The sequence below is a fragment of the Dipodomys spectabilis genome, unplaced genomic scaffold (genome assembly GCF_019054845.1).
Source record: "Dipodomys spectabilis isolate Male_0828 unplaced genomic scaffold, ASM1905484v1 ptg000227l, whole genome shotgun sequence".
Taxonomy (NCBI): domain Eukaryota; kingdom Metazoa; phylum Chordata; class Mammalia; order Rodentia; family Heteromyidae; genus Dipodomys; species Dipodomys spectabilis.
In genome coordinates, this window is record NW_024870904.1 from 4,041,286 (window position 1) to 4,185,464 (window position 144,179).

The following is a 144,179-nucleotide window of genomic DNA, read 5'->3' on the forward strand; positions in this document are numbered from 1 at the left end:
TTCTTTCTTTCTTTCTTTCTTTCTTTCTTTCTTTCTTTCTTTCTTTCTTTCTTTCTTTCTTTCTTTCTTTCTTTCTTTTTTAAGTCATAGGTCTGGAACTCTGAGCCTAGTCACTATACTTAAACTCTGCAGCTCAAGGCTAGTACACTACCACTGGTGCCACATCGCCACTTCCAGTTTTCTGGTGGTTAATTGGAGATAAGAGTCTCACAGATGGTCCTGCCTGGGCTGGCTTTGAACTACTATGCTCAGATCTCAGCCTCCTGAGTAGCTAGGATTGTAGGCATGAGCCACCACCATGTGGCTTCACTAGCTTTATTTCTCGCTTTCTCTCTCTCATTGTCTATTTTTCTCTCTGTCTCTTTTTCTCTTTCAGTCTCTCAGCTTCTCTTTCCTCCATTTGGCTCTTAATTTTTCTTTTCTTCTAATAGTTTCTTTGGGAAGTAGAATTTCTTACTGATCAGTTTTCTTTTGGTGATGTGGCTCTTAAAATTGACATTTTTCTTACTCATTATACAGGAAAATTGTTGCTAAACATAAAATAATTTGAGTTTCCCAGATTCTATTCTCTTTCTCTGCTTTATCCTCATTTGATGTGGTTCCTGCAGTTTTCCTTTTTCTTCTTGCTCTGCTTGAATATTTGCATTCACTGACATTATAACATAGAAGTTGGTTGTGAAAATAAATAATACAGTGACTGTGGTTTTTATATTTCAAATATCAGTAATGGCAAAATCTCACATACATTTGCTAAGTAGTAAACTTTAATCTCAGGAACTTCAATACTAAATAGCATGTGTGGCAATGTATCCTTGGGAATCTAGTGGAAGAAATGGTTCAGGAATATGTGACACATTTGAGCAATAGTCAGTGAAATCATCTGCAAAACCTACACAGATTATAATAATTTGTACTTTTTGTCCATGTGTGTTTGTTATTAATGCTATTTGTAGTGTGTATTTCCAACTAAACACTGTTTTAGCATGTGCTCAAACACTTTCAGTTTGTTTGTTATTTTAGGAGGTAAAATAGATATGTTTGTCACCCATATGTCTTCACAGAATCCAAAACTTGATTTTTCCATGTTCCTTGTGATGACAGGTCTTGCTATGTAGTGCAGCAAGCTCTTTTTTGTTAAATAAGTTTATTTATTGTGAAAATACCATACAGAGGGGTTACACTTACATGAACAAGGTAATGAGTACATTTCTTATTAAGCATTGTTGCCTTCTGTTTGCTTTTCCCCTACCATCCCAGCCCTCCCATCTCCTCGACTACACTCCCCACCCACCTCCAGCCAGCCCTTCATCTTCTTATGTAGCCTATGCTGGCAACTAACCTTTCTTGAGTTTCCCAAGTCCAGGGAAAATAGTTGTGTTTCAGACTGTGTGTGGCTACATTAGCCATTCTTATGTGTACAGTTCATTGATAAAACACCGGGCCACACTGTTGTGAGGCCATTCCATCCATCCATCTACAACACTTTTCATCTTCCATCTGTGAAGCTGTTTACTCATTGAATAGGCAGCTCCTGTTCCTCTCTATCCCAGTCTCTGGAATCATCCTATATTTGGGCTCTACAAGTTTGTCGGTCCTTGAAAGCTCAGTAAGGGAAATTATACCATGGCTGTTCCTTTATGACAAATGTGTTTTATTTAGCTTATTTTACTTAAAGTTCATCCCTGCATTTGAACACATTTATTGTTTTACATGCTTCGATGTTTTGCTTATTGTGAGTAGAGTTTGAGAAGTGATTCTCTGGTGTTGCATACAAGTGTAGAAATGCTGGACCATATTCCTATATAATTCTATATTTAGTTCTTTTTAGGACTCTTCGTACCATCTTTGATAGTTTTTTTGTTTGTTTGTTTGGTCGATCAAGGGGCTTGAACTCCAGGCCTGAGCGCAGTAGCTCAGCTCTTTAGTTCAAGGCTAGCGCTCTACCACTAGAGCTACCGCACCACGTCTGGTTTTCTGGTGGTTTTATTGGAGATAAGAGTTTCACGGATTTTCCTGCCCATGCTGGCTTTGAACCGTGATCCCCAAATCTCAGCCATCTGGGCACCTGGCTTCATCTTTGATAGTTTTACATACCTGAGAGAAATGAACCAAGGTTCACATTCTTTTCACATCTTTCCTAGGTTTTCTTAGACTTTGGGAGTATTTTTGTTGTTTTTATTTAAAACTATGTCCATACTAGCATGTGTAAAATAGTTATTTTAATGGAATTTTGATTTGAATTTTTCTCATGACTACTGATATTAAACTACTTTTATATTTTAATGTACTACATGTGTATGTCCTTTTTAGAAAAGTCTCTACAATCTTTTTCCCATTTTAAAATTAGATTTTGTTGTGTGTGGATTACTTGAAGGATTTTCTTTATATTTTATAATTCATATTGGTTACCAATCTATTTAGAGGTATGCAAATAGTTCTCTCATTCCATGCTATTTTTTCCTTGTTGGTAGTGTTTTTCAATATACAAGGTTTTCATTTGTTTTATTTATATATTTATTTATTTACTTATTTATCTATTTATTTATTCATTGTAGGTCTTGGGGCTTGAACTCTGGGACTGAACACTGTCCCTCAGCTCTTAAGTTCAAGACTAGCACTCTACCACTTTGGCCACAGCACCACTTCCGGTTTTCTGGTGATTTACTGGAAGTAAGAGTTTCACAGCTATACCTGCCCAGGGTGACTTTGAGACCCAATCTTCAGATCTCACCCTCTTCAGTACCTAAGATTACAGGTTTGATCCACCAGAGATTCACATTGTTTGTTTGTTTCTTTGTTTTTTCCAGGAGGTACTTTTGGAGTTGAATTTCTGGGGTTACACTCAAATCTTTCTTTCGTTTTTTTTCTTTATTTTTTTTTGCTCACCCGTGGGTCCTGAAATGTGGGCCTAGGCACTGTTGCTCAGCTCTTCAGTTCAAGGTGAATACATTACAAATTGAACCAAAGGAACACTTCCAACTTTTTGCTCATGTGGTGCTGAGGAATCAAACCCAGGGTCTCATGCATGCAAAGAAGTACTCTACCACTGAGCAATCTTCCCAGACCAGTTACTGTCAAATCTGATGCCATGAAGCTTTCCTCCCCTCCTCCCTCCTTCTCCTCATTTCCTTTTCCCTCTATTCCCTTCCTCTCCACTACTCTCTTGTCTTCTCTTCTTCCTTCTTATTCCTGACCTTTTGCTTACATTCTTTCCCTCCTCCACTCATCTTTTTTCCCTTTATATCTGAGATGAAGACTTGCTAGTATCACTACAGTTAGGTTTCTAACTTAGAAACACATGTAATACACATACCTCATGGTTTTCTTGAGCTACTATTGGAGCTTGAACTGCAGGTCTCACAGTCAGTCAACTTCCTCACTCACTGTTGGCACTATCACTTGAGCCATACCTCTAACCTGTTCATTAGCTGCTTAGTTTGAGTTGTCTATCCAGGCTGGCTTCCAGACCTCAGTTTCCTCCTTACTAGCTAGGCTAAAATGACAGTCTTGAGCCAGAAGTACTTGCCTTGGTTTTTCTTACCTCAACATTTAACATTAACACTTAATTGGATACTAAAATGAAACAGTTCATTGTTGCTGGTTTATGTAGAATTAATATGCAACCTAAACCGAAATAGTTTATCTTTCAAATTAAGTGTTGTATTGTGTTTCTAACAATTGTAACTGTTCTAACTGTGGTAGATTTTCTTCACTAAGCAAATCGTTTATGCTGGAGGTATTGTTTTATAATTAATGTAATTTGATGTTACTGTGGAAGTTATATATACAGAGATTATAATGACATGAGTCAGGTAATAAATACCTTTCCTTTCATAAAGTGTCTTCCATGTTTTCACTCTCTCCCAATCCCTCCCTCCTATCTCTACTCTTGAGTTGTATACTTCACTTTCATCGCCCTCTTTCCCTCACATTCTATGGCTCTGCCACACCCGCCAGAAGATACACATGTGAAAACACCATACATAATTGAAAGCAATTGTTTTTATTTCCCAAGTGAAGAAAATGGCTCCCTTTAATATTGAATAAATCACAATGAGAGCATACATATATTTTTTACATATCCATTCTAGTTTCCTTCTGTTTGTTTTACTGTTAGATTATTAGAAACATATTGTTGGATTTTATCCTGTATTTATATCATATTTATTTGTCATACTGATTTCTAGACAATTTCTCTTCAGATCTATTCTCAGTGTGTCTGTCTTGGTTAATATGACAGCATAGTGCTTTATAAACAGCATTTAGTAAAGATAATGCTATCCATGTGTGTGTTTCTACTGACCGTTTGTCTAGTTATTCAGTCATTAAGAGGAGTATTAGTTCTCCAATCATAATGACAGATTAAACAAATTATCATTCTTTGGCCTTTTAATCATGTCTTTGTAGACTTTACTTTTCAGCATAGAACTTTTGTTATACAGATTTATAATTTGCCTGTTATTATCAATACTCTGTATCTGTGGTAACACAATTTGTGCTGATGTTCTTTTCCTTTCATATTATAACTATTTGTATTTTTCAGTATTCACTGTTGCTTATGGTATTTTTATATTGATTTATTTTTATTTCTTGATAATTAATGTATGTCTTTTTGGCTTATTGATTTTCTGGAGTATGTTTTCTTCTGTTCAAATCAGACAGTACCTGATATATTTACTATTTTTATATTACAATATTAATATGGTTTCATTTTAGTGATTACTTTACTATTTATTATATTTGTTTCATCTGATGTATATTTCTTAGTTTGCTTTCATGTAACCTGCACACATCCTTCTATACAGTGCAAATCACCTGTTTTATAATCTCCAGGCAATCTTCTATACACTGTAAATCACCTCTGATACCTATTACAATTTAAATCCTACTAAATAGTTGTAACAATGCATTGTTCATAGGATAATGCCAGTTTTTTCAAAGACTGCATGTTTACTATGAGTGCCATACTTTTTCAAGTATTTTGGTTCTATCGTTTGTTGAACTTATGCAACAAACTAATATATAAGGCCTAATATATTCCTTTGAAAATGCTACTGAAGGGGCTGGAAAGGTGGCTCAGTGGTAGAGTGCTAGCCTTGCATGCATGAGACCCTGGGTTAGGTTGCTCAGCACCAGATACACAGAAAAAGCTGGGAGTGGTGCTGTGGCTCCAGTAGTAGAGCAGTAGCCTTGAGCTGAAGACAGAGCCCAGGCCCAGAAATCAAGCTGTGTGAATGATGAAAAGAAAAACACATACCACAAATAAAATAGTGCATATAATAATATTTAAAGGTGCTGGACACAAGTGTCTCATGGTGGTAAACCTGAGATCTGAGGATTGAGCTTTCATCCAGCCCTTTCAGAAAAGTCAATGAAACTCTTATCTACAATTAATCACCTAAAAATCCAGAAGTAGAAATTGATAGATGGCTCAAGTGATAGAGGCTTAAGATAAAATGGTCAGGGACAGCACCCAGACAATGAGATCAATACCTAATATTGGTATACTTTACTGTTATATATGGGGGGGAAAGGCTACTTTTAATAAGTAGGTGGAATTGTGCAAAAATGCATACTGTTCAAAAAGTAATGAAATCCATACCTGGCTTATGTAACTTTGACATATATATCTATACATACATATATATGTGTCACCTTCACAATAACTTTTTTAAGAATGCAAAAACAACAGAAACATAGAATATGTGGTATGTTGGTTCGTGCCTTTTAATTACAGCTATACGACAGGCTTAGGTAGAAGCACTCCAGTCCATTAACCATCCTTTATCAGAAGGCATCCAGTTTGCAAAAACAGAATGAGCTATATCCAAATGGCCGGGTGTGTGTGTGTGTGTGTGTGTGTGTGTGTGTGTGTGTGTGTGTGTGTGTGTGTGTGTGTGTGTTACAAGTAGGAAGGCCAGGGGCTTCCCAATCCCCCTATTTATTATTTATTAGGTCTCAGTAGATAAGCAGAAGGGTAAACAGTGTGAGGGAAGGGGTTAAGCTAGGAACCTAGCTACATCTGGCAATGTGAAGTCCACTGTCTTTATCTTGTAAATGGAATCATAGGCAGGATTTAAGGATTCTCTTTGAACAATGAAAATAAATACTGAAATTGTTGAAGGGACTGGAACCTGGAGGCGAAGCACTGAATGAAACCTCTTGTTCCCAGACAGAGATTTCTTCAGAACAGCCCACAGGGCTCATGCTTTGATTCCTAGCTTTTATGGAGGCCAAGATGAGAGAATCTCCTTTGAAGCCAGTTCTGACTGGCTTCAAATCAATTCCTGAGTTCAACACCTCATATTGGCAAGTGTAAAAGTAGAGCTCTTCATGTAACCAAACAGCTCTGGACATATCTAGAATGATTGGATTACATAGGATCTGTAGTCTTGGTCTTGGTTTACTAATTAAGCACTTTCTGATGCAACAGACATTTTTTCACAATGCTGCCCGGATATCGTTAATTACATAACTATACAGGGGCATCTATCTTGGTTCTAGAAATTCTAAATTTACGTCAATCTTTGTGTTTCTGTAAAAGAAGACACTATATATGTTGAGAGCCACATTTTGGAAGATGGAATACTGCAGTGTTTATTACACAGCTAGCAGTCTGCAAGCATCCTGTTGTAACAAAGACTTGCAGTCCACAAATACACTTAAACAGCTTGGAAACATGACAGAAAGGAAAAAAAGAATAAAAACAACACCAAGAAACCAATCAGCACCAAGAGAGTGCTGAATTGGGACACTATGATGACCAGAGACAAGCCAGGAGACAGGACACAGGACATGATCACAGAGACATATGGCATGGTATCTGGTGCTACTGCTGGTCCAGCCTAAATAGGGCCTAAGGAGGAGGCAGGTCCACAGGAAATTCCCAGTCCCAGGTACTGGACTAACAGATTGAGTAACATATCAGCCAAATTCCCATGCCTGTTTGCAGGGATCCAGCCACAACCATCAGTTGGGAGGCAAGTGATGGATGGGGCATTTCCTTCCCCCTGCATGAAAACAAGATACCAGACCCCCCATCCACCACGTGGCCAGTAGTGCACCAGCCACACCTGACCACCTTACTTAATATTACTGAATTAGTAAATCAATTCATAAAATGTTACAGCATCTGTATCATTTTCTAAACAGTTCAAGAATTTGCTTTATGTAAAGCCATTTTTCTTGAGCCCCACCTCTGAAAGAATAATTCTCACATTCACCAAATATTAAACATTCTTTTCAATAGTTTGTTTCTTCCTTCTTCTTCCTTCCTTCCCTTCCCCTTTCCTTCTCTCACTTCCCTCCTTCCTTCCTTTCTTCCTCTCAGGGTCTAGAAGTGATGCTATAGCTCAAGTGGCAGATAATTTTATTTTTTGTTAACTTAAATTTTTGTGAGTGATTGCAAAATGTCTTATTTCTCCAAATGTCTTATCTATCTTGGTCCTTTATGAGATAGCAAATGAAAGCCTTCTTCTCATATCAAAGAAATATATGTATTTGGGGCTGAGAAGATGGCTCAGAGGTAGAGCGCTTGCCTTGCATGCATGATACCCTGAGTTCGATTCCTCAGCACCACATAAGCAAAAAGAAAAAAGTCGGAAGTGGCGCTGTTGCTCAAGTGGTAGAGCACTAGCCTTGAGCTGAAGAGCTGAGGGACAGTGCCAAAGCCAAGAGTTCAGGCCCCACAACTGGACCCAAAAAAAAAAAAAAAAGATACCCACTTCAGAAATATATGTGTTCTGGGTTTTGGATATATACTCATGGCTTGGTTATATACTCACTACACAAACAAAATATGGAACATCATATTGTATTTCAAAGTAAGGGCAATAAAATTTGTAATCAGCCTCTAGAACATTGAGAAAATGTAGGCTCACAACATCGTCCACACTGGTGTTTTATCACAGCTCACTCAGCAGAACAACTACATGGGCTAAGAGTGAATCAATCACAAGTTGTTCATCACCAGTAATTAATTGAAGAAAAAAGCAAGGGCTGAAGACATTTTGGGGTTCTCCCCCAAGACAAAATGCAGAGACTCTTGTTTTTATTTATCCACCACATTTTTGAATTTTTATTGTAATGATACTGTATAGATTGATTATACAATTATATGAATAAGTCATGAATACATTTCCTATCAAGCATTGTTACCGCTCTGAGAAAGATTTTACTACTATGGATGTACTGCAATAAGGACTAATATCTTCCATCAGATCTTCCATTCAAAAATGAACTGAAATAAGTAAGTCATTTGTACTATAAGGCATGGATCACACATACAGAGGGAGACATAAGGGAGCAGTAGAAAACTGGTTGCTCTCATGTTCTTGCCTCCTATCATAACAGTCTTTACCCATCTATTGTTCCCCTAACCATGTTGGAGATGATCTGAATCTAGTACCAAAGGGCCAGAGCTCATTTTTCTAAGAAGAGTTTATCAAATTACCCTAACAAACTATTTCTTAGTATAAAAACCACAACTTAATAACTTCAATCTCTGAATTACTGTCGAGACTGGTTGTTTCTACATGCTTTGGATAATACTGAATGACACCATCCCCACTCAACACAATGAAAGGATGAGAAATGTTGGCTTAGAGAGCTGAAGAGTGGAGAATGGTTTCCCATCACACCCAGCTTACCTCTGCCATGAAGGATTTCTCTGTATAATTTACAGAGGTTTTCTTTTTTTTTATTTTTCTTTTTTTTTTAATTGTGAACATACTGTACAGAGGGGTTACAATTACATGGGTGAGATAACGAGTACATTTCTTATCAAGCATTGCAGCCTCCTCCTTTGTTTACCCTTCACATCACTTCTCAGCCTCCCCCGGCCCCCCACGCAATCTGCCACCCCCCACCAAAGTTTAAAGTTCATTTTCGACATGACAACTTGTACTTCTCATCGTTGCAACAGGTCCACCTGTAAACTTAAACGACTTGTTTTTCCCCTTCTCCTCCACAAATTATATTGACATCAAATACAGTGAAAGCAGGGGTTATACTGTGGGGGAGGGACATACAAAGCAACAAAGAAATAATCTTATAAATGCATTAGAAACAAATGTATGAAAGAAAAAAAACCATTTAAATACATATCGAAGGGTTCATTTTCCTAACATCACATTATCTGACCTTTTCTGCTTGACTCATACCTATACTAGATATTGCAAATAAGGGAAACCATGGGACCTATGTTTCTTTGGGTTTGGCTTACTTCACTTAATATAATTTTTTCCAGGCTTTTCCATTTCCTAACAAATGGGAAAATGTCATTCTTTCTGATGGAGGCATAGAATTCCATTGTGTATATATACCACATTTTCTTGATCCATTCTCCTACTGAGGGGCATCTGGGTTGGTTCCATATCTTAGCTATGGTAAATAATGCTGCAATAAACAGAGTTGTGCTGGTAGCTTTAGTGTGATCTTGTTTGTAAGCATTTGGGTAAATGCCCAAAAGAGGGATTGCTGGGTCATAGGGGAGCTCTATGTGAAGTCTTTTGAGGAACCTCCATACTGCTTTCCAAAGTGGTTGAACAAGTTTACACTCCCACCAACAATGAAGTAAGGTTCCCTTCTGTCCACATCCCCTCCAGCATCTTACAGAGGTTTTCTGACAAAGATTTTCCTACATTGGGCTTCTTTCCTGGGTGAATGTTTTAATAATTGCTGAAGGTTGGCTTCTGGTTGAAAGACTTCCTCTCATGTTTATATTTACAGAGATTCTGTAATGTGTCCATGTCTCTGATACCTGTACAGATGTGACTTCTGGCAAAATGTTTTCTATACTCATAATTTCTCTCCTGTGTATGCTCTCACATATGCTGAGGATTCAATTCTGATTGAAAATCATTTCAAAAATGTTCTGTGCACTACTTTCTTTTCTCCTATGTGAGTCAGTTCTCTGATGAACACTGAGCTATTCCTTTCAGATCAAAGGCTTTCCACATTTGTAATATTTTTAAGATTACTCCGCTGTGTGTCCTATGACCCTGGATCCATGACTACTTGGTAAACACTATCCACATGTTTTTTTGGGGGGGGTCCGGTTGTGGGGCCTGAACTCTGGGCCTGGGCGCTGTCCCTCAGCAATTCAGCTCAAGGCTAATGCTCTACCACTGGAATCTTATCCCTAAATAACCTAAACAGTCTAATGTCTAATAAAATAAAAACACGATCTTCCAAGTAAAAATGACCTTTGCTCACCCAAGGACATGAGGTTGCTATAGGTCTCCAGCATCACATCTCTATGAAGGGTCCTCTGACCAGTATCCAGATCCTGCCACTCCTTCCAGGTGAAGTCCACAGCCACATCCTCAAATGATATCAAATTCTGTAATGGCACATGTCCATCAAGAAATCAGACCTGGGTTATGAGAACTCCAATCTGGAATTTCATTATGCTGCAGGTATGCTTTTGTCTTACATAAAATGTTCGCAGCTTGCTGTGTTATCTATTCACTGGGAGAATTAAATAGCAAATTAGAAATATTTGACAATATATGAACCTGGTCATTAAAATACACAGATTTGTAGGGCGCTGATGGCTTATGCGTGTAATACATGCTACTCAGGAGCCTGAGTTCTGAGGATCATGGTTCAAGGCCAGTCCAGGCAGGAAAGTCCATGAGACACTTATCTCCAATAAAACACCAGAAAACTGAAAGTAGCACTGTGACTCAAGGGGTAGAGCACTCACCTTGACCCGAAGAGCTGATTGACAACAGCCAGGCCCAGAATTGAAGCCCCAAGACCAATAAAAAATTACAGTTTCCCTAATGCATGCAAACACATTTCTGCTGCTAGCAATAGAGACAAGGTAAAAATTCTACGGACGGCTGGGAAGGTGGCTCAGTGGTAGAGCACTTCCCTTGCATGCATGAGGCCCTGGGTTCTACTCCTCAGCACCACATAAGCAAAAAGAAAAGAGCCAGAAGTGGCGCTATGGCACAGGTGGTAGAGCAATAGCCTTGAGCTGAAGAGTTGAGGGAGAGCGCCCAGGCCCAGAGTTCAGCCCCAGGACCAGACCCCCCCACCAAAAAAAAAAAATTCTAAGCAGACAATAATCTGTCATGACAACAATAAGTCTAAGGGGGTATCTTAAAAATTATATTATCAATTTTGATAAAATTTTAGTACATATCAGGGTAACAATGAATTACACAAATATTTTTCCTGCATTTACATGTACTACATCACCATACATCCTATTTAGATCTTCTATTAACAAGTACTATAATAAGCAAACAGAACACATTCAGAATATCACATGGAATACATAACATAGAACATGACCAGATCTATGAAAGCAGTGTCCACATGAATGTTAAAGACAGTAGCAGTACTGCAGAAAGAAGCTAATGATTTTTTGGGCCCTTATAAGATTTGATTTAGTTCCCATATAAAAATATCCTAGGTTGGGCTGGAAAGGTGGCTCAGTGGTAGAGCGCTTGCCTTGCATGTATGAGGTCCTGGATTTGATTCCTCAGCACCACATAAGCAAAAAGTAAAAGCCCGAAGTGGCGCTGTGACTCAAGTGGTAGAGTGCTAGCCTTGAGCTGAAGAGCTGAGGGACAGGGCCCAGGCCCAGAGTTCAGACCCCACGACTGGACCCCCCCCCCAAAAAAAAGAAAAAAAATATCCTAGGTTAACCATGTTTGGTTTAAATACTAAATATTGAAATGTGGTCACAGATACCCTGATATTTCCTTCCTACATAAAAAAGAACTGGTACCATGAAGTTTTATAAAGTTTGCCGACATTCTACAATACAAAATATAGGTAGGAGGGGAATAAAATGTTCCTTGACACGATTTTCATTTTAATAGGCCTTCATGGAAGGTGGAGCCAAATTTATGCAGGGTCAAGGAACACTCAAGATGACAAAAATTATAAATATGACCAAATGCTCAAATGTGGCACATATTCCTGAGTCATTTCAACAGTAGATCGCTAAGGATATATTTCCACTTTTGTTAGTTAATAGTGAAATTCCTCAGAGATCAAAATATATTCCTGAGCAAACATCTGTGAGATTTTGCAACAAGTGGTATTTCTAATAGAGAAGACCTCAGCACTGTATTGATTTTTTATCAAAAGTAGTTCAAATCTTAAACTGGCAGTGAATGAAAATATTCAAAAGTAGTGGGAAGGAAAAACAAAACTGAATACCACATCAAATGAAGTTAGACCAAAGATAACAGAAGCAGGAGAAATCCGATTTTCTTGTAGAGTATCAATTGGGGGAAGGAACTACTTTTCTGTATGGAACTCTGAAGTTGAGCTGAGGGGGAAAAGGATGGAGAGGTTGGAATTCCAGCCTGACAGCATTGAGAGCACTGAGAGCTGACTGCAGAAGGCTTAAAAGAGAATTCTGGAGAGGATCAGAAACTGGAGTGCAGGCCTTTTCTTCAGTTTTGGAAAGATAGCAGCTGAAACTGAGGTGCTGTTGACCTTGAAGGCTGGGTAAGGTGAACTCCATGTCTGCATTTTCTCTGGGTACCAGTCTTCTGTCTCAGGAGAATAAGGAAATATGTTTCCCCCACAACCTGTTGTGGCTCTCATTGTAATATTAATATAGATACTTCATTTTTACATGTTATCAATAGTAATCTTCCCTATGTGCACTCAAGGAAATATTCTTGCTTGCTGGCACCCAGGGACCAAGTGCCAGAGAGCCTTCAAAACCCTAATTTCCCCTAAGTCTATCTGTTTATGTTTTTGTGTTTCTCTAATTGTCTTTGGTTATGTAATCCTGTAGAACTCTCTAGGAAACAATTTTCCTATACAATGGGTAAGAAAAATGCTAATCATAAGAGCCATGTCAACAAAGGAAAACTGATCGCTAAGAAAAACTAGCTCCCAGATAAATCATTTGAAGAAAAGAAACAACTGAGACACATATGGAGGAAAGATGGAATGCAAAAAGTAAAAAAAAATGATTCAAAGATAGATACAAAGAGTGAGGAAGAGAAAAATAACCAACACTAGTGAGTAGAAAATCAAGAATGGAGGGAGAATATAGAGGAAAGGAATCTTGTGAGGATACTTTAGAAAACAAACAGGGTTTTGTAGAAAGACCATAAAGTTTAGCAACAAATATAGTTTCAAGTAAGACCAAGACCATGAAGTAGCTCAAAAAGTAGATATGGAGATTAATTTAAGGACATATAGGTTAATCATTCCTTAAGAACACATGAATTTGTGTGTGACCAGACTATTTCAGCAATTCCAGGAAAGTTTCATTGAGATAGTTTAATGTTACTCATGAGGATGTGATCTGCTTGCAATCTATCCTTCACCTTTCATGAGATATAACCTCCTTGGTGTCATTACATCACATAACAAGTGTGAATCAACTTTATGACAACACAAAACATAGACATTCTGAAGCAAATCTGCATTCAACTTAGAAAGAATATAACCATTTAATCTGCTAAATCTACAAGCCATCTTTATCTGATTTAAGAATATGTTCCTGAGGCTGAATCTGTGTGGCTGGTATTGTTTTCAATTCTTTTTTTTTTTTGGGTCCAGTCAAAGGGCCTCAACTCTGGGCCTGGGCGCTGTCCCCCAGCTCTTCAGCTCAAGGCTAGCATTCTACCACTTGAGCCACAACTTCCGGCTTTTTTCTTTTTCCTTATGTGGTGTTGAGGAATGGAACCCAGGTTCTCATGCATGCAAGGCAAGCACTCTACCACTGAGCTACCTTCCCACCCCCTTGTTTTTTAATTCTTGAACATCTTTAGGTATATATAATGGAATGGAAAACAAATGAGAAATAAAAATTGAAAAAAAAAAACTCAATAGAGATCCTTTCATTCTTTCTCGCTGCTGACAATGAACAGAAGATTCTGGAAGGATGGCTGAGATATAAGGCAAATGACATATTCACAAAAGAATCTGTATTTTGCCCCAAAATTTCCTCTTGCAAACATGATACATGGCCTGGAAAAGCATAAAGCTTTCTAATAAGTGAAGAATCTTTAATGTCTCAAGAACATTAATGTCTCCTATAAACACAAATCCAGCCCATTTCCTGGTACATAGATATCATTAAAGCAACTAATTTCCATGTTTATGTACTCACTAAATTTGTAAAAATGACAGTTTCCCCCCCAAAAAATGAATAATTGAAAGCAAAAACATATCAGATTTCCACTAAAAGTAGTTATTACTGAATGTACTTCAGGATGTATGAACTGCTTTCTTTTAATGCAAAGGTATCCTAGGAATCCATTGGAATTTATGTTCTACCTCATTGATGTACATATTTAAAGTCCATGGAATGCATGTCTGATGTAACTCAGTAGTTTTTTATCAAATGTTATAAAGGAAAATATATACAGAACATATTTCTGGTGTGATATTATTTCAATAATGATTGTCAAATGGCAAATTTCACTGTACCCATTGCACCCCTATGCAATGACTTGTAATTTGACATTTAGCATGCTTTGGCCACAGGAACATGAGTAAAGATGATGTAAACCCTGGTTTGAGAAGTTCCTACTGGTCACTTTCCTAAAGAGTCATGGGAAGAACCTTGGCCATCCTACTGGAGATACAGGCGTAAAAAAATGTACAACATAAAATACACAATATAGGAGTGACACAACTGATGATAGCAACATCTACAAAGCATACAACCTTGAGAAGACATATTACCTCAAGGTTTCTTCTGTGATTTTTCTTATAAGACCAAAGGTCCCTGACCAACACTTTTTGAACTACCAGGCACAACCAACTGATTAGAGCTAGCATTAGCAAATCCACAGATGGCACATTTAAGATAAGTTTCAATGATTACATACTAGAAGTCTTAGTGGAAACAGGCTGCATAAATTAGCGAGAAGATTAGGGATTAGTACATAAATAAACACTTTCAGTCAAAATAATTGCCCAACCATCCCAAACCACTGCCTCAGGTACGGTGTGATAACTACGCTCTGGTTTATTCCTCAATCCATCACATCACAACGCCAAGAAATTAGTTTAAATGTTTCAACAGCAAAAAGTGATTGAGAGTGGTGTAGGAAAGGGTACCACATGAATCTGGTGCTCAGGGAAGTGGCAACAATTTTTGCATAAGGCAAGGGAAGCTAGCAACATCTTCCTCTTCCTGTGCTTTTCTGCTTCTGCTCTATATGTCTTCCCAGAATTGACAAGGTCTGTTCATTTAGGATGGAGATTCCTATTCATAGGGTGTTCTGCTTCAAACATTGCTAGGCTTCATTCCTAAATATACAGGCCCAGTACTTACAACTCCAATATCCCATGTACAACTGTCTCTAGAAACAGGATCGTGTACAAACGCTTGGGAACTCAAGCCAGGAAAATAAAAAATCAAGCCAAACAGATTAAAACATCTCTAAGAGAAACAACACAGAAGCCCCAAATACAACTGCAGTGTAAGAGGACTCAGGCACGCACACACCTCACAATTTCACTAGAATTCTTCCTGTACTCCTCTTACACCTGGGCAAAGCAAATAAAGTCACATGAGTTAATAGAAGAATCCCCTGGTCTTGGAGTACAAATGCACAGCTCTTGGGCTCTCCTAGTCTGGACAATCACCCAGCTTCCTCTCCGACATTTGGGAATCAGGTTCTTGCATGTGAAGGTCCAGAGGCTAATGGCAGCACAAACTCCTGAACCTCAAGCAAATTATCAACCTCAGACTGGAGAAAAGCATGGATAGGGAAGTAGGAGCTTTGGCTCAAGTATAAAGCTCTCCCTCTGAGCTGATGAGCTCAGGAATGCTGCATGCAGGCCCAGAGTTCACGCCCCACCAAACAAACAGAAACAGAAAAAGAAACAGAAACCCATGGAGGGGAGACTCCCCCAGCAATCGCACAGTTCCTACCTGACATCAGTTCCAAAGCCTGAGATTCCTTCAAGTCACAGCTCCCAAGCTCCACTGCACAGAGCTGGGCCCAGGCCTCCTGGCTACCTAAGGCCAAACTGTACTTTAGGGCACTTCCAGCAGCAAGGCAAAGAAAAGAATCCGGAAGAGGCAGACTTAAAACGCCCATAGTGGGCGGGGAGACGCTTGAGCAAAAGCATCTTCTGCCCCACCTCCACCCTCCAAAAGACAAAAACAAACCAGGACTTTCAAAGAAAATATCCTCCATGTAGACTACAATTCCCACAATGCTCGGTGCCACCCTGCTACATACCTGGGAACAAGTGGCTTGTGTGCATTGGGACTTTTCTCTCCCTGCTGTGGGAGTTAAGCTCAGTTACTTCTTGAAAACCACTGTTTCCTCTTGGAATACATAAGACCACCCAGAAAATGGATATATATGTGGAGAATTGGATGCATTGGCTTTTTGATTCTTAGTTGTAATAATGAACTTGAGGTTATGAGACTGCGTTGCTTATACCTTTCTGTTTATTCAATGCCTCACAGCTCGGCACTGTCTGTGAGCATTTGCTGTGCTGTATTTGCATTTCCTTTAATAATTTCTTCAGGTAACTAGTGAATAGTTCCCACACAGGGATTCTTATGAACATGGCACATCACCTCCATTTCCCTTCAAAGAGATAGTGGTTAGGGGGGTCAGGGATGAATGCAGGAGAGATAGAAGAGTGAAGTTTAGGCTAGGCTATGTTGATGTGAAGATTAATCACTTGCAAACCAGTCTGCTTTTGTCTTTTCAATTTGCATGTGAAAATGTCTTTAGAATTCTTACCTCTTCTCTGATCCTAACAGTTCCTCTCAGTAGCTTTAGGCTACATATCTAAGGGACCTCAGACTTGTCTTCTCAGACCTTATCCATTAAAATGTGCAATAAATCTTTTGTCTCCTGCCACAATCCCATCAGAGCACAAGCAAGGCTCTGAGAGCCAAAGGGATGATAATTAAGGAGACAGAGAGATTGCTGATGGCACAATTCTGATATATTTCTCAAATGCTTGTGTAATATTGGTCTAGACACACTGTGCCCAAAAGTGCAAACAGCACACATCTTTCCTCATTTTATTTCAATACATCTTTTCCACCCAAGCCTCCTGTCAGTTAAACCTCCGGGCCAAAAGCTAGAACACACACTTCCTCAAACCAAGAAAGGGCAAGGACTTGCAGTCCTGAGGGTGGGAGTCAATGGCCCTCAAGACTTTGCTCACATTTTGTCTGCTCCTGGCAGGCACCGCAGGGTCTCCCTCTCTCATATCAGACAACCTACCCTTGTCTCTTAGGTGTTTTTGTGATATTTTGTAATCCCTTCCATAAAAAAAATTGGGAAAGACTGGATTGGAAACTTTCACGTTTGATTTTAGTGTATGGGTCCTCCATGTCTCTATTGTGGAGCTGAACTATTCCTCATGAAAATGGGAATCAAAGAGCATATTTGAATGTATATACTTCAATTTAAAAGCACCTCTAACAATGTAAAGAAAAATTAATTTCATCTTTAATACTAAATTCCTGGGAAGTGGCACTGTGGCTCAAGTGGTAGAGCGCTTGCCTTGAGCTGAAGAGCTGAGGGACAAGTGCTCAGGCCCAGAGTTCAAGCCCCACAACCAAAAAAAAAATCCTCCCTAAAACTAAATTCCTGAGAGACAAAGAGATAAAACTGGGGTGCTTCCAACAGTACCTGTGAAATGTAGTTTTCTTTTCTTTTCTTTTTTGTGTTGGTTATGGGGTCCGAACTCTGGGCCTAGGTACTGTTCCTCGGCTCTTCAGCTCAAGGCTAGTGCTCTACCACTTAAGCCACAGTGCCACTTCTGGCTTATTCTGCTTATGTGGTGCTGAAGAATCGAACCCAGGGCCTCATGCATGCAAGGCAAGCACTCTACCACTGAACCATCTTCCCATCCCTGAAATATAGTTTTCATTGTTCAAGCCTACATTTGTGATGAATTTTTTTATTCCTTTTTCCTTTTGTTTTGTTTGGTTTTGTTTTTGGTAATGCCACTTGAACTGTGAGCCTAGGAACCATCCCTTAGTCCTTCAGCTCAAGCCAAGTGCTCTACAATGTGAGCTAAAGCACCAATTCTGGTTTTCTGGTTTTTATTGGAGATAAGTGTCTCAGAGACATTGCTGGAATGGCTGACTTTGGACTGCGGTCCTCAGGTTTCAGCCTTTTGAATAGCTAGGATTAAAGACATGAGGTACCAGCACCCAGCTTGCATTTCTTCTCTTTTATGTCCCAGTCTTGGGGCTTGAACTCAGTGCGTGGACACTGTCCCTAAATTTTTGCTCCAAACTAGCACCCTAGTACTGGAGCCACAATTCCACATTCGGCTTTTTCTATGTATGTGGTACTGAGGACTTGAACCAGAGCTTCATGCATGTTAGGTAAGTACTCTACCACTGTTGCGGGACAGCCACAACAGAAACGGTGCTCTGGAAGGGCAATGGGATGATAATGGAACAGACTGAGAGAAGGCCAATGATGAATCTCTCTTTATTTCAGCAATAACCTTAGCTATAGACACTTTCTAGATCTGTCCAGTGCTTGCATCACATTGTTCTAGGACTCACTGAGTCAACAAGTGCATACCATATGCATCTTTCCTCATTCTAGTTCAACCTTTGTCCACTAAACACCTAGAGGTAAGCCCCTAGGCCCAGAAGCTAAAAGGAACACTCCCTCCTACAAAAAGGGCAAGTACTTATAGCCCTGAAGGTTGGAGTCCATGGTTGTGGAGCTTTTGGTCACACCTTGCCAGCTCCTGGCACCTCAGGGTCTGCACCACTTCCCCCTTTTTCATTTTGTAAATTGAGCAAGTGTCTATCAGCCTGAACCTGGAAAATCAGCAGATCATCCATCTCAGGAAGAATGGAAGAAAAAAGAAATACCAAAATAATAAACAGGAAAATGCCTAAGAAATAGCAAAAAGAGTGCTGTTTCCCCAGGTGAATCCCTTCAGGTAATGGAGAACTGATACAACTAAGACTGCGTGGTGGAGTGACCAATACCAGATATCTGACCCTGAAGATGCATAATATGTAAGCTTATATTATCAGAGGGCAAGGTTCTTCAAATATGTCACCGGATATGGGTCCAAATCATATTTCCATCATATTCAAGAGGGATAACACAGATGTACTGACAATTAGCATGACATATTATTTTTAACTGTGTCTTTAGCGGGTCTATGTGATTATCAACATACATCATTGCTGTTTCCAAATCATAAAACATATCACAATCATTTTATCTACAACCACCTGCATATCAAGGGTACCAGAAACATTTCAACCTAAAGTATTAACATGTTGTTCTGTATATATGGTTTCTACAAGGATCACAGGAGAAGCAGAAGCGCTAGCAAGAAGTCTGGGTAGCAACAATGATGGTAACCAATATTCCCCAAAATCTGCACCAATGGCTAAGAGTCCTCTGAACCTCAATAGCAAATGGAAACCCAAACTTATTATACCATGGGTCTACCAACTGAACATGCAATGTAAATTAAGGGGATTGCATAGTAAGCTAGGATTACTCATGCAGTTAGTGAGAACACAATTGTTCCTGCAAGAGGCATGAAACACCACCCCACCCTTGAAAACCATACCCAGCCCAAGTACTAGCATATATGGATACATAACACAAGCTTGCACAGTAAATGATACAAAACCATGTAACAGGACAGGTCTCTGAAACAGAGGTATGGGAAGGTGAGAGGCATTAGTTCAAATAGGCCTCATGGCAGCAGCCAGGCTCAAGATGTCAGGGTGAGCTTGTCCACACAAACTGACAAACATGGGAACCAGCAAGGTACCACTGATCATGTCACTCCTCTGAGACCAGTCCTGCCTTACATACTGGGAGACTCCTACCACCAGAACTGTGGACAAGGTGTGAAATCCACAGGCCCTCCAGGACGATTGATCATCACAACCATGGGAATCGCTGGGCATAGGGGAAGCCAAGAGGGATGCACCACATCTCCTGCAAAAGGAATTCTACAAGTGTTATGCATAAGCTTCATTTTTTTCCATTGGTTCAGCTTTTCCTCCAGAGAAAGTCAGAACCATAGTCTATCCCTGAATACCTTACCATACTTGTGTACCTTCTACCTCCGGATCTGCAATAGTCAATAACTGTGATCAATGAAATAAGAGGATATAATATTTGTATAATAATGAGACTTAAGTTTGTGAGCAATGAACAATTCAAAAGTAATGTAGGAAGTAAAATCTATTTATACAAGTACAATAAACATAATACTTAGAAATGAATGTTTGAAAAATGTAACCAAGAACAATGACAACTATGGGACACAGCTAGTCTAGGAAGCAGCCATTTTTACCTGATCCTTATGTCCTTGCCTCTCAGGAACTTACTTTTAACTTTTACAGAAAGGAAGAATTATTTTTCCTTCATATTTTATAGGTGCTCCCATGTTGCCGTCTATCCATCCAAATGTGCCTCAGGATCTCCATTTTCATGAGGAATAGCTAAAGCCCACTAAAAGAGGGATGGAAAACCCTTACACTGGAGGACTGAGTATCAGGCATGAAAATTTCCTACACAATCCTTCCCAGTCATGATGTGGGGAAAGGATCATCAATAATCACAACAAACCCTTAAGAGACAAGCTTATCATGTCTTCTCTGAGGTAGGGAGGCAAAAGATTTATTGCACAGTGTAATGGATACAGTCTGGGAAAACAAGTCTGAGGTCCCCTAGATATGTGGCCTAGTCTTGCTGACAGAGAAGAGGTAGAAAATCAAAACAAAATAGGATATGCAAAACAAAAAGTAAAAACAGACTGGTTTGGAGCAAGTAATCAAGCTTCACATGAACATAGACCAGCCCTGAACTCTACCTCCTCCCACATTCATACTGATCTACCTAGATAACCATTTTTTTTATGAAGAGTCTTGGAGGAGGAGTACCATTTTCTAAGAAACTCCTGGGAGGAAACTTTTCACTAGTCTCCTGAAGCAATTAGTAAAAGAATGGCAAGTACATCACAGCAAATGCTCACAGACAGTGCTCAAGCTCTGAGTTCAAGCCACAGGACCAACAACAAAATGAGGGAAAAACATTATAAGGAAAGGCAAATTTCAGACACAAATAACCAAAAACTTCTTAAAATTTCGTACATGATATTTGGGAGTTTCTGGGAAAGTAATGAGTAAAATTTGACAAATCAATTTAATTCATAGATTATAAAGCATAAAGTATAGATTATAAAGTATATCTTTTTCCTTTCCCTCTGTTCCCCTCCTCTCCACTACTCTCTTGTTCTTTCTTCTTCCTTCTTTTCCCTGACCTTTTGCTTCCCTTACACACCTTCTCCCCTCATCTTCTTTTCCCTTTATATCTGAGATGAAGACTTGCTAGTATCACTACAATTAGGTTTCCAACTTAGAAACACATGTAATACACATACTTCATGGTTTTCTTGAGCTACTAATGGAGCTTGAACTGCAGGTCTCACAGTCAGTCAACTTCCTCAGTCACTGTTGGCACTATCACTTGAGCCATACCTCTAACCTGTTCATTAGCTGCTTAGTTTGAGTTGTCTATCCAGGCTGGCTTCCAGACTTCAGTTTCCTCCTTAGTAGCTAGGCTAAAATGACAGTCTTGAGCAAGAAGTACTTGTCTTGATTTTTCTTACCTCAACATTTAACATTAACACTTAATTGGATACTACAATGAAACACTTTATTGTTACTGGTTTATGTAGAATTAATATTCAACATAAACTGAAATAGTTTATCTTTCAAATTAAGTGTTGTAATGTGTTTCTAACAATTGTAACTGTTCTAACTGCAGTATATTTCTTCACTAAGCAAATCATTTATGCTGGAGGCATTGTTTTATAATTAATGTAATTTAATGTTATTGTGGAGGTGATGTATAGAGAGATATAATGACATGAGTGAGGTAAAAAATACCCTTCCTTTCATACAGTGTCTTCCATGCCTTCATTCTCTACCAATCTCTCCCTCCTACCTCTACTCTTGAATTGTATATTTTACTTTCATCACCCTATTTCCCTCACATTCTATGGCTCTGCCGTACACACCAGAAGATATACACGTGAAAACACCATACATAATTGAAAGCAATTGTTTTTATTTCACAAGTGAAATAAGAAAGTAGCTCCCTTTAATATTGAATAAATCACAATGAGAGCATACATATATTTTTACATATTCATTCTAGTTTCCTTCTGTTTGTTTTACTGTTTGATTATTAGCAACATATTGTTGGATTTCTTTGTACTTATATCATAGATTTATTTCTCATACTGATTTCAAGACAATTTGTCTTCAGATCTATTCTCAGTGTGTCTGTCTTGGTAAATATAACTGCATAGTGCTTTATAAACAGCATTTTGTAAAGATAATGCCATCCATGTGTGTGTTTCTATTGACCGTTTGTCTAGTTATTCAGTCATTAAGAGGAGTATTAGTTCTCCAATTATAATGATAGATTAAAGAAATTAACATTCTTTGTCCTTTTAATCATGTCTTTGTAGACATTGCTTTTCAGAATAGAACTTTTGTTATATAGATTTATAATTTGCCTGTTTTTATCAATGCTCTGTATCTGTGGTAACACAATTTGTGCTGAGGTTCTTTTCCTTTCCTATTATGACTACTTGTATTTTTCAGTATTGATTGTTGCTTATGGTATGTTTATAATGATTTACTTTTATTTCTCAATAATTAATGTATGCCTCTTTGGCTTATTGAGTTTTTTGAGTATGTTTTCTTCTGTTCAAATCAGACAGTACCTGATATATTTACTATTTTTATATTACAATATTAACATGGTTTCATTTTAGTGATTACTTTGCTATTTATTATGTTTGTCTCATCTGATGTGTATTTCTTAGTTTGCTTTCATGTAACCTGCACACATCGTTCTACACAGTGCAAATCACCTCTAATATAATTTCTAGGGAATATATTATATACACCGTAAATCACCTCTGATACCTATTAAAATTTAAATCCTACTAAATAGTTGTTACAATGCATTGTTCATCGGATAATGACAGTTTTTTCAAAGGCTGCACGTTTACTATAGGTACCATACTTTGTCAATTCTTTGGGTTCTATGGTTTGTTGAATCTGTGCAACAAACAAATATGTAAGGCCTAATATATTCCTTTGAAAATGCTACTGTAGGGGCTGGAAAGGTGGGTCAGTGGAGAGTGCTTACCTTGCATGCATGAGGCCTTGGGTTAGGTTGCTCAGCACCACATAAACAGAAGAATCTGAAAGTGGTACTGTGGGTCCAGTAGTAGAGCATGAGCCTTGAGCTGAAGAGCTGAGGGACAGAGCCCAGGCCCAGAGATCAAACCTCGTGAATGATGAAAAGAAAAAACATACCACAAATAACATTGTGTATATAATAATATTTAAAGGTGCTGGACACAATTGTCTCATGGTAGCAAACCTGAGACCCAAGGATTGAGATTTCATCCAGCCCTTTCAGAAAAGTCAATGAAACTCTTATCTACAATTAATCACCTAAAAATCGAGGGGTAGAAATTGATAGATGGATCCAGTGATAGATCCTCAAGATAAAATGGTCAGGGACAGCACCCAGACAATGAGATCAATACCTAATATTGGTACATTTTACTGTGTTATATGGAAATAAACACTGATTTCCAAAGGAGATGGAATTGTGCAAAATGCATTTTGTTCAACAAGTAATGAAAACAATGAAATCAAGTGAGTAATCAATCAAGTAATGAAATCAATACCTGGCTTATGGAACTTTGACATACATATATACCTCTATGTATATATATAAATATATATATATATATATATATATACACACACACACACACACACACACACACACACACACACACACACACACACACCTATGTATATATACATAGTTGTATATATGTATATATACATAGCGGTATATATGTATACACACATATGTATATATACATAGATGTAAATATGTATGATATACATACATATGTATATGTATGTACATACATATGTATATGTACATATATATGTATATATAGACATACAGATATATGTATGTACAGATGTATATGTATATATATATATATCACCTTTACAATAATTTTTTTGGGGGGGGCTGGTCGTGGGGCTTGAACTCGGGTCCTGGACCATGTCCCTCAGGTCTTCAGCTCAAGGCTAGCACTCTACCACTTGAGCCACAGCGCCATTTTCAGCTTTTTATTTTCTTTTTGCTTATGTGGTACTGAGGAATTGAACCCAGGGCCTCAGGCATTCAAGGCAAGCACTCTACCACTGAGCCACCTTCCCAGCCCCCACAATAATTTTTATAAGAATGCAAAAACAACAGAAACATACAATAAGTTCTCCTATGGATGTAGGTAGCATTTGGAGCCCGGAGGGTGAGCACACACAGTAAAGGAGGTGAATATGGTTTTAAAAAAAAAGTGTGTGTGTGTGTGTGTGTGTGTGTGTGTGTGTGTGTGTGTGTGTGTGTCTGTGTGTGGTGTTTATCAATGAAACTTGCTGACACTGGGTTTTTTGTTTTCATTTGCTCATTTGTTGCTGTTGTTTGACATTCCTGGGGCTTGAACTCAAGGTGTGGGAACTGTTCCTGAATTTCAATATTCTGAAGGCTACCACTCTCCCACTTGAGCTACAACACCAGTGCTTCTAGGGGTGTTTGGTAGCTTTTGTTGTTTGTTAGGTATTGAGATATCAAACTTAGTGCTCCATGCATGGTAGGCAAGCATTTTATCACTAAGCCACATTGCCAGCCCCAACCACACTATTTTCAGAAAGGATGCAGGGCTGGGAGTGTGGCTCAGTGGTAGAGTGCTTGCCTTCCATACATGAGGCACTGGGTTCCACTCCTCAGCACCCCATCAGCAGAAAATTCATTGTGACTTATCATCAATTAAATGCCAGAAAACTAGAAGTGACATTCTGGCTGGAAGTGGTAGCATGCCAGCCTTTAGGGAAAAGCCTAGCGAATATGCCAGGCCCTCCCTGAGTTTAAACCCCACAGCCAACAATTAAAAGAAAAAAGAAACAATTATGAACAAACAAAAACCTAAAAACTTGCTCATTGCCTTTGTTCTTCTATTTTTCTTTGTTCTTGTATCTGTATACTTCATATCATTCCATTTTCTACTTTCTTCCTTTCACTTTGGGGGATTGAACCTTGGGACTTGCACATGGAAGGTGGATACTCCATACCAACCTATTCTTTCTTCTTTTAACATAAAAAGTCTACTTATAGTACAAGCAAGGTAGCAAAGTGGTATAGTGCTTGCATCGCATGAATGAGGAGCTGGGTTCTATTCCTCAAGTCCACATGCACAGAAAAACCTGGAAATGGTGCTGTGGCTCAAGTGGTAGAATGCTACACTTTAGCAAAAGCAGCTCAGGGACAGCACCTGGCCTCTGAGGTCAAGCCTAAGGACCAGCAAAACAAAAAGTCTGCTCATTTAAATTTGTCAATGCTTCCCTGCAATTTAAAAGACAAACTTACAAGTGACTTTATTTCACTTTCAATACTACTGTCCTCCTTTCCAGTGAGTGCAGGGCCGCACACAGAAGAGACTTATGCCTCTGCTGTCACTTGTAAACTAGCTGTTGTACAACAGTAAGCATCAACACATACATTTCTGTTCTTATTATCTTGAACACAATGGTCTTTGTGAAGGTAGGTAAAAATAAGTGAAGGAAACCTTTCCTTTTCACTTATTGGTTGTGATTGTAAAGGATCCATCTTGCTGAGGAATTAAGTCTGACACTCTTGTCATTTGAGTTCTCTCTGAACTACTTTTCAATTTCTTTTTAGGACACACACACACACACACACACACACAAATATCCTGAAGAATTTTAACTAGCTCATCAGACAACAGTTTTACTACCAATTCTTCTTGTCCACAGCAATTGTATCATCTACATAAGACAAGACAATTACATTAGGCCACTGGCTTAACTTGACTAACAGGTCCCTGTGTCAACAGTCAGCCCTCCTGAAACCTGGGCACACCATGTCCCATGCTGGAGGTGCCATGTGGTGCTGGTAGTGTACTGATGGGTAGCACAGGCCCTCTTCTGGGCTCCTCACTCCTGTCCCAAGGGGCTTGCCAGGCTTGCATATTGCATGAAGACTTTGGCACTGTGCTCCTTTCCTTGGCTGTCTCCTCACCAATCTTTTCTTTCCTGTACCTTGCATTCTGAGCTCAGCCAACTTCCAACACACCTGATGAAATCTCCACATCAAACTTTTGGTAACAAACATTTAAGTTAGAATGCACATATAAAGATTTGGCTTGGTTTTGCTCAGACCCCATGGACAAGTGAAGAAAAGATGGTTAGCTGTGGATGCTCCAAGTAGTGATTTTCTCAAAGTGCTGACAACTTTATAACAGGGACTTCATACACGGATGTTTCTGATCCAGAAACATGAACAAAAAAAATTTAAAAGAACCTCAGAATTCATTGAGGAAACAGAAAAGAGAGGTTAGGCTAAGATGTTTCTCAAAGGAGCAGGAAAAATGTACACTTAATACTCTGCTAATTATGGGAGGAAAAATGACCTTGAGGTGGACAACACTAAAGATATAAGTGCTCAAGGTAATGGAAGGAGGCCTTGGGTGGTCCCTGAGGTTCTAGTGAAAATCCTATGATAGCCTTGTTCAGTATCCACTGTGCTCAGTATCCCAGCTTCTGTCCCTTCCAGTCACGGTGAGATGCATCATTCCAGGTTAACCTCAGGAAGAAACAAGGGTTCACCTAAAATCCTGCTCTCTCATTGGGATCAAGATTGCTTGGGAACTGGAGGTTTTGGGTTAAATACTTAGATCTCTGGAGAGCAGACTCTTCAGGGTCATGACTTTGGGTCATATGAACTTCCCCTGCTGATGATATCACAATGTTCTGTTACATAGATGTGACTATGCTTGTATACTTTATCCAGTAACATTCAATGAATGGCTATTGAAAATAATCTAATTTAGAGTTGAAATCTTTGAACAAAGGCAGACCTCTTCTAAAGCCTAACTTTGGATATTGCTACAGGATGAACCTTGTGGTAGGACCATTGACATTCTGAAAAATTATATAACTTAACCCACTCTTAGTGGTTAGGTCTAGGGTGAATATGTACCCAAATCATGGTTCACCACTTTTCTTCTCAGGACATAGGAGTTTTTAGAATGAGCTGAAACTAAACATCCTGTCATTCACCCCTGGGAGTGGCCGTGAAATAAAGTGCAATCCATAAGGGAAGAACAACAAAATTGCTTCTACACATCTGGACAGAATAGACTGAAAAGATTCTTTCTCCTACATCTGTGTGCACACATTAGAAGACCATTGTTTTCTCATTCAAATATATTGGTATTCTGGGATGTTAAATGATCACTATTGACTCCTTTTCTTATGATACTGTTTCAAGTATATTGAAATATTTGGCCACATTTTATATGTTGAGATCTCTCTTGGAATGTCTAATTCCTACAGATGTGGACCACATTGTCCTACATAGTAACTTGAACCTCTGCAAGGATGTATGAACTAGTCAGAAATATAAAGGTATAGGCATGTCTATTCACATGACAAAAGATACCAAACTATGTGTGACAATTTATCATTACCCAGGCTTTAAGACATTTCAATATCAACTTCAATTGACGGACAATCACTATACCCTATGGAGTATTTCAGATTCCTATAGGAGTGGAAACTTTCCTGCATGAAAGCCAAAGAACCCATTTTAAAAAATATCTTCCCCGGCCTTGAAGTTCTTTCTACTCTGGGCCTGGGTACTGTCCCTGTGATTTTGTAATAAAGGAACAAAAGTGATGACAGTCTATCAACATGATTCACAGCATTACTTGTGGGAAATTAGGTGAAAACAGTTTCAGAGCATTTCCTACATAGTTGGCCTTTCAATTGTGATTTTAAAACTCATACTCTTGAGCAATTAAGAATTCCAATGTGAACCACCAGTGCCCTGTTAGATCAGGATATCTTAACTACTTGATCCAAGCAGGACTCATGGTTTCCACAGAATAGGATAAAAAATTCATATAGACATATGCAAAGGTCCTTTTGCAATCTCAGTAAAGGTCTGTTTACCTATCATTCTGTAAACCACATCCAAATTCTTCCACTAAATAATTGGAAGAATGCATTGTTTGCACAGATCATATTAGCGGTCCTCAGGTTGAATTCAGGGACAAAATTTGTGAGGCTTCCTTCACCTTCTATACCAGATGCCTTTTTGTATCACTGATTTTTCACCTTAGAGTCTTGCTTCTTTGTCTGGGCCTTTCAACACACTAATTTTATACTTACATATCACAAGTAGCAAACAAGATAGGCACATATGACCAGAGCCATCCTTTTATTGGCTAAGAAACCATATTCGTGAAGCTTTTGCATTGGATGGCCTACAAATACTACCTTTCTAATTTCAGCCTCCTGAGTAGCTAAGATTCCACACATGAGGGAGTGTCATTGCTCATTTTTAATTGCAGGTTTTAAATTAAAAGAAAGAAAGGTTACTTTACCAACTCAGTGAGCAGTATGTCCCTGAAATTTTGAGCTCAAGCAAAAGTATTTGCCAAATGATAATATTGAATGACACCATCCCCACTTAACACGATGAGAGGATGAGAAATGTTGGCTCAAAGAAAGCTGAAGAGTGAAGAATGGTTTCCCTTCACACCTAGCTTACCTCTGCCATGAAGGATTTCTTTGTATAATTTACAGAGGTTTTCTGACAAAGATTTTCCTACATTGGGCCTCTTTCCTGGGTGAATGTTCTAATACTTGCTGAAGGTTGGTTTCTGGTTGAAAGACTTCCTCTCATGTTTATATTTACAGAGATTCTGTCATGTGTCCAGGTCTCTGATACCTGTACAGATGGGACTTCGGGCAAAATGTTTTCTATACTCATAATTTCTTTCCTGTCTCTGCTCTCACATATGCTGAATACTCAGTTCTGATTGAAAGTCATTTCACATATGTTCTATGCACTACTTTCTTTTCTCCTATGTGAGTCAGTTCTCTGATAAACATGAGGTATTTCTTTCTGATCAAAGGATTTCCACATTTGTAATATTTTTCATTTTATTTTATTTTTTTGTGAACATACTTACAGAGGGGTTACAATTACATGGGCAAGATAATGAGTACATTTCTTATCAAGCATTGCAGCCTCCTCCTTTGTTTACCCTTCACATCCCTTCCCAGCCTCCCCCCGCCCCACCACCCTATTCTCCCCCCCCCACCAAAGTTGTAAAGTTCATGTTTGACATGACAACTTGTACTTCTCATTGTTGCAACAGGTCCACCTGTATGCTTAAATGACTTGTTTTTCCCCTTCTCCTCCAGAAATTATACTGACATCAAATATAGTGAAACCAGGGATTATACTGTGGGGGAGGGACATACAAAGCCACAAAGAAATAATCTTATAAATGCATTAGAAACAAATGCATGAAAGAAAAAAACAACATTTAAATACATAGCTAAGGGTTCATTTTCCTAACACCACATTATCTGACCTTTTCTGCTTGACTCATACATATACTTGATATTGCAAAAATAGGTCCCATGGTTTCCCTTATTCACATTTGTCATATTTTTAAGATTACTCCGCTGTGTGTGTCCTATGAACTTGGATCCATGAATACTTGGTAAAGGACTTTCCACAATTGTTACATTTGTATATTCTCGCCTGTGTCTGTTCTCTGATGCAAACTGAGTTAGGACTTTTTCTTGAAAACCTTTCCATTTATTTTTGCTACATAGGATTTATCTCCTCTTTGTGTGTGAGGGTGTGTGTGTGTCTGTGTGTCTCTGTGTTTTGTGTGTTTTATGATGAACCCTGAGCTGTGTCTTACAAGTCAAAGACTTTCCCATTTGGTACAATCCTAAGTTATTTCATTTGTGTGAATCAACTTATGTGTGTTAAGCTGTGACCTCCAGGTCTTTCCACACTGGTTGCATTCATGGATGTTAAGTTGTGCCTTCCAGGTGAAAGAATTTCCGTGCCTGCTACATACATAACATTTCTCTCTGCTGGGTTTTTTTCTGATGGAGAGAAAGGTGTATGTTCTGGGTGAAAGACTTTCCACATAGCTTACATTCATAAAATTTCTCTCCTGTGTGTGCTCTCTGGTTGACAGTAACATATATATCTTGGCTGATATACTTTCAACACATATGACATTCATAAGGTTTCTTTCCTGTGTGTTTTCTGATGGGCAGTAAGGTATGACTTCTTGGTGAAAGACTTTCCACACACGTTACATTCATAAGGTTTCTCTCCTGTGTGTGTTCTCTCGTGGACAGTAAAGTGTATCTTCTGGGTGAAAGACTTTCCACACACGTTACATTCATAAGGTTTCTTTCCTGCGTGTGTTCTCTGGTGGACAGTAAGGTTTGACTTATTGGTGAAAGACTTTCCACACATGTTACATTCATAAGGTTTATCTCCTGTGTGTGTTCCCTGGTGGACAGTAAAGTGCAGCTTCTGGGTGAAAGACTTTTCACATACATTACATTCATAAGATTTGTTTCCTATGTGTTTTCTCTGGTGAACATTAAGGGGTGACTTATGTGTGAAAGACTTTCCACACATATTACATTCATAAGGTTTCTCTCCTGTGTGTGTTCTCTGGTGGTCAGTAAGGTTTGACTTCTTGGTGAAAGACTTTTCACACATGTTACATTCATAAGGTTTCTTGCCTGTGTGTCTTCTCTGGTGGACAGTGAGAGTTGTCTTCTGGGTGAAAGACTTTCCACACACATTACATTCATAAGGTTTCTTTCCTATGTGTATTCTCTGGTGGACAGTGAGGTGTGACTTCTGGGTAAAAGACTTTCCACACATGTTACATTCATAAGGTTTCTTTCCTGTGTGTATTCTCTGATGGACAGTGAGAGGTGACTTCTTGGTGAAAGACTTTCCACACATATTACATTCATAAGGTTTCTCTCCTGTGTGTGTTCTCTGGTGTACAGTAAGGTTTGACTTCTTGGTGAAAGACTTTCCACACATGTTACATTCATAAAGTTTCTCTCCTGTGTATGGTCTCTGGTGGTCGGTAAGATATGTCTTGCAGGTGAAAGACTTTCCACAAATGTTACATTCAAAAGGTTTCTCTTCTGTGTGTGTTCTCTGGTGGACAGTAAGGTATGCCTTACTGGTGAAAATCTTTCCACACATTTTACTTTCATATGGTTTCTCTCCTGTATGTGTTCTCTGAGGGACAATAGGGTGTGTCTTCTCAGTGAAAGACCTTTTACATTGTTTATATTCTTCAACTACAAAGACACCTGGGGACTATGTACAGCACACATCTTACCATGTTCACTGAAAACACCCATGTTCTGACACCCAGTGACCTTTTCTGTCCTCATCCCTAAGGAGTTCCCATTATTCTTAATCAGTTCTGACTTCTGTTTTGAGCTCAAATTAAAACTTCTTAAAAGTCTCACTTTTTCCTCTTCTGGGTTATTATTCCTGACTGCTACTTCAGAGAGATACTTATTGTGACTTTCCTGACAGGTGCTAATCACATCCTCCATTTCTTGGACATCTAAAATGCATAACAGAAAAATAGGCAAAAACATAAATGAGATCCACACATTCCTTACTGTAAAGGTATTTTCTCACATTTTAACTGTGACAAGATTTTCAAATATCAAAGCATTGTTTTGTGCAGAATATAAACTTTTCTCTGCAACGTACTAACTATGAATGTAGTATTGACATTTTAAAATGGAAAATAATGTTTTTCTGTATTTCAGATTTTTCTATTTTTTTCTAGGAAATATTTACTGAAATTATTCATCAACATACTCTTAATGCTTCCATTCTGAATCTCACTCTATGCCCAGCACAACTCATAAGCTATTGTCCTGATCAGAGAATAGCAGCACTACCATTCTCCTATTTTCCTCCTACCTGCATAATACTAGTTTAAAAGAAAATGGGATCTCCTTTTGTACATTTCTTATTGTCTTTTTCTCTTAAAGAATGACTTCTGCCGGGCGCTGGTGGCTCACGTCTGTAATCCTAGATGCTAAGGAGGCTGAGTTCTGAGGATCGTGGTTCAAAGCCAGCCCCGGCAGGAGAGACCGTAAGACTCCTATCTCCAATAAACCACCAGAAAACTGGAAGTGGCGCTGTAGCTCAAGTGGTAGAGCGCTTGCCTTGAGCTGAAGAGCTGAGGGACAGCACCCAGGCCCAGAGTTCAAGTCCCACGAGCAACAAAAAAAAAAAAAAAAAGAATGACTTCTCTACAGACAAAGAATTCCTAACATTAAATACACTGGCACACCAAATTCAGCTTGCCTCCATGTGAATTCTGGATTGACAATTCCTTGAGACAAAGGATCACTTAGTTCTCTGCCACACATGACTCAAGGGCACTAGGAATACTATTGCTCTGTACACCTCAAGATAAACAGACCAACTGGGCTCTGGACCCATCATCACCATTCAAGATGCTTTAACTCACCTGTGAAATTCTTGTCTGAGGCTTCTCTTATCCATGGATCTGCACCTTGTTCCAGCATCACAATCAATTTAGGTTTAGGAACACCGTGTCCTATGATTAAGAAATAGTGGAGAATTATTGCTCTTGCTAGGTCATCATTAACGAAAGGTCGCAGACATCCTGTTCACAAGGTTGCTCCTAATTCTGGTTCCTCAATTGTTTTTTGGGGGTTGGGGGTCCAGTTCTGGGGCCTAAACTCTGGTTCTGGGCACTGTCTGGCAGATCTTCAGCTCAAGGCTAGCACTGTATCACATGAGCCACATAACCAAATCTGGCTATTTTTTTTTCTGCTTATGTGGTGCTGGGGAATCCAACACAGGGCCTCATGTATGGAAGGCAATTCCTCTGCCACTGAGCCACCTTTCCAGCCCATGGTTTCTCAATTCTTTTTTTTTTTTTTTGGTCCAGTCGTGGGGCCTGAACTCTGGGCCTGGGCGCTTGCTGTCCCTCAGCTCTTCAGTTCAAGGCTAGAGCTCTACCACTTGAGCCACAGCGCCACTTCTGGCTTTTTTCTTTTTGCTTATGTGGTACTGAGGAATCGATCCCAGGGTCTTGAGCATGCAAGGCAAGCACTCTACCACTGAGCCACGTTCCCAGCCCAGTTTCTCAATTCTTAACAGCTCCATGGTGGAGTAGCATACAGCTTTGGGTTTATTTTGCCAACTGTGTGGCTTGAACTCAGCTCTTTTGCTAAAAGATAGCATTCTACTAGTTTGAGTCTCCTCTACATTTCTAGTTTTTGAATGGTTAATTGGAGATAAAGTCATGGTCATTTTTCTACACTGCTGGTTTCAAACTGAAATCTTCAGATGTCAGCCTCCAGAGTATCTAGGATTGGTAGCTTGAAGCACTAAACCCTGTAGCAGGTTTGGCTTAAAAATACACACTTTTACTTATTGATTTCCAGAGCATACTGTCAGTAGTAATGTATGTTCTATTCTAGACTGTAGATCCACCTATAACAATTACCCAAGTCTGGGAAGTAAGTCTCCTATTAGTGGATCATAGCTTAGAACTTTTGTCCAACTATTGATTTGCTTTCCTAAATAACGAGAATAAAATTAACTCTTGTGTTACATATAATGAAGTTTAAGTTTCCCTTAGAAAAAAATAACAATTCCCATGGCCTGGAATCTTTTTTTTTTTTTTTAGAAATTGTAATGGTCCAAATGCTTACACCTGTAATCCTACAGTTAGGAGGTGAGATCAGAAGAGGCAGGCTTGAAACCAACCTGGGCATGGAAACTCAGAATATGCCCCAAAACAAAAGTGAAAATAGAATGGTGGCTCAAGCACTAGTGTGAAAGACAAACAACACCAAGCTCTCAGACTCAAATTTGACTGGCTTATATACTAGCAGTTTTTTACCTGGGAATGGACTGGAATCATCTCCCTAAATAACATAGTCTAATGTCTACTAAAATAAAAGCACTTGATCTTCCAAGTAAAAATAACCTTTGCTCACCCAAGGACATGAGGTTGCTATAGGTCTCCAGCATTACATCTCTATGAATGTTCCTCTGACCAGAATCCAGATCCTGCCACTCCTTCCAGGTGAAGTTCACAGCCACATCATCAAATGACATCAGCTTCTGTAATGGCACATTTCCATCAAGAAATTAGACTGGGTTTTGAGAATTCCAACCTGGAATTTCATTATGTTGCAGGTATGCTTTTGTCTTACATAAAATGTTTGCAGCTAGCTTTGTTAACTATTCACTGGGAAAATTAAATAGCAAATTAGAAACATTTGACAATACATAAACCTGGTCATTAAAATACACAGATTTGCAGGTCGCTGGTGGCTTATGCCTGTAATCCTAGCTATTCAGGAGGCTGAGGTCTGAGGATCAAGGTTCAAGGCCAGCCCAGGCAGGAAAGTCCATGAGACACTTATCTCCAATAAACCACCAGAAAATGAAAGTAGCACTGTCACTCAAGTGGTAGCACTCACCTTAACCTGAAGAGCTGAGGGAAAACAACCAGACCCAGAATTCAAGCCCCAAGACCAATAAAAAATTACAGTTTCCATAATGCACACAAACATATTTCTGCTGCTAGCAGTAGAGAGAAGATAAAAACTCTAAGGAGACAATAATCTGGCATGATAACATTAAGTCTAAGGAGGTGTCTGAAAAATTATATTATCATTTTTGATAAAATTTCAGTACACACCAGGGTAAAAATGAATTAAACCAATATTTTTCCTGTTTGACACATACTGCTTCACCATAAATCCTATTTAGACCTTCTCTCAAAAGCAAGCAGCACACATTCAGGATATCACATGGAATACAGAACATAGAACATTGCTAGATCTATGAAAAGCAGTATCCACATGAATATTAAAAAAAAAAAAAAACAGTAACTGTACTCCAGAAAGTAACCAATGATTGATTAGGCCCTTATAAGATTTAATTGAGTTCCCACATAAAAATATCCGTGGTTTACCATGTTTGGTTTAAATGCTAAATATTGAAATATGGTCATAGATACCCTGATATTTCCTTCCCATGTAAAAAAGAACTGCTACCATGAAATTTTGTAAACTTTGCCTACATTCTACAATACAAAATAAAGGTGGAGGGGAAAAAAATGTTCCTTACAAGGTTTTTATTTTAATAGCCCTTCATGGAAGGTGAAGGCAAATATAGAGAGGCTCAAGGAACCCTCAAGATGACAAAAATGATAAATATGACCAAATGCTCAAATGCGTTACATATTCCTGAGTCCTTTCTCCAGTAGATCTCTAAGCTTATATTTTCACTTGTGTTAGTTAATAGTGAAATACCTCAGAGATCAAAATCAATTAGTGAGCAAACATCTGTGAGATGTTGTGACAGTGATATTTCTAATAGAGAAAATGTCGTCACTGTATTATTTTTTTTTCAACACTAGTTCCAATCTTATACTGGCAGTGAATTAAAATATTCAAAAGTAGTGGGAAGGAAAAACAAAACTGAATAGCACATCAAATGAAGTTAGACCAACACAAAATCAGGAGAAAACAGATTTTCTTGTAGTGTATCAATTGGTAGAAGGAAGTACTTTTCTGTAGGGAACTCTGAAGTTGAGCTGAAGGGGAAAAGGTTTGAGAGGTTGGAATTCCAGCCTGACAGCACTGAGAGAACTGAGAGGTGGCCGCAAAAGGCTTAAAAGAGAATTCTGGAGAGTGTTAAGAGACTGGAGTACAGGCCTTCTCCATACTGTTGGAAAGATAGCATCTGAAACGGAGGTGCTGTTGACCTTGAAGGCTATGTAAAGTGAACTCCATGTCTGCATTTTCTCTGGGCGACAGTCTTCTGTCTCATGAGAATAAGGACATATGCTTTCATCACAACCTGTTTTGGCTCTGATTGTACTGTTACTATAGATACTTCATTTTTGCATATAATCAATGGTAATCTTCCCTGTGTGAACTCAAGGAACTATGCTAGCTTGCTGGCACCCAGGGACAAATTGCCAGAGAGCCTTCGGAACCCTGGTTTCCCCTAAGTCTATCTGTTTATGTTTTTGTGTTTCTCTAATTTTCTTTGTTTCTGGAATCCTTTAGAACTGTCTAGGCAACAATGTTCCTATATTATGGGTAAGAAAAATGTCAATCCTAAGAGCCATGTAAGCAACATAAAGCTGATCACTAAGAAAATCTTGTTCCAGATAGATCATTTGAAGAAAAGAAACAACTGAGACACATATGGAGGAAAGAGGGATTGAAAAAAGAAAAACATGATAAAAGATAGATACAAAGAGAGAGTAAGAAAAATAACCAACACTAGTGAGTAGAAAATCAAAAATGGAGAGAGAAAATAGAGGAAAGAAATCTTGTGAGAATACTTTAGAAAACAAACAGGAATGTGTAGAAAGACCATAAAGCTTAGCAACAAATACAGGCTAAGTTTCAAGTAAGACCAACACCATGAAGCAGTGCAAGAACTATATATGGAGAGTAATTTAAGTACATATAGGTTAATCAAGCCTTAAGAACACATGAAGGTGTGCATGACCATACTATTTCAGCAATTCCAGGAAAATTTCATTGAGATAGTTGAATGTTACTCATGAGGAAGTGATCTGGTGGCAATCTATCCTTCACCTTCCATGAGAAGTAACCTGCTTGGTGTCATTACATCACATAACAGGTATGACTACATTTTATGACAAGATGAAACCTAGACATTCTGAAGCCAATCTGAATTCAACTTAGAATATAACCATTCAATCTGCTAAACCTACAAGCAATCTTTATCTGCTAATTTACAAGCCTTCTTTATCTGCTTTATGAATATATTCCTGAGGCTGAATCTGTGTGGTTGGTATTGTTTTTAATTCTTGGATATCTTTAGGTTGATACAGTGGAATGGAAAACAAATGAAAAATTAAAAAAATCAACTCACCAGACATCCATTCATTCTGTCTTGCTGCTGACAATGAGCAGAAGATTCTGGAAGCATGGCTGGGATTTAAGGGAAATGATGCATTCAGAAATGAATCTGTGAGATTTTGGGCCCAGAATTTCCTCTTGCAAACATGATACATGGACTGGAAAACTGTAAAGCCTTCTTTTTTTAATTTTTATTTATTTTTTATTGTGAAAACGTAAAGCCTTCCTATAAGCGAAGAATTTTTAATGTCTTAGGCAGAGCATTAAAGTGTCCAATAAACACAAATCCAGCCCATTTCCTGATAGATAGATATTATTAAACCTACTAATTTATATATTTATGTAGACACTAAATGGGAAAAAATTATTGAATAATTGAAAGCAAAAACATATATTTCCACTAAAAGTCATTCGTTATTACTGAATATACTTCAGGATGTATGACCTGCTTTTTTTTCCTTTTTTTTTTTTTTTTGCCAGTCCTGGTGCCTGAACTCTGGGCCTGGGTGCTGTCCCTCAGCTCTTCAGCTCAAGGCAAGAGCTCTACCACTTGAGCCACAGCACCACTTCCAGCCTTTTCTGCTTATGTGGTGCTGAGGAATGGAGCCCAGGCCCTCATGCATGCAAGGCAAGCACTCTACCACTGAGCCACCTTTCCAGCCCATTAACTGCTTTTTTAATGCAAAAGCATCCTAGGAATCCATTGGATTTTGTGTTCTATCTCATTCATTTACATATTTAAACACCATGGAAAGCATGTATGATGTAACTCACTAATTTTCACCCAAAGTTACATAAAAAATGTATATAGAATATATTTCTTATGTTATACTATTTCAATAGTGGGTGTCAAATGGCACATTTCACTCTAACCATTGCACACATATGCAATGATTAGCAATTTGCCATTTAAAATGCTTTGGCCAAAGGGACATGAGTAAAGATGAGGTAAACCCAGGTTTGAGAAGTCCCTAACGTTCATTTCTCTAAACAGTCATGCGAAGAACCTTGGCCATCCTAAAGATACAACATAAAATAATCGATATAGGTGTGACACACCTGAAGATAAGTGACACCTACAAAGCATACAATCTTAAGTAAGACATATTACTTCAAGTTTTCTTCTGTGAATTTTCTTTTTAGGCCACATGTCCCAGACCAACACTTGCCATACTACCAGGCACAACCAACTGATTAGAGCTAGCATTAGCAAATCCATAGATGGCACACTTAATGTAAGTTTGCATGATGACATACTAAAAATCATTGTTAACAGGCTGAATAAATTAGCAAGAAGAGGATTAGGGATTACTACATGACTAGATACTTTCAGTCATAACAATTATTCCAACATCCCAAACCACAGCCTCAGATATCCTTTGATAACTATGCTCTGGCTTATTCCTCAATCCAGCTCATCACGCCTCCTAGAAATTAGTTTAAATCTTGCAACAACATAAAGTGATTGAGAGTGGTGTAGGAAAGAGTACCACGTGAATCTGGTGCTCAGGGAAGTAGCAACAATTTTGGCATAAAGCAAAGGAAGCTAGCAACATCTTCCCCTTCCTGTGCTTTTCTGTTTTTCTCTTTAGGGCTTCTCAGAATTGACAGGGTCTGTCCATTGATGATGGAGATTCCTATTCATAGGGTGCTCTGCTTCAAACATTGCTAAGCTTCATTCCTAAAAATACAGGACCAATATCCAATATCCCATGTACAACTGTCTCTAGAAACAGAGTCGAATACAAACACATGTGAAATCAAGCCAGGAGATTAAAAACTCAATCCAAACAGACTAAAATATCTCTAGGAGAAACAACACAGAAGCAATAAATTCAACTTCAATGTAAGAAGACTCAAGGCAGTCACACACCTCACAATTTCACTAGAATTCTCCCTGTACTCCTCTTACACCTAGGCAAAGCAAATAAAGTCATATGGGTTAATAGAAGAATCCCTTGGTCTTGGAGGACAAATGCACAGCTCTTGGGCTCTCCTCATCTGCAGAATCACCCAGCTTGCTCTCAGATATTTGGGAACCAGGTTCTTACACCTCAGGGCCCAGAGCCTAATGACAGCACAAACTCCTGAACCTCAAGCAAATTACCAACTCCAGACTGGAGAAAAGTGTGGAGGGGGCAGTAGGAGTTTTAACTGAAGCATAATGCTCTCGCTTTGAGCTGACAAGCTCAGGAATGGTGCTTGCAGGCCCAGAGTTTCAGCCACACCAACCACCAAACAGAAACAGAAAAAGAAAAAGAAACCGGTGGAGGGGAGACTCCCGCAGCAATCGCACAGTACCTACCTGACATCAGTTCCAAAGCCTGAGATTCCTTCAAGTTACAGCTCCCAAGCTGCACTGCCCATAGCTGGGTGCCGGCCTCTTGGCTGCTATCTATGGCAGTCCAAACTTTACTTCAGGGCACTTCCAGCAGCAAGGAAAAGGGAAAGAACCCAGAAGAAGCCGACTTAAAATGCCCGTGGTGGGCGGGGAGACACATGCGCAAAAGGATCTTCTGCCCCACCTCCACCCTCCAAAACAACAAAAACAACCCAGGACTTTCAAAGAAAATGTCCTTCTTGGAGACTACAATTCCCACAATGCCCGGCACCACCCTGGTCACAAGAATGCTTGAATGCAATGGGACTTTTCTCTCCCTGCTGTAGGAGCTAAGCTGAATTTTACTTGAAAAACACTATTTCCTTCCTGAAACCCGCCACAAAAGATAAATACATGGGGACAAGTGCATGCATTGACTGTTTGGTTCTTAGTTCTAATAATGAAATTGAGTTTATGTGACTGTGTTGCTCATAAATTTCTTCTTGTTCCATTCCTGTGTTCTGCTGAATGTAAATTATATCTCTGTTTTGCCTTAACTTGTTTAATACCTCCCCTCTCATCTCACAAAGGTACTCACAGACACTGAACTTATACCAGGTCAATTCCCATTGCTGTACTGTACACAAGGGCTTAGAATAGGAAGATGGTTAAGTGGATATGCAGCATAATCCTTCTGTTGATTTGGATTTCGTAAAAATCTAACAATTAACTTTCCAGACAATCCCCAATTCTATCTATTAAATCAAAAGGACTTTTAGATTGTTTCTGAAGTTTGCTTTTCATCTAAGGGTGTTATGATTGTTTTTGCTATTGGTCCTGTGGCTTGAACTCAGAGCTTGTGCACTACCTGTGAGCATTTGCTGTGCTCTATTTTGCATGTCCTTTAATAATTTCTTCAGGTAAGTAGTGAAAAGTTTCCTCACAGGGATTCTTAAGTACATGGCACATTACCCTGATTTTCCTACAAAGAGAGTGATTTGGGGGTCAGAATGAATGCAGGTGTGTAGAAGAGTGAAGTTTAGGGTAGGTCTATGTTGATGTGAAGCTTAATCACTTGCAAACCAGTCTGATTTTGTCTTTTCATATTTGCATGTGAAAATCTCTTTAATATTCTTACCTCCTCTCTGAAACTTAAAGTTCCTCTCAGTAGCTTTAGGCTACATATCTAGGGGACCTCAGACTTGTCTTCTCAAATCTTATCCATTAAGCTGTGGAATAAATCTTTTGTCTCCTGCCCCAGTCTCATCAGAGCACAAGCAAGACTTCTGTGGGCCAATGGGATGATAATTAAGGAGACAGAGAGTGGGCTGATGGCATAATTCTGCTATGTCTCTCAAATGCTTGTGTAATATTGGTCTAAGCCCACTCTGTCAATAAGGGCAAACAGCACACTTCTTTCCTCATTCTATTTCAATCTATGTTTTCCACCAAAGCCTCTCTTCACTTAAAGCCCCAGGCCAATCAGCTAGAACACACACTTCCTCAAACCATAAAGGGCAAGGACTTGCAGTCCTGAAGGTGGGAGTCAATGGCCCTGAGGCTTTTGCTCACATTTTGCCTGCTCCTGCAGGCACCCCAGCGTCTGGAAGTCTCTCTCTCTCTCTCTCTCTCTCTCTCTCTCTCTCTCTCTCTCTCTCTCTCTCTCTCTCTCTCTCTCTCTCATAATCTGAGATCTTATACTTGTCTCCTAAAGTTTATTGTGATTTTCGGTGATCCTTTACATACAACATAATTGGGATGGATTGGATTGGAAACTTTCTTACTTCTCCAGTGTATGGGTTTTGAATGTCCATTTTGTGGAGCTGAACTATTCCTCATGAAAACTGGGAATCAAAGGGCATATTTGGATTATAGACTTCAACTTAAAAGAACCTCTAATAATATAAAGAAAACCTAATTTCATTCTGTAAAAGTTAATTCCTAAGAGGCAAGGAGAAAAGGATCAGAAAACACTGGAGTGCGGAGAGGGGGGACCAAGATGGCGACGGGGCAGTAGGGAAACGCCACAGCTCTCTCCAACCAAAAAGAGAGTTCGAGTTCCAACGTTTAATCTCCCCAAGAGACCGACAACAACAAAAAGACGAACACTCAGAGAAAAACCAGAGGTGGAAAATAACAAAAAAAAGAAAGAGAGGAAAAGAAGAATTTCAGAACAGAGAAGAGCGAAGACCCCTCCCCCAACCTTTACTGGCCGCGCGGCAGTGCGCCAAGCCGCCGGCCAGCCGGCCCGGCGGGGGCTGCCGGAGCCACAGAGACACAGGGGGCTGCTTGCAGATCACCAGGTACCGGATTGCAGAACAGCGGATCGCCAGGAACAGAGAAACCTACCAGCCGGGAGTCTCCAGGAGGATCCCACCCCACCCATCACTCTCCACCGGAGCGGAGAGGCTCCATCCCGCCAAAGCCGCCCGGCACCAGCAGCGCCACAAAGGGACCTGTCTGCAGACCCACCCGCCCAATCGCGATCGCAACGACCCGGCGGGGGGCCGCCCAACCCAGCCCGCAACCACCCCAACTGAACTCGGACTGCAACAACAACTGACGGACTGCAACAACAACTGACGACCTACAGGGTGAGTACCCATCAGGGGACAGGGAATCCATCAAGGGAGACCAGAGCTGGAGGGAATCCCCAGACCCTGACCTAGACTCCCTACCCCAACACCCGGACCACAGGACCCACTAAAACTGGGAACTGTTCGAGAGCTCCACCAGCCGGTAGAGCACACTCTGCTGGCCAGGCCAGAGCAAGAGCGCCCTTGGAAGGGAACTTAAATGCTCAAGCCAGGAACAGTGCCCCTGGGTCAAGACTACCAACAGTAGAAGAAATTTGAACTGTGTCCTCCAGGCTGCATAACCAAGGTGGTATACACATTAGCACAGGCCTAACGAGCGCGCTCCAGGCTGGGGCCGGAACCAGGCCAGGGGACCGGCGCCTGAACAAAGCAAAAAGGGTCAGAAGTGGGGCTGTGGCTCAAATGGTAGGGTGCCAGCCCTGAGCTGAAGAGCTGAGGGACAGCACCCAAACCTAGAGTTCAAGCCCACAACCAGCCCAAAACAAACAAACAAAAACACATCAGGAGCCCATAGCAGACTCCAGTATTTGGGAGAGTGCATCCAGAGCATCTGATCTTCCCAAGAGCACCCGCAGGAGCAAACACAAGCAGTCCAGGCTGCTCAACCCTTCCAAAGGCGGGAATTGCTACAGCAGAGAGCTGAGAATCCTAAGTGAATAGCAGCTGGAAATAGGCTCCCAACAGAATCCAGATCAGGCACAGACTCTCTCTACCAATACAGAATCAGCAACCAAGCAAAGACAGACACACCAAAACAAGATTGAAGAGCAGTCTCCTGAACCCCCATGCGAAAATCACAGAGAAAAATCACAAGGTTTACCACTACCCAGGACAGCAAGCTCACCTCAAAAGCCAGCAGCCACGCAGGGGAGAGCCCCAGTGGGAGCAAAGCAGGAATGGAAGACAAAAACTACATCCAAGGGTTGCTGGAGGCAATGACTCAAGAAATAAAGCGAGAAATGGATCAGAAATTGAAAGAGCACAAGGATGAACTATCAAAAGATATACAGGACATCAAACAAAAATTGGATGCAAAAATAGAAGCTGCACAAACCTCAGTAAGAAGTGAGATAAACGCCAAATTAGAGGTAATGCATACTGATATCACCTCATTGAGAGGTGAGATCAGTACTCTGAGAACCAACATTGAATCCATAAAGGGATCCATTTCCACCATGCAAACCACAATAGAAGCCACGGTCAACAGAGTGAATGAAATGGAAGGTAGAGTGTCAGATACAGAAGACAGAATACACCAACTGGACCAAAAAGTGACAGATATGGAAAAATCACTCAAATTAAACCAAAGGGAAATTCAAGAGCAAGCAGATAATGCTAAAAAATTTAACCTTCGCATAATCGGAGTGGACGAAGGTGAGGAATTCCAGAGCAAGGGAATGCAACACCTATTTAACAAGATAGTCAATGAAAATTTTCCCCACCTCAAAAACGACCATCTTAACTACATCACAAAAGCTTATCGAACACCCAACAAGCAAGATCCCAGGAGAAACACTTCTAGGCACATAATAGTAACAATGATGGATCTGAATAATAAGGAAACAATCCTGCATGCAGCAAAAATGAAGAAGGAGCTATACTACAACGGGAAAAAAATTAGAATCACTGCAGATCTCTCCACACAAACAATGAATGCAAGAAAAGCCTGGGAAAGCACCATACGAGCCCTGAGAGCCAATAACTGCCAACCCAGACTGATATACCCGGCAAAGCTAGCATTCACATTCGATGGAGAACTGAAAACTTTTAATAGCAAAGAAAAACTAAATGAATACATAAACATTAAGCCAGCATTACAAAGAATTCTAAGAGGGGGGACACAACCTGAAGAAAGCAACCAGGAACTGGGACCTGCCCCAAACAGGCATTACTCAAAGTCTAACTGAGCAAGCACAGGAGGAAAGGAAAGAAGAAAAACTTAGGAAAACGGAATGGCAGGGACAACAATGCATCTCTCTATACTTTCTCTTAATATAAATGGGCTGAATTCGCCAATTAAAAGAAAACGAACTGAGGACTGGATCAGAAAACAAGACCCATCCATCTGTTGCCTTCAGGAGACCCACCTCTCAGCCAAACATACAAACAAACTCAGAGTGAAGGGGTGGAAAAGGATCTACCAATCAAATTCCCCCAATAAGAAAGCAGGTGTAGCTATCCTGATATCTGACAAAATAAACTTTTCATTAAAATCAGTACAGAAAGACAAGGACGGACACTACATATTAATAAAGGGAACAATCCAAGAGGAGGATATAACCATCATCAACTTATATGCCCCAAATATTGGTGCACCCAGATATGTTAAACAAATGCTCTCAAACTTACAGAATAAAATAGATCCCAATACGATAATACTAGGAGACTTTAACACGCCACTCTCACCAAAGGACAGGTCTACCAACCAGAGGATTGGTAAAGAAGCTACCGAATTAAGTGAGGCCATACTTCAAGCGGAATTAACTGACATCTACCGAGTATTTCACCCTAAAACAACACAGTACACATTCTTCTCAGCAGCTCATGGAACTTTCTCCAAAATAGACCATATCATAGTTCATTCAAGGAACTTAAGCAAATACAAAGGGATCGACATAATCCCCTGTATCCTATCTGACCACAGTGGAATCAAGCTAGCTCTCAATAACAAAGCATACCGCAGAAATTTCTCTAATACATGGAAATTGAACAGCACACTCCTTAACAAGGCCTGGGTAACAGAAGAGATCAGAGAAGAAATAAAGCATTTCCTAGAACTCAATGAAAATGAAAACACCTCACAAAGAAACTTGTGGGACACAGCAAAAGCAGTCCTGAGGGGCAAATTTATTGCCCTCAGTGCCCACATCAAGAGAATGGAGACAGACCAAGTAAATAATCTCATGTTGCAACTAAAACAGCTAGAAAAACAAGAAAAAATGGGACCCAAAGCTACTAGACGAAGCCAGATAACCAAATTGAGAGCAGAGATTAACCAATTAGAAAATCAGAAAACCATAACCAAAATAAACCAAACAAAAAGCTGGTTCTTTGAAAAAATAAACAAAATTGATGGCCCGTTGGCAAGATTAATTAAAAAAAGAAGAGAGGAAACCCATATTAATAGGATTAGGGATGCCACGGGAAACATCACAACACGCACCCAAGATATCCAAACAATTCTAACAGACTACTTTCAAAAGCTATACTCTCTAAAGGAAGAAAATCTGGCGGAAATGGATGCATTTTTAGAGAAATACAAGTTACCCAAACTGAGCAAAGAAGAAGTTAACCAATTAAATAAGCCAATATCCTATAATGAGATACAGGAAGCTATCAAAAGTCTTCCAACAAAAAAAAGCCCAGGACCAGATGGATTCACAGCAGAATTCTATAAGACCTTTAAAGAAGAACTAATACCCATACTCCTCAAGCTCTTCAGAGAAACAGAGAAGGAGGGAGCTATCCCAAACTCATTCTACGAAGCCAATATCACACTCATCCCCAAACCAGGCAAAGACCCAACCAAAAAGGAGAATTACAGGCCAATCTCCTTGATGAACACAGATGCAAAGATCCTTAACAAGATTCTAGCTAACAGAATCCAGAAACACATAAAAAAAATAATACACTATGATCAGGTAGGCTTCATCCCAGAGACACAGGGATGGTTTAACATACGTAAGTCAATAAATGTAATCCAGCATATCAACAGAGCCAAGGTCAAGAATCACATGATTATCGCCACAGATGCAGAAAAGGCCTTTGATAAAATTCAACATTCATTCATGCTAAAAGCTCTGGAGAAAATAGGAATAGAAGGAACATTTCTAAAAACAATAAAAGCCATTTATGACAGACCAATAGCCAATATTATACTTAATGGGGAAAAGCTACAACCAATCCTCCTAAAAACAGGAACAAGGCAAGGATGTCCACTGTCTCCACTCCTCTTCAACATAGTCCTAGAACCCTTAGCCAGGGCAATAAGGCAAGAAAAAGACATTAAAGGGATCCGCATAGGGAAAGAAGAAGTGAAACTATCCCTTTTTGCAGACGACATGATACTATACCTCCACGATCCCAAAAACTCCATCCCCAAACTTTTAGAAATCATAAGTCACTTCGGCAAAATAGCAGGATACAAAATAAACCCACAAAAATCAGTTGCCTTCCTATACACTGATAACGCACAGGAAGAGAGGGAAATAAAGGGAGCAACCCCATTCACAATAACCTCCCAAAAAATAAAATATTTAGGAATTAACCTAACCAAAGATGTAAAAGAACTATTTAATGAGAACTATAAAAAGTTAAAGAAAGAAATTGCAGAAGACACTAGGAAATGGAAAGACCTCCCATGCTCCTGGATAGGCCGACTTAATATAGTAAAGATGGTGATACTTCCAAAACTAATATACAAATTCAATGCAATTCCTATTAAAATCCCAATGACGTACATCACTGAAATACAGAAAACAGTCCAAAAATTTATATGGAACAACAAAAGACCTAGAATAGCCAAAACAATTCTAGGGGATAAAGACAATATGGGAGGGCTATCCATGCCGAACTTCAAACTCTACTACAGAGCTATAATCACAAAGACAGCATGGTACTGGCACAAAAACAGACCCGAAGACCAATGGAACAGAATAGAAGATCCAGATATAAATCCACAGGCCTACAGCCAGCTGATATTCGACAAAGGAGCCAAAGACATACAATGGAAGAAACACAGCCTCTTCAACCGCTGGTGCTGGGAAAACTGGGCAGCCACATGCAGAAAACTAAAAGTGGACCCCAGCCTATCACCATGCACCAACATCAACTCAAAATGGATTAAAGACCTTAACATTAAACCTGAATCTCTGAAACTACTGCAGGACAGAGTAGGAGAGACACTTGAACTAATAGGCACAGGAAGGAACTTCCTGAACAGAGTCCCAGGGTCACAACAAGTTGGAGAGAGACTCGACAAATGGGACTACCTTAAAATAAAAAGCTTCTGCACAGCTAAATCTATCGCAACTAAGCTAGAAAGACAACCAACTAATTGGGAAAAAATATTTACCAGCAATATATCAGACAAGGGGTTAACATCCTGTATATACAGGGAACTCAAGAAACTAATCCCTCCCAAACCTAACCAACCAATTACTAAATGGGCAAGGGAACTAAAGAGGGACTTCTCAAATGAAGAAATAAAAATGGCAAAGAAACACATGAGGAAATGTTCATCATCCCTGGTGGTGAAGGAAATGCAAATAAAGACAACCCTGAGATACCACCTTACCCCAGTCAGAATGTCCCACATCCACAAATCAGCCAACGACAAATGCTGGAGGGGATGTGGAGAAAGAGGAACCCTATTACACTGCTGGTGGGAATGTACACTTATACAACCACTTTGGAAAGCAGTCTGGAGGGTCCTTAGAAAGCTAAAGATTGACCTCCCTTACGACCCAGTCATACCACTTCTAGGCATCTACCCTGAACAACAGGAACCAATATACAAGGACACGTGCACCTCCATGTTTATTGCAGCACTGTTCGCAATAGCTAGGATATGGAAACAACCTAGGTGCCCCACCACAGATGAATGGATCCAAAAATTGTGGTATCTATACACAATGGAATATTATGCAGCCATTAGAAATGACAAAATAATGGCATTTGCAGGGAAATGGATGGAGCTAGAAGGAATCATGTTGAGCGAGGTAAGCCAAGAACGAAGAGACAAACGGTACATGGTCTCCCTCATAAGTGGATGCTAAATCCAAAAGGTTAGGTGATACGACAAAACTAACAGGACTTAAGAAACAAAGAACTCCCGCTCATCTGGTTGAACCACTACTAAATATCCTCATGCTGCTGATCACAAATATGGTACATAACATGTGAACACTGTTATATATTACAGACTGTGGTAGACAATTTGCTCCAGGGAAGTTAGAATGAACTTGTGACTTTGAAATTATGTAATCATTTAATCACAATCAAAAAAAAAAAAAAAAAAAAAAGAACCTCGGGGAAGGGAGGGAGGGAGGGGATGGTAGGGGGAAAACAATGGAGGGGGTAACAATGTTCAAGAGGAAGTGTACTCATAACCTCACTCATGTAACTGTAACCCTCTGTATAGTAGCTTTACAATAAAAAAAAAAAAAAAAAAAAAAAAAAAAAAAAAAAAAAACACTGGAGTGCTTCCAAGACTATCTGTGAAGTGTAGTTTAAACTTTTCAAGCCTATATTTCTGATGCATTTATTTATACTTTTATCCTTTTTTTGTTTGTTGTTCGGTCATGGCACTTGTACTCTGAGCCTGGGAACCATCATTGAGCTCAAGTGCTCTACTATGTGAGCCACAACACACTTCCGGATTATTAGTGGTCACTGGAGATAAGTGTATCACACATGTTGCTGGCCAGTCTGACTTTGAACTGGGATCCTCAGTTTCAGCCTATTGAAAAGTGAGGATCACAGACATGAGGCTCCAGCACCCAGCACACACATTTCTTGTGTTTTTTGTCCCAACCCTGGGGCTTGAACTCAGTGCATGGACACTGTCACTGAACTTCTTTTGCTCAAGAATAGCACCCTACTACTGAGCCACATTTCCACATTCTGCTTTTTCTCTGTATGTGGTACTGAGGACTTGAACCCAGGGCTTCCTGCATGCTAGGTAAGCATACTACCACTGCTGGGGCCAGCCACAACTCCAGCAGTGCTCCAGAAGAACAAGGGGATGATAATGGAAGAGACAGAGACAAGACCAATGATGAATTTCTCTTTATTCCAGCAATGACCTTAGCTATAGACATTTTCTCTATGTGCACAATGCTTGCATCACATTTTTCTAGGACCCAATGTGCCAGCAAGTGCAGATCATATGCATCCTTCCTCATTCTAGTTCAACCTTTGTCCACCAAATTTCTACAGGTAAGCCTGCAAGGCCAGAAGTAATAGGGAAACTCCCTCCTATGAATAGGGCCAGTGGTTGTGGAGATTTTGCTCACACCTTGCCAGCTCTTGGCACCTCTGGGTCTCCAATGTCTCTCCTTTATCATTTTGTAAATTGAGCAAGTGTCTATCAGCCTGAACCTTGAAAAAGCAGCAGATCATATATCTCAGGAAGAATGGAAGAAAAAGGCATACGAAAAGAAGAAAGAGCAAAATGCCTAAGATATAGCAAAAGGTGTGTTATTGTCCAGGTTGAATCCCTGCAGGTAATGGAGAAGTGATGCAGCTAATTTGGGGGTGTGCTACCTATAGGGTGCAGTGACCACTATCAGATATCTGACCCTGAAGCTGCATAATGTCTAAGCTTAAATTATCAACGGACCATATTCCTCAAATATGTCACTGGATAGTGGTCCAAGTCATATTTCCATCATATTTAAGAAGAACAACATAGATGTACTGACCATTAGCATGACACATCATTTTTAACCACATCATTAGCAGGTCCACCTGATTATCAACATACATCACTGCTGTTTCCAAATCATAAAACATATCACAATCTTTTTATCTACTCCACCTGCATCCCAGGGCACCAGAAATTTATCTAGCTAAAGAATTAACATGTAGTGCTGTATATATGGTTTGCATAAGGTTCACAGCAGAAGGAGTAGAACTAGCAAGAAGAGTTGGGGTACAATAAGGTTGGCAACCAATATTCCCAAAAATTGGCAGCAATGGCTAAGAGCCCTCTAAAGCTCAATAGCAAACAGAGACCCAAACTTAATCTACCATCATTGTTCTATCAGCTAAACAGGCAACATAAGTTAAGGTAATTGAATAGTAATCTCAGAGGATTTATAAGGTTTGTGAAACTACAATTGTTCCTGCAAGAGGCATGAAACAACAGCCCATCCTTGAAAATAATACGCAGCTCAACTACCAGCCTGTACAGATACATAACACAAGCTTGCACTGTAAGTGATCAAGGAATCATGAAACAAAACAGGTCTCTGAAGCAGAGGTATGGAATCAAGACAGGCATTCATGCAAATTGGCCTCAAGGCAGCATCCAGTCTACAATGTCAGGGTGAGCTTGTCCACACAGGCTGACAAACATGAGGTCCAGTAAGTTACCACTGATCACGTCACTCCTCTGAGACCAGTCCTGCAGTGAATATTGGGAGGCTCCTAACACCAGAACAGCGGACAAGAAGTGAAGTCCACAGGCCCTCCATGGTGGTGGATCATTATCAACAAAGGAATCTCTAGGAATACTGGAACCCAAGTGGGAAGCACCACATATCCTGACAAATGAATTCTACAAGTGCTATGCATAAGCTCACATTTTTCCATTCATTCACCTTTTCTTCCAGAGGAAGTCAGAGCCATAATCTATCCCTGAATACCTTTCCATACTTGTACCTTCTACCTCAGGATCTACAACACTAAATAATTGAGATCAATGCAAGGAGAGGACATAATATTTGTATAACAAATAGTGAGACAAGTCTTTGAGCAATGAACAATTCAAAAATAATGTAGGAAGTAAACTCTATTTATACTAGTACAATAAACATAATACTTAGAAATGAGTGTTTGAAAAATGTAACCTTGAACAATGAAAACTATGTGACACAGCTAGTTTAGGAAGCAGCCATTTTTACCTGATCCTTATCTCCTTGCCTTTCAGGAATTTACATTTAACTTTTACAGAAAGAAAGAATTATTTTTGCTTCATATTTTATAGGTGCTCCAATGTTGCCATCTATACATCCAAATGTGCCTCATTATCTCCATTTTCATGAGGAATAACTCAGGTTCACTAAAAGAGGCATGGAGAACCTATGCACTGGAGGACTGAATATCAGGCATGAATATTTCCTACACAATCCTTCCCAGTCATGATGTGGGGAAAGGATCATCAACAATCACAACAAATCATTCAGAGACAGCTTAGGATGTCTGATATGAGGGAGAGAGGCAAAAGGTTTATTCCACAGTGTAATGGATATAGTCTGGGAAGACAAGTCTGAGGACCCCTAGATATGTAGCCTACAGTTGCTTCCAGAAACTTCTAGGGTCAGAGAAGAGGTAGAAAATCAAAAGAAAATGGGGTATGCAAAACAGAAAAGAAAAAACAGACTGGTTTGGAGCAAGTGATCAAGCTTCACATGAATATAGACCTACCCTAATCTATACCTCCACCCACATTCAACCTAATCTCCCTAGACAAGCATTTTTTGAAGTCTTGGGAAGGAGTACCATTTTCTAAGAAACCCTGGGAGGAAACTTTTCACTAGTTCCCTGAAGCAATTAATAAAAGAAAGGCAAGTAGAGCATAGCAAATGCTCACAGACCGTGCCCATGCTCTGAGTTCAAGCCACAGGACCAACAACAAAACCAGGGAAAAATACTTTTTAAGGAAAGGAAAACTTCAGACACAAATAACCAAAAACTCCTTGAAATTTCATAGATGGAATTTGGGAGTTTCTTTGGAAAGTAATGAGGAGAGTTTGACAAATCAATTTAATTCAAAGATTATAAAGTATGTCTACCTTAAAATCCTGCTATCTTATTTCAGTATATATATATATATATATATATATATATATATATATATATATATATATATATATATATATATATATATTAGAGCAGGGGGAAATGATCCCAGAATCAATCGGTTAAATGGCTGTAAATACCTGATTGTGTGACTTGAACCCTGGGCCTGAGCACTATCCCTGATCCCTTCAGATCAAGGTGAGCTCTACACCAATTGAGCAACAAGGCCACTTCCATTTTTCTGGTGGTTTAATGGAGAGAAAGCTCATGAACTTTCCTGCTCGAGCTGGCTTTGGACCAGCATCCTTAGATCTCAGCCTCTTGAGTCCCTAGGATTACAGGCATGAGCTTGTACAAATACGTTTTTAATGTGAGAAGGGAGATATTCAAAATTTTAAGGCAAAAGGGACCTAATTTATATGTACCATATCACACATTTTTAACAATAATAAAAACAAAACCATGGGGTCTCATAACTTTAATTACATTAATAGAACTAAGAATTAAAAGTCCAAAATATCTAATGCTCCTAATACATTTCTTTCTTTTGGTTGATCTCACAAAGTTTCAGGAGGTAAACTGATTTTTCAAGGAGAAACTCACCTTAGTTCCCGTAGATGGGAGAGAGAGTTCCCCATGCATCCATGCACATTTAGGACCAAGTGTCTGGAGCCAGTGAAAACCCTGTAGCAGGCCCACTTCCTCTAGGTGAATGCATCGCATTATTGGAATTGTAGTTTCTATCAGGACACAGATCATTTGAAAGTGTGTTTGAGGGAAAGGGGAGAAAAGAGGCCAATGCCTCCTTGCTCACTGTTGGTGTTTTTAGTTTGCAAATTCGGGTTTCTTTCTTTTTGCCTTGCTGCTGGACTTGCTCTTAAGTACAGTTTTGCATTCCATGGTCAGAGCCAAGAGGTAGAAGCCCAGCTTGTCTTCTTGGGAGGTGTAACTTGAAGCCATCTGAGGATCCTAGGGAGAGTCTTTCCCCAGTCTGGGTTTAATGATACCTTATGGGCTCATAGGTTTGTGCTGCCATTAGCACTTGTTCCTCCAGGTACCAGAAACTGGCTGACAAACCTCTGGTCCTCTAGACAAGGAGAGTCAGGAGTTGTGCACTTATACTCCTGAACCTAGAGATTCTGGTACATACCCATGTGACTTTATAAACTTGCTTTTTGTGAATTGAAGCCAATGAATCTTAAACATTCCTTGAAAATGTCTTATATAAACATATTCATCCTCTTTTGACCCTCTGCACTTCCTATGGCTTTTGAAACTTTCAAAATGTTGCTCCCACAGATATACTTTACATGTCTGTTCTGACACATTACAATTTTTCCACTGATATAATTAGCTTATTCTCCATCGCTTAAAATAAGAGAGACTTTTGGGGCAAGTGATTCAGTAGTAGAGTGCTTGCCTGCATGAATAAGTCCCAGGTTTGATTCCTCAGAACCACATAAGTAAAAAAAGCTTGCAGTGCACTGTGGCTCAACTTGTAGAGTGCTAACTTTGAGTTTAGGAGCTGAGGAACAGTTCCCAGACTCAGAGTTCAGGCCCCATGTCCGACCAAAAAAAAAAAAAGAGAGACTTCCTGTGTATGTGTTCCTAATCAATTGATAAAATAGAATTTGAATACAATACAATGCCCTAGATATGTGTGTGCTTGTCCTGATTCTTGAACTCAAGGTCTGGAAAATGACCATGAAATTATTTGGTTCAATGATAATGTTGTACCACGTAAGCCACATCTCGACATCCAGCTACTTTGGCTACTTTATTGGAGATAAGTGTCTCAGACATCGGTTTACCCATTGATTTATTTTGTGATCCTTGTAGGGATCCTTCATGTGTATCCCAGGGGACCACAAGCAGGCACAGGACAAAGATTATTATAGAGTTTACTAGAAGGACTATATTTCCCAGGAGACAGAGCACATGCATCTGTCTTTCTTCAGGTAGGAGAGGAGCTGGGGAGCAGGAAGTTAGGTAGGTGCATGCTCAGGTAGGTGTGGGTAGAGAGAGGGGTGGTCAGTAGTATGGAGGAAAAATCTAGGTCTGGGAGGAGCTCAGGTCTGGGTGGAGCTGAGGAGCAAAAGAGGGGATAATACTAACTTTCCTCAGATCTCAGCCTGCTAAGTAGCTAAGATTACAGCCATTAGACATGAGAGCCCAGTTACAATGTCCTCTTTGAAATTCAGATTATATCCTAAAAAATAATATGAAATAGAAAACTTGAAAATTTTAAGGCAAGATATTCAGTCACTAATATGGATATGGACAGTTCAAATCCCAGAATAAACAGAAAATACTCAACCTTGAAAGTTGTAACACTCCTCATCTTAAATATTGTGAATGTGAACACTTAGCCTATAATAAATTCTCTTTAAGTTTCTCAAAGTAAGAAAACATTCTTGTGAATTAGAAAAACCCAGTACTAATGTGCAAACACTGCTTTTAAAGGATTCATATCATCTTTCCTATCAAAAACACCTTACTGAAGTAAACAGAATTGATTTTCTCTTTTTGTGAATGTCACTGCAAAGTTCATGCATTTTATATTAACAATTACCATTGTGGGTAAGTATAAGAAAAACCAGAATGCTGGATCAAAGAATTTCCTGTGTAATCAACCAACAAGTATAAGCAAAAGCACATACCTATATAAATTCTTTTACATTTTATGGATCTACATTTTGGAGTGTATTTTCTGTTAATATTGTTTAGTAATACATAAGACTTCACTCTTCTGTGGATTTGCCTTTAGTGGAGACTTTAATGCTCTACTTGATTCAGGAATGTTTCTTCTCCCATAAGAAGGCTTTATGCTTTACCAGTCCAAGTATCATGTTCTGACCAGAAACTTCTAGGATAAAATCACACAGGTTCTTTTCTGACTCTCTCATTTGGCTTCTCTCCAAGCCATGGTTCTAGAATCTTTACTCACTGTCAACAGCAAGAAAGAATGAAAGGATCTCTGATGAGATTCTTTTATTTCTCACTCTGTTTGACATTCCATGTTATGAACCTAACTATGTCCAAGATTGAAAAACAGAAAAAAAACAGATTCAGCTTTAGGAACATGTTCCTAAAAAAGCTAAAGATGGCTTGTAGATTTAACAGATAATCAAATCTTGCCTTCTAAGTTAAGTGCAGATTTGCTTTAGTTTGCTTCTCATTTTTTAATTTGACCACAATGTTGCCTCACTATCTAAATTCAGCTTCCTGAGTAGCTAGGATTCCACACATGAGGGAGTTTAATTGCTCATTTTTAATTACTGGTCTTAAATTAAAAGAAGGAAAGAGTATTTTACCCATTCAGTGAGTATTAAGTCCCTTAAATTCTGAGTTCAAACAAAGTGTTGGCCAAATGATAATAACAAAAATAATACAAAACATTAATGTTATCATTAGGTATACTTTAAATGAATGTGGTATGTTGGTTCATAATTTGAGCTATATAACAGGCCTAGGTAGGACTCCAGTCTGTGAACCATCCCTTCTCAGAAAGCATAGTTTGTAAACATGAGAGAATGAGCGATTTCCAAATTGATGGTTTGTGTGTGTGTGTGTGTGTGTGTGTGGTACAAGTAGGAAGGCCAAAGGCACACACAGGTGCCTCCCAATCCCCCTATTTATTTTTACTAGGCCTCTGTAGATAAGTAGAAGTGTTGGGCTGGGAAGTTGGTTCAATGTTAGAGCACTTGCCTTTCATGCATGAGGTCCAGGGATCAATTCGCCAGCACCACAAAAACAAAAAGAAAAAAAAAGCTGGAAGTGGCCCTGTGGCTCAAGTGGTAGAGTGCTAGCCTTGAGCTGAAGAGCTGAGGGACAGCACCCATACCCAGAGTTCAGGCCACAAGACTGGACCTCCCCACCCCACCCCCTCAAAAAAAAAAGCAGAAGGGTAAATAGTGTGAGGGAAGAGGTTAAGGGAGCAACTAGCTAAATCTTACAATGTGAAGTCCACTGTCCTTAACTTGTAAATGGAATCATAGGCAAGATTTAAGGATTCTTTTTTTATTGTGAAAATACTGTAAAGAGGAGTTTTATTTTTGAACAATTGAAATACTGAAATTGTTGAAGCCACAAGCCTCCTGTTCCCAGAGGGAGATTTCTTCAGGACAGCCCACAGGGCTCATGCTTTGATTCCTAGCTTTTATGGAGGCCAAGATGAGAGAATCTCCATTGAAGCCAGCTCCTGCTGGCTTCAACTCAGTTCCTGAGTTCAACACCTGATATTGGAAGAAAAAAAATTCCTTCATGAAAGTGTGAAAGTAGAGCTCTTCATGTAACCAAACAGCTCTGGACATATGTAGAATGATTGGCTTATATAGGATCTGGAGTCTTGGTCTTGGTTTACTAATTAAGCACTTTCTGATGTAACAGACATTTTTTCTAAATGCTTCCAAGATATCTTTAATTGCATAACTATACAATGGCATCTATCTTGGCTCCAGAAATTCTAATGTTAGGTCAACTTTTGTGTTTCTGTAAAAGAAGACAGTATATTTGTTGGAAGCCACATTATGGAAGATGGAATACTGGAGTCTATTACACAGCTAACAGTCTGCAAGCAGCCTGTTGTAACAAAGACTTGCAGTCCACAAATACACTTAGACAGCTTGGAAACAGAACAGAAAGGAAAAAAAAGAATAATAACTACACCAAGAAACCAATCAGCACCAAGAGAGTGATGAATTGGGACACTAGGATGACCAGAGACAAGCCAGGAGACAGGACACAGGACATGATCACAGAGACATGTGGCATGGCATCTAGTGCCACTGCTGCTCCAACCTAAATAGGGCCTAAGCAGGAGGCAGGGCTACAGGAAATTCCCAGTTCCACAAACTGAACTAACAGATTGAGTAACATATCAGACAAATGTCCATGCCTGCTTCCAGGGATACAGCCACACCCATCATTTGGGAGGCAAGTGATGGATGGGGCATTTCCTTCACCCTGCATGAAGACAAGATGTCAGACCCCACTGTCCACCATGTGGCCAATAGGGCACCAGCCACACCTGACCTCCTTACTTAATATTACTGAATATTAAATCAATTTATAAAATCCTCTTTATCGTTCTGTAAACAATTCAAGAATTTGCTTTTTGTAAAAGCCATTTTTCTTGAGCCATACCTCTGAAAGAATAATTCTCCCATTCACCAAAAATTAAACATTCTTCTTTTGAATAGTTTATTTCTTACTTCTTCCTCATTCTTTCCCTTCCTCTTTCCCTTTCTCACTTCTCTCCTTCCTTCTTTCCTTCCTCTCAGGGCCCAGAAGTGATGCGGTAGCTCAAGTGGCAGATAGTATTTATTTCAATTTTTGTGAGATTAATATCTTTGTGTGCTTGATTATTTCCACTAATGTCATATCTACATTGGCCATCTATGAGATAACACAGTTGCGACACACCATTCACACTGGTGTTTTATTATAGCTCACTCAGCAAAACAACTAAATGGGCTAAGAGTGAATCAATCACCAGTGATTGTTCATCACCAGTGATTAATTAAATAAAACAGCAAGCACTGAAGATATTTTGAGGTTTTCCCCCAAGGCAAAATGCTGAGACTCTTGTCTTTATAAATCCACCATATTTTTATAATATATATTTTATTGTAAAGATACTGTACAAATTGGTTATACAATTATATGAATTAGGTCATGAATACATTTCCTATCGAGCATTGTTACCCCTCCGAGAAAAAATTTACTACTATGTATGTACTGCAATAAGGACTAATATCTTCCAGTAGATCTTCCATTCAATCACTGAATAAGCTAGTCATTTGTACAGTAATGCTGGATCACACAAATAGAGGGGGACTTAAGGGAGCAATAGAAAAAAAGTTGTTCTCATGTTCTTGCCTCCAATCAGAACAGTCTTCACTCAACTATTGTTCCCCTAACCATGTTGGGGATGATCTGAATCCAGTCCCAAAGGGACAGACCTCATATTTCTTAGAAGAGATTATCAAATTACCCTAACATACCATTCCTTATTATAAAAGATGCAAGTTAATAACTTCAATCTCTGAATTACTTGTTATAACTGGTCATTTCCACATGTTGGGATAATATTGAATGACACCATCCCCACTCAACACGATGAAAATGTGAGAAATGTTGGCTCAAAGAGAGCTGAAGAGTGAAGAATGGTTTTCCATCACACCTAGCTTATCTCTGCGATGAAGGATTTCTCTGTATAATTTACACAGGTTTTCTGACAAAGATTTTCCTACAATGGGTTTCTTTCCTGGGTGAATGTTCTAATACTTGCTGAGGGTTGTCTTCTGGTTGAAAGACTTCCTCTCATGTTTATATTTACAGAGATTCTGTCATGTGTCCAGGTCTCTAATACCTGTTCAGATTTGACTCCTGGCAAAATGTTTTCTATACTCATAATTTCTTACCTGTCTATGCTCTCACATATGCTGAGGACTCAGTTCTGATTGAAAGTCATTTCACGTATGATCTATGCACTACTTTCTTTTCTCCTATGTGAGTCAGTTCTCTGATGAACATGAGGTATTCCTTTCGGATCAAAGGATTTCCACATTTGTAATATTTTTAAGATTACTCTGCTGTGTGTCCTATGAACTTGGATCCATGAATACTTGGTAAAGGACTTTCCACAATTGTTACATTTGTATTTTCTCACCTGTGTCTGTTCTCTGATGCAAACTGAGTTAGGACTGTTTCTTGAAAACCTTTCCATTAATTTTTGCTACATAGGATTTCTCTCCTCTTTGAGTGTGAGGTTGTGTGTTTGTGTGTGTGTGTGTCTGTGTGTTTTGTGTGTTCTATGATGAACCCTGAGTTGTATCTTGTAGTTAGAGGACTCCACATGTGCTATATCATAAGGTCTCTATCCTGTATAGGTTCTGTATTGCAATTTTAATTTTCTTACAGATCAAAGACTTTCCCATTTGGTACAATCCTAAGTTATTTCATTTGTGTGAATCAACTTATGTGTGTTAAGCTATGACCTCCAGGTCTTTCCACACTGGTTGCATTCATAAGGTTTCTCTCCTTGTGTTCTGTGATGGATGTTATGGTGTGCCTTCCAGGTGAAAGAATTTCCATGCCTGCTATATACATAACATTTCTCTCTGGTGGGGTTTTTTCTGATGGACAGAAAGGTGTATGTTTTGGGTGAAAGACTTTCCACATAGCTTACATTCATAAAATTTCTCTCTTGTGTGTGCTGCCTGATGGACAGTAACTTGGAGCTCTTGGCTGAAATATTTTCCACACATATGACATTCATAAGGTTTCGTTCCTGTGTTTGTTTTCTGATGGACAGTAAGGTTTGATTTCTTGGTGAAAGACTTTCCACACATGTTACATTCATAATGTTTCTCTCCTGTATGTGTTCTCTAATGGACAGTAATGTGTACCTTCTGGGTGAAAGACTTTCCATACACGTTACATGATAAGGTTTCTTTCCTGTGTGTGTTCTCTGTTGGACAGTAAGGTTTGACTTCTTGGTGAAAGACTTTCCACACATGTTACATTCATAAGGTTTCTCTCGTGTGTGTTCTCTGGTGGACAGTAAAGTGTAGCTTCTGGATGAAAGACTTTCCACACACGTTATATTCATAAGGTTTCTTTCCTGTGTGTGTTCTCTGGTGGACAGTAAGGTTTGACTTCCAGGTAAAAGACCTTTCACACATGTTACATTCATAAGGTTTCTTTCCTGTGTGTGTTCTCTGGTGGACAGTAAGGTGTGCCTTCTGGGTGAAAGACTTTCCACACACGTTACATTCATAAGGTTTCTTTCCAGTGTGTGTTCTCTGGTGGACAGTAAGGTGTGCCTTCTGGGTGAAAGACTTTCCACACACGTTACATTCATAAGGTTTCTTTCCTGTGTGTGTTCTCTGGTGGACAGTAAGGTTTGACTTCTTGGTGGAAGAATTTCCACACACGTTACATTCATAAGGTTTCTTTCCAGTGTGTGTTCTCTGGTGGACAGTAAGGTGTGCCTTCTGGGTGAAAGACTTTCCACACACGTTACATTCATAAGGTTTCTTTCCTGTGTGTGTTCTCTGGTGGACAGTAAGGTTTGGCTTCTTGGTGAAAGAATTTCCACACATGTTACATTCATAAGGTTTCTTTCCAGTGTGTGTTCTCTGGTGGACAATAAGGTGTGACTTCTGGGTGAAAGACTTTCCACACAGGTTACATTCATAAGGTTTCTTTCCTGTGTGTGTTCTCTGGTGGACAGTAAGGCTTGATTTCCAGGCAAAAGACATTTTACACATGTTACATTCAAAAGGTTTCTCGCATGTGTGTCTTTTCTGGTGGACAGTAAGCTCTGACTTCTGGATGAAAGACTTTCCACACATGTTACATTCATAAGGTTTCTTTCCTGTGTGTATTCTCTGATGGACAGTGAGAGTTGACTTCTGGGTGAAAGACTTAACACACATGATACATTCAAAAGGTTTTTCTTTTGTGTGTGTTCTCTGGTGGACAGTAAGCTTTGATTTCTGGGTGAAAGTCTTACCACAGATGTTACATTCAAAACGTTTCTCTCTAGTATGTGTTCTCTGGTGGATAGTAAGGCATGCCTTTTTGGCGAAAGACTTTCCACACATGTTACATTCATAAGTTTTCTCTTCTGTTTGTGTTCTCTCATGGATAGTGAGGTTTGACTTCCAGGTGAAAGACTTTCCACAAATGTTACATTCATAAGGATTCTTTCTTGTGTGCGTTCTCTGGTGGAGAGTTAGGTTTGACTTCAAGGTAAAAGACATTTCACACATGTTACATTCAAAAAGATTCTCATTTTGGTGTCTTCTCTCATGGACAGTAAGATATGCCTTACTGGTGAAAATCTTTCCACACATTTTACTTTCATATGGTTTCTTTCCTGTGTATGTTCTCTGAGGGACAATAGGGTGTGTCTTCTCGGTGAAAGACCTTTTATATTGTTTATATTCTTCAACTATAGAAGACAAATGAGGACTATATACAGCACACATCTTACCAGGTTCACTGAAAACACTCATGTTCTGATTCCCAGTGACCTTTTCTGTCCTCATTCCTAAGGAGTTCACATTATTCTTAATCAGTTCTGACTTCTGTTTTGAGCTCAAATTAAAACTTTTTATAAGTCTCACTTTTTCCTCCCCTGGGTTACTATTCATGACTGCTACTTCAGAGAGATATTTATTGTGACTTTCCTGACAGGTGCTAATCACATCCTCCATTTGTGGGACATCTAAAATGCATAACAGAAAAATAGACAAAAACATAAATGAAGTCCATAAATTCCTTACTGTAAAGGTATTTTCTCACATTTTAAGTGTTACAAGATTTTCAAATATCAAAGCATTGTTTTCTGCAGAATATAAACTTTTCTCTGCAACATACTAACTATGAATGTAGTACTGACATTTTACAATGGAAAATAATGTTTTTCTGTATTTCAGATTTTTCTATTTTTTTCTAGGAAATATTTACTCAAATTGTTCATCTACATACTCTTAATGCTTCCATTCTGAATGTCACTCTATGCCCAGCACAACTCATAAGCTATTGTCCTGATGAGAGAATAGCAGCACTACCATTCTCCTATTTTCCTCCTACCTGCATAATACTAGTTTAAAAGAAAATGAGATCTCCTTTTGTACATGTCCTATTGTCTTTTTCTCTTAAACAATGACTTCTCTACAGACAAGGAGAGTTGCTAATATTAACTACAATGGCACACCAAATTCAGTTTGTCCCCAGTGAATTCTGGATTGACAAGAATACTATTGCTCTGTACAACTCAAGATAAACAGATCAACTGGGCTCTGGACCCATCATTAGCATTGTAAATGCTTTAACTCACCTGTGAAATTCTTGTCTGAGGCTTCTCTTATCCATGGTTCTGAACCTTGCTCCAGCCTCACAATCAATTCTGGTTTAGGTACACAGAGCCCTATGAATAAGAAACAGTGGAGAACAATTTGTCGTGCTGGTCATCATTAACATAAGGTCGCAGACATCCTGTTCACAAGGTTGCTCCTAAATATGGTTCCTCAATTGTTGTTGTGGGGGCAGTCTTGTTGTGGGACCTGAACTCTGGTCCTGGGCACTGTCCGGCAGATCTTCAGCTCAAGACTAACACTGTATCACATGAGCCATAATGCCAATTCCGGCTTTTATTTTCTGCTTATGTGCTGCTGAAGAATTGAACACAGGGACTCATGCATGGAAGGCAATTCCTCTACCACTGAGCCAACTTCCAAACCCATGGTTTCTCAATTCTTAACTGCTCCATTGTGGAGTAGAATCCACCTTTGGGTTTATTTTGCCAACTGCATGGCTTGAACTCAGCTCTTTTGCTAAAAGCTAGCATTCTACTAGTTTGAGTCTTCACTACGTTTCTAGTTTTTGAATGGTTAATTGGAGATAGTCTCATGGTCAACTTTTTACAGCTGCTGGTTTCAAACTGAAACCTTCAGATGTCAGCCTCCGGAGTATCTAGGATTTGTAGCTTGAACCACTAAACCCTGTATCAGGTTTGGTTTACAAATACACACTTTCACCTACTGATTTCCAGAGCATACTGTCAGTAGTAATGTATGTTCTATTCTAGACTCTAGATCCACCTATAATAATTACCCAAGTCTAGGAAGTCAGTCTCCTATTAGTAGATCATAGCTTAGAACTATTGTCCAAATACTGATTTGCCTTCTTAAAAAACGAGAATAAAATTAGCTCTTGTGTTACATATAATGAAGTTGAAGTTTCCCTTAGAAAAAAATGACACTTCCCATGGCCTGCAATCTTTTTTTTGAAAATGTAATGGTCCAAAGGCTTACACCTGTAATCCTATATTTAGGAGGTGAGATCAGAAGAGGCAGGTTTGAAACCAACCTGGGCACGGAAACACAGAATATACCCCAAAACAAAAGTGAAAATAGAATTGTGGCTCAAGCACTAGTGTGAAAGACAAACAACACCAAGCTCTCAGACTCAAATTTGACTGGCTTTTATACCAGCAGTTTTTTACCTGGGAATGGACTGGAATCTTCTCCCTAAGTAACATAGTCTAACGTCTACTAAAATAAAAGCACTCGGGGCTGGGAAGGTGGCTCAGTGGTAGAGCGCTTGCCTTGCATGCATGAGGCCCTGGGTTCGATTCCTCAGCACCACATAAGCAAAAAGAAAAAATCCGGAAGTGGCACTGTGGCTCAAGTGGTAAAGCGCTAGCCTTGAGCTGAAGAGCTGAGGGACAGTGCCCAGGCCCAGAGTTCAGGCCCCACGACCGGACCCAAAAAATAAAAAATAAAAATAAATAAAATAAAAGCACTTGATCTTCCAAGTAAAAATAACCTTTGCTCACCCAAGAACATGAGGTTGCTATAGGTCTCCAGCATTACATCTCTACGAAGGGTCCTCTGATCAGGATCCAGATCCTGCCACTCCTTCCAGGTGAAGTCCACAGCCACATCATCAAATGACACCAGCTTCTGTAATGGCACATTTCCATCAAGAAATTAGACCTGGGTTATGAGAATTCCAACCTGGAATTTCATTATGCTGCATGTATACTTTTGTCTTACATAAAATGTTTGCAGCTACCTTTGTTATCTATTCATTGGGAGAATTAAATACCAAACTAGAAATATTTGACAATACATAAACCTGGTCATTAAAATACTCAGATTTGTGGGGCGCTGGTGGCTTATACCTGCAATCCTAGCTATTCAGGAGGCTGAGGTCTGAGGATCAAGGTTCAAGGCCAGCCCAGTCAGGAAAGTCCATGAGACACTTATCTCCAATAAACCACCAGAAAATGAAAGTAGCACTGTCACTCAAGTGGTAGCACTCACCTTGACTTGAAGAGCTGAGGGAAAACAACCAGACCCAGAATTCAAGCCCCAAGACCAATAAAAAATTACAGTTTCCATAATACATGCAATCACATTTCTGCTGCTAGCAGTAGAGACAAGATAAAAACTCTAAGGAGACAATAATCTGGCATGATAACATTAAGTCTAAGGAGGTGTCTGAAAAATTATATTATCATTTTTGATAAAATTTCAGTACATACCAGGGTAAAAATGAATTAAACCAATATTTTTCCTGCATTTACACATACTGCTTCACCATAAATCCTATTTAGACCTTCTATTAACAAGTACTCTCAAAAGCAAGCAGCACACATTCAGAATATCACATGGAATACAGAACATAGAGCATTGCTAGATCTATGAAAAGCAGTGTCCACATGAATGTTCAAAAAACAGGAACAGTACTCCAGAAAGTAACTAATGATTGATTAGGCCCTTATAAGATTTAATTGAGTTCCCACATAAAAATATCCGTGGTTTACCATGTTTGGTTTAAATGCTAAATATTGAAATGTGGTCATAGATACCCTGATATTTCCTTCTTATGTAGAAAAGAACTGCTACCATGAAATTTTGTCAACTTTGCCTACATTCTACAATACAAAATATAGGTGGGAGGGAAAAAAATGTTCCTTGACAAGGTTTTCATTTTAATAGGCCTTCATGGAAGGTGAAGGCAAATATAGAGAGGCTCAAGGGACACTCAAGATGACAAAAATGATAAATATGACCAAATGCTCAAACGCATCACATATTCTTGAATCCTTTCTCCAGAGTATCTCTAAGGATATATTTTCACTTGTGTTAGTTAATAGTGAAATACCTCAGAGATCAAAATCAATTAGTGAGCAAACATCTGTGAGATTTTGCAGCAAGTGATATTTCTAATTGAGAACATCTTGTCACTGTATTATTTTTTTTTTCAACACTAGTTCCAATCTTATACTGGCAGTGAATTAAAATATTCAACAGTAGTGGGATGGAAAAACAAAATTAAATACCACATCAAATGAAGTTAGACCAACACAAAATCAGGAGAAAACAGATTTTCTTGTAGTGTATCAATTGGTAGAAGGAAGTACTTTTCTGTAGGGAACTCTGAAGTTGGCTGAAGGGAAAAAGGTTTGAGAAGTTGGAATTCCAGCCTGACAGCACTGAGAGAAGTGAGAGCTGGCTGCAGAAGGCTTAAAAGAGAATTCTGGAGAGGGTTAAGAGACTGGAGTGCAGGCCTTTTCCTTTCTGTTGGAAAGATAGCATCTGAAACGGAGGTGCTGTTGACCTTGAAGGCTAGGTAAGGTGACCTCCATGTCTGCATTTTCTCTGGGCGACAGTCTTCTGTCTCAGGAGAATAAGGAAACATGTTTTCCTCACAACCTGTTATGGCTCTGATTGTACTATTAATATAGATACTTCTTTTTTTTTTTTTTTTTGTCGGCCGTGGGGCTTGAACTCTGGGCCTGGGCGCTGTCCCTTAGCTCTTCAAGGCGAGTGCTCTACCACTTGAGCCACAGCGCCACTTCCAGTTTTCTGGTGGTTATTTGGAGATAGGAGTCTCACAGTCTCTCCTGCCCGGGCTGGCTTTGAACCGCGATTCTCAGATCTCAGCCTCCTGAGTAGCTAGGATTACAGGCGTGAGCCACCAACACCTGGCAGATACTTCATTTTTGCATGTTATCAAAGGTAATCTTCCCAGTGTGCACTCAAGGAACTATAGGAGCTTTCTGGCGCCCAGGGACAAAGTGCCAGAGAGCCTTTGGAACCCTGGTTTCCCGTACGTCTATCTGTTTGTGTTTTTGTGTGTCTCTACTTTTCTTTGTTTCTGGAATCCTGTAGAACTCTCTAGGCAATAATTTTCCTATACTACTGGTAAGAAAAATGTCAATCCTAAGAGGCATGTCAGCAACTTAAAGCTGATCACTACGAAAATCTTGTTCCAGATAGATCATTTGAAGAAAAGAAACAACTGAGACACATATGGAGGAAAGAGGGAACGAAAAAAGAAAAAAATGATAGAAAGCTAGATACAAAGAGAGTGAAAGAGAAAAATAACCAACACTAGCGAGTAGAAAATCAAAAATAGAGTTCTGAGGATCGCGGTTCAAAGCCAGCCCGGGCAGGAGAGACCGTGAGACTCCTATCTCCAATAAACCACCAGAAAACCAGAAGTTGCACTGTAGCTCAAGTGGTAGAGCGCTCGCCTTGAGCTGAAGAGCTGAGGGACAGCACCCAGGCCCAGAGTTCAAGCCCCACGACCGACAAAAAAAACAACAAAAAAAAGAAAATAAAAAGTAGAGAGAGAAAATAGAGGAAAGAAATCTTTTCAGAATACTTTAGAAAACAAACAGGAATTTGTAGAAAGACCATAAAGCTTAGCAACAAATACAGGCGAAGTTTCAAGTAAGACCAAGACCATGAAGCAGTCCAAGAACTATATATGCAGAGTAATGTAAGTACATTTAGGTTAATCATTCCTTAAGAACACATGAAGGTATGTATGACCACACTATTTCAGCAATTCCAAGAAAATTTCATTGAGATAGTTTAATGTTACTCATGAGGAAGTGATCTGGTGGCAATCTATCCTTCACTTTCCATGAGAAGTAACCTGCTTGGTGTCATTACATCACATAACAGGTAGGACTACATTTTATGACAAGATGAAACCTAGACATTCTGAAGCTAATCTGAATTCAACTTAGAATATAACCATTTGATCTGCTAAACCTACAAGCAATCCTTATCTGCTAATTTACAAGCCTTCTTTATCTGATTTATGAAAATGGTACTGAGGCTGAATCTGTGTGGTTGGTATTGTTTTTAATTCTTGGACATCTTTAGGTTCATATAATGGAATGGAAAACAAATGAAAAATAATAAAACTACTTACCAGAGATCCATTCATTCTGTCTTGCTGCTGACAACGAGCAGAAGATTCTGGAAACATGGCTGGGATATAAGGGAAATGATGCATTCAGAAATGAATCTGTGAGATTTTGGGCCCAGAATTTCCTCTTGCAAACATGATACATGGGATGCAAAACCGTAAACTTTTTTTAAAATTTTTATTTATTTTTACCTGAAAAAGTAAAGCCTTCTTATAAGCAAAGAATCTTTAATGTCTCAGGCAGAGCATTAAAGTGTCCAATAAACAAATCCAGTCAATTTCCTGTTAGATAGATATTATTAAAGCAACTAATTTCTATGTTTATGTACACACTAAATTCAAAGAAATGAATGGCCCCACTGGAATTATTGAATAATTGAAAGCAAAAACACATATTTCCACTAAAAGTTATTATTACTGAATATACTTAGGGATGTATGAAGTACTTTATTTTCCTTTTGTTTTTTTTTTTGCCATTCAAGGTGCCTCAACTCTGGGCCTGGGCTCTGTCCCTCAGCTCTTTACCTCAAGGCTAGTGCTCTACCACTTGAGCCACAGCACCACTTCCAGCGGTTTCTGCTTATGTGGTGCTGAGGAATCGAACCCAGGACCTCATACATGCAAGGCAAGCACTCTACCACTGAGCCACTTTTCAAGCCCATGAACTGCTTTTTTAATACAAAAGTATCATAGGAATCCATTGTAATTTGTGTTCTACCTCATTCATTTACATATTTAAACACCGTGGATAACATGTATGATGTAACTCAGTAATTTCCCCCCAAAGTTAGAGAGAAAAATGTATATAGAATATATTTCTTATGTTATACTACTTCAATAATGGATGTCAAATGGCACATTTCACTCTACCCATTGAACACATATGCAATGATTAGCAATTTGCCATTTAAAATGCTTTGTCCAAAGGGACATGAGTAAAGATGAGGTAAATCCAGGTTTGAAAAGTCCCTAACGTTCATTTCCCTAAACAGTCATGCGAAGAACCTTGGCCATCCTAAAGATACAACATAAAATAATCGAAATAGGCGTGACACACCTGAAGATAAGTAACACCTACAGAGCATACAAACTTGCATAAGACATATTACCTCAAGTTTTCTCCTGTGAATTTTCTTTTTAGGCCACATGTCCCAGACCAACACTTTCTGTACAACCAAGCACAACCAACCAACTGAGCTAGCATTAGCAAATCCATAGATGGCACATTTAATGTAAGTTTGCATGATTACATACTAAAAATCACAGTGTTAACAGGCTGAATAAATTAGCAAAAACAGGGTTAGGGATTACTACATGAATAGATACTTTCAGTCATAACAATTACCCCACCATCCCAAAGCACAGCCTCAGGTACCCTCTCATAACTATGCTCTGGCTTATTCCTCAATCCAGCTCATCACGCCTCCTAGAAATTAGTTTAATCTTGCAACAACACAAAGTGATTGAGAGTGGTGTAGGAAAGAGTTCCACGTGAATCTGGTGCTCAGGGAAGTAGCAACTATTTTTGCATAAGGCAAAGGAAGCTAGCAACATCTTCCTCTTCCTTGCTTTTCTGCTTCTTCCCTTTAGGGCTTCTCAGAATTGACAAGGTCTGTTCATTTAGGATAGAGATTCCTATTCATAGGGTGCTCTGCTTCAAACATTGCTAGGCTTCATTCCTAAAAATACAGGACCAGCACTCAATACTCCAATATCCAGTGTACAACTGTCTCTAGAAACAGTGTCGAATACAAACACTTGTGAACTCAAGCCAGGAGATTAAAAACTCAAGCCAAATAGATTAAAATATCTCTAGGAGAAAAATCACAGAAGCCCCAAATACAACTTCAATGTAAGAGAACTCAAGGCAGGCACACACCTCACAATTTCACTAGAATTCTTCCTGTACTCCTCTTACACCTAGGCAAAGCAAATAAAGTCATATGGGTTAATAGAAGAATCCCTTGGTCTTGGAGTACAAATGCACAATTCTTGGGCTCTCCTGGTCTGGACAATCACCCAGCTTGCTCTCAGACATTTGAACCTCAAGCAAATTATCAACTCCATACTGGAGAAAAGCATGGAGAGGGAAGTAGGCGCTTTGGTTCAAGTATCAAGCTCTCCCTCTGAGCTGAGGAGCTCAGGAATGCTGCTTGCAGGCCCAGAGTTCACCCCCCACCAAACAAACAGAAACAGAAAAACAAACAGAAACCTGTGGAGGGGAGACTCCCGCAGCACTCACACAATTCCTACCTGACATCAGTTCCAAAGCCTGAGATTCCTTCAAGTTACAGCTCCCAAGCTCCACTGCACAGAGCTGGGCGCCAGCCTCCTGGCTCCCACCTGTGGAAGGCCAAACTGTATTTCTGCGCACTTCCAGCAGCCAGGCAAAGGAAAAGAATCCGGAAGACGCAGACTAAAACGCAGGTGGTGGGCGGGGAGACGCATGCGCAAAAGCATCTTCTGCCCCACCTCCACCCTCCAAAAAACAAAAACAACCCAGGACTTTCAAAGAAAATAGCCTCCGGGAGACTACAATTCCCACAATGCTCGGTGCCACCCTCCTACATACCTGGGAACAAGTGTGCTTGTGTGCATTAGGACTTTTCTCTCCCTGTTGTGGAAGTTAAGCTCAGTTTCTTGAAAACCACTGTTTCCTCTTGAAATACATAAGACCAACCAGAAAATGGATATATATGGGGAGAATTGGCTACATTGGCTTTTCGATTCTTAATTCTAATAATGAAATTAAGGTTATGAGACGGCGTTGCTTATACCTTTCTGTTTATTCAATGCCTGCCTTCTACTGAATGTAAATTATATCTCTGTTTTGTCTTAAATTTTTTTAATACATCTCCTCTTACTTTACAAAGGTATTCACAACCACTAAACTTATACCTGGGTCATTTCCCATTACTGTAATATATACAGTGGCATAAAATAGTGAGATTGTTATGTAAATATGCAGCATAATACTTCTGGTGATTTGGATTTCACAAAATCTAACAATTAATTTTCCAGAAACTCCCCAATTCTATCTATTAAATCAAATGAGTTTTTGTTTTTTTTTATAATTTTGCATTTCATTTAAGGATTTTATGTTTTGTTTTGTTGTTGGTCCTATGACTTGAACTCAGAGCTTGTGCACTGTCTGTGAGCATTTGTTATGCTCTATTTGCATTTCCTTTAAGAATTTCTTCAGGTTACTAGTGAAAATTTCCCAAACAGGGATTCTTATGAACAAGGCACATCACCTCCATTTCCCTTCAAGAGATAGTGGTTAGGGGGGTCAGGATGAATGCAGGAGAGATAGAAGAGTGAAGTTTATGCTAGGCTATGTTGATGTGAAGCTTAATCATTTGCAAACCAGTATGCTTTTGTCTTTCCATTTTGCATGTGAAAATCTCTTTAGAATTCTTACCTCTTCTCTGATCCTAACAGTTCCTCTCAGTAGCTTTAGGCTACATATCTAGGGGACCTCAGACTTGTCTTCTCAGACCTTAACCATTAAAGTATGCAGTAAATCTTTGTCTCCTGCCACAATCCCATCAGAGCACAAGCAAGGCTCTGAGAGCCAGTTGGATGATAATTAAGGAGACAGAGAGATGGCTGATGGCACAATTCTGCTATAAGTCTCAAATGCTTGTGTAATATTGGCCTAGACCCACTGTGCCCAAAAATGCAAACAGCACACATCTTTCCTCATTCTATTTCAATACATCTTTTCCACCCAAGCCTCCTGTCAGTTAAAGCCCCAGGCCAAAAAACTAGAACACACACATCCTCAAACCAAGAAAGGGCAAGGACTTGCAGTGCTGAGGGTGGGAGACAATGGTCCTGAAGCCTTAGCTCACATTTTGTCTACTCCTGGCAGGCACCCCAGGGTCTGCAACAGTCTCCCTCTCTCTTATTAGAGAACCTACCCTTGTCTCTTACATGGTTATTGTGATTTTTTTGTAATCCCTTCCATAAAAAATAATTGGGAAAGACTGGATTGGAAACTTTCACATATGAATTTTAGTTCTCCAATGTATGGGTTCTCCATGTCTCTATTGTGGACCAGAAATATTCCTCATGAAAATGAGAATCAAAGAGCATATTTGAATGTATAGACTTCAACTTAAAAGCACCTCTAACAATATAAAGAAAAAATAATTTCATTCTTTAAAACTAAATTCCTGGGAAGTGGCACTGTGGCTCAAGTAGTAGATCGCTCTCCTTGAGCTGAAGAGCTGACAGACAAGTGCTCAGGCCCAGAGTTCAAGCCCCACGACCAAAAAAAAAAAAAATCCTCCCTAAAACTAAATTCCTGAGACACAAAGAGATAAGGATCAGGAAAAAACTGGGGCACTCCCTAGAATACCTGTGAAATGCAGTTTTCTTTTCTTTTTCTTTTTTTTGGGGTGCAGGGGTCCAGTCATGGGGCCTGAACTCTGGACCTGGGTGCTGTGCCTCAGCTCTTCAGCTCAAGGCTGGCGCTCCACCACTTGAGCCACAGCGCCACTTCCGGCTTTTTTTTTTTATCATGTGGTGCTGAGGAATCAAAACCAGGGCCTCATGCATGCAAGGCAAGCACTCAACCACTGAACCACCATCCCATCCCTGAAATATAGTTTTCATTGTTCAAGCCTACATTTGTGATGAATTTCTTTATTCCTTTATCCTTTTGTTTTGTTTGGTTTGGTTTTTGGTCATGCCACTTGAACTGTGAGCCTAGGAACCATCTCTCAGCCCTTCATCTCAAGTCAAGTGCTCTACATTTAGAGCTAAAGCACCAATTCTGGTTTTCTGGTTTTTATTGGAGATAAGTGTCTCACAGACAATGCTGGCCAGGCTGACTTTGGACTGCAATCCTCAAGTTTCAGCCTTTGGAATCGCTAGGATTAAAGACATGAGGTACCAGCACCCAGCTTGCATTTCTTCTCTTTTATGTCCCAGCCTTGGGGCTTGAACTCAGTGCATGGACACTGTCCCAAAATTTTTGCTCCACATTAGCACCCTAGTACTGGAGCAACAATTCCCACTCGGCTTTTTCTATGTATGTGGTACTGAGGACTTGAACCGGGGCTTCATGCATGTTAGGTAAGCACTCTACCACTGTTGCGGGACAGCCACAACACAAACAGTGCTCTGGAAGGGCAATGGGATGATAATGGAACAGACTGAGAGAAGGCCAATGATGAATCTCTCTTTATTCCAGCAATAACCTTAGCTATAGACACTTTCTAGATCTGTCCAGTGCTTGCATCACATTGTTCTAGGACTCACTGAGTCAACAAGTACATACCATATGCATCTTTCCTCATTCTAGTGCAACCTTTGTCCACCAAACTCCTAGAGGTAAGCCCCGAGGCCCAGACAAAAAGTGAAGTACATATAGCACTGAAGGTTGGAGTCCGTGGTTGTGGATCTTTTGCTCACCCCTTGCCAACTCCTGGCACCTCAGGGTCTGCACCATTTCCCCCTTTTTCATTTTGTAAATTGAGCAAGTGTCTATCAGCCTGAACCTGGAAAAAGCAGCAGAATGGAAGAAAAAAGATATACCAAAACAAGAAACAGGAAAATGCCTAAGAAATAGCAAACCCTCCCCCACAGTGTAACCCCCGCTTTCACTATATTTGATGTCAGTATAACATGTGGAGGAGATGGGGACAAACAAGTCGTTTAAGGATTCAGGTGGACCTGATGCAACAATGAGAAGTACAAAATGTCATGTCAAAACCAGCTTTACAATGTTGGTGTGGGGGGGGTGAGGAGGGGTATGATTGGGTGGGGGGAGGGGGGAGGCTGGGAAGGGAGGTGAAGGGTAAACAAAGGAGGAGGCTGCAATGCTTGGTAAGAAATGTATGCATTATCCTGCCCATATAATTGTAACCCCTCTGTACAGTATGTTCTCAAATAAAATATAATAAAATTAAAAAAAAAAAAGAAATAGCAAAAAGAGTGCTATTTCCCAAGGTGAATCCCTGCAGGTAATGGAGAAGTGATACAGCTAAGCCTGCGTGGTGGAGTGACCAATACCAGATATCTGACCCTGAAGCTGCGTAATGTCTAAGTTAAAATTATCAGAGGGCCAGATTCCTCAAATATGTCACTGGATATTGGTCCAAATCATATTTCCATCATATTCAAGAGGGATAACACAGATGTACTGACAATTAGCATGACACATCATTTTAACTGGGTCTTTAGCAGGTCTATGTGATTATCAACATACATCATTGCTGTTTCTAAATCATAAAACATATCACAATCATTTTATCCATTCCTATATGCATCCCAAGGTACCAGAAATGTTTCAAACTAAAGTATTAACATGTTGTGCTGTATATATTGTTTCTGCAAGGATGATAGGAGAAGCAGGAGCACTAGCAAGAAGAGTCAGGGTAGCAATAATGAGGGCAACCAATATTCCCCAAAATCTGCAGCAATGGCTAAGAGTCCTCTAAACCTCAATAGCAAACAGAGACCCAAACTTATTATAGCATGGTTCTATCAACTGAACATGCAATGTAAGTTAAGGGGATTGCACAGTAAGCTAGGATTACTCATGCAGTTAGTGAGAACATAATTTTTCCTGCAAAAGGCATTAAACACCACCCCACCCTTGAAAACCATACCCAGCCCAAGTACTAGCATGTATGGATACATAACACAAGCTTGCACAGTAAATGATACAAAACCATGAAACAGGACAGGTCTCTGAAACAGAGGTATGGGATGGTGAGAGGCATTAGTTCAAATAGGCCTCATGGCAGCAGTCAGGCTCAAGATGTCACGGTGAGCTTGTCCACACAAACTGACAAACATGGGAGCCAGCAAGGTACCACTGATCATGTCACTCCTCTGAGACCAGTCCTACCTTACATACTGGGAGACTCCTACCACCAGACCAGTGGACAAGATGTGAAATCCACAGGCCCTCCAGGACGATGGATCATCACAACCATGGGAATCACTGGGCATAGTGGAACCCAAGAGGGATGCACCACATCTCCTGCCAAAGAATTTTTGCAAGTGTTATGCTTAAGCTCCATCTTTTTCCATTGTTTCACCTTTTCTTTCAAAGGAAGTCAGACCCATAATCTATCCCTGAATACCTTACATATTTTTACCTTCTACCTCAGGATCTGCAATAGTCAATAACTGTGATCAATGAAGTAAGAGGATATAATATTTGTATAATAATGAGACACGTCTGTGAGCAATGAACAATTCAAACGTAATGTAGTAAGTAAATTCTATTTATATTAGTACAATAAACATGATACATAGAAATGAATGTTTGAAAATGTAACCAAGAACAATGACAACTATGGGACACAGCCAGTCTAGGAAGCACCCATTTTTACCTGATCCTTATGTCCTTGCCTCTCAGGAACTTACTTTTAACTTTTACAGAAAGAAAGAATTCTACCTTTGAAAAGAGAACTGCACTTTGGACCCACCTCAATAGCTTTTGCTGCCTGCTCCTTTGGTTCAAACTCCACAAACGCAAATCCTTTTGGATCTCCAGTAGACTTATAATGTGGTATACTTATGTAAACAACGTTGCCACATTTCCCAAATACTCTTTCAATCCAGCTGTGATGAACATTTTTGGGAAGTAATTCCTGTAACAAATATTAATAAATTCAAAACATTTTGTCTTTAACAATGAATAAAGGCTTGTCTCTTAAAACTTTCCATTAAATGTACTTGCCACATAAAAAAAAAGAAAGAATTCTTTTTCCTTCATATTTTATAGGTGCTCCAATGTTGCCATCTATACATCCAAATGTGCCTCAGGATCTCCATTTTCATGAGGAATAGCTAAGGTCCACTAAAAGAGGGATGGAAAACCCTTACACTGGAGGACTGAATATCAGGCATGAAAATTTCCTACACAATCCTTCCCAGTCATGATGTGGGGAAAGGATCATCAACAATCACAACAAACCCTTAGGAGACAAGCTTAGGATGTCTGATATGAGGGAGGGAGGCAAAAGATTTATTCCACAGTGTAATGGATACAGTCTGGGAAGACAAGTCTGAGGACCCCTAGATATGTGGCCTAGACTTGCTGACAGGAACTTCTAGGGTCAGAGAAGAGGTAGAAAATCAAAACAAAATAGGATATGCAAAACAGAAAAGTAAAAACAGACTGGATTGGAGCAAGTAATGAAACTTCACATGAACCTGGACCTGCCCTGAACTCTACCTCCTCCCACATTCATCCTGATCTTCCCAGACAACCATTTTTTTTTTAACAGTCTTGGAGGAGGAGTACCATTTTCTAAGAAACCCCTGAGAGGAAATTTTTCACTACTTCCCTGAAGCAATTAATAAAAGAAAGACAAGTACATTACAGCAAATGCTCACAGACAGTGCCCAAGTTCTGAGTTCAAGCCACAGGACCAACAACAAAATGAGAGATTTTCTTTATAAGGAAAGGCAAATTTCAGACACAAATAACCAAACACTCCTTAAAATTTCATAGATAGAATTTGGGAGTTTCTGGGAAAGTAATGAGTAGAATTTGACAAATCAATTTAATTCAAAGATTATAAAGTATATCTGTTTTTAAATTCTGTTATTTCATTCCAGAATATATATTAGAACAGGGGAAGATGATGCCAGAATCATTCTTTTTACTCTCTGCACGAACTTTTTTTTTTTGGTCGATCTTGTGGCTTGAAACCAGCCTGAGCACTGTCCCTGCGTTTTTCAGTTCAAGTGAGCTCTCTACCACTTGAGCCACAAGCCACTTCCAATTTTTTGGTGGTTAGTTGGAGATAAGGCTTATGAAATTTCCTGCTCAGGCTGGCTTTGAACAGGGATCCTCATATCTCAGCTTCCTGAGTACCTAGCATTACAGGCATGAGCCATTGGCACCCAGCTGCAAATACCTTTGTAAAGTGAGAGGGGAGATATTCAAAACTTTACGAAGAAACGGAGACATAATTTACATTCAGCAGAACGTTCTTTTTGAACAAAAACAAAAATAAAATCTATGTAGATTCATAACCTCAATTATATTAAAAGAACTAAGAATTAAAAAGCCAAATTATACAATGCTTCTAATATATTTGTGTTTTTAATTGGTCTCACAATATTTATGTTGGCAAACTGAATTTTCAAGAAGAAACTCACCTAAGTTCTTTCAGCTGGGAGAGAAAGGTTCCCATGCATCCTTGCACACTTAGGACCAAGTGTCTTGTGCAAGTCAAAACCCTGTAACAAGCCCACTTCCTCTAGGTGAATTGTGCATTGCATTCTGGGAATTGTAGTTTCTATCGGGGGGAAGGGGGATGGGGGGGCAGATGTGCCAATGCCTCCTTGTCCACTGTTTGTGTTTTTAGTTTACAAATTCGGGTTACTTTGCTTTTGTCTTGCTGCTGGAGGTGCTCTGAAGTACAGCTTTGCACACCATAGTCAGAGCCAAGAGGTAGAAGCCCAGATTCTCTTTTTCAGGGGAACTTGAGAGCTGAAACATGAAGGGATCTGAGGCTCCTAGCAAGAGTCTGCCCTTATCATTTTTCCCCAGGCTGGAGTGGATGATATTTTAGGGCTCATAGGTTTGTGCTGCCATTAGCACTTGTTCCTCCAGGTGCCAGAAATTGGCTCACAAACCTCTGATTTTCAGACAAGGAGAGTCAGGAGTTGTACGTTTATATTCCTGAACCTAGAGATTCTGGTACTCACCCAGGTGACTTTATTAACTTGCTTTTTGTGAATTGAAGCCAATGAATGGTAAACATTCCTTGAAAATGTCTTATATAAAAATACTGATCCTCTTTTCATCATCTGAATTTCCTATGGCTTTTGAAACTTTCAAAATGCTGCTGGCACAGATATACTCCAATTGATGTGTCTGTTCTGACAAATTACAATTTCTCTACTAATTTAATTAGCCTATTTTACATCACTTAAAATGAGAGAGACTGGCTGGGCAGGTGGTTCAGTGGTAGAGTGCTTGCCTTGCGTGAATGAAGCCCTGGTTTGATTCCTCAGAACCAAATAAGCAGAAAAAGCCAGCAGTGTACTGTGGCTCAAGTAGTAGAGTGCTAGCTTTGAGCTGAAGGTCAGAGGGACAGTGCCCAGGCTCAGAGTTCAGGCCCCACACCGACAAAAAAAAATGAGAGAGATTTCCTATACATGTATACCAAAAACAATTGTTAAAATATAATTTGAATACAATAAAATGCCCTTGATATGTGTCTGCCTGTCCTGATTCTTGAACTCAAGGTCTGGAAACTGACCTTGAAATTATTCCGTTCAATGATAATGTTCTACCACTTAAGCCACATTTGCACTTCCCACTACTTTGGTAGTTTATTGGAGATAAGTCTCTCAGACTTCCATATCCATATTCAATCTGTGATCCTTGTAGGGTTCCTTCATGTCCTTCCCAGGGGACCACAAGCAGGCACAGGAGAAAGATTAGTATAAGGTTTATTAGAAGGACCATATTTCCCAGGAGAGGGAGCACAAGCATTTGTCCCTCTTCAGGTTGCAACAGGATCTGGGGGGCAGGAAGTGAGTTAAGTACATGCTCAGGTGAGTCTGAGATGAGAGAGGGAGTGGCCAGCTGTGTGGAGGGAACTCTAGGTCTGGGAGGTGCTCAGGTCTGGGTGGAGCTGAGGACTAAAGGTGAGGATAATACTAACTTTCCACAGATCTCAGCCTTGTGAATACCTAAGATTACAGCTCTTAAACATGATAGCCCACTTACAATGCTCTTTTTAAAATTCACATTATATTCTAATGCAATAATATGAAATAGAAAACTTGAAATTTTCAAGGCAGGATGTTCAGTTACTAAGGTGTATGAGGACAGTCCAAATCCCAAAACACACAGAAAATGTCCCCACCTTGAAATCTGTAACTCTCCTGATCTTAAGTATTGTGAATGTGAACACTTAGTCTATAATAAATTCTTTTAAGTTTTTCAAAGTAAGAAAACATTCTTGTGACAATAAAACGCAGTAGTAATGTGCAAGTATTGCTTTTAAAGGATTCATAGTGTCTTTCTGAGCAAAAACAACCTCAATGATGTATACAGAATAGATTTTCACTTTTTGTATATGTCACTGTAAAGGTCATGTATTTTATATTAACAATTACCTTTCTAAGTAATTGTAAAAACTACATCACTACTTGATAACAGAATATCCTGTGTAATCAACCAATAAGTACAAGCAAAAGCACATAGGGATATAATTTGTTGGTTTTAATTTTGATGGATCTCCATTTTGGGGTGTTTTTTCTTTTAATATTGTGTAGTAACACATAAGACTTCAATCTACTGGTGCCTTGGCTGGGGATGGTTGACTGGGATTTTGTCACTCCTCTGACCAGCATTTTATCTTGCATCTTTATTAGGCCCTGTATCTCCAGCAGAATGGACATGATGCTTAATATGACTACTTAGGAAAGTGAGGGACTTCTCAATCTGTGTTTATGTCATTATTACAGATGTACCTTTGGCCAAAGCAGGTTCAAACTCAAATTGCAAGTCATTGTACAAGGTATGGTGATTATTTGCATAAAGGGAAATGTGCCATATGACAACCACTACTGAAACATTATAAAACAAAAATATATGTTGTATATATTTTATCTCTGTAACTTTGTGTGAAAATAATGTTCATAACATACATGTGTTTGAATATGTAAATAAATGAGGTAGAGTACAAATAATCAATGGATTCCTATGATATCTTTACATTAATAGAAAAATAGTTTATATATCCCTAGGTGTATTTCAGTGATAATTACTTTTAGTGAACAAGTGACATGTTTTCCCTTTTTGGGTTCAATTTTTCAACAATCTTTTTAGGAGCTTTAGGTTTTTTTTCTGTTCTTTTTTTGGGGGAGGGTCTGGTCTTGGGGCCTGAACTCTGGGCCTGGGCCCTGTACCTTAGCTCTTCAGCTCAAGGCTAGCGCTCTACTACTTGAGCCACAGCGCCACTTGCAGCTTTTTTCTTTTTTCTTATGTGGTGCTGAGGAATCGAACCCAGGGCCTCAGGCATGCAAGGCAAGTTCTCTACCACTGAGCCACCTTCCGAGCCCCTGTGCATATGTCTTTAGTGGTCACTTTAATGCTCTTCTTAAGACAGGAATGATTCTTCTCCCATAGCAAGGCTCTTCCAGCCCACATATCATGTTTTGTACAGGAACATCTAGGATAAAATCACACAGGTTCTTTTCTGACTCCCTTATTTGCCTTCGCTCCAAGCCATGGTTCCAGCATCTTTATTCATTGTCAACAGCAAGAAAGCATGAAAGGATCTCTAGTGAGCTTCTTTTATTTTTCACTTTGTTTGACATTCCATTATGAACCTAAGGGTGTCCAAGATAGATGAAGAGAAATAAAAAAGATTCAGCTTCAGGAACATGTTTCTAAAAATGCTAAAGATGTAGCCAGGTGCGGGTGCCTCACACCTGTAATCCAAGCTATTCATGAGGTGAGAGCTGAGGATCAGGGTTCAGAGCCAGCCCGAGCAGGAAAATCTGAGATTCTTTTATCCTATAAACTACTAGAAAAAGGGAAGTGGCGCTGTGGCTCAAGCTGTAGAGCGCTCACCTTGAACTGAAGAGCACAGGGACAGCACCCAAGCCCAGAGTTCAAGCCCCACAATGGACAAAAAAATAAACAACTAAAGATGGCTTGGAGATTTAGCAGATTATAAAATCTGACATTCCAAGTTAAGTGCAGATATGCTTGTTTGTTTCTACATTTTCTAGTGTGAGAGAAAGTTGTCCCACTAGTTATGTGATTCAGTGACACCTAGGAGATGACTTCACATAGAAGGTGAATGATGGCTAGCAACTGCTCAGACATCACATCCTCATATGGAATAGTAAACTATCCTAATGAAATTTTACTGGATTTGCTGAAATAGTGTGGTCAAACATAACTTCAAGTATTCTACAGGACTGAGTGAGCTTTAAGTACTTCAATTAATCTCTAAATACTCTTGGACTGCTTTGTGGTCTTTGTTTTACTTGAAACTTAGGCTGAGTTTGATGGTATTTATAGAAATCTCTGTTTTTCTCTATGGTGCTCTCATAGGAGTTCTCTTACCTATTTTCCCAATTCATTCTTTTTTTCATGTTTATTAGCTTTCTTTCTTTTGCATTACATTTATTTATTGTGAAAATACCATACAGAGAGGTTACAATTACATGGTCAAGATAGTGAGTACATTTCTTATCACACATTGTTGCCTCTTCCTTTGTTTCCCTTTACCATCCCTTCTTTCTTTTTTTTTTCAGTCGTGGTTCTGGAACTCTGGGCCTAGTCGCTATACTTAAACTCTGCAGCTCAAGGCTAATATTCTACCACTGGTGCCACATCACCACTTCCAATTTTCTAGTGGTTAATTGGAGATAAGAGTCTCACAGATGGTCTTGCCTGGGCTGGCTTTGAACTTCTATGATCAGATCTCAGCCTCCTGACTAGCTAGGATTGTAGGCATGAGCCACCACCATGTGGCTTCACTAGTTTTATTTCTCTCTTTCTTCTCTCATTGTCTATTTCTCTCTCTGTCTCTTTTTCTCTTTCATTCTCTCTGCTTCTCTTTCCTCCATTTTCCTCTTAATTTTCTTTTCTTCAAATGGTTTATCTGGGAACTAGATTTTCTTACTGATCAATGTTCTTTTGGTGACATGGCTCTTAAAATTGACATTTTTCTCACTCATTATACAGGAAAATTGTTGCTAAACATAAAATAATTTGAGTTTCCCAGATTCTATTATCTTTCTCTGGTTTAACCTCATTTGATGTGGTTCCTGCAGTTTTCCTTTTTCTTCTTGTTCTGCTTGCATATTTGTATTCACTGACATTATAAGATAGAAGCTGGTTGTGAAAATAAACAATAGTGACTATGGTTTTCATATTTGAAATATCACTAATGGCAAATTCTGACATACATTTGCTATGCAGTAAACTTTAATCTCAGGAACTTCAATACTAAATAGCATGTCTGACGATGTATCCTTTGGAATCTAGTGGAAGAAATGGTTCAGGAATATGTGACACATTTGAGCAATAGTCAGTGAAATCATCTGCAAAACCTACACAGATTATAATAATTTGTACTTTTTGTCCATGTGTGTTTGTTATTTATGCTATTTGCAGTGTGTATTTCCAACTAAACACTGTTTTAGCATGTGCTCAAACACTTTCAGTTTGTTTGTTATTTTAGTAGGTAAAATAGATATGTTTGTCACCCATGAATCCAAAATTTGATTTTTCCATGTTCCTTTTGATGACAGGTCTTGCTATGTAGTGCAGCAAGCTCTTATTTGTTAAATAAGTTTATTTATTGTGAAAATACCATACAGAGGGGTTACACTTACATGAGCAAGGTAATGAGTACATTTCGTATTAAGCATTGTTGCCTCCTCCTCTTTGTTTTTCCCCTACCATCCCAGCCCCCCCCATCTCCTCGACTATGCTCCCTCACCCACCTCCAGCAAGCTCTTCATCTTCTTATGTAGCCTAGGCTGGCAACTAATCTTTCTTGTGTTTCCCACGTCCAGGGAGAATACTTGTGATTCAGACTGTGTGTGGCTACATTAGCCATTCTTATGTGTACAGTTCATTGATAAAACACTGGGCCACACTGTTGTGAGGCCATTCCATCCATCCATCTACAACACTTTTCATCTTCCATCTGTGAAGCTATTTGATCATTGAATAGGCAGCTCCTGTTCCTCTCTATCCCAGTCTCTGGAATCATCCTATATTTGGGCTCCACAAGTTTGTTGATCCTTGGAAGCTCAGTAAGGGAAATTATACCATGGCTGTTCCTTTATGACTGGTGTCTTTTATTTAGCTTATTTTACTTAAAGTCCATCCCTGCCATAAAATGTAGTAAAGTTTTCTCCTTTGAACACATTTATTGTTTTACATGCGTCGATGTTTTGCTTATTGTGAGTAGAGTTTGAGAAGTGATTCTCCAAGCATGTGTTGTACTCCCTGCTTTATCTGCTGTTGCACACAAGCATAGAAATGCTGGACCATATTCCTATATAATTCTATGTTTAGTTCTTTTTAGGACTCTTCCTACCATCTTTGATAGTTTGTTTGTTTGTTCGATCAAGGTGCTTGAACTCCGGGCCTGAGCGCACTCCCTCAGCTCTTTAGCTCAAGGCTAGCGCTCTACCACTGGAGCTACCTGGTTTTCTGGTGGTTTTATTGGAGATAAAAAAAAATTAGGAGCTGGGCGCTGGTGGCTCACGCCTGTAATCCTTGCTACTCAGGAGGCTGAGATCTGAGGATCGCGGTTCAAAGCCAGCCCAGGTAAGAGAGACCGTGAGACTCCTATCTCAAAAAAAACATCAGAAAACTGGAAGTGGTGTTGTAGCTCAAGTGGGAGAGCGCTCGCATTGAGCTGAAGAGCTGAGGGACAGCGCCCAGGCCCAGAGTTCAAGCCCCACGACCGACCAAAAAAAAAAAAAAAAAGTATTTCACGGATTTTCCTGCCAATAAAGGCTTTGAACCGTGATCCTCAAATCTCAGCTATCTGAGTAGCTATGATTACAGGTGTGAGCCACGGGCGACTGGCTTCATCTTTAATAGTTTTATGTACCCAAGAAAAATGCACCAAGGTTCACATTCTTTTCACATCTTTCCTAGCTTTTTCTAGACTTTGAGAGTATTTTTGTTGTTTTTATTTAAAACTATATCCATACTAGCATGTATAAAATAGTTATTTTATCAGAATTTTGATTTGAATTTTTCTCATGACTACTGACATTAAACTACTTTTATATTTTAATGTACTACATGCGTATGTCATTTTTAGAAAAGTCTCTTCAATCTTTTTCCCATTTTAAAATTAGACTTTTTTGTGTAGGTGTTTCTAGAATGATTATCCTTATATTTTCTAATTCATATGGGTTAAAAATCCATTTAGAGATATATGCAAATACTTCTCTCATACCATGCTTTTTTTCCTTTATTGGTAGTGTTTTTCAACATACAAGGTTTTCGTTTGTATTTATTACTCATTTATTTATTTATTTATTTACTTACTTACTTATTTACTTATTTATCTATTGTAGGACATGGGGCTTGAACTCTGGGCTTGAATGCTGTCCCTCAGCTCTTAGGTTCAAGACTAGCACTCTACCACTTTGGCCACAGCACTACTTCCAGTTTTCTGGTGATTTACTGCAAGTAAGAGTTTCACAGCTATACCTGCCCAGGCTTACTCTGAGACCCGATCTTCAGATCTCACCTTTTCAGTACCTAAGATTACAGGTGTGATCCACCAGAGACTCACATTGTTTGTTTGTTTCTTTGTTTTTTCCATGATGTACTTTTGGAGTTCTATTTATGGGGTTACTGTCAAATCTTGCTTTCTTATTTGTTTTCCCTCAGTCGTGGGTCCTGAACTGTGGGCCTGGGTGCTTTCACTCAGCTCTTCAGCTCAAGGAGAGTACATTTCAAACTGAAGCAAAAGAACACTTCCAACATTTTGCTTATGTGGTGCTGAGGATTCAAACACAGGGCCTCATGCATGCTAAGCAAGCACTCTACCACTGAGCAATCTTCCCAGACCAGTTACTGTCAAATCTGATGCTATGAAGTATTCTTCCCCTTCTCTCTTCTTCTCTTCTTTTCCCTTTCCCTCTGTTCCCCTCCTCTCCACTACCGTCTTGTTCTCTCTTCTTCCTTCTTTTCCCTAACCTTTTGCTTCCCTTCCCCACTTTCTCCACTCATCTTCTTTTCCCTTTATATCTGAGACGAAGACTTGCTAGTATCACTACAATTAGGTTTCTAACTTAGAAACACATGTAAACACATACTTCATGGGTTTCTTGAGCTACTATTGGAGCTTGAACTGCAGGTCTCACAGACAGTCAACTTCCTCACTCACTGTTGGCACTATCACTTGAGCCATACCTCTAACCTGTTCATTAGCTGCTTAGTTTGAGTTGTCTATCCAGGCTGGCTTCCAGACCTCAGTTTCCTCCTTACTAGCTCGGCTAAAATGACAGTCTTGAGCCAGAAGTACTTGCCTTGATTTTTCTTACCTCAACATTTAACATTAACACTTAATTGGATACTACAATGAAACAGTTTATTGTTACTGGTTTATGTAGAATTAATATGCAACCTAAACTGAAATAGTTTATCTTTCAAATTAAGTGTTGTAATGTGTTTTTAACAATTGTATCTGTTCTAACTGTGGTAGATTTTCTTCACTAAGCAAATCGCTTATGCTGAAGGTATTGTTTTATAATTAATGCAATTTAATGTTATTGTGGAGGTGATGTATGGAGAGATATAATGATATGAGTGAGGTAAAAATACCCTTCTTTTCATACAGTGTCTTCCATGCCTTCATTCTCTCCCAAATTCTCCCTCCTATCTCTACTCTTGAGTTGTATATTTTACTTTCATCACCCTATTTCCCTCACATTCTATGGCTCTGCCACACCCACCAGAAGATATACATGTGAATACACCATACAAAATTGAAACCAATTTGTTTTTATTTCCCAAGTGAAGAAAATGGCTCCCTTTAATATTGAATAAATCCCAATGATAGCAGACATATTTTTTTTACATATCCATTCTAGTTTCCTTCTGTTTGTTTTACTGTTAGATTGTTAGAAACATATTGTTGGATTTTATCCTGTATTTATGTCATATTTGTCATACTGATTTCTAGACAATTTCTCTTCAGATCTATTCTCAGTGTGTCTGTCTTGGTAAACAAAACAGCTTAGTGCTTTATAAGCAGCATTTAGTAAAGATAATGCCATCCATGTGTGTGTTTCTAGTGACCATTTGTCTAGTTAGGCAGTCATTAAAATGAATATTACTTCTCCAATCATAATGATAGATTAAAGAAATTATCATTCTTTGGCCTTTTAATCATGTCTTTGTAGACTTTGGTTTTCAGCATAGAACTTTTCAGCATACAGATTTATAATTTGCCTGTTATTATCAATGCTCTGTATCTGTGGAAACACAATTTGTGCTGAGGTCCTTTTCCTTTCCTATCATGACTACTTGTATTTTTTATTATTGATTATTGCTTATGGTATCTTTATATTGATTTACTCTTATTTCTTCATAATTAATGTATGTCCCTTTGGCTTATTGAGTTTTTTGAGTATGTTTTCTTCTGTTCAAATCAGACATTACCTGATATATTTACTATTTTTATATTACAATATTAACATGGCTTCATTTTAGTGATTACTTTGCTATTTATTATATATGTCTCATCTGATATGTATTTCTTAGTTTGCTTTCATGTAACCTGCACACATCCTTCTATACAGTGCAAATCACCTCTAATATAATCTCCAGGGAATCTTTTATACACTGTAAATCACCTCTGATACCTATTACAATTTAAATCTTATTAAATAGTTGTTACAATGCATTGTTCATTGGATAATGCCAGTTTTTTAAAAGGCTGCATGTTTACTATAGGTGCCATACTTTTTCAAGTATTTTGGTTCTATGGTTTGTTGAATCTGTGCAACAAACAAATATGTAAGACCTAATATATTCCTTTGAAAATTCTACTGTAGGTGCTAGAAAGGTGGCTCAGTGGAGAGTGCTTGCCTTGCATGCATGAGGCCCTGGGTTAGGTTGCTCAGGATCACATAACAGAAGGATCTGGAAGTGGTGCTGTGGGTCCAGTAGTAGAGCATTAGCCTTGAGCTGAAGAGCTGAGGGACAGAGCCCAGGCCCAGAGATCAAGCCACGTGAATGATGAAAAGAAAAAAACATACCACAAATAACATAGTGCATATAATAATATTTAAAGGTGCTGGACACAAGTGTCTCATGGTGGTAAACCTGAGACCTGAGGATTTAGATTTCATCTAGCCCTTTCAGAAAGGTCAATGAAACTCTTATCTACAATTAATCGCCTGAAAATCCAGAAGTAGAAATTGATAGATGGCTCAAGTGATAAATCCTTAAGATAAAATGTTCAGGGACAGCACTCAGACAATGAGATCAATACCAAATATTAGTATGTTTTACTGTGATACATGGAAATAAATGCTACTTTTAAAAAGTGGGTGGAATTGTGCAAAAATGCATATTGTTCAATAAGTAATGAAATCAACCGAGTAATCAATCAAGTAATGAAATGAATACCTGGCTTATGGAACTTTGACATACATATATATGTATAAATACCCATATGTATATATGTATGCATACACATGTGTATGTATACATATATGAGTATATGTGTATATATACATATATAAACTCACATGTGTATATATAGACATATGTATGTATGTATCTATACATACATAGGTATATGTATCACCTTCACAATAATTTTTGAAGAATGCAAAAGCAACAGAAACATAGAATAAATTCTTCTATGGATATAGGTAGCATTTGGAGCAGGGAGGGTAAGCAGACATGGTATAGGAGGTGAATATGGTTTTAAAAAGTGTGTGAGTGTGTGTGTGTGTGTGTGTGTGTGTGTGTGTGTGTGTGTGTGGTGTGTTTATCAATGAAACTTGCTGACATTGGGTTTTTTGTTTTCATTTGCTCATTTGTTGTTGTTGTTGTTTGACATTCCTGGGGCTTGAACTTAAGTTGTGAGAACAGTTCCTGAATTTCATTATGCTGAAGGCTACCACTCTACCCCTTGAGCTACAACACCAGGGCATCTAGGGGTGTTTGGTAGTTGTTGTTTATTCGGTACTGAGAAATCAAAACCTGTGCTCCATGCATGGTAGGCAAGCACTTTATCACTAAGCCACATTGCCAGCCCCAACCACACAGTTTTAAGAAAGGAGGCAGGGCTGGGAGTGTGGCTCAGTGATAGAGTGCTTGCCTTGCTACATGAGGCACTGGGTTCCATTTCTCAGCACCACATCAGCAGAAAATTCATTGTGACTTATCACCAATTAAATGCCAGAAAACTAGAAGTGACATTCTGGCTGGAAGTGGTAGCATGGTAGCCTTTAGTGAAAAGCCTAGGGAATATGCCAGGCCCTCCTGAGTTTAAACCCCACCACCAACAATTAAAAGAAAAAAGAAACAATCATGAACAAACAAAAACCTAATACTTGCTCATTGCCTTTGTTCTTCTATTTTCTTTGTTCTTGTAACTGTATACTTCATATCATTCCATTTTCTACTTTCTTCCTTTCACTTTGGGGGATTGAACCTTGGGACTTGCACATGGAAGGTGGATACTACATACCAGCCTATTCTTTCTTCTTTTAACATAAAAAGTCTGCTTATAAGACAAGCAAGGTAGTGAAGTGGTACAGGGCTTGCATTGCCTGACTGAGGAGCTGGGTTTTATTCCTCAGGTCCACATGCACAGACAAACCTGGAAGTGGTGCTGTGGCTCAAGTGGTAGAATGCTACCCTTTAGCAAAAGCAGCTCAGGGACAGCACCTGGCCTCTGAGGTCAAGTCTAAGGACCAGCAAAACAAAACATCTGCTCAGTCAATGCTTCCCCTGCAATTTAAAAGACAAACTTACAAGTGACTTTAGTTCACTTTCAATACTACTGTCCTCCTTTCCAGTGAGTGCAGGGGCCGCACACAGAAGAGACTCTATGCCTCTGCTGTCACTTGTAAACTAGCTGTTGTACAGCAGTAAGCATCAACACATACATTTCTGTTATTATTTTGAACACAATGGGCTTTATCAAGGTAGGTCAAAATAAGTGAAGGACACCTTTCCTTTTCACTTATTGGTTGTGATTGTAATGGATCTATCTTGCTGAGGACTTAAGTCCGACACCCTTATCATTTGAGTTCTCTCTGAACTACTTTTCAATTTGTTATCTTCTTAGGACACACACACAAACACACACACACAAATATCCTGAAGAATTTTAACTAGTTCATCAGACAATAGTTTTACTACCAATTCTTCTTGTCCACAGCAATTGTATCATCTACATGAGAAAGGCAATTACATTAGGCCACTGGCTTAACTTGACTAACAGGACCGTGTGTCAACAGTCAGACTTCCTGAAACCTGGCACACCATGTCCCATGCTAGAGGTGCCATGTGCTGCTGATAGAGTACTGATGGATAGCACAGGCCCTGTTCTGGGCTCCTCACTCTTATCCCAAGGGGCTTGCCAGGCTTGCATATTGCATGAAGACTTTGGCACTGCGCTCCTCTCCTCGGCTGGCTCCTCACCAATCTTTTCTTTCCTGTATCTTCCATTTTGCGTTCTGGCCTAGACTATGAGCCCAGCCAACTTCCAACACACCTGATGAAGTCTCCACATCAAACTTTTGGTAACAAACATTTAAATTAGAATGCACATATAAAGATTTGGCTTGGTTTTGCTAAGACCCTTGGACATGTGAAGTAAAGAGGGTTAGCTGTGGATGCCCCAGGTAGTGATCTTCTCAAAGTACTGACAACTCTATAACAGGGACTTCATACAAGGATGTTCGTGATCCAGAAACCTGAACAAAAAAAAATTTAAAAGAACTTCACAATTTATTGAGGAAACAGAAAAGAGAGGTTAGGGTAAGATGTTTCTCAAAGGAGCAGGAAGAATGTACACCTAACAATATGTTAATTATGGGAGGAAAAATGACCTAGAGGTGGACAACAATAAAGATATAAGTGTTCAAGGTAATGGAAGGAGGCCTTGGGTGGTCCCTGAGGTTCTAGTGAAAATCCTATGATAGCCTTGTTCAGTACCCACTGTGCTCAGTATCCCAGCTTCTGTCCCTTCCAGTCACTCTGAGATGCCTCATTCCAGGTTAACCTCAGTAAGAAACAAGGATTCACCTAACATCCTGCTCTCTCATTGGGGTCACGATTGCTTAGGAACTGGAGAGTTTTGGTTAAATACTTAGATCTCTGGATAGCAGACTCTTCAGGGTCATGACTTTTGAGTCATATGAACTGCCACTGCTGATGATATCACAATGTTCTGTAACATAGATGTGACTATGTTTGTATACTTTATCCAGTAACATCCAATGAACGGCTATTGAAAATAATCTAATTTAGAGTTGAAATATTTGATCAAAGGTACAACTCTTCTAAAGCCTAATTTTGGATATTGCTACAGGATGAACCTTGTGGTAGGACCGTTGACATTCTGAAAAATTATATAACTTAACCCACTCTTAGTGGTTAGGTTTAGGGTGGATATGTACCCAAGTCATGGTTCACTACTTCTCTTCTCAGGACATAGGAGCTTTTAGAATGAGCTGAAACTAAATATCCTGTCATTCACCCCTGGGAGTGGCCTTGAAATAAAGTGCAATCCATAAGGGAAGAACAACAAAAGTGCTTCTGCACATCTGGACAGAACAGACTGAAAAGAGTATTTCTCCTACATTTGTGTGCACACAATAGAAGACCATTGTCTTCTCGTTCAAATATATTGGTATTCTGGGATCTTAAATGATCACTACTTGACTCCTTATGATACTGTTTCAAGTATACTGAAATATTTGGCCACATTTTATATGTTGAGATCTCTCTTGGAATGTCTAATTCCACACCTTACAGATGTGGACCACATTGTCCTACATAGTAACTTGAACCTCTGCAAGGACCTATGAACTAGTCAGAAACATAAAGGTATATTCATGTGCATTCACATGACAAAAGATACCAAACTATTTCTGACAATTGTCATTACCCAGGCTTATAAGACATTTCAATATCAACTTCAATTGAGGGACAATGACTATATCCTATGGCGTATTTTAGGTTTCTACAGGAATGGAAAATTTTCTGCACGAAGGCCAAAGAACCCATTTTTACAAAATATCTTCCTTAACCTTGTAGTTCTTTCTACTCAGGGCCTGTGTACTGTCCCTGAGATTTTGTAATAAAGGAACAAATGTGATGACAGTCTATCAACATGATTCACAGACGTACTTGTGGGAAATTTCGTGATAATTGGCGATAACAGTCTCACAGCATTTACTACCTAGTTGGCCTTTCAATTGTGATTTTAAACCTCATACTCTTGAGCAACTAAGAATTCTGATGTGAAGCACCAGTACCCTGTTAGATCAGGAGATCTTAACTACTTGATCCAAGCAGGACTCATGGTTTCCACAGAAGAGGAAATTCATAACATCATATAGACATATGCAAAAGTCCTTTTGTAATCTCAGTAAAGGACTATTTACCTATCATTCTGTAAACCACATCCAAATTCTTCCACTAAATATTTGGAAGAATGCATTCTTTGCACAGATCATATTATTGGTCCTCAGGTTGAATCCAGGGGCAAAAATTCGTGAGGCTTCCTTTACCTTCTATACCAAATGACCTTTTGTGTCACTGATTTTTCACCTTAGAGTCTTGCTTCTTTGTCTGGGTCTTTCAACACACTAATTTTATAATTACATATCACAAATAGCAAACAAGATACACACATATGACCAGATCCATGCTTTTATTGGCTAAGATACCATTTTCATGAAGCTTTTGCATGGGATGGCCTACAAATACTACCTTTCTAATTTCAGCTTCCTGAGTAGCTAAGATTCCACACGAGAGAGTGTAATTGCTCATTTTTAATTGCTGGTTAAATTAAAAGAAGGAAAGGGTACTTTACCAATTCAGTGAGCATTAGTCCCTTAACTTTTGAGGTCAAGCAAAAGTGTTGGCCAAATGATAATAACAAAAATAATAAAATCAAAAACAAAATGTTATCATCAGGGCTACTTTGAATGAATGTGGTATGTTGGTCCATGCCTTTTAATTTCAGCTATACAACAGGCCTAGGTAGAAGGGACTCCAGTCCATGAACCATCCTTTATCAGAAAGCATCCAGTTTGTAAAAATGGGAGAATGAGCTATATCCAAATGGCCAGTGTGTGTGCAGGGTGGTGGGGGGTACAAGTAGGAACGCCAAGGGTCTCCTAATCCCCCTATTTTTTTCTTTACTAGGTCTCAGTAGATAAACAGAAGGGCGAACAGTGCGAGGGAAGGGGTTAAGCTAGGAACCTAGCTATATCTGGCAATGTGAAGCCCACTGTTCTTATCTTGTAGATGGAATCCTGGCCAGGATTTAAGGATTCTCTTTGAACAATGAAAATAAATACTGAAATTGTTGAAGGCACAGGAAGCCTGAAGTGAAGCACTGAATGAAACCTCTTATTCACAGAGAGAGATTTCTTCAGAACAGCCCACAGGGCTCATGCTTTGATTCCTAGCTTTTATGGAGGCCAAGATGAGAGAATCTACTTTGAATCTCTTCATGTAACCAAGCAGCTCTGGACATATCTAGAATGACTGGCTTATATAGCATCTGGAGTCTTGGTCTTGGTTTACTAATTAAGCACTTTCTGATGTAAAAGACATTTTTTCTAAATGCCTCCAGGATGTCTTTAATTACAAAACTATACAGTGGCATCTATCTTGGCTCTAGAAATTCTAAATTTAGGTCAACCTTTGTGTTTCTGTAAAAGAAGACACTATATTTGTTGGAAGCCACATTATGGAAGATGGAATACTGCAGTGTTTATTGCACAGCTAGCAGTCTGCAAGCAGCCTGTTGTAACAAAGACTTGCAGTCCACAAATACACTTAGACAGCTTGGAAACAGGACAGAAAGAAAAAAAAGAATGAATACAACACCAAGAAACCAATCAGCACAAAGAGAGTGCTGAATTGGTGCACTATGATGACCAGAGACAAGCCAGGAGACAGGACACAGGACATGATCACAGAGACATGTACCATGGCATCTAGTGCCACTGCTGGTCCAGCCTAAATTGGGCCTACGCAGGAGGCAGGTCTACAGGAAATTCCAGTCCCAGGCACTGGACTAACAGATTGAGTAACATATCAGCCAAATGCTTACCTTCCAGGGAACCAGCCATACCCATCAGTTGGGTGGCAAGTGATGGATGGGGGCATTTCCTTCCCCATGCATGCAAAAAAGATACCAGACCCCACCATCCACCATGTGGCCAATAGGGAACCAGCCACACCTGACCTCCTTACTTAATATTACTGAATTATTAAATCAATTTATAACATGTTACAGCCTCTTTATCATTTTGTAAACAGTTCAAGAATTTGCTTTATGTTTTTGTTTTTTTTTTCCAGGTAAGGGGTAGGTTTATTCAGTAGACCTGCTGGGACCAGGCAAGGTTGGCACTCCACATGGCTGGGAAAGGCCTGGGAAAGAGAGAGAGCTGGGAAATAGAGAGGAAAGAGAGAGAAAAGAGCTAGAAAAGAGCAGAGAGAGTGCATCTGGGCCCGGGCTAGGCCTTATCTAGGGTATGGGTGGAGAAAGGTATGGCCACATCAAATTCAGATGTGACCTCAGCGGATGCAGATGTGCCCTCTTCCAGGTGTCCCAGTTGCATAGGTAAGGCAGGTACTGGGTGGAGACTTCGCTGGGGGAGAGTGGAGTCTGCTAGCCATCCAGGAGCAGACCTTACATTCCAGCCTTTTAATAATCCTGAAATAGGGCGGGGATTCTCTCTGGCTACTTCCTGCTGACAAGGGGCATGGACCATAGAGGTAAAAGGCTGGAATTTGGTCTCCTGCCAGAGAAGGCAGTGAGCAGCAGCTGTCCCTTGGTTGTGTGAGTCCTTAGATAAAGTCTGGAGAAGTCTCATGAGCATTGAGGGGCCAGAAAATAAATTCTAGAGAGCAAATAAATGGCAAGAGGAAGGACTTGGGGCTGAAAATATTGGTAGAAATGTCCCTAGCTACTTCTGACATCTGGCGACTAGGTAGAGAAGTCAGGTGACAAAGGCAAGAATATAAATTCCTGTTCCGTTAATAGGTAGACAGGTATAGACATTGGATGGGCAGGCTTCTTACTTCCACTGACCTCCCGGCTCTGGTTAATTTTGAAAGTGCAGGCAAAGTGGCTGATGTGACATCATCTCCTCTTACTCCTCTTCATGTTCCCTTGTTCCCCAGACTGGCTGAGTCTAGGTGCTTGTTGCTGGGATGGCTTGTCCCAGTTGGTATTCAAGGAGGTTTCAACTCAAGGCCTGGGTACTGTCCCTGAGTACTTCTGCTCAAGGCTAGCACTGAACCACTTTGAGATATAGTACCACTTGCAGAGTTTGGCTGGTAGAGATAAAGAGTTTTGAGCCATGCTTCCAGTCTGGCTCTTTGTAGGTTAGCTAGGAGATGGAGTCTTAGGGATTTTTCAGCCCGGGTTGGCTTTGAACCGAAATCTTTGCCACAAAAGCCCTTTATTATTTCCAATTAAAGCAACAAGGAGATCAAGTAGAATAAGTATAGCTTACCTGGTTCTTATCAAGAATTGACCGACAAATATTCTGGAATGACAAAACTTCTTAGATGTGAGAATCTTAGCACAGATATGCCCAATATTTTAGAGTCATGTAGTCAGTACCAGAACACACAACACAAAACAAAAAAAGCAAAACTCAAAACCTAAAATTTCGACAACGTTTAGACATCTTTGCTAACAAAGCACTTCAGATGGTTGGGCCTCAGTTACCAAGGCCTGTGAAAAGAGCAACTTGTTAGCAAGGCACCTTAGAATAGATGGAGTAGTAAGCTTGGTGGAAGGTTAAGGGTCAGATGGGCCAAACCTTTAACCCACCATGTGACCAAAATGGTGAACTCAAGATGGCGAATTTCTGAAAAAAATGCAAAGAAACCCTGAACAAATAGATGAAGCCTACATTGGCTAGCCTTTGAGAGGGAACCTAGAGGGGGGTCCCCGGGACCCAGTCTTCAGGGCACAAGGCAAAATGTAGAAAAGAGAAAGGGAGAGATAGGGAAAGTTGAACATGAATGGTAGAGAGAGAGCAAAGAGAGCCTGAAAGTAAACAGACTTCTGACCATTTACAATTGCAGTGGCAAAAACTGTCTACATCAGAGAATGGCATAAAAATGAGGCACTCTGGCTTTCCAGGGAGTGCAGGAGGCATTTCAAAGGGGTTTCACGGCTCAGGCATGATTCGCAGCACCCCATTAAATGAGTAGGAGAGTTAGTCTGGTGAGTGAAGGAGAGATGACCAGGCAGAAGCGGCGTCCCGACTTCCCCCAGAGCCCTCTAGAGAGAAATGGCCAAGCCCCCAAAACCAAGTGCCCTTGACTTCACAGGTGACTGGCCTTTCAGCTAAAGGCCGTATTAGCTCTCTCTGGCATGGCGCCACATCTGGACAGAGACTGAGCAACAGAGAGTAGAGAGTAGAGAGTAGTTTCACTCACCAGAGTAGAGAAGTGGTGTGGACGTGGATGTGAAGGCCAGCAATGGTATCGATGTGCTGTGTCTGTAGCAGACTGATGGGTTCACAAAAGGCCATCAGAACTGTGGGTCTTCCTCAGAAGACAAAGGGAAAAACAAACAGAAAAAGAAAAACGAGGGAAAAAAAGAGAGAGGCATCCCAGCTATCCTGACTTTAAGCCCTTTATCCAAGTTATGGCACCATTTATGTTAGGTTTTTAAAAAGAGGTAGCTGAGTAAGAGCTTCACACACATGGTACCCAGGTAAGGGGTAGGTTTATTCAGTAGACCTGCTGGCACCAGGCAAGGGTGGCACTACACATAGTGGGAAAGTCCTGGGAAAGAGAGAAAGCTGGGAAAGAGAGAGGAAAGAGAGAGAAAAGAGCTAGAAAAGAGCTAGAAAAGAGCAGAGAGCAAGAAATTGCTTTTTGTAAAAGCCATTTTTCTTGAGCCCAACCTCTGAAAGAATAATTCTCACATTCACCAAAAATTAAACATTCTTCTTTTGAATAGTTCATTTCTTCCTTCTTCCTCATTCTTTCCCTTCCTCTTTCCCACTCTCACTTCCCTCCTTCCTTCCTTCCTTCCTTCCTCTCAGGTCCTAGAAGTGATGCTGTAGCTCAAGTGGCAGATGGTTTTATTTTTTTGTTAACTTCAATTTTTGTAAGAGATTGATTAATATTTTTGTGTGCTTGATTATTTCCGCTAATGTCATATCCACTTTGGCCCTCTCTGAGATAACACAGGTGTGACACATCATCCACACTTGTGTTTTGTAATAGCTCACACAGCAGAACAACTAAATGGGCTAAGAGTGAATCAATCATAAGTTGCTCATCACCAGTGATTAATTAAAGAAAAGAGCAAGCACTGAAGACACTTTGGGGTTCTCCCCCAAGGCAAAATGCAGAAATTCTAGTCTTTATTATCCATCATTTTTTTTAAATATATATTTTATTGTAAAGATACTGTAAAGATTGGTTATACCATTATATGAGTTAGCTAATGAATACATTTCCTATTGAGCATTGTTACCCCTCCGATAAAGACTTTATTGCTATGTATGGACTGCAATAAGGACTAATATCTTCCATTAAATCTTCCATTCAAAAACTGAACTGGAATAAGTAGGTCATTTGTACTATAAGGCATGGATCACACATACAGAGGGAGACTTAAGGGAGCAGTAGAAAGACGGTTGTTCTCATGTTCTTGCTTTCTATCATAACAGTCTTTACTCATCTATTGTTCCCATAACCATGTTGGAGATGATCTGAATCCAGTCCCAAAGGCCCAGAACTCATATTTCTAAGAAGAGTTTATCAAATTACCCTGAAACACCATTCCTTAGTATAAAAGACACAAGTTAATAACTTCAATCTCTGAATTACTTGTAGTGACTGGTTATTTCTACATGCTTTGGATAATATTGAACGACACCACCCCGACTCAACACTATGAGAGGATGAGAAATGTTGGCTCAAAGACAGCTGAAGAGTGAAGAATGGTTTCCAATCACACCTAACTTACCCATGCCATGAAGAATTTCTGTGTATAATTTACAGAGGTTTTCTGACAAAGATTTTCCTACATTGGGTTTCTTTCCTGGGTGATTTTTTTTTGAGGGGGTGGTAAGGTCGTGGGGCATGAACTCTGGGCCTGGGCACTGTCCTTCAGCTCTTCAGTTCAAGGCTAGTGCTCTACCACTGGAGCCACAGTGCCACTTCCGGCTTCTTTCTTTTTGCTTATGTGGTGCTGAGGAATCCAACCCAGGGCTTTAAGCATGCAAGGCAAGCACTATATCACTGAGCCACCTTCCCAGCACCTTCTGGGTGAATATTTTAATAATTGCTGAAGATTGCCTTATGGTTGAAAGACTTCCTCTCATGTTTATATTTACAGAGATTCTGTCATGTGTCCAGGTCTCTGATACCTGTACAGATGTGACTTCTGACAAAATGTTTTCTATACTCATAATTCCTCTCCTGTGTATGATCTCACATATGCTGACGACTCATTTCTGATTGAAAGTCGTTTCAAATATGTTCTATTCACTACTTTATTTCTCCTATGTGAGTCAGTTCTCTGATGAACACTGAGGTATTCCTTTCAGATCAAAGGCTTTTCACATTTGTAATATTTTTAAGATTTCTCCGCTGTGTGTTCTATGAACTTGGATCCATGAATACTTGGTAAAGGACTTTCCACATTTGAGATATTTGTATTTTCTCATCTGTGTCTGTTCTCTGATGCAAACTGAGTTATGACTTTTCTAGAAAACCTTTCCATTTTTCCTACATATGATTTCTCTTCTTTGTGTGTGAGAGTGTGTTTCTGTTTCTGTGTGTCTGTGTGTTTTGGGTGTTCTGTGATGAACCCTGAGCTGTGTCTTCTAGTTGCAGCACTCCACATCTGCTATATCATAAGGTCTCTATCCTGTATTGGTTTTGTATTGCAATTTCAATTTTCTTACAGATCAAAGACTTTCCCCATTTGGTACAATCCTAAGTTATTTCATTTGTGTGAATCAACTTATGTGTGTTAAGCTGTGACCTCCAGGTCTTTCCACACTGGTTGCATTCATAAGGTTTCTCTCCTTGTGTTCTGTGATGGATGTTAAGCTGTGCCTTCCAGGTGAAAGAATTTCCATGCCTGCTACATACATAACATTTCTCTCTGGTGGGTTTTTTTCTGATGGACAGAAAGTTGTATGTTCTGGGTGAAAGATTTTCCACATAGGTTACATTCATAAAATTTCTCTCCTGTGTGTGCTCTCTTGTGGACAGTAAGTTGTAGCTTCTGGCTGAAAATTATTTCCACACATATGATATTCATAAGATTTCTTCCCTGTGTGTTTTCTGATGGACAGTGAGGCTTGACTTCCAGGTGAAAGATTTTCCACGCATGTTACATTCATAAGGTTTCTCTCTTGTGTGTGTTCTCTGGTGGCAAGTAAGGCATGACTTCCAGGTGAAAGACTTTCCACACATGTTACATTCATGAGGTTTCTCTCCTGTGTGCATTTTCTGGTGGCTAGTAAGCTTTGATTTCTGGGTGAAACATTTTCCACATGTGTTACATTCATAAGGTTTCTCTCTTGTGTGTGTTCTCTGGTGGCCAGTAAGGCATGACTTCCAGGTGAAAGACTTTCCACACATGTTACATTCATGAGGTTTCTCTCCTGTGTGCGTTCTCTGGTGGCCAGTAAGCTTTGATTTCTGGGTGAAACATTTTCCACACATGTTACATTCATAAGGTTTCTCTCCAGTATGTGTTCTCTGGTGGGCAGTAAGGTTTGTCTTTTTGGCGAAAGACTTTTCACACACGTTACATTCATGAGGTTTCTCTCCTGTGTGTGTTCTCTGGTGTCTAGTAAGATATGCTTTGCAGATGAAAGATTTTCCACAAATGTTACATTCAAAAGGTTTCTCTTTTGTGTGTGTTCTTTGGTGGACAGTTAGCATTGATTTCTGGGTGAAAGACTTTTGACACATGTTACATTCATAAGGTTTCTCTCCTGTGTGTGTTCTCTGAGGGACAACAGGGTGTGTCTTCTCAGTGAAAGACTTTTCACATTGTTTATATTCTTCAACTACAGAAGACAGATGAGGACTATATACAGCACACATCTTACCAGGTTCACTGAAAACACCCATGTTCTGACACCCAGTAACCTTTTCTATCCTAATCCCTAAAGAGTTCCTATTATTCTTAATCAGTTCTGACTTCTGTACGGAGCTCATATGAAAACTTCTTATAAGTCTCACTTTTTCCTCCCCTTGGTTATTATTCATGACTGCGACTTCAGAGAGATATTTATTGTGACTTTCCTGACAGGTGCTAATCACATCCTCCAATTCTGGGACATCTAAAATGGAAAACATAAATGAGATCCATAAATTCCTTACTGTAACGATATTTCCTCACATTCTGTTACTAGATTTTCAAATATCAAAGCATTGCTTTATGCAGCAATGTAGTAATTAAGAAAGTAGTACTGACATTTTATAATGGAAAATAATGTTTTTCTGTATTTCTGATTTAGTATTTTTCTACAGGAAATATTTACTCAAATTATTCATCTACATACTCTTAATGCTTCCATTCTGAATTGCCCTCTTTGCCGAGCACCACTGATAAGAAATTGTCCCGATTAGAGGATAGCAGCCCTAGCATACTCCTATTTTCCTCCTACCTGCGTAATATTAGTTTAAAAGAAAATGAGTTCTCCTCTTCCACATTTCTTATTGTCTTTTTCTCTTTAAGAATGACTTCTCTACAGACAAAGAGAATTGTTAACATTAACTGCACTGGCGCACCAAATTCAGTTTTTTTCCATGGGAGTTCTGGATTGACAATTTCTTGAGACTAAAGATAACCTAGTTCTCTGCCACACATGACTCAGGGGCACTAGGAATACTATCGCTCTGTACAGCTCAAGATAAACAGAGCAACTGGGCTCTGGACCCACTATGACCAGTGTAGATGCTTTAACTCACCTGTGAAATTCTTGTCTGAGGCTTCTCTTATCCATGGTTATGCACCTTGCTCCAGCTTCACAATCAATTCAGGTTTAGGACCACAGTGCCCTGTGAATAAGAAAGAGTGGAGAACAGTTGCTCTTGCTGGATCATCATTAACGTAAGGTCGCAGACATCCTGTTCACAAGGTTGTTCCTTTTTTGGGGGGAGGGGGTCCGGTCCTGAGGCCTGGACGCTGTCCCTCAGCTCTTCAGCTCAAGGCTAACGCTGTACCACTTGAGCCACAGCGCCACTTCCGGCTTTTTAATTTTTGCTTACGTGGTGCTGAGGAATCGAACCCAGGGCCTCAGGCATGCAAGGCAAGCACTCTACCACTGAGCCACCTTCCCAGCCCCAGGTCTCTCAATTCTTAATAGCTAAATGGTGGAGTTTCCCCCAGCATTGAGTTTATTGTGCCAGTTGTGTGGCTTGAACTCAGCTCTTTTGCTCAAAGCTAGCATTCTACTAGTTTGAGTCCTGGCTACATTTCTAGTTTTTGAATGGTTAATTAGAGATAAGAGCCTCATGGTCATTTTTCTACAGTTTCTTGCTTCAAGCCAAAATCTTCAGATTTCTGCCTCCAGAGATTCTAGGATTCAAAGCTTGAAGCACTAAACCCTGTCAAGTTTGGCTTACAAATACACACTTTTAACTACTGATTTCCAGATCATACTGTCAGTAGTAATGTATATGCTATCTAGACTGTAGATCTACCTATAATAATCACCCCAAGGTTGGGAAGTCAGTCTCCTATTAGTGGATCATAGTTTAGAACTTTTATCCAACTACTGATTAGGCTTCTTAAAGAATGAGAACACAATTAGCTCTTGAGTTACATATAATAAATATGAGGTTTCCCTTATAAAAAAATGACACTTCCCTAGTACTAGAATCTTTTTTTTTTAAAGAAAATGTAATGGTCCAAAGGCTCACACCTATAACCCTTCATTGAGGAGATGAGATCAGAAGAGGCAGGCTTGAAACCAACCTGGGCACTGAAACCCAGAATATACCCCAGAACAAAAGCCAAAATGGAGTTGTGGCTCATGCAGTAGTGTGAAAGGCAAAGAACACCAAGCTCCCAGACCTGAATTTGGCTGGCTTTTATACTAGCAGTTTTTTTTTACCTGGGAATGGACTGGAATCTTGTACCTAAATAACATAAACAGTCAAATGTTTACTAAAATAAAAGGACTTGAACTTCCATGTAAAAGTGATCTTTGCTCACCAAAGGACATGAGGTTGCTATAGGTCTCCAGCATTACATCTCTGTGAAGGGTCCTCTGACCAGGATCCAGATCCTGCCACTCCTTCCAGGTGAAGTACACAGCCACATCATCAAATGACATCAGCTTCTGCAATGGCACATTTCCATCAAGAAATCAGACGTGGGTCATGAGAATTCCAATCTGGAATTTCATTATACTGCAGGTATGCATTTATCTTACATAAAATGTTTGCAGCTTGCTGTGTTATCTATTCACTAGAAGAATTAAATAGCAAATTAAAAATATTTGACAATATATAAACCTGGTCATTAAAATACACAGATTGGCAGGGCACTGGTGGCTTATGCCTGTAATCCTAGCTATTCAGGAGGCTGAGGTCTGAGGATCAAGGTTCAAGACCAGCCCAGGTAGAAAAGTCCATGAGACACTTATCTCCAATAAACCACCAGAAAACTGAAAGTAGCACTGAGACTCAAGTGGTAGAGCACTCACCTTGACCTGAATTGCTGAGGGACAACAACCAGGACCAGAATTCAAGCCCCAAGACCATAAAAAGAAATTACAGTTTCCCCAATGCATGCAAACACATTTCTGATGCTAGCAATAGAGACAATATTAAAAACTCTAAGGAGACAATAATCTGGCATGATAACAATAAGTCTAAGGAGGTGTCTGATAAATTATATTATCATTTTTGATAAAATTTTAGTACATATCAGGGTAACAATGAATTAAACAAATATTTTTTCTGCATTTACATATACTGCTTCACCCTAAATCCTATTTAGAGTTTCTATTAACACGTATTCTCATAAGCAAGCAGAACACATTCAGGATATCACACGGAATACAGAACATAGAACATTACTAGATCTATGAGAAGCAGTGTCCCATATGAATGTTAAAAAAGATTAACACTACTCCAGAAAGTAGCTAATGATTTATTTGGCCCATATAAGATTTGATTTAGTTCCCATATAAAAATATCCTAGGTTAACCATGTTTGGTTTAAATACTAAATATTGAAATGTGGTCATAGATACCCTAATATTTCCATCCTATGCAAAAATGAACTGTTACCACGAAGTTTTGTAAAGTTTGCCTACATTCTACCATACAAAATACAGGTGGGAGGGGAATAAAATATTACTTTACAAGATTTTCATTTTAATAGGCTTCATGGAAGGTGGAGAAAATGTATAGAAGCTCAAAGAAAACTCAATATGAAAAAAATGATAAATATGACCAAATTCTCAAATGTGTCACATATTACTGAGTTATTAGTCCAGTACACTGCTAAGGATATATTTCCACTTGTGTTAGTTAATAGCGAAAATCCTCAGAGATCAAAATCAATTCCTGAGCAAACATCTGTGAGATTTTGCAACAAGTGATATTTCTAATAGAGAACACCTTGTCACTCTATTTTTTTTAAATCAAAACCAGTTCTTATCATGTAGTGGCAGTGAATTAAAATATTCAAAAGTAGTGAGAAGGTAAAACAAAACAGAATACCACATCAAATGAAGTTAGACCAAAGATAACATAGCAGGAGAAAAGTGATTTTCTTATAGTGTATTGATTGGGGGAAGGAAGTACGTTTCTGTAGGGAAGTCTGAAGTTGAGCTGAAGGGGGAAAACTTTTGAGAGGCTGGAATTCCAGCCTGACCACAATGAGAGCACTGAGAGCTGGCCCCAGAAGGCTTAAAAGAGAATTCTGGACAGGGTTAAGAGACTGGAGTGCAGGCCTTTTCCTTATTGTTGGAAAGATAGAAAGACAGCATCTGAACCTTCGCTGCTGTTGACCTTGAAGGCTAGGTAAGGTGAACTCCATGTCTGGATTTCTCTGGGAGCCAGTCTTCTGTCTCAGGAGAATAAGGAAACATGCATCCCTCACAAACTGTTGTGGCTCTGATTGTAATAATATAGATATTTCAATTTTGCATGTTATCAATGGTAATCTTCCCTGTGTGCACTCAAGGAGCTATGCTTGCTTGCTGGCACCCAGGAACTAAGTGCCAGAGAGCCTTTGGATCCCTGGTTTTCCCTAAGTCTATCTGTTTATGTTTTTGTGTTTCTCTAATTTTCTTTGTTTCTGGAATCCTGTAGAACTCTCTAGGCAACAATTTTCCTATACAATGGGTAGGAAAAATTTCAATCCTAAGAGCCATGTCAGCAAAGTAAAACTGATCACTAAGAAAAAGTGGTTCCCAGATAGATCATTTGAAGAAAAGAAACTACTGAGACACATATGGAGGAAAGAGGGAATGAGAAAAGTAAGAAAAAATGCTAGAAAGATAGATAGAAAGAGAGAAAAATAGAAAACTAACCTACACTAGTGAGTAGAAAATCAAAAAATAGAGAGAGAAAATAGAGGAAAGAAATCTTGTGAGGATACTTTAGAAAACAAACAGGAGGGCTGGGAAGGTGGCAAAGTGGTAGAGCTCTTGCCTTGCATGCATGAGGACCTGGGTTCAATTCCTCAGTACCACATAAGCAAAAAAAAAAAAAAACCAGAAGTGGTGTTGCGGCTCAAGTGGTAGACCGCAAGCCTTGAGCTGAAGATCTGAGGGACAGCGTCCAGGCCCAGAGTTCAGGCCTCATGACTGGACCAAAAAAAGAAAAGAAAAGCAAAGAAAACAAACAGGAATTTGTAGAAAGACCATAAAGTTTAGCAACAAATACAGCCTAAGTTTCAAGTAAGACCAAGACCATGAAGTAGTCCAAGAAGTATATTTGGAGAGTAATTTAAGTACACATAGGTTAATCATTCCTTAAGAACACACGAATGTGTGTGTCCACAACACTATTTCAGCAATTCCAGGAAAATTTCATTGAGATAGTTTAATGTTACTCATGAGGATGTGATCTGGTGGCAATCTATCCTTCACCTTCCATGAGAAGTAACCTGCTCAGTGTCATTACATCATATAACAGATTTGATTACATTTTATGACAAGACAAAACCTAGACATTCTGAAGCCAATCTGCATTCAACTTAGAAAGAATATAACCATTTAATCTGGTAAACCTACAAGCAATCTTTATCTGCTAATCTATAAGCCAACTTTATCTGATTTATGAATATGTTCCTGAGGCTAAATCTGTGTGGTTGGTATTGTTTGTAATTCTTGGACATTTTTAGGTTCATAAAATGGAATGGAAAACCAATGAGAAATAAAAAAACAACTCACCAGAGATCCATTCATTCTGTCTTGCTGCTGACAATGAGCAGAGGATTCTGGAAGCATGGCTGGGATATAAGGGAAATGACGGATTCAGAAATGAATCTGTGAGATTTTGGGCCCGGAATTTCCTCTTGAAAACATAATACACAGGCTGGAAAACGGTAAAGCCATCTTAGAAGAATCGTTAATGTCTCAGGCAAAGCATTAAAGTCTCCAATAAACACAAATCCAGTCCATTTCCTGGTAGATAGGTATTATTAAACCAACTAATTTCTATGTTTATGTACATGTGACATTTGTAAAACTGAATGTTCCTACAAAAAATATTGAATAACTGAAAGCAAAAACATATCATATTTCCACAAAACCTAGTTATTACTGAATATACTTCATGATGTATGAACTGCTTTTTTTAATGTGAAGGTATACTAGGAATTCATTGGATTTGTGTTCTAACATCATTTACATATTTAAACACCATGGAAATCATGTATGATGTAACTCAGTAGTTTTCACCCAACGGTATAGAGGAAAATATATACAGAATATATTTCTTGTGTTATAATATTAAAATAATGGTGTCAAATGGCACATTTCATTGTACCCATTGCACACCTGTGCAATGACTTGCAATTTGCCATTTAACATGCTTTGGCCAAAGGGACATGAGTAAAGATGAGGTAAACCCAGATTTGAGAAGTCCCGAATGTTCATTTCCCTTAACAGTCAAGGGAAGATCTTTGGCCATCCTAAAAATACAACATAAAATACTCCATATAGGAGTGACACACCTGAAGATAAGCAACACCTACAAAGCATACAACCTTGAGTAAGACATATTACCTCAACTTTTCTTCTGTGAATTTTCTTTGAAGGCCATATGTCCCCGAACAACACTTTCTGCACTACCAGGCACAACCAATCGATTAGAGCTAGCATTAGCAAATCCATAGATGGCACATTTAAGATAAGTTTCACTGATTTCATACTAAAATTCCTAGTGGTAATCCAGGCTGAATAAATTAGCAGGAAGAGCATTAGGGATTAGTACATGAATAGATTCTTTCAGTCATAACAATTACCCCACCATCCCAAACCACAGCCTCAGGTACCCTCTGATAACTATGCTCTGGCTTATTCCTCAAGCCAGCTCATCAAGACTCCTATAAATTAGTTTAAATCTTACAACAACACAAAATGATTGAGAGTGGTGTAGGAAAGAGTACCACGTGAATCTGGTGCTCAGGGAAGTAGCAATTTTTGCATAAGGCAAGGGAAGCTAGCAACATCTTCCCCTTCCTGTGCTTTTCTGCTTCTTTCCTTTAGGGCTTCTCAGAATTGACAAGGTGTGTCCATTTAGGATGGAGATTCCTATTCATAGGGTGCTCTGCTTCAAACATTGCTAGACTTCATTCCTAAAAATACAGGACTAGCACTCACTACTCCAATATCCCGTGTACAACTGTCTCTAAAAACAGGGTCGTGAACAAAGATCTGTGAACTCAAGACAGGAGATTAAAACCTCAAGCCAAAAAGATTAAAATATCTCTAGAAGAAACAACACAGAAGCCCCAAATACAACTTCAATGTAAGAGGACTCAAGGCAGGCACACACCTCACAATTTCACTAGAAGTCTTCCTGTACTCCTCTTACACCTGGGCAAAGCAAATAAAGTCACATATGTTAATAGAAGAATCCCTTGGTCTTGGAGTACAAATTCACAACTCTTGGCCTCTCCTTGTCTGCAGAATCACCAAGCTTGCTCTCAGACATTTGGGAACCAGGTTCTTGCAGCTCAGGGCCCAGAAGCTAATGGCAGCACAAACTCCTGAGCCTCAAGCAAATTATCAACCCCAGACTGGAGAAAAGCGTGGAGGGGAAATCGGGTGCTTTGGCTCAAGTGTAAAGCTCTCCTTATGAGCTGACGAGCCCAGGAACGGTGCTTGCAGACCCAGAGTTCAAGACCCACCAACGACCAAAAAAACGGAACCAGAAAAAGAAACCCGCGGAGGATAGACTCCAGCAACAATCCCACAGTTCCTACCTGACATCAGTTCCAAAGCCTGAGATTCCTTCAAGTTACAGCTCCCAAGCTCCACTGCACAGAGCTGGGCGCCTGCCTCCTGGCTCACACCTATGGATGGCGAAACTGTACTTCAGGGCACTTCCAGCAGCAAGGCAAAGGGAAAGAATCCAGTAGGGGCCAAATTAAAACGCCCGTGGTGGGCGGGGAGACGCATGCGCAAAAGGATCTCTGCTCCACTTCCGCCCTCCAAAAAACAAAAACAACTCAGGATTTTCAAAGCAAAAGCCCTCCAAGGAGACTACAATTCCCACAATGCTTGGCACCACCTTGCTTCACCTCTGGTCACAAGAGTGCTTGGATGCATTGGGACTTTTCTCTCCCTGTTGTGGGCGCTAAGGTGAGTTTCTTCTTCAAAACCACTGTTTCCTTCGTGAAATATTGTAAGATCATCCAGAAAATGGATATATATGAAGAGAATTGGATGCATTGATTTTTTGGTACTTAGTTCTAATAATGAAATTGAGGTTATGAGACTGTGTTTCTCAAACCTTTCTTTTTGTTCTATGCCTGTGCTCTGCTGAGTGTAAATTACATCTCTGTTTTGCCTTACATTGTTTAATACCTCCCCTCTCATCTTACAAACGTACTCATAGACACTAAACTTATACCAGGTCATTTTCCATTAGTGTAATGCACACACTGGCATAGAATAAGAAGATGGCTATGTGGATATGCACCATAATCCTTGTGTTAATTTGGATTTCGCAAAATCAAACAATTAATTTTCCAGGAAATCCCCAATTCTATCTATTAAATGAAAATGAGTTTTTGTCTGTTTCTGAATTTTGCTTTTCATTTAAGGGTTTTGTGTTTTTTTGTCTTTTTGCTGTTAGTCCTGAGGCTTCAACTCAGAGCTTGGGCACTGTCTGTGAGCATTTGCTGTGCTCTACTTGGATTTCCTTTAATAATTTCTTCAGGTAACTAGTGAAAAGTTTCCTCACAGCGATTCTTAAGTACATGGCACATTACCCTGATTTTCCTACAAAGAGAGTGGTTTGGGGGTCAGAATGAATGCAGGTGATTAGAAGAGTGAAGTTTAGTGAAGGTCTATATTGATGTGAATCTTAATCATTTACAAACCAGTCTGCTTTTGTCTTTTCATTTTGCATGTGAAAATCTCTTTAGAATTCTTACCTCTTCTCTGATCCTAACAGTTCCTCTCAGTAGCTGTAGGCTACATACCTAGAGGACCTCAGGCTTGTCGTCTCAGACCTTACCCATTAAGCTGTGGAATAAATCTTTGTCTTCTGCCACAATCCCATCAGAGCACAAGCAAGATTTCTGTGGGACACGGGGATAATAATTAAGGAGACAGAGAGATGGCTGATGGCACAATTCTGCTATATTTCTCAAATGCTTGTGTAATATTGGTCTAGGCACACTCTGCCAAAAAGTGCAAACAGCACACATCTTTCTTCATTCTATTTCAATCTATCTTTTCCACCAAAGCCTCCCTTCACTTAAAGCCCCAGGCCAATCAGCTAGAACACACATTTCCTCAAACGGTAAAGGGCAAGAACTTGTAGTCCTGAGGGTGGGAGTTAATGGCCTTGAAGCCTTTGTTCACAGTTTGCCTGCTTCTGGCAGGCACCCCAGGGTCTGCAACAGTCTCCCTCTCTCATAATCAGAGATCGTATAATTGTCTCTTAAATGTTTCTTGTGATGTTTGGTGATCCTTTACACGCACTTAATTGGGATGGTTTGGATTGGAAACTTTCCCGCCTGATTTTAGTGTTCCAGTGTATGGATTTTCATGACTCTTTTGTGGACCTGAACTATTCCTCATGAAAATGGGAATCAAAGGGCATATTTGAATGTGTAGACTTCACCTTAAAAGCACCTCTAATAATATAAAGAAAAACTAATTTCATCCTGTAAAAGTCAATTCCTGAGAAGCAAGGAGGAAAGGATCAGAAAGAACTGGAGTACTTCCAAGACTACATGTGAAGTGTAGTTTTCATTGTTCAAGCCTATATTTCTGATGCATTTATTTATTATTTTATCCTTTTCTTTTCTTTTTCTTTTTTTTTTTTTGGTTGGTCATGGCAAATTGTACTCTGAGCCTGGGAACCAACTCTGAGCTCAAGGGCTCTCCCATGTGAGCCACAACACACTTCTGGATTTCTAGGGGTCACTGGAGATAATGTCTCACATGTTGTTGATCAGGCTGACTTTGAACTGGGATCCTCAGATTTCAGCCTATTGAACAGCAAGGATTACAGACATGAGGAACCAGCACCCAACTTGCATTTATTGTGTTTTATGTCCCAATGCTGGGGCTTGAACTCAGTGCACGGACACTGTCACTGAACTTTTGCTCAAGACTAGCACCCTACTACTTGAGCGACATTTCCACATTTTGCTTTCTTGGGTATGTGGTACTGAGGACTTGAACCCAGGGCTTCATGCATGCTAGGTAAGCATACTACCACTGCTAGGGCCAGCCACAACACCAGCAGTGCTCCAGAAGAACAAGGGGATGATAATGGAAGAGACAGAGACAAGGCCAATGATAAATCTCTCTTTAATTCAGCAATAACCTTAGCTATAGACACTTTCTGTATCTGTCCAATGCTTGCATCACTTTGTTCTAGGACTCAATGTGGCAACAATGGCAGATCATATGCATCCTTCCTCATTCTAGTTCAATGTTTGTTCACCACACTCCTACAGGTAAGGCCCCAGGCCCAGAAGCTAAAAGGAACACTCCCTCCTATGAAAAGGGCAAGTACTTATAGCCCTGAAGGTTGCAGTCTGTGGTTGTGGAACTTTTGCTCACACCTTGCCAGCTCTTGGCACCTCTGAGTCTGCAACAAGTCCTCCTTTTTATTTTGTAAATTGAGCAAGTGTCTATCAGCCTGAATCTGGAAAAAGCAGCACATCTTATATCTCAGGAAAAATGGAAGAAAAAGAATACCAAAACAAGAAACAGGAAAATGCTTAGAAATGGTAAAAGGATTGCTATTTCCCAGGTTGAATCCCTGCAGGTAGTGCAGAACTGATGCAGCTAAGTCTGCAGGGTGTGCTACCTGTAGGGTGGAGTGACCAATATCAGATTTCTGACCCTGAAGCTGCATAATGTCTAAGCTTAATGTATGAAAGGAGGAGTGGAAAGGCGGCTCAATGGTAGAGGGCTTGCCTTGCATGCATGAGGTCCTGAATTTGATTCCTCAGCACCACATAAGCAAAAAAAAAAAAAAAAAAAAAAATGGAAGTGGCACTGTGGCTGAAGTGGTAGCCTGCTAGCCTTGAGGTGAAGAGCTGAAGGACTGCACCCAGGCCCAGAGTTCAGGCCTCATTACCAGACTCCCCCCAAAAAAATTATCAAAGGACTAGATTGCTCAAATATGTCACTGGATATTGGCCCAAATCATATTTCCATCCTATTTAAGAGGGATAACACAGATGTACTAACCATTAGCATGACACATCATTTTTAACCGGGTCTTTAGCATGTCAACCTGATTATCAACATACATCATTGCTGTTTCCAAATCATAAAACATATCACAATCTTTTTATCTAAGCCCACCTGTATGCCAGGGCACCAGAAACATATCAAGCCAAAGTTTTAACATGTTGTGTTGTATATATGGTGTGGATAAGTTTCACAGCAGAAGCAGTAGCACTAGCAAGAACATTTAGGGTAGCAAAAATGCTGGCAACCAATATTCCCAAAAATCTGCAGCAATGGCTAAGAGCCCTCTAAACCTCAATAGCAAACAGACCCAAACTTATTATACCATAATGGTTCTATCAACTGAACATGCAATGTAAGTTATGAGGATTGCATAGTAAGCTAGGATTACTCATGCAGTTAGTGAGAACACAATTGTTCCTGCTAGAGGCATCAAAAACCACCCCACCCTTGAAAACCATACCTAGCTCAACTACCAGCATGTATGGATACATAACACAAACTTGCACAGTAAATGATACAAAACCATGAAACAGGACATGTCTGTGATACAGAGGTATGGGATGAAGAGAGGCATTATTCCAAAAGGCCTCAGCAACAGCCAGTTACAGATGTCAGGGTGAGCTTGTCCCAACAGGCTGACAAACATGGGGGCCAGCAAGGTACCACTGATCACGTCACTCCTCTGAGCCCAGTCGTGCAGTGCATATTGGCAGACTTCCACCAGCACAACAGTAGACAAGATGTGAAATCCACAAGCCCTCCATAATCCACATGCCCTCCATGGTGGTGGATCATCGCAACTACAGGATTCTCCGGGCATAGTGGAACCCAAGAGGGGTGCACCACATCTCTTGCCAAAGGAATTCTAGAAGTGTTATGCATAAGCTCCATGTTTCCCATTCATTCATCTTTTCCTCCAGAGGAAGTCAGAGCCATATTCTATTCCTGAATACCTGAACATACCATACTTGTACCTGCTACCTCAGGATCTACAACAGTCAATCATTGAGATGAATGAAGGAAGAGGATATAATATTTGTATAACAAATAATGAGACTTATTCTGTGAGCAACGAACAATTCAAAAGCAATGTAGGAAGTAAATTCTATTTATACTACCACAATGAACATAATACTTAGAAAGTAATGTTTGAAAAATGTACCCTTGAACAATAAAAACTATATAACACAGTAGTCTAGGAAGCACTCATTTATACCTGATCCTTATCTCCTTGCTTCTCAGAAACTTATTTTACTTTTACAGAAAGAAAGTATTTTTGCATCATATTTTATAGGTGCTCCAAAGTTGACATCTATATAGCCAAATGTGCCTCATGACCTCCATTTTCATGAGGAATAGCTGAGGTCCACTAAAAGAGGCATGGAGAACCCATGCACGGGAGGACTGAATATCAGGCATGAATGTTTCCTACACAGTCCTTCCCAATCATGATGTGGGGAAAGGATCATCAACAATCTCAACAAATCCTTAAGAGACAAGCTTAGGATGTCTGATATGAGCGAGGGAGGCAAAAGGTTCATTCCACAGTGTAATGGATACAGTTGGGAAGACAAGTCTGAGGACCACTAGCTTGCAGAAACTTCTAGGATCAGAGAACAAGTAGAAAATAAAAACAAAACAGGATATGCAAAACAGAAAAATAAAACACACTGGTGATCAAGCTTCACATGAACATAGACCTACCCTGTACTCTATATCCACCTACATTCACCATGATCACCCTAGACAACCATTTTTGGAAGAGTCTTGGAGGAGGAGTACCATGTTCTAAGAAACACCTGGGAGGAAACTTTTCACTAGTTTCCTGAAGCAATTAATAAAAGAAAGGCAAGTAGAGCACTGCAAATGCTCACAGACAATGCCCATGCTCTGAGTTCAAGCCACAGGACCAACAACAAAATGAGGGGAAAAAACTTTTAAAGGAAAGGAAAATTTCAGACACAAATAAGCAAAAACTCCTTAAAATTTCAAAGATGGAATTTGGGAGTTTCTGGAAAAGTAAGGTGTAGAAGTTGACCAATCTATTTAATTCTAAGATTATAAAGTATGTATACCTTAAAATTCTGCTATTTTATTCATATATATATATATATATGAATAAAATAGCAGAATTTTAAGGGAAAAATGATCCCAGAATCAAACAGTTAACCGTATGTAAATACTTGATCTTGTGGCTTGAGCTCTGGGCCTGAGCACTATCCCTGAGCTGTTCAACTCAAGGTGAGCTCTACACCACCTGAGCCACAAAGACACTTCCATTATTTCTGGTGGTTATTTGGAGAGAAAGCTCATGAACTTTCCTGCCCAAGCTGGCTTTGGACCAGCATCCTCAGATCTCAGCCTCCTGAGTACATAGCATTACAGGCATGAGCTACTGGCACCCAGCTGCAAATACCTTTTTAATGTGAGAGGGGAGATATTCAAATTTTTTTTTTAAATTTTATTTTATTTTATTTGAGAACATACTGTACAGAGGGGTTACAATTACATGGTCAGGATAATGCATACATTTCTTACCAAGCATTGCAGCCTCCTCCTTTGTTTACCCTTCACCTCCCTTCCCAGCCTCCCCCCAGATATTCAAATTTTTAAGGCAAAACAGCGACATAATTTATATTCAGAGGAAAATACTTTTTGAACAAAAACAAAATCAATAACTATGGAGTCTCATAACCTCAATTACATTAATAAAACTAAGAATTAAAAAACCAGATTATCTAATGCTCCTAATACAGTTCTTTGTTTTGGTTGATCTCACATGTTTCAGGAGGTAAACTGATTTTTCAAGAAGAAATTCACCTTAGTTTCCCCCAGCTGGGAGAGAAAGGTCCCCATGCATACATGCACACTTAGTACCAAGTGGCTGGTGCCAGTCCAAACCCTGTAATAAGCCCACTTCCTCTAGTTGAATCCATCGTGTTATGGGAATTGTACTTTCTATTGGAGCACAGATCCTTTGAAAGACTGGAGGGGGGCTGACGTAAGGTGCTTGAGCCTCCTTGGCTGCCACTGTTGGTGTTTTTAGTTTGCAAATTTGGGTTTCTTTCCTTTTGCCTTGCTGCTGGAAGTGCTCTGAAGTACAACTTTGCACTCCATAGTCAGAACCAAAAGGTAGAAGCCCAGGGACTCTTCTTCAGAGGAAATTGGGAGCTGTAACTTGAAGCAATCTCAGTCGCCAGCCAGTCTGCCCTTAGCATCTTTCCCCAGTCTGAGGTTGATGATATTTTATGGTCTAATGGATTTGTGCTGCCATTAGCACTTGTTCCTCCAGGTGCCAGATACTGGCTGACAAACCTCTGGCTCTCTAGACAAGGAGAGTCTACAGACTGAATCTAGAGATTCTGGTACTCACTCATGTTGCTTTAAAAACTGACTTTTTTTTGGTGAATTGAAGCCAATGAATGGTAAACATTCCTTGAAAATGTCTTATAAGAACATATTGATCTTCTTTTCACCCTCTGTACTTCGTATGGCTTTTGAAACTTTCAAAATGCTGCTGGCATGGATATATTCCAATTAATGTGTCTGTTCTTGACAGAACAATTTCTCCACTAATATAATTAGTATATTTTACATCACTTAAAATGAGAGAGACTAACTGGGCAGGTGGTTCAGTGGTAGAGTGCTTGCTTTGCATGAATGAGGTCCTGGGTTTGATTCCTCAGAACCCCATAAGTGGAAAAAGCTGGCAGTGCACTGTGGCTCAAGTGGTAGAGTGCTAGCTTTTAGTTGAGGAACTGAGGAACAGATCCCAGGCTCAGAGCTCAGGCCCCACAACAGACAAAAGAGAGAGAAAGAGAGAGAGAGAGAGAGAGAGATCTCCTATATATGTATTCCAATTCAATTGTTAAAATATAATTTGAATACAATACAATGACCTTGATATGTGTGTGCTTGTCCTGATTCTTGAATTCAAGGTCTGGAAACAGACCATGAAATCATGTGGTTCAATGATATTGTTGTACCAATTAAGCCACACCTCCATTTCCAGCTTCTTTGGCTATTTTATTGGAGATATGTCTCTCAGACATTCTTTTATAAATGGCTTCATTTTGTGATCCTTGTAGGGATCCTGCATGTGCATCCCAGGGGACCACAAGCAGGCATAGGAGAAATTATAAGGTTTACTAGAAGGACCATATTTCCCAAGAGAGGGAGCACATGCATTTTTCTCTCTTCCTGTAGCAACAGGAGCTGGGGAGCAGGAAGTTAGGTAGGTACATGCTCAGGTAGGTGTGGGTAGAGAGAGGGAGTGGTCAGCAGTATGGAGGGAACTCTAGGTCTGGGAAGAGCTCAGGTCTGGGTGGAGCTGAGGAGCAAAGGTGGGCATAATACTAACTTTCTTCAGATCTCAGCCTTCTGAGTAGCTAAGATTACAGCCATTAGACATGAAAGCCCAGTTACAATGTCCTCTTTAAAATTCAGACTATATTCTAAAAAAATAATATGAAATAGAAAACTTGACAATTTTAAGGCAGGATGTTCAGTTACTAATGTGGATGAGGACAGTGCAAATCCCAAAACAAACAGAAAATATCCCACTTTGAAATTTGTAACACTCCTCATCTTAAGTATTGTGAATATGAACACTTAGCCTATAATAAATTTGCTTAAATTTTTCTCTTTTATGGGGGGTCTAGTAGTGGGGCCTGAATTCTGGGCCTGGGTGCTGTCCCTCAGCTCTTCAGCTCAAGGCTAGCCCTCTATCAATTGAGCCACAGTGCCACTTCTGGGTTTTTCTTTTTGCTTATGTGGTGCTGAAGAATCCAACCCAAGGCCTCAGTTATGCAAGACAAGTGCTCTACCACTGAGCCACCTTCCCAGCCCCACTTTAATTTTTCAAAGAAAGAAAACATCCTTATGATGTACAAAAACCCAGTACTTATGTGCAAACACTGCTTTCAAAAGATTCATATTGTGTTCCCTATCAAAACCAACCTCACTGAAGTAAACAGAATAGATTTTCTGTCACTGCAAAGTTCATGTATGTCATATTAAGAATTACCATTGTGAGTAAATGGGAAAAAAAAAAACAAAAAACCAGAACGCTGGATAAAAGAATCTCCTGTGTCATCAACCAACAATTATAAGCAAAAGCACATCCCTATATAAGGTGTTTCTTTTACATTTTATGGATCTACATTTTGGGGTGTATTTTCTCTTAATAGTGTTTAGTAACACAAGATTTTACTCTTCTGTGGATTTGTCATTACTGGATACTTTAATGCTCTACTTGACTCAGGAATGTTTCTTCTCCCATAAGAAGGCTTTATGCTTTTCCAGCCCACCTATCATGTTCTGACCAGGAACTTCTAGGGTAAAATCACACAGGTTCTTTTCTGACTCTCTCATTTGGCTTCTCTCCAAGCCATGGTTCCAGAATCTTTATTCATTGTCAACAGCAAGAATTAATGAAAGGATCTCTGATGAGATTTTTATTTCTCACTCTGTTTGACATTCCATTTTATGAACAGATGTCGAAGTTGAAAAACAGAAAAAAAAGATTCAGCTTTAGGAACGTGTTTCTAAAAAAGCTAAAGATGGCTTGGAGATTTAGCAGCTGATCAAATCTTGCCTTCTAAGTTAAGTGCAGATTTGCTTTAGTTTGTTTCTCATTTTTTAATGTGAGGACAAAGTTGTCTCCCTTGTTATGTGATTCAATGACACATAGGAGGTAACTTCTCATGGAAGGCAAGGTTGGCTAGAAAGTGGTCAGACATCACATCCTCATACACACATTAGACTATCCTAATGAAGTTTTGCTGGATTTGCTGAAATAGTGTTGTCAAACATAACTTTGATTGTTGTACAGGACTGAGTGTGTTTTAAGTACTTCAATTAGTCTCTGTATATACTCTTGCACTGCTTTGTGATATTTGTCTTTCTTGGAAATTAGGGTGTGTTTTTGATGGTATTTATAGAAATCTCTGTTTTTCTCTAAGGTAAGTACAAGTGTAGAAGTGCTGCACCATATTTCTATGTAATTCTATATTAATTTCTTTTTAGGACTCTGTCCCATCTTTAATACTTTTACATACCTGAGAGAAATGAAGCAAGGTTCACATTGTTGTCACATCTCTCCTAGCTTTTGTTGAAATTTGGAAGGATTTTTGTTGTTCTGTTTAAAAGTATGGCCATACTAACATGTGTAAAATAGTTATTTTATTGTACTTTTGATTTGAATTTTACTCATGACTATTGATACTACTTTTATATTTTAATCAGCTATTTGTGTATGTCCTTTTTAGAAAAGTCTCTTGAATCTTTTTCTTATTTTAAAATTAGATTTTGTTGTATGGGGGTTACTAGTAGGATTTTCTTTATATTTTCTAATTCAGATTTGTTAGGAATCTATTTAAAGACATATGCAAATATTTTCTCCTACCATGCTTTTGCTTCTTCGCTGATAGTGCTTTTCATTATACAAGGTTTGGATTATGTGCACTTAATCTTGTTTGGCTTTGTATTTATTTTTTAATTTTTACTTATTATTTATTTTCTTGGTTTTGTTTTGTTTTGTTTTTGTGGTCTGTTGTTGGGCGTGATCGCTATGCCTGGGCACTATCCCTCAGCTATTCAGCTCAAGGCTCGCATCCTACCACTTAAGCCACAGCACCCACTTCTGACTTTTCCTGCTTATGTGGTGCTGAGTAATGGAACCCAGGGCCTCATGCAAGCAAGTGGAGTACTCTACTACTGAGCCACCTTGCCAGCCCTTATTCACTAATTTATTTATTGTGGGTCATGGGGCTTGAAGTCTGGATCTGAGCTTGTGCCTCAGCCCATCAGTTCAAGCCTAGCAATCTACCACTTGGGCCACTGCACCACTTTTGGTTTTCTGATGCTTCATTGGAGATAAGAGTTTCACAGGTTTTCTTGCTCAGGCTGGCTTTGAACCATGATCCTCAGATCTGACTCTCCTGAGTAGTTAGGTTTACTGGAGTGATCCACCAGAGCCTGGCTTTTGTTTGTTTGTTTGTTTGTTTTTTGCATGAGTCACTTTTGGTGTCCGATTTAAGGATTTACTGTCAAATCTAATGCCATAAGGCTTTCTTCCTTTCCTGTCTTCTTCTCCTCCTTTCCCTCTTTTCCCCTTCTCTCCACTTCTCTGTTGTCTCCTCTTCTACCTTCTTTTCCCTGACCTTTGGATTCCCTTCTCTCCCTCCTCCATATATTTTCTTTTCTCTTTATGTCTGACATGAAGACTTGCTAGTATCACTACAATTATGTTTCTAAATTAGAAACACATGTAATACACATACCTCAGACTCCACCATGGCTTTTTTTAGCTACTATTGGAGCTTGAACTCCAGGTCTCACAGACAGTCAGCTTCCTCACTCACTGTTGGCACTATCACTTCAGCCTTTCCTCTAACCTGTTCATTAGCTGCTTAAATTGAGTTGTCTATCTAGGCTGGCTTCCAGACCTCAGTTTCCTCCTTAGTAGCTAGGCTAAAATGACAGTCTTGAGCCAGAAGAACTTGTCTTATTTTTCCTTAACTAAACATGTAATATCAACACTTAATTGGATACTAAAATGAAAGGATTATTGTTACTGGTTTATGTAGAATTAATATTCAACCTAAACTGAAATCATTTATCTTTCAAATTAAGTGTGGTATTATATTTCTAATAATTGTAACTGTTCTTTTAACTGTGGTAGATTTTCCTCACCAAGCAAATCGTTTATGCTAGAAGTATTGTTTTATTATTAATGTAATTTAATGTTATTATGGAGATGATGCATACAGAGATTAATAAATACTTTTCTTTCCTTACAGTGTCTTCCATTCCTTCACTCTCTCCCAATCCCTCCCTCCTGTCTCTACTCTTGAGTTGTATACTATATTCTCATCACCCTATTTCCCTCAAAATCTATGGCTCTACAACATCCTCCAGAAGATATTCATGTGAATACACCATACAGAATTGAAAGCACTTGTTATTATTTCACAACCTAAGTAGGACAGAACCTCCCTTTAATATTCTATACATCATAGTAATAGCATACATTTGATACAGATCCACTCTAGTTTCCATCTGTTTTACTGATAGGTTATTAGCAACATATTATAGATTTATATTGTGTTTATAATATAGATTTATTTCTCATGCTGATTTCTAGACAATTTTTCTTCAGGTCTATTCTCAGTGTGTCTGTCTTGGTAAATATAACAGCATAGTGCTTTATGAACAGCATTTAGGTAAAGATAATGACTTCCAGATGTGTGTTTCTGGTGACTGTTTGTCTGGCTGTTTAGTCATTAAGAGGAGTATTAGATGCTGGGTGCCAGAGGCTCACGCCTGTAATCCTCACTACTCAGGAGACTGAGATATGAGGATCATAGTTCAAAGCCAGCATAAGTAAGAAAGTCCATGAGACTCTTATCTCCAATAAAACACTAGAAAACTGGAAGTGGTGCTGTGGCTCGAGCGGTAGAGCACTCGCCTTGAGATCAAGAGCTGAGGGATAGAAACCAAGCCCTGAGTTCAAGCCACACACAAAAAAGTAGAGTACTAGTTCTCCAATTGTAATGATAGATTAAAGAAATTATCATTCTTTGGCCTTTTAACCATGTCTTTGTAGACTTTACTTTTCAGACTAAAATTTTCATTATACAGATTTATGATATACCGGCTATTTTCAATGCTCTGTATCTGTGGTAACACAATTTGTGCTGACGTTTATTTCCTCTCATATTATGAGTATTTGTATTCTTCATTATTGATTTTTGCTTAGGGTATCCTTGTATTGATTTATTTTGATTTCTTTCTTTCTTTTTTTTTTTTTTGTGTTCAGTCGTAGGGCCTGAACTCGGGCCTGGGTGCTGTCCCTCAGCTCTTCAGCTCAAGGCTAGTACTCTACCACTTGAGCCACAGTGCCACTGCTGGCTTTTTTCTTTTTGCTTATGTGGTGCTGAGGAATCGAACCCAGGGCCTCAGGCATGCAAGGCAAGTGCTCTACCATTGAGCCACCTTCCCAGCCCCTTATTTTGATTTCTTGATAATTAATGTATATCTCTTTGGATGACTTATTGAGTTTTTTGAGTATATTTTCTTTACTTTGAATCAGACAGTACCTGATATATTTACTAATTTTATATTACAATATAAATATGGTTTCATTGTAGTATTTACTTTGTTATTTATTATGTTTGTCTCAGCTGATACTTCTTTCTTAGTTTGCTTTCATGTAACCTGTACACAGCCTTCTATACAGTGCATATCACCTGTTATACAATCTCCAGGCAATCTTCTATACACTGTAAATCACCTCTGATGCCTATTACAATTTAAATCCTACGAACTAGTTGCTATACTGCACTGTCATTAGGATAATGCCAGTTTTTGAAATATTGCATGTTTTCTATAGAAGCACTTTGTTTCTATGGTTTGATGAAACTGTGAAACAAACAAATATGTAAGGCCTAATATACTCCTATGAAAATGCTAGTAGAGGGGCTGGGAATGTGGCTCAGGGGTACAGTGCTTGCCTTTCATGCATGAGAACCTGGGTTAGGTTCCTCAGCACCACATAAACAGAACAAGCTGGAAGTGTTACTGTGGCTCAAGTGGTAGAGCACTAGCCTTGAGCTGAAGAACCTAGGGACAGAGCCCAGCCCATGACCAAGCCCCATGACTGATAAAATGAAAAAAAAAAACGATGTTATGCAGTAGCTGTAACCTAATCTGGTAGTTTGAATGTTTCTTTAATAAAGAAGTAAACACAAATTTTATGTACAGAATAAAGACCACCCTTAGGCTGAAGCAGAGAACTTCAAAAGATGTAAAACATGTACCATAATAGTTGCTATACTATAGAACTGCAAGAAAGTATATTTCCCAAACAGTCTGATTTTTCTTATGGCAGACATAGGAAGTTAAGTTGCTGGAGGTACTCCATTGTATTATTACTAGGTACTCTAAGAGTTTACAATATTCTCACAATACTAGCCTATGACAACCTATAATATGGTTGTTTTTGAGTGGAATAATTCGATTGAAAATCTGAATCAAGGGGCTGGGAAGGTGGCTCAGTGGTAGAGTGCTTGCCTTTCATGCCTGAGGCCCTGGGTTCGATTCCTCAGCACCACATAAGCAAAAAGAAAAAGCCAGAAGTGGCACTGTGGCTCAAGTGGTAGAGCGCTAGTCTTGAGCTGAAGAGCTGAGGGACAGTGCCCAGACCCAGAGTTCAATCCCCGCTACCAGACCCCCCCCCCCAAAAAAAGAAAATCTTAATTACACTTTTTAATTTTTTGGTGGTATTCTTTGAACACAGGTCCTCATATTTGTCAGGCAAGTACAGCACTAATTGATCCATATTACTAATCCGTATACTTTGGTTTGATTACACTTATGTATTTATATATTGAATCTTCATGCTTTAAGAATCATGAATATGGTGCTATAAGTTTTCCCTTCACAAATAATTTTAGACAGATTAGAAAAATATATGTTCTATACATTCCTTTGTACTTACCTACACATTTACAATTTTCATATGTAGTTTCATGTTGACATCCTTCTTATTGTCTCGAAGCAGGATAATTTCTTGTAACACTCGGCAGATGGAGATGTTTTATTAATTAATTACCTTTCCTGAAAATACCCATAATCTGCATTTTTAGAAGAGTGAATTGACTAAATTCTACCTTGAATATAAAAGGAAGTAAAAACTTAAACAGAAAAATATTATTTTTCATTGTAAAATATCAGTATTACTTTCATAATACCTTACAGGGAAAGGCATATAGTTCTCATAAATCAATTCCTACTTTGATATTTTAAAATCTCTAACATTACATTGGGAGATAATGTATTACCTTTACATTATAGAATCATTGGATATCAATTATGTTTTTGTATTTTTTCTATGACCCATTTTAGAGGTCCAAAACTATAGATGCTGTGATTAAGTCTTGCCAGGATGAATCTCTGTGTGAAGTAGCAGTCAGAAATACTGATACAGTGGAGCAAAGAATGTGGCTAGGAACAAATTTAATTTTGAGCTCAAAAAATAAGCCAGAACTATATAGGACTAATGAAAATCCTGATGGATGAGGACTGAGGATTTCAGTGAACCTGATGAGATGCATGCCCACGGTGTCTGCTGTAGTTGAAGAACCCCACAGATATTCTGAGAATTTCATTAAAAAATTATGAGAGTCCAAATGAGCTGCAGCATTTGAATATGGTAGAGAAGGGAAGGTAGTAACATCAGAGACCATATTCTTTAGACAGTGTTGGAGGACACTCCAGTAACCATAATGAATATAGAGAAGAGTATAATAATTCTGCTGTCCTTGCCCAAGAAATATTTCAGGGAGGGAGGAAAACACCTGAATGTACTATATGTGCAAAATTTTTCCACTTAAGGCCTACAGTCAGTTCACATAAAAAAAATGTACACAGGAGAGAATTCTTGAACTTGTACTGGATGTACAAAAGGAAATACACCTAACAGAACCTCAGAGCAAGGATCCACAGGAGAAGCTTAATGAGCATAGTGTCCACAATCTATGTCTGAGAAAACCGAAGTGACTTTCCCACCACAAGCACCCACAGTAGAGAAACCCTATAAATATGAGGAATGTAGGAAAATTTCCATGTAGAAGTCAGTTCTTAGCAGGCATCAGAGAATTCACACAGAAGAGAAGCCTTATGAATTCAAGAAATGCAGAAAGTTTTTCAGACAGAAGTCACACTTCACTTTGCATCATAGAGCACACAGGAGAGAAATTTTATGAATGTAACAAGTATGGAAAGTCTTTCAACCATTAAGTCCAACCTTCATGTTCATCAGAGAACATACATAGGACTATCAGGAATGTAAAAAGGCTTTTAACTGGAATGCACAACTTCCTTTTCTTTAGAGAACACATAGAGGAGAGAAACCTTATGAATGCCACAAAAGTGTAAAATCCTTCAAGCAGAGGTAACAGGTTTGGAGCCATAATAGAATTCACACAGGTAAGTAACCTTGGGAATGTAACAAATTTTGAAATTCCTTCTTCTGGAATTCAGATTTCAACAGACATAAGAGAGTTCACACAGGAGAGAAACCTTATGAATTTAACAAATATGGAAGCCCCTTTAGACTGAAATGAGAGCTTACTTTGCATCAGAGAACAAACATAGTTGAGAAACCTTATGAATGTAAGAAATGGGTAAGTCCTTCACTCTGAATTAACACCTCCACTCACCAATGAGGATTCACACACCTCAGAAACCTTAGGAATGTAACAAATGTGGGAAGGCTCGCCTGGAAGATAACTCATTTTGCATCAGACAAACCAAACAGCATAGAAGCCTTATGAATGTAGCAAATGTCAAGTCTTTCACCCAGGAGGCACAGCTCAAGGTTCTTCAATGAACATCCACAAGAGAGACATCTTCTCAATGAAACAAATGTGGAAAAATTTCAAGAAGTCATACTTCAGATTGCATCAGAAAACACACACAGGAGAGAAAACTTCTTTCATCAAGAAGGCATGGCTCAGAGTTCATAGAAAACACACAGAAGATAAACCTTGCAAAGATTACAAATGTAGAAAGTCTTTCTCCTGGAAGTTGTACCTCAGTGTTCAGAGAACTGACTCAGATAGGAAAAACAGAAACTAAAGTATATAACAAATGTGCAATGGCTTTTGTTTCTTTGGCTGAACTCAGAGCCTAGTTACTGTCCCTGAGCTCTTTCCTCAAGGTTACTGCTCTACCACTTTAAGTCATAGCGCCACTTCTGGCTTTCACTGTTCATTTCATTCTGAATCAAACCCAGTGTTTCATTCATGGTAGGCAAGCACTGTACCACTAGGCCTAATTCCTATCCCTGCAATGACTTTTAAACCGGAGTCAGTCCTCAATGTATCTGAGAACATAAACAGGAGAGAATTTCTGAGTATAATAAATGTAGACAAGGGCTGGGAAGGTGGCTCAGGGGTGGAGCACTTGCCTTACATGCATGAGGCCCTGGGTTCAAATCCTCAGCACCACAGAAGCAAAAAGAAAAAAGCCGGAAGTGTCACTGTGGCTCAAGTGGTAGAGTGCCAGCTTTGAGCTGAAGAGCTGTGAGACAGTGCCCAGGCCCAGAGTTCAGGCACCAGGACTGGACCCAAAAAAACAAACAAAATAAAATAAAATAAATGTAGACAAATGTTTAACCAGAAGTCACACATTAAGATGTCAGAGACAGAAGACATGGCAGAATCTCTATAATTGTAAGCCATAGAGGAAGCCCTTCAACCAGAAGTCAAACATCAACAAGCATTTGAGCACTCCCATGGGAAAGAAACCCAATGCAGGAAAGCTTTCATCAAAAATATTTGTACATTAGACTGGGAAGGTGGCTCAGGGTACAGTGCTTGCCTTGCATGCATGAGGCCCTGGGTTTGATTCCTCAGCACCACATAAACAGAACAAGCTGGAAGTGGTACTGTAGCTCAAGTGGTAGAGCACTATCCTTGAGCTGAAGGGCACAGGGACAGGGCCCAGGCCCAGAATTCAAGCCCCATGACCAAAAAAACTATACATTAAACAGAGAAACCCTTCATGGCAGAGGAAAGGAGGTGTAATGGAAAGTATTGTTTACTCTTGGTCACTCACTGAGCCAATATTTTGCATGGTCTCACATTGTTGATTAGTGATGATATAACTGATTACTATCCAAAGTATTTAGAAATAAGTGAGGGGCATAACATCCCGGCTTCACAAGTAAAAAAGAGAATGAAGTTGTTGACTAGTGTCTTTGATAGTAAGAAATGGTTTGTCAATGAAAATTTATAAATTCCTCTCAGTTCTAAGTACTCCTGGCCTTTTGGAGTGGACTCAGATCATCTGTAAGGTGGTTTAAGAGAGATATGTGGAAAAGACTGTCTAGATTTGAGACAAGGATATGAGAACATCAATTTTTCTACTGTTCTAGAGACTCCCATCTTATGTGTGGTTCATTCATTATGAAGTGACTATTTCCAGTTCGGGTTTTGACTGGAAGATCTGATGGAAGAAACCACTCTTTCATTATTATAAAATGTGCACAGTAATAAAAACTGTCTCATCACCTTTTGTCCCCAAGTTAGTTCATGAAACAGTCAGAGAACATGGAAGGACACATTTGCTGATACATTTTCTTTGCGTGTGCATACAACAAGTCTTACAGCTTGAACTCAGAGACTAGGCACTTTCCTTTTTTTTAATCAGGCTTGGGGCTTGAACTCTGGGCCTGGGCACTGTCCATGAGCTCTTCAGCTTAAGACTAGTGCTCAACCACTTGAGCCACCTCACCTCTTCTGGTTTTCTGAGTGGTTTATTGGAGATAAGAGTCTCACAAACTTCCTGCCTAGGCTGGCTTTGAACCGTGATCCTCAGATCTCAGCCTGCTGAGTAGCTAGGATTACAGGCCTGACACACCAGCCCCAAGCAACACTTTCCTTAATCATTTTTTCTCAAGGCTAATAATATTCTACCACTTGAGCAGTAGCTGCACTTCCACTTTCTTTGATGATAAAGACAAGAGTCATAAGCATTTAGTTTTGGAATAGTAACCCCTAAAGGACTTCAGTGCTTACTTTATATTTAATTAATCACTAGCAATGAGCCACTTGTGATTGATTTACTCTTAGCCCATTTTGTTGTTCTGCTGAGTGAGTTATAATGAAACACCAGTGTCCTGGATGTGTTTTCTCACTTTTCTAGAGGCTGAAACTTAGTTCTCAGGAGGATGAACATCTCTCTACCACCACTACTATTCCTTTCTCCAGCTCCCTTTTGATCATTGTACCACAACACAATTTAGACATGGTAGCAGCATAAAAATGTAATGTAAACCATTAGAAATATGTTAGAAATAAAGTGCACAAGCTAGCTAGAAGATGGTTATAGAAATCCATGGACTGGGAGACACAAACAGATAGAAGTATGATTGTGCCTAGATATTCGATAGGTAAAATACAGGTAAAAAGTGATCCTCATCATTTTGTATCCCATAGATAGATAAGTACATTATTTTCTAGTACAACCAAATGCTGATAGATCACCCCTGTAATCCTAGCTACTCTTGAGGCTGAGATATAAGGATCACAGTTCAAAGTTAGCTTGGGCAGGGAAATCTGTGAGACTCATATCTCAATCACCAGACAAACTGAAGTGGTGTTGTGGCTCAAGTGGTAGAGTGCTCACCTTGATCTGAGGAGCTCTGGAACAGCTTAGGACCTTTAGTTCAAGCCCAGGACCAGCACAAAAACAAACAAAAATCCATTACTAAATACCACAAATAAAATAGTGAAGTAATAATATTTAAAGGTGCTGGCCACAAGTGTCTCATGGTGGTAAACCTGAGATCTAAGAATTGAGCTTTCATCCAGCGATTTCAGAATTGTCAATGAAACTCTTATCTATAATTAATCACCTAAAAATCCAGAAGTAGAAATAGTGATAGAGGCTTAAGATAAAATGGTCAGGGATAGCTCTCAGACATCGAGATCAGTACTAATATTGGTACATTTTAATGTGATATATGGAAATAAATGCCAGTTTTAACAAGTGGGTGGAATTTTGCAAAAATGCACACATGCTTATGTACTATCACCCATACATATGTATATATGTATATATAAAATCTTCACAAAATTTTTTTAAGATTGCAAAAAGAGGGAAGGGGAAAAACAAATCGTTTAACTAGGGATACAGTGGACCCATTGCAACAATGAGATGTACAAATCGTTATGTCGAAAATGAACTTTACAGCTTTGGTGTAGTTGGTGGGGAGTGGTGGTGGGGAGGATTGGGTGGTGGGCCAGGTGGAGGATGGGAAGGGATCGGAAAGGGAAATGAAGGAGGAGGCTACAATGCTTGATAAGGAATGTACTCATTATCTTGCCCATGTAATTATAAGCCCTCTGTACAGTATTTTCATAATAAAAAAATGCAAAAACAACAGAAACATAGAATAAGTTCTCCAGTGGATGTAGGGAGTGTGAACAGACAGGGTAAAGGACGTGAATATGGTTTAATAAAAGTGTGTGTGTGTGTGTGTGTGTGTGTGTGTGTGTGCTGTGTTTGTCAATGAATCTTGCTGACATTGATTTTTTTGTTTTCATTTGCACATTTGTTGTTGCTGTTGCTCTTGCTCTTGTTTGACACTCCTGGGGCTAGAACTCAGGGCTTGAGAACTGTTTCTGAATTTCATTATGCTGAAGGCTACCACTCTACTACTTGAGCTACAACACCAGTGCTTCTAGGGGTGTTTGGAGGTTGTTGTTGTTTATTAGGTACTGAGATATCAAACCCAGTGCTCCATGCATGCTAGGCAAGCAATTTATCACTAAGCCACATTGCCAGCCCCAACCACATGTTTTAAGAAAGGGGGGAAGTGCTGGGAGCGTGGCTCAGTGGTAGAGTGCTTGCCTTGCATACCTGAGGCCCTGGGTTCAATTCCTCCATGCCACATCAGCAAAAATTCCATATAACCAATTAAATGGCAGAAAACTAGAAGGGACATTGTGGCTGAATGTGGTAGCATGCTAGCCTTTAGTGAAAAGCTGAGGGAATATGCCAGGCCCTCCTGAGTTTAAACCCCACGGCCAACAATCAAAAGGAAAGAGAAACAATCCCAAACAAACTAAAAACTAGTTACTTACTCATTGCCTTTGTTCCTCTCTTTTTCTTTCTATTTGTAATTGAATACTTCCTGTCATTCAATTTTCTACTCTCTTCCTTTTACTTTGGGGGATTGAACCTTGGGACTTGCACATGGAAGGTAGATACTACATACCAACCTATTCTTTCCTTATTTAACATAAAAAGTCTGCTTATAGGACAGGGACAGTGGCTAAGTGGTACAGTGCTTGCATCACATGAATAAGGAGCTGGGTTCTATTCCTCAGGTCAACATACACAGAAAAAGCCATAAGTGGTGCTGTGGCTCAAGTGGTACAGTGCTACCCTTGAGCAAAAGCAGCTCAGGAACAGCACCTGACCCCTGAGTTCAAGCATGAGGACCAGCAAAACAAAAAGTCTGCTCAATTAAATTAGTCAATGCTTCCCCTGCAATTTGAAAGACAAACTTACAAGTGACGTAAGTTCACTTTCAATAGTATTGTCCTCCTTTCCAGAGAGTTCAGGGGCCGCATACAGAAGAGACCCTATGCTTCTGCTGTCACTTATAAACTAGCTGTTGTACAACAGTAAACATCAACAGAAACATTTCTACCCTTATTATTTTGAACACAATGGGATTTGTAAGGGTAGGTAAAAATAAGTGAAGGAAACCCTTCCTTTTCACCTATTTGTTGTGATAGTAAAGGATCTATTTTGCTGTGCACTCAAGTCCCACACTTGTCATTGAAGTTCTCTCTGAACTACTTTTCAATTTCTTTTTTTCTTAGGACACACACATTCACACACATCCTGAAGAAGTTTTACTAGTTCATCTAACAATGTTTACCTACCAATTCTTCTTGTCCATAAGCAATTGTATCATCTACATAGGACAAGACTATTACATTAGGCCACTGACTGCTCTGACAGGTCCCTGTGTCAACAGTCAGCCCTGCAGGAAACAGGTGTGCACCTTGGCCCATGCTGCCGGTGCCATGCTGTGCTTGTGTCAGACTGATGGGTAGCACATACCTTGCTCTGGGTTTCTCACCTGTGCAAATGGGCTTGCCAGGCTTGCCTGTTGCATGAAGACTTTGCACTGCCCTCCTCTCCTCAGCTGGCTCCTTACCAAACTTTTCTTTCCTGTACCTTCCATTTTGAGTTCTGGCATAGACCATGAGCCCAACCAACTTCCATCACATCAGATGAAGTCTCCACATCAAACGTTTGGTAACAAACATTTAAGTTAGAATGCACATATCACGTTTTGGCTGGGTCTTGCTCAGATCCCATATACAAGTGAGGCAAAGATGGTTGGCTGTGGATGCTCCAGGTAGTCATCTACTCAAAGTACTGAGACCTCTATAACAGGGACTTCATACAAGGGTATAAGTGATCCAGAAAAATGAAAGAGAATTTTAAAAGAACTTCTCAATTCATTGAGCAATCAGAAAAAAATGTACACTTAATGTTAATGTACACTTAATGTTCAGTACCCTCTGTGCTCAGTATCCCAGCTTCTTTCCCTTCCAGTCACTCTGAAGTGCATCATTCCAGGTTAACCTGAGGAAGAAACAAGGGTTCACCTAACATCTTGCTCTCTCATTGGGGTCCAGATTGCTTGGGAATTGGAGGTTCTTGGTTGAATGCTTAGATCTCTGGAGAGCAGACTCTTCATGGTCATGACTTTGAGTCATATTAAGTGCTACTGCTGATGATATCAGAATTTTCTCTAACATAAATATGACTATATTTATATACTTATCCAGTAACATTCACTGAATGGCTATTGAAAATAATCTAATTTAGAGCTGAAATATTCATACAAAGGCAGAACTCTTCTAAAGCCTAACTTTGAAAAGTGTTACAGGATGAACCTTGTGGTAGGACCCTTGCATTCTGAAAACTTATGTAACTTAACCCACTCTTAGTGATTGGGTCTAGGGTGAATATGTACCTAAGTCATGGTTCAGCACTTCGTTCTCAGGACATAGGAGGTATTAGAATGAGCTGAAATTAAATATCCTGTCATTCACCCCTGGGAGACCCCTTGAAATAGAGTGCAATCAGAAAGGGAAAAACAACAAAAATGCTTAAACACATCTGAACAGATCAGACTGAAGAGTATTTCTCCTACATCTATGTGCACACAGTCAAGACCACAGTCTTGTGCAAATATATTGGTATTCTGGGACCTTAAATCATCAGTATTTGACTCCTTTTTTTCTTATGATACTGTTTCAAGTATACTGGAATATTTGGACACATTTTATATGTTGAGATCTCTCTTTGAAGGTCTCATTCCCCACTTTACAGGCATGGACCACATTGTCCTGCATAGTAACTTGAACCTCTGCAAGGACCTATGAACTAGTCAGAAACATAAAGGTATGTGCATGTGAATTCACATGACAAAAGATACGAAACTATTCCTGACAATCTATCATTACCCTGGCTTATAAGACATTTCAATATCAACTTCAATGGAGGACAATGACTATACCCTATGGAGGACTTTAGGCTTATACAGGAATGGTAACTTTTCTGCACAAGGGCCAAAGAACCCATTTTACAAAATATCTTCCCTGGCCTTGGAGTGCTTTCTACTCAGGGCCTGGGTATTGTCCTTGAGCTTTGGTAATAAACATACAGAAATGTTGACAGTCTATCAACTTGATTCACAGCACTACTTGTGAGAAATTTGGTGATAATTGGCCATAAGACTCTCACAGCAATTCCTACCTAGTTTGCCTTTCAATAGTACTCTTTAAACCTCATACACTTGAGCAACTAAGAATTCTAATGTGAAGCACCAGTGCCCTGTTAGATCAGGAGATCTTAATTACTTGACCCAAGCAGGACTCATGGTGTCCACATAACAGGATATAAAATTCATAACATCATATAGACATATGCAAAGGTCCTTTTGCAATCATTTGGTAAAGGACTGTTTACCTATCATTCTGTAAACCACATCCAAATTCTTCCACTAAATATTTGGAAGAATGTATTTTTTGCACAGATCATATTATTGGTCCTCAGGTTGAATTCAGGGGCAAAAATTTGTGAGGCTTCCTTTACCTTCTATACCAGATACCCTTTCGTATCACTGATTTTTCACTTTAGGGTCTTGCTTCTCTGCCTGGTCCTTTCGACTCACTAATTTTATAATTACATATCACAAGTAGCAAACAAGATAGGCACATATGACCGGATCCATCCTTTTATTGGCTAAGATACCATTTTCATGAAGCTTTTGCATGGGATTGCCTACTAATACTATCTAATTTCAGCTTCCTGAGTGGTTAAGATTCCACACATGAGCGAGTGTAATTGCTCATTCTTAATTGCTGGTCTTAAATTAAAAGAAGGAAAGGGTACTTTACCAATTCAGTGAGTAGTAAGTCCCTTAAGTTAGTAGTTCAAGCAAAGTGTTGGCAAAATGCTAATAACAAAAATAATCAAAGCATTAATAAAATATGTTATCATCAGTCCTACTTTAAATGAATGTAGTATGTTGGTTCATAATATGAGCTATATGACAGGCCTAGGTAGGACTCCAGTCTGTAAACCATTCCTTCTCAGAAAGCATCCAGTTTGTAAACATGGGAGAGTGAGCTATTTCCAAATGGATGGTGTGTGTGTGTGTGTGTGTGTGTGCGTGCGTGCGTGCGTGTGTGTGTGTGTGTGTGTGTGTGTGTGTGTGTGTGTGTGTGTGTGTGTGTGTGTGGTACAAGTAGGAAGGCCAAGGGCACAGGTGCCTCTCAATCCCTCTACTTTTTACTAGGCCTCTGTAGATAAGCATAAGGGTGAACAGTGTTAGGGAAGGGGTTAATGGAGCAACTAGCTAAATCTTGTAATGTGAAGTCCACTGTCCTTATATTGTAAATAGAATCATAGGCAGGATTTAAGGATTCTTTTTTTATTGTGAAAATACCGTAAAGAGGAGTTTTTTTTTTTGTTTCTATTTTTGTTTTGTTTTGTTTTTATGGTCCGGTGTGGGCCTGAACTCTGGGCCTGGGTACTGTCCCTCAGCTCTTCAGCTCAAGGTTAGTGCTCTATTACTTGAGCCACAGTGCCATTTCTGGCTTTTTTCTTTTTGTTTATGTGGTGCTGAGGAATCAAACTCAGGGCCTCAGGCATGCAAGGCAAGCACTCTACCACTGAGCCAACTTCCCAGCCCCAGGACTTATTTTTTTTGAACAATTGAAATAAATACCGAAATTGTTGCAGCCACAGAAAGCCTGAGCTGAAGCACTGAAGGAAACCTCCTGTTCCCAGAGAGATATTTCTTCAGAAAAGCCCACAAGGCTCATGCTTTGATTCCTAGTTTTTATGGTGGCCAATTTGAGAGAATCTCCTTTGAAGCCAGCTCTGGATGGCTACAACTCAGTTCCTGAATTCAACACCTAATATTGGCACAAAAACATTCCTTATGAAAGTGTGAAAGTAGAGCTCTTCAGGTAACCAAACTGCTCTGGACATATCTAGAATGATTGGCTTATATAGGATCTGGGGTCTTGGTCTTGGTTTATTAATTAAGCACTTTCTGATGTAACAAACATTTTTTTCTAAATGCCTCCAGGATATCTTTAATTACATAACTATACAGTGGCATCTATCTTGGCTCTAGAAACTCTAAACTTAGGTCAATCTTTCTGTTTCTGTAAAAGAAGACAGTATATTTGTTGGAAGCCACATTTTGGAAGATGGAATACTAGAGTCTATATTACACAGCTAGAAGTCTGCAAGCAGCCTGTTGTAACAAAGACTTGCAGTCCACAAATACACTTAGACAGCTTGGAAACAGGACAGAAAGGAAAAAAAGAATAAAAACAACACCAAGAAACCAATCAGCACCAAGAGAGTGCTGAATTGGGACACTATAATGACCAGACAAGCCAGGAGACAGGACACAGGACATGATCACAGAGACATGTGGCATGGTATCTGGTGCCACTGCTGGTGCAGCCTAAATAGGGCCTAAGCAGGAGGCAGGTCTACAGGAAATTCGTACTCCCAGGCACTGGACTAACAGATTAAATAACATATCAGCCAAATGTCCATGTCTGCTTCCAGGGATCCAGCCACACACATCAGTTGGGAGGCAAGTGATGGATGGGGGCATTTCCTTCCACCTGTATGAAGAAAAGTTGCCAGACCCCACCATCCACCATGTGGCCAAAAGGGCACCAGCCACACCTGACCTCCTTACTTTATATTACTGAATTATTAAATCAATTTATATAATGTTACAGCCTCTTTATCATTTTGTAAACAGTTCAAGAATTTGCTTTTTTAAAAGCCATTTTCCTTGAGCTCAAAGAATAATTCTCACACTCACCAAAAATTAAACATTCTTCTTTTGAATAGTTTATTACTTCCTTCTTCATCATTCCTTCCCTTCCTCTTTCCCTCTCTCACTTCCCTCCTTCTTTCCTTCCTCTCATGGCCTAAAAATGATACTGTAGCTCAAGTGGCAGATATTAGTACTTTTTTCTTAACTTCAATTTTTGTGAGAGATTGATCAATATCTTTGTGTGTTTGGTTATTTCCCCTAATGTCATATCTACATTGGCCCTCAATAGATAACACAGGCGCGACACATCATCCACACTGGTGTTTTATTATAGCTCACTCAGCAGAGCAACTATATGGCTAAGAGTGAATCAATCACAAGTTGCTCATCACTAGTGATTAATTAAAGAAAAGAGCAAGCACTGAAGACACTTTGGGATTCTCCCCCAAGGCAAAATCCAGAGACTCTTGTCTTTATTTATCCACCATATTTTTTAAAATATATTTTTTATTGTAAAGATACTGTACAGATTGGTTATAACATTATATGAGTCAGGTCATGAATACATTTCCTATCGAGCATTGTTACCCCTCTGAGAAAGACTTTACTACTGTGTATGTAATGCAATAAGGACTAATATCTTCCATTAGATCTTCCATTCAAAAACTGAACTGGAATAAGTAAGTCATTTGTACTATAAGGCATGGATCACACATACAGAGGGAGACTTAAGGGAGCAGTAGAAAAATGGTTCTTCTCATGTTCTTGCGTCCAATCATCACATTCTTTACCTATCTATTGTTCCCCTAACCATTTTGGAGATGACTTGAATCCAGTCCCAAAGGGCCAGAGCTCATGTTTCTAAGAAGAGTTTATCAAATTACCCTGACATACCATTCCTTAGTATAAAAGACACAAGTTAATGATTTCAATCTCTGAATTACTTGTTGTGATTGGTTGTTCCCACACGCTTTGGATAATATTGAAGGACACCATCCCCACTCAACACAATGAGAGGATGAGAAATGTTGGCTCAAAGACAGCTAAAGAGTGAAGAATGGTTTCCCATCACCTTAGCTTGCCTCTGCCATGAAGGATTTCTCTGTATAATTTACAGTGGTTTTCTGACAAAGATTTTCCTACATTGGGCTTCTTTCCTGGGTGGATGTTTTACTAATTGCTGAAGGTTGGCTTCTGGTTGAAATTCTTCCTCATATGTTTATATTTACAGAGATTCTGTCATGTGTCCAGGTCTCTGATACCTGTACAGATGTGACTTCTGGCAAAATGATTTCTATACTCATAATTCCTCTACTGTGTATGCTTTCACATATGCTGAGGACTCACTTCTGATTGAAAGTCATTCAAATATGATCTATTCACTATTTTTTTCTCCTATGTGAGTCAGTTCTCTGATGAACATGAGGTATTCCTTTCTGATCAAAGGATTTCCACATTTGTAATGTTTGTAAGATTTCTTCAGTGTGTGTGTTCTATGAACTTGGATCCATGAACACTTGGTAAAGACTTTCTTTTTTTTTTTTTCTGTCGGTTGTGGGTCTTGAACTCTGGGCTTGGGCGCTGTCCCTCAGCTCTTCAGCTCAAGGTGAGCACTCTACCGCTTGAGCTACAGTGCCACTCCAATTTTCTGGTGGTTTATTGGAGATAGGAGTCACACGGTCTCTCCTGCCTGGGGTGGCTTTGAACCGCGATCCCCAGATCTCAGCCTCCTGAGTAGCTAGGATTACAGGCGTGAGTCACCAGCGCCCGGCTCTGGTAAAGGACTTTCTACATTTGTTACATTTGTATTTTCTCGCCTGTGTCTGTTCTCTGATGTAAACTGAGTTAGGACTTTTTCTTGAAAACCTTTCCATTTATTTTTCCTACATAGGATTTCTCTCCTCTTTGTGTGTAATGGTGTGTGTGTGTCTGTGTGTTTTGTGTGTTCTGTGATGAACCCTGAGTTGGAGGACTCCACATTTGCTATATCATAATATCTCTATCCTGTGTTGATTCTGTATTGCAATTTTAATTTTCTTACAGATCAAAGACTTTCCCCATTTGGTACAATCCTAAGTTATTTCATTTGTGTGCATCAACTTATGTGTGTTAAGCTGTGACCTCCAGGTCTTTCCACACTGGTTGCATTCATAAGGTTTCTCTCCTTGTGTTCTGTGATGGATGTTAAATTGTGCCTACCAGGTGAAAGAATTTCCATGCCTGCTACATACCTAACATTTCTCTCTGGTGGGTTTTTTTCTGATGGACAGAAAGTTGTATGTTCTGGGTGAAAGACTTACCACACATGTTACGTTCATAAGGTTTCTTTCCTGTGTGTGTTCTCTGATGGACAGTGAGATTTGACTTCTGGGTGAAAGACTTTCCACACAAGTTACATTCATAAATTTTCTCTCCTGTGTGTGTTCTCTGGTGGACAGTAAGATGTGCCTTGCGGGTGAAAGACTTTCCACAAATGTTACATTCAAAAGGTTTCCATTTTGTATGTGTTCTCCGGTGGACAGTAAGCATTGATTTCTGGGTGAAAGACTTTCCACACATGTTACATTCATAAGGTTTCTCTCTAGTATGTGTTCTCTGGTGGACAGTAAGGTATGCCTTCTTGACAAAAGACTTTCCACACACGTTGCATTCATAAGGTTTCTCTCCTGTGTGTGTTCTCTGGTGGACAGTGAGGTCTGACTTCCAGTTGAAAGACTTTCCACAAATGTTACATTCATAAGGTTTCTTTCCTGTGTGTGTTCTCTGGTGGGTAGTAAGGTTTGACTTCCAGGTGAAAGACATTTCACACATGTTACATTGAAAAGGTTTCTCACCTGTGTGTCTTTTCTGGTGGACAGTAAGGTGTGACTTCTGGGTGAAAGACTTTCCACACACATTACATTCATATGGTTTGTTTCCTGTGTGAATTCTCAGGTGCACAGTAAGGTATGCCTTACAGGTGAAAATCTTTCCACACATGTTACATTCATAAGGTTTCTCTCCTGTCTGTTTTCTCTGAGGGATGATAAGGTATGTCTTCTCAGTGAAAGACCTTTCACATTGGTTATATTCTTCAACTACAGAAGACTCAATAGGACTATTTACAGCACACATTTTACCAGGTTCACTGAAAAGACCCATGTTCTGAATCCCAGTGACTTTTTCTGTCCTCATCCCTAAGGAGTTCCCATTATTCTTAATCAGTTCTGACTTCTGTTTTGAGCTCAAATGAAAACTTCTTATAAGTGTCACTTTTTCCTCCCCTGGGTTACTAGTCATGCCTGTTACTTCAGAGAGATATTTATTGTGACTTTCCTGACAGGTGCTAATCACATCCTCCATTTGTGAGACATCTAAAATGAATTATAGAAAAATAGACAAAAACATAAATGAGATCCATAAATTCCTTACTGTAAAGGTATTTGCTCATATTCTAACTGTTACAACATTTTCAAATATCAAAGCATTGTTTTATGCAGAATATATACTTTTCTCTGCAATGCAGTAATTAAGAAAGTAGTACTGACATTTTCCAATGGAAAATAACGTTTTTCTGTATTTCAGATTTTTCTATTTTTCTCAAGGAAGTATTTACTCAAATTATTCATCTATGTACTGTTAATGCTTCCATTCCAAATTGCCCTCTTTGCCCAGCCCCACTGATAATAAATTGTTCCTATCAGAGGATAGCAGCCCTAGCATACTCCTATTTTCCTCCTGCCTGCATAAGACTAGTTGAAAATAAAACGAGATCTCCTTTTGTACTTTTCTTATTGTCTTTTTCTCTTAAAGAATGACTTCTCTACCGACAAAGAGAGTTGCTATTATAAACTACACTGGCACACCAAATTCAGTTTGTCTCCATGTGAATTCTGGATTGACAATTCCTTGAGACAAAGGACCACCTAGTTCTCTGCCATCCATGACTCAGGGGCACTAGGAATACTACCGCTCTGTACAGCTCAAGATAAACAGACCAACTGGGCTCAGGATCCTTCATCATCATTCAAGGCTTCTACTCACCTGTGAAATTCTTGTCTGAGGCTTCTCTTATCCATGGTTCTGCACCTTGCTCCAGCTTCACAATCAATTTAGGTTTAGGAACACAGTGCCCTGTGATTAAGAAATAGTAGAGAACTATACCTCTTGCTGGGTCATCATTAATGTAAGATCACAGACACCCTCTTCACAAGGTTGATCCTAAATCTGGTTTCTCATTTGTTTTTTAGGGGTGGGGGGTCTGGTTGTGGGGCCTGAACGATGGCCCTGGGAGCAATCCCTCAGCTCTTAAGCTCGAGGCTAGCACTCTATCACTTGAGCCACAATGCCAATTCCAGCTTTTTTCCCCTACTTATGTGGTGCTGAGAAATTGAACACAGGGCCTCAAGCATGCAAGGCAATTGCTCTACCACTGAGCCACCTTCCCAGCCCATGGTTTCTCAATTCTTAACAACTCCATGGTGGAGTTTCCCCCAGCTTTGGGTTTATTCTGCAAATTGTGTTGCTTGAAATGAGTTCTTTTGCTCAAAGCTAGCATTCTGCTAGTTTGACTCTTGGCCACATTTCCAGTTTTTGAATGGTTTATTGGAGATAAGAGTCTCATGATCATTTTTCTACAGTTGCTGGCTTCAAACCAAAATCTTCAGATTTCAGCCTCCAGAGAATCTAGGATTCAAAGCTTGATGTACTAAACTCTGTGTCAAGTTTGGCTTACAAATACACACTTTCAACTAATGATTTCCAGATCATAATGCCAGTAGTAATGTATATTCTATCTAGACTGTAGATCCACCTATAATAATCACCTCAAGTCTGAGAAGTCAGTCTCCTATTAGGGGATCATAGTTTAGGACTTTTTCCAACTACTGATTTGCCTTCTTATAGAACGAGAATAAAAGTAGCTCTTGAGTTACATATAATGAAGTTGAAGTTTCCCTTAGAAAGAAATGATACTTCCCGTGGAGTGGTCTTTCTTTCTGTTCTTTTTTTTTTTTTTTTTAAGAAAATGTAATGATCCAAAGGCTTACACCTGTAACCCTACAATTAGGAGGTGAGATCAGAAGAGGCAGGCTTGAAACCAACCTGGGAACACAAACCCAGAATGTACCCCAAAACAAAAGCCAAAATGGAATTGTGGCTCAAGCAGTAGTGCTAAAGGCAACAACACCAAGCTCCCAGACCTGAATTTGGCTGGCTTTTATACTAGCAGTTTTTTACCTGGGAATGAATTGGTATATTATACCTAAATAACATAAACATTCAAATATCTACTAAAATAAAAACACTTGATCTTCCAAGTAAAAATAACCTTTGCTCACCCAAGGATATTAGGTTGTTATAGGTCTCCAGCATTACATCTCTATGAAGGGTCCTCTGACCAGGATCCAGATCCTGCCACTCCTTCCAGGTGAAGTCCACAGCCACATCATCAAATGATATCAGCTTCTGTAATGGCACATTTCCATCAAGAAATTAGACCTGGGTCATGAGAATTCCAATCTGGAATTTCTTTATATTGCAGGTCTGCTTTTGCCTTACATAAAATGTTTGCAGCTAGCTTTGTTATCTATTCACTGGGAAAATTAAATAGCAAATTAGGAATATTTGACAATATATAAACCTGGTCATTAAAATACACAGATTTGCAAGGCGCTGGTGGCTTATACCTGTAATCCTAGCTATTCAGGAGGCTGAGGTCTGAGGATCAAGTCTCATGGCCAGCCCAGGCAGGAAAGTCCATGAGACTCTTTTCTCCAATAAACAACCAGAAAACTGAAAGTAGCACTGTGACTCAAGTGGTAGAGCACTCACCTTAACCTGAAGAGCTGAGGGAAAACAACCAGACCCAAAATTCAAGCCCCAAGACCAATAAAAAGTTACAGTTTCACTCATGCATGCAAACACATTTCTGCTGCTAGCAATAGAGACAAGATAAAAACTCTAAGGAAACAATAATCTGGCATGACAACATTAAGTCTTAGAAGGTATCTGAAAAATTATATTATCAGTATTTGATAAAATTTCAGTACATATCAGGGTAAAAATGGATTAAACAAATATTTTTCCTGTATTTACATATACTGCTTCACAATAAATCCTATTTAGACCTTCTATTAACAAGTACTCTCATAAGCAAGCAGAACATATTCAGGATATCACATGGAATACAGAACATAGAACATTACTAGATCTAGAAGCAGTGTCCACATGAATGTTAAAAAACAGTAACAGTACTCCAGAAAGTAGCTAATGATTAATTTCACCCTTATAAGATTTGATTGAGTTCCCACATAAAAATATTCATGGTTTACCATGTTTGGTTTAAATACTAAATATTGAAATGTGGTCATAGATACTCTGATATTTTCTTCCTACGTAAAAAAGAACTGCTATCATGTAGTTTTGTAAACTTCGCATACATTCCACAATACAAAATATAGGTGGGCGGGGAATACAAAGTTCCTTGACAAGATTTTCATTTTAATAAGCCTTCATGAAAGGTGGGGGAAAATGTATAGAGGCTCAAGAAACACTCAAGATTACAAAAATGATAAAGATGACTAAAGAATCAAACGTGTTACATATTCCTCAGTCATTTCTCCAGTAGATTCCTACGGATATATTTCCACTTGTGTTAGTTAATAGAGAAATTCCTGAGAGATCAAAATCAATTCCTGAGCAAACATATGTGAGATTTTTCAACAAGTGATATTTCTAATAGAGTATACCTCATCACTGTATTATTTTTTTTTATCAACACTAGTTCCAATCTTGTACTGGCAGTGAAGTAAAATATTCAAACGTAGTGGAAGGAAAAACAGTGGGAAGGAAAAACACATCGAATGAAGTTAGACCAAAGATAACAGAATCAGGAGAAATTAGATTTTTTTGTAGTATATCAATTGGAAGAAGGAAGTACTTTTCTGTAGGGAAGTTGAGCTGAAGGGGGGAAAGGTTTGAGAGGTTGGAATTCCAGCCTGATAGCACTGAGAGCACTAAGAGCTGGCCACAGAAGGGTTAAAAGAGAATTCTGGAGAGGATTAAGAGACTGGAATGAGGTTTCTTCCTTACTGTTGGCAAGATAGCATCTGAACCTGAGCTGCTATTGACCTTGAAGGCTAGGTAAGGTGAACTTCACATCTGCATTTCTCTGGGTGGCAGTATTCTTTCTAAGGAGAATAAGGAAACATGCACTCCTCACAAACTGTTGTGGCTCTGATTGTAATACTAATATAGATACTTCATTTTGGCATGTTATCAATGGTAATCTTCCCATTGTGCACTCAAGGAACTATGCTTGCTTGCTGGCACCCAGGGACCAAGTGCCAGAGAGCCTTAGGAACCCTGGTTTCCCTAAGTCTATCTGTTTATGTTTTTGTGTTTCTCAAAATTTCTTTGTTTCTGGAATCCTGTAGAGCTCTCTAGGCCACAATTTTCCTATACTATGGGTAAGAAAAATGTCAATCCTAAGAACCATGTCAGCAAAGTAAAACTGATCACTAAGAAAAAGTAGTTCCCAGATAGATCATTTGAAGAAAAGAAACAACTGAGACACATATGGAGGGGAGAGGGAATGAAAAAGTAAGAAAAGAAGTGGCGCTGTAGCTCAAGTGCTAGAGTGCTTGCCTTAAGCTGAAGAGCTGAAGGACAGTGCTCAGGCCCAGAGTTCAAGCACCACAACCGACAAAAAAAAAAGTAAGAAAAAAATGATAGAAATAGATACAAAGAGAGAGAAAGAGAAAACTAATCAACACTAATGAGTAGAAAATCAAAAATAGAAGAGAGAAAATAGAGGAAAGAAATCTTGTGAGGATACTTTAGAAAACAACCAGATATTTGTAGAAAGACCATAAAACTTAGCAACAAATATAGGCTAAGTTTCAAGTAAGACCAAGACCATGAAGCAGTCCAAGAACTAGATATGGAGAGTAATTTAAGTACATATAGGTTAATCATTCCTTAAGAACATACGAACTTGTGTATGACCACACCATTTCAGCAATTCCAGGAAAATATCACTGAGATAGTTTAATGTTACTCATGAGGATATATGTGGTTCCAATCTATCCTTCACCTTCCATGAGAAGTAACCTGATTGGTGTCATTACATCACATAACAGGTGTGACTACATTTTATGACAAGACGAAACCTAGACATTCTGAAGCCAATCTGCAATCATCTTAGTTTATAATATAACCATTTAATCTGCTAAACCTACAAGCAATCTTTATCTGCTAATCTACAAGAAATGTTTATCTGATCTATGAATATGTTCCTGAGGCTGAATCTGTGTGGTTAGTATTGTTCTAAATTCTTGGAAATCTTTAGGTTAATATAATGGAATAAAAAACAAATGAGAAATAAAAAGAAAAAACCACTCACCAGAGATCCATTCATTCTGTCTTGCTGCTGACAATGAGCAGAAGATTCTGGAAGCATGGCTGGGATATAAGAGAAATGATGCATTCAGAAATGAATCTGTGAGATTTTGGACCCAGAATTTTCTCTTGCAAACATGATACATGTGATGGAAAACCGTAAAGCCTTCTTAAAACAGAAGAATCTTTAATGTCTCAGGCAGAGCATTAAAGTCTCCAATAAACACAAATCCAGTCCATTTCCTGGTAGATAGATATTATTAAACCAACTAATTTTATTTTTATATACACACTAAATTCGAACAAATGAATGCTCCTAATGAAATTATTGAATAATTGAAAGCTAAAACATACCACATTTCCACTAAAATTAGTTATTACTGAATATACTTCAGGATGTATGAACTGCTTTTTTTAATGTAAAAGTATCCTAGGAATCCATTGGAATTTGTGTTGTACCTCATTCATTTACATATTTAAAAACCATAGAAAGCATGTATGATGTAACTCACTAGTTTTCACCCAAAGATAGAGCAAAAAATGTATACAGAATATATTTCTTGTGTTATAATATTTCAATCATGGTTGTCAAATTGCACATTTCATTGTACCCATTGCACACCCATGCAATGATTTGCAATTTGCCATTTCACATGATTTGGCCAAAGGGACATGAGTAAAGATGAGGTAAATCCAGGTTTGAGAAGTCCCTAATGTTCATTTCCCTAAACAGTCATGGGAAGAACCTTGGCCATCCTAAAGATACAACATAAAATACTCCATATAGGTGTGACAAACCTGAAGACAAGCAACACCTACAAAGCATACAACCTTGAGTAAGACATATTGCCTCAAGTTTTCTTATGTGAATTTTCTTTTAAGGCCAAATGTCCCTGACCAACACTTTTGCCACTACCAGGCACAATCAACCGATTAGAGCTAGCATTAGCAAACCCATACATGGGACATTTAAGATAAGAATGCATGATTACATACTAAAAATCATAGTGGTAAAAGTCTGAATAAATTAGCAAGAAGAGGATTAGGGTCTAGTATATGAATAGATACTTTCACTCATAACAATTACCCCACCATAGCAAACCACAGCCTCAGGTACACTCTGAAATCTAGGCTCTGGCTTATTCCCCAAGCCAGCTCATCACGACTCCTATAAATTAGTTACAATCTTGCAACAACACAAAGTGATTGAGAGTGGTGTAGGAAAGAGTACCACGTGAATCTGGTGCTCAGGGAAGTAGCAACAATTTTTGCATAAGGCAAGGGAAGCTAGCAACATCTTCCCATTGCTGTGATTTTCTGCTTCTTCCAATTAGGGCTTCTCAGAATTGACAAGGTCTGTCCATTTAGGATAGAGATTCCTGTTCATAGGGTGCTCTGCTTCAAACATTGCTAGGTTTCATTCCTAAAAACACAGGACCAGCCACTCACTGCTCCAATATCCCATATAAAACTGTCGCTAGAGACAGGGTCCTGTACAAACGTGTGAACTCAATCCAGGAGATTAAAAACCCAAGCCAAACAGATTAAATTATCTCTAGGAGAAACAACACAGAAGCCCCAAATACAACTGCAATGTAAGAGGACTCAAGGCAGGCATACACCTCACAATTTCACTAGAATTCTTCCTGTACTCCTCTTACAACTAGGCAAAGCAAATAAAGTCATATGGGTTAATAGAAGAATCCCTTGATCTTGGAATTCAAATGCACAGCTCTTGGGCTCTCCTCATCTGCAGAATCACCCAGCTTGCTCTCAGACATTTGGGAACCAGGTTCTTGCAGCTCAGGGCCCAGAAGCTAATGGCAGCACAAACTCCTGAACCTCAAGCAAATTATCAACCCTAGACTGGAGAAAAGCATGGAGGGGGAAGTAGGCGCTTTGGCTCAAGTGTAAAGCTCTCCTTTTGAGCTCCAGCTCAGGAATGGTGCTTGCAGGCCCAGAGTTTAAGCCCCACCAACGACTAAAATAACAGAAACAGAAAAAGAAAATGAAACCCGTGGAGGGTAATCTCCTGCAGCAATCGCACAGTTCCTACCTGACATCAGTTCCAAAGCCTGAGATTCCTTCAAGTAATGGCTCCAAAGCTCCACTGCACAGAGCTGAGCGCTGGCCTCCTGGCTTCCACCTATAGAAGGCCAAACTGTACTTCAGGGCACTTCGAGCAGCAAGTAAAAGGGAAATAATCCGGAATATGCAGACTTAAAATGCCCGTGGTGGACAGGGAGATGCATGGGCAAAATGACCTTCGGCCCCAACTCTGCCCTCCAAAAAACAAAAACAACCCAGGACTTTCAAGAAAATGTCCGACGTGGAGACTACAATTCCCACAATGCTTGGCACCACCCTGGTCACAAGAATGCTTGTATGCATTGGGACTTTTCTCTCCCTGCTGTGGGAGCTAAGATGAGTTTTACTTGAAAAGCACAGTTTCCTTCCTGAAATATTGTAAGATCAGCCACAAAATGTAAATAAATGGGGAGAATTGGATACATTGACTGTTTGGTTCTTAGTTCCAATAATGAAATTGAGTTTATGTGACTGTAATGCTTCTACCTCCCTTTTTGTTCAATTCCTGCGTTTTGCTGAATGTAAATTACATCTCGGTTTTGCCTTAAATTGTTTAATACCTCCCCTCCCATCTTGCAAAGGTACTCACAGACACTGAACTTATACCAGATCATTTCCCATTGCTATAATGTACACACGGGTATAGAATAGGAAGATTGTTTCATGGATATGCACCATAATCCTTGTGTTGATTTGGATTTTGCAAAAATTTAACAATTAATTTTCCAGACAATCCTCATTTGTATCTATTAAATCAAAAGAGGTTTTGGTTGTTTCTGAAGTTTGCTTTTCATTTAAGAGTGATATGTTTTTTTCTTTTTGCTATTGGTCTTGAGGCTTGCACTCAGAGCTTGCACACTATCTGTGAGCATTTGCTGTGCTCTATTTGCATTTCCTTTAATAATTTCTTCAGGTAACTAGTGAAAAGTTTCCTCACAGGATTCTTAAGAACAGGGCACATTACCCTCATTTTCCTACAAAGAGAGTGTTTGGGGGGGGGGGGTCAGAAAGAATGCAGGTGGGTAGAAGAGTGAAGTTTAGGGTAGGTCTATGTTGATGTGAAGCTTAATCACTTGCAAACCAGTCTGATTTTGAATTTTCATTTTGCATGTGAAAATCTCTTTAGAATTCTTACCTCCTCTCTGATCCTAATAGTTCTTCTCAGTAGCTTTAGGCTACATATCTAGGGGACCTCAGACTTGTCTTCTCAGACCTTATCCATTAAGCTGTGGAATAAATCTTTTGTCTCCTGCCACAGTCCCATAAGAGCACAAGCAAGACTTTTGTGGGCCAATGGGATGATGATTAAAGAGACAGAGTTGGCACAATTCTGCTATAATTCTCAAATACTTGTGTAATATTGGTCTAGGCACACTGCCTAAAAGTGTAAACAGCACACATCTTTCCTCATTCTATTTCAATCTATCTTTTCCACCAAAGACTCCCTTCACTTAAAGCCCCACCCCAAACAGCTAGAATACAGACTTCCTCAAACCAAGAAAGAGCAAGGACTTGCAGTCCTGAAGGTGGGAGTCAATGGCCCTGAAGCCTTTGCTCACAGTTTGCCTGTTCCTGGCAGGCACCCCAGGGTCTGCAACATTCTCTCTCTCTCATAGTCAGAGATCCTATACTTGACTCCTAAAGGTTTCTTGTGATTTTGGGTGATCCTTTACATACAACATAATTTGGATGGATTGGATTGGAAACTTTCATGCCAGATTTTAGTTCTTCAGTGTATGGGTTTTGCATGTCCGTTTTGTGGAGCTGACCTATTCCTCATGAAAATGGGAATCAAAGGACATATTTGGATGTATAGACTTCAACTTAAAAGCACTTCTAATACTACAAAGAAAACCTAATCTCATTCTGTAAAATAAATTCCTGAGAGGCAAGGAGAAATGAATCAGGAAAAAATGGAGTGCTTCCAAGACTACCTGTGTAGTGTAGTTTTCATTGTTCAAGCCTCTATTTCTGATGCATTTATTTATTCTTGTATCCCCTTTTTTTTTTGTTCAGTCATGGCACTTGTCCTCTGAGCCTGGGAAACATCTCTGAGCTCAAGTGCTCTACCATGTGAGCCACAACACACTTCCAGATTTCTAGTGTTCACTGGAGATAAGTGTCTCACACATGTTTCTGACCACGCTGATTTTGAACCTAGATCCTCAGTTTCAGCTTTTTGAACAGCAAGGATTACAGACATGAGGCACCAGCACCCAGCTTGCATTTGTTGTGTTTTATGTCCCAACCCTGGGGCTTGAACTCAGTGCATGGACACTGTCACTGAACTTCTTTTGCCCAAGACTAGCACCCTACTACATGAGCCACAATTCCACATTCTGCTTTTTCTCTGCATGTGGTAGTGAGGACTTGAACCCAGGGTTTCATGCATGCTAGGTAAGCATACTACCACTGGTGGGGGCCAGCCACAACACCATCAGTGGTATGCAAGAACAAGGGGATGATAATGGAAGAGACAGAGAACAGGCCAATGATGAATCTCTCTTTATTTCAGCAACAACCTTAGTTATAGATACTTTCTATGTCTGTCCAGTGCTTGCATCACTTTGTTCTAGGACTCAATGTGGCAATAACTGCAGATCATATGCATCCTTCCTCATTCTACTTCAACCTTTGTCCACCAAACTCCTACAGGTAAGGCCCCAGGCCCAGAAGCTAAAAGGAACACTCCCTCCTATGGAAAGGGCAAGTACTCATAGCCCTGAAGGTTGCAGTCCGTGCTTGTGGAGTTTTTGCTCACACCTTGCCAGCTCCTGGCACCTCTGCCTCTGCAACATGTCCTTCTTTTTATTTTGTAAATTGAGCAAGTGTCTATCAGCCTGAACCTGGAAAAAGCAGCAGATCATACATATCAGGAAGAATGGAACAAAAAGGAATACCAAAACAAGAAACAGAAAAATGCCTAAGAAATGGTAAAAGGAGTGCTATTTCCCAGGTTGAATCCCTGTAGATAATGGTGAACTGATGCAGCTAAGTCTGCAGGGTGTGCTACCTATAGGGTGGAGTGACCAATATCAGATTTCTGACCCTGAAGCTGCATAATGTCCAAGCTTTAATTATCAAAGGACCAGATTCCTCCAATATGTCACTGGATATTGGTCCAGTCATATTTCCATCTTATTTAAGAGGGATAACACAGATGTACTAACCAGTAGCATGACACTTCATTTTTAACTGGGCCTTTAGCAGGTCTACCTGATTATCAACATACATCATTGCTGTTTCCTAATCATGAAACATATCACAATCTTTTTATCTACAACCACCTTCATCCACGGGCACCAGAAACAAATCAAGCTAAAGTATTAACATGTTGTGCTGTATATATGGTTTGGATAAGTTCCACAGCAGAAGCAGTAGCACTAGCAAGAAGAGTTAGGGTAGCAACGAAGATTCCCCAAAATCTGCAGCAATGGCTAACAACCCCCTACAACTCAATAGCAAACAGAGACCCAAACTTATTATAGCATCATGGTACTATCAACTGAACAGGCAACACAAGTTAAGTAATCTCAGAGTATTTATGCAGTTAATGAGAACACAATTAAGAGGCATGAAAAACCACCCCACTCTTGAAAACCATACCCAGCCCAACTACCAGCATGTATGGATACATAACACAAGCCCGCACAATAAATCATATAAAACCATGAAACAGGACAGGTCTCTGAAACAGAGGTATGGGATGAAGAGAGGCATTAGTCGAAATAGGCCTCAGCAGCAGCCAGTTGCAGATGTCGGGGTGAGCTTGTCCAAACAGGCTGACAAACATGGGGGCCAACAAGGTCCCACTGATCACGTCATTCCTCTGAGCCCAGTCCCACAGTGCATATTGGGAGACTTCCACCACCAGGACAGTGGACAAGATGTGAAATCCACAGGTTCTCAATAATCCACAGGCCCTCTATGGTGGTGGATCAGAGCAACCACTGGAATCACTGGGCATAGTGGAACCCAAATGGGGTGCACCACATTCCCTGCCAAAGGAATTCTAGAAGTGTTATGCATAAGCTCCCTATATTTTCCATTCATTCACCATTTCCTCCAGAGGAAGTCAGGGCCATAATCTATCCCTGAATACCTTGCCATACTTGTACCT

The 144,179-nt window shown here is 39.4% G+C and overlaps 1 protein-coding gene and 1 pseudogene across 1 annotated transcript; both read right to left on the bottom strand.

Annotated features, from left to right (window-relative positions):
* Nucleotides 1-31,020: 31,020 nt before the first annotated feature.
* LOC122123236 (zinc finger protein 717-like) lies at nucleotides 31,021-34,023 on the bottom strand. The gene is made up of 3 exons (XM_042697620.1): nucleotides 33,959-34,023; nucleotides 32,455-32,544; nucleotides 31,021-31,530 (listed from the first exon to the last, which is right to left on the bottom strand). The coding sequence occupies exons 1-3, from the start codon at nucleotides 33,990-33,992 to the stop codon at nucleotides 31,256-31,258; spliced, it is 399 nt and encodes a 132-aa protein (XP_042553554.1). The 5' UTR covers nucleotides 33,993-34,023; the 3' UTR covers nucleotides 31,021-31,255.
* A 24,278-nt stretch (nucleotides 34,024-58,301) lies between these two features.
* On the bottom strand, nucleotides 58,302-108,499 carry LOC122123330 (annotated as a pseudogene).
* Between the last annotated feature and the right edge of the window lie 35,680 nt (nucleotides 108,500-144,179).

Bases quoted from the DNA above. Each gene is read 5' to 3' on its own strand.
- LOC122123236 (XM_042697620.1), bottom strand. From the start codon at position 33,992: ATGCTGGAGACCTATAGCAACCTCATGTCCTTGG. The intron at 32,545-33,958 runs GTGAGCAAAGGT...TCTTAATCATAG, and splicing joins TAGCAACCTCATGTCCTTGG to GACACGGTGTTCCTAAACCT. The intron at 31,531-32,454 runs GTGAGTTAAAGC...TATGCATTTTAG, and splicing joins CTCAGACAAGAATTTCACAG to ATGTCCAAGAAATGGAGGAT.